The sequence below is a fragment of the Perognathus longimembris genome, chromosome 17 (assembly GCF_023159225.1).
Source record: "Perognathus longimembris pacificus isolate PPM17 chromosome 17, ASM2315922v1, whole genome shotgun sequence".
Taxonomy (NCBI): Eukaryota; Metazoa; Chordata; class Mammalia; order Rodentia; family Heteromyidae; genus Perognathus; species Perognathus longimembris.
Window position 1 is genome coordinate 27,525,182 of NC_063177.1, and position 118,233 is coordinate 27,643,414.

Here is a 118,233-nt window from a genome sequence, read left to right on the forward strand (position 1 = left end):
TGATAGGGAGTTATTTAATGCATTTTGGAAAGATGCAAATACTCTGGAGCTGGATGGTGATGATACTGTACAACAATGTCAATATACTTAGTGCTATATACTTGAAGCTGCTTAAGATGGTAAATTTATATTATGTTTTTTTTCATAATATGACAAAAAAAAGAAGCTTTCACTTATCAGCCAGAGAGAAGGCCATTAATTTAATTGGATTATAACATCTGGGCTCTGAAGCTATTTCTTTTTCTTTTGCCAGTGTTGGGGCTTGAACTCAGGGCCTGGGCCCTGTCCCTGAGATTCTGTTGCTCAAGGCTAGTGTTCTACCACTGGAGCCACAGCTCCACTTCTGACTTTTTCTGTTTATGTGGTACTAAGGAATCGAACCCAGGGCTTCATGCATGTTAGGCAAGCACTCTACCACTAAGCCACATTCCCAGCCAATCTGAAGATAGTTCTTAGAAATGTTTAGAAGAGTAGAAATGGTTTCACTCTTGATCAAGTTTACTTTTGGGCAAAAATTTGTAATCCTACAGGTTGACAAGTGATTGTGGATCAAACAGTCATGCACAACACATCACAGATTGCAACAGTGACATAAGATTTACTAACCAGGCAGTTTTCCTATCTTGTAGATCAGAGCTTTTCAAACTTGAATGCTCATGAGAATCAATCAGGCATCATTAAAAATGCACATTCTGATTCAGTAGGTTTAGGGTGGGGCTCAAGATTTCTGTTTGTCTAACCAGTTCCTAGGTGATGCTGATTCTTCTGATCCAGGGAACCCCATTTTCAGTTCATGCTTTGGAGATAATAAACCCTGCTTAAAAGCAGACCATAGTGGGCTGGGAATGTGGCTTCGCAGTAGAGTGCTTGCTAGCATGCATGAAGCCCTGGGTTCGAGTCCTCAGCACCACACAAATAGAAAAAGCCAAAAGTAGTGCTGTGTCTCAAAAGGTAGAGTGCTAGCTTTAAGCAAAAAGAAGCCAAGGACAGTGCTCAAGTCCCCAGTCCCAAATTCCAGGACTGGCAAAAAACAAAAACAAAACAGAACACAGAGCCAGGCACTAAAGGCTTATGCCTGTAATCCAGCTACTCAGGAGACTGAGATCTGTGGATTGAGGTTCAAAGGCAGCCCAAACAGAAAATTCCTTGAGACTCTTATCCCTAATTAATGAACAAAAATACCAGAAGTGGGTGTGTGGCTAGAGTGGTAGAGTGCCAGCCTTGAGTGACAAAGCTAAGGAAAAGTACAAGGTCCTGAATTCAAGCCCCTACACTGGCCCCCAAATAACCAGAACACATACATCTCCCAATGTTGATGGAAAGAGAGGCTCCAGGGAATACAAATGATTTCTAGGATCTCTCTTCCTGCTTCTTATTGCCATTAAAAGCCAGCTTTCAGGGATTTACAGCTATAATCTTTATCCTCACCCCAAAGCATGGACAGACATAAGTAAATCCTTTGCCCTTCTCGTCAGGTATAGGCCAGCTCAGCTACAATTTCCAAAAGCAAGCAGAAAAAAGAGGACAGGAGGGAAAGAGGAAAGGAAGAAAGGAGGAAGGAACAAAAGAAGGAAAGAAGGAAGGGAAAGAGTAGGTGGAAAGGAGAAAGAGAGAAGAGAGAGAGGGAGGGAAGTTTGGGAGACATATTTAATACATCAGAAGCAAAGGACTTCCTTTGAAATCCTCTTCAGCCACGTGCTGCTGGCTCACACCTATAACCTCAGCTACTCAGGAAGCTAAGATCTAAGGAATGAAGTTCAAAGCCAGTCTGGGCAGACACATCTGTGCGACTCTTATCTCTAATTAACAGCAAAACGTCGGAAGTGGAAGTGTGGCTCAAAGGGTAGGTTGCCAGCCATGATTGGAAAAGCCCTGGGTTTAAGAAAGAAATCAAGGAAGGCAGAGTGATAAGGAGGGACTGAAGTTCAGATCTTTTAGGAGGCACCATGGTTCCTGATGTGGGGCCCCAGGGCCCAACATGTGAACTTCAAACCCTCTTGCATCACCTGTGGGCATTGCCTGTTCCTGATAGGCTTCTGTGATCAAACTATTGGCCTGCTTTCTACCTGTCTTCAGGTGCCCAGGCTGACCTCAGTAACAGCATCTTTCCAGTGGATTCCCTCATTTGCATCTCCCCATGAACTGGGAGCTCTTTGAGAATGGCTTTGTCCCTAGCACAATCTCGATGATTTGAGATATTTAAGCAATGGTGAAAGAATGAGAAATGCAAAAGAAGTGTTATATTGTGTGACATTTGAAGACACTGTTTAGTTCCTAAAATGTCATGGAACTGCCCTCAGAATGACTTTTCTAAATGGCAAACACACTGATGCCAATTTAACTGCTCTGTTCAGATAAACTATATTCCTACAGTTTCCTCATGTTACAGCATTAACTATGTGTCAGTTCCTGAAGACTAAATGCAAAGAAATACACAAGGTGGCAAAAGCTGTGTTTTATGGACAAAGAAGGTTAGAATCTTTTTGTTGTATTCTTCTTGTTACTAAAAAAGTGTTGGGGGAGGTATAGAATTGATCAAAGAACATTATAAGTATATATGGAAAATCACAATGAAACCCTTCTGCACAATTAATATAAAAAAGAAAATGTATATTAACAGACATACAGTATTAATAATATATAATGTTCCCTAATAGTTCTTTGTAAATTAAATATGTCCAATAAAATATACATGGGAAACAAGAGAAATCATTAAACATGTTTATATTTCTAGAACCAGGGAAGAAAAGAACAAAATAAAGAGGGAAATAAGTAAAGGGCTGGGAATGTGGCTTAGTGGTAGAGTGCTTGCCTAGCATCCATAAAGCCCTGGGTTTGGTTCCTCAGTAGCACATAAGCAGAAAAGGCTGGAAGTGGTGCTGTGACTCAAGTGGTAGAGTGTTATTGAGCAAAAGAAGTTTAGGGACAGTGACTAGGTCCTGACTTCAAGCCCCAAGACTGACAAATAATAATAAATAAGTAAAGAAATAAAGAAACTTGCACTGTATCCAAATTTAGGGTGTGTGGGCAATTACCAGTTACTCCAAATTGCTACTGTGTGTTTGTATGTATTGTCACTAGACTGTTGGGTAGACATGCTTGCCTTACACCAAGTACTATGCCAAGGACTCCTCCTATCAGAGGCTTTCCTCTTTCATAGGGAAATGTCACAAATGCTAAACTTGAGTTCTCAGCCACTCTGACCTACATACAATACTACCAGCTCTTAACTGCCATAAGCCCCCTTCTCCCCTGGTTCTTCTGGCTCTTCTCTGGAAGAGCTTTGCTAACTTCTTTGCCTTGGCCAGTCTAGATTATATTAAAGTTCTCTAAGATTTGTCCGAGTGCCTCCTCTTCCTACTCTTCAGCTCTACCTCGTCTGTGCCATTTTAAATCCAAGATCCTAGAACCCATCACTAACTCCTTCTCAACTCTAAACCAATATTTCTCTTTCTTTCTTTCTTTCTTTCTTTTTTTTTTGCCAGTCCTGGGGCTTGAACTCAGGACCTGAGCCTCTTTGTGTTCAAGGCTATCACTACCACTTGAGCCACAGCGCCACTTCTGGCTTAGTTTATTGTACATAGAGTCTCACAGACTTTTTTTTGCCTAAGCTGGCTTTGAACCATGATCCTCAGATCTTATATATCCATTTATTTATTTTTGTGCTGGTACTTAGGGCTTGAACTTTGGGTTTTACACTCTCACTTGGCTTTTTCATTTTTGTTCAAGGCTGGCACACCTCTACTCTAAGCTTTTTTTGTGGTTAATGGGAGGTAAGAGTCTTGAAGATTTGTCTGCCCCAGCTGATTTCAAACCCACAGTCCTCAGAACTCAGCCTTCTCAGGAGCTACGATTGCAGGCATGAGCCACTGATACCAGCTAAACCACTGTTTCTAACTGCCCATGAGACATATCCATTGAATGTCATGCAGACTTCTTTTTTGTTTTGGGTTTTTTTTTTCCCTTTCCTATACTGGGATTTGTACTCAGACCTTTAAGCTTACTAGGCAGGAGCTCTACCACATGGGCCATGCCCCAGCCACATGCAGGCATTTTAAACCCAGCATGTCATTATTTTTCTTTCCCTTCCTTTATTACCTCCTGTGGAGACTGGAGGCTTCATTTCCTCTGCTGCACAGGTTAATGATTTTTAAATCATTCTTAATGACTTTCCCACGTCTCCCACTCAACCAATTACCAAGTCTCACTGACTCAGTCTCTCAATCCTTTCTTTTTTTAATTTAATTTAAATTTTTTTGCCAGTCCTGGGGCTTGAACTCAGGGCCTGAGCACTGTCCCTGGCTTCTTTTTGCTCAAGGCTAGCACTCTATTACTTGAGCCATAGCATCACTTTTGGCTTTTTCTATATATGTGGTGGTGAGGAATAAAACCCAGGGTTTCAGGTATGTGAGGCAAGCACTCTACCACTAGGCCATAATCCCAGCACCCATGTCAACTTTCTTTTGGTGTTTAATTGGAGGTAAGAATCCCACAGACCTTCCTTCCCTGGGGCTGGCTTCAAACCTTTATCCTCAGATCTCAGCCTCTTGAGAAGGTAGGATTACAGGCTTGAGCCACTAGCATCTAGCTTTTTAAAAATTATTAATTTTTTTTTTTTACAGAGGCCACTATGTCACCCAGCTTGGCCTGGAACTTCATGTGTAGCCCAAATTGGTCTTGAACTCATGATCCACCTGCCTTGGCCTCCTAGGCACTGGCATGGCCATGCTTGGCTCAATAAGTAACGTGAATGAATACATTTCAAGGGGAAGGAAAACCTACAAACTCTCCTCTCCCCTCTGCTTGTTTGACAGCTAAGAAACCTGGCTTTCTATTGGAAAATTACAATGTGGTTCATGAAACCAAATCTCACCCCAAGCCAAGACTTTTCCTAAATACCGAGAAATCCTGCCATAAACATGTTTGTGTTTTGTGCCTTTGCCCTTCTCTATGAGTCTTAAATGGAGCCAGAAGATATCAATACTGAATAAGAATCAAAACTAACCCTTAGCAGGGCACCAGTGGCTCATGCCTATAGTCCTAGCTACTCAGGAGGTTGAGATCTGAGAATCGCAGTTCAAAGCCAGCCTGGGCAGCAAAGCCCATGAGAGTCTTATCTCCAGTAAACTACTCAGAAAAAGCCAGAAGTAAAGCTGTGGCTCAGGTAGTAGAATGCTAACCTTGAGCAAAAGAAGCTCAAGGACAGCACTCCACTGAGTTCTAGCCCCAGGATGGGCACAAAACACAAACAGACAAACAAACCTAGCTTTTATTATAGATCAAAATTGATATTAGGGGGCTGGGGATATGGCCTAGTGGCAAGAGTACTTGCCTCGTATATGTGAGGCCCTGGGTTCAATTCCCCAGCACCACATATACAAAAAAAAAAAAAAAAAAAAAAAAAAAAAAGGCCAGAAGCGGCGCTGTGGCTCAAGTGGCAGAGTGCTAGCCTTGAGCAAAAAAAAAAAAAAAAAAAAAAAAAAAGAAGCCAGGGACAGTGCTCAGGCCCTGAGTCCAAGCCCCAGGACTGGCCAAAAAAAAAAAAAAATTGATATTAGGGGCTGGGAATGTGGCTTAGTGATACAGAGTTTGCCTAGCATGTACAAAGCCCTGGGTTCAATTCCTCAGCACTACATACACAGAAAAAGCCACAAGTGGCTCTGTGGCTCAAGAGGTAGAGTGCTAGCCTTGAGCAAAAAGATGCTCAGGGACAGTGTTTAGGTCCTGAGTGCAAGCCCCAGGACTGGCCAAAAAAAAAAAAAAGTGATATTAGAGAATATGTCTCATAGTGTGAAGCAAAAGAGTATGCCAATACTCAACTTCAGGGTCTGTGACACACCAGAACGAGCTCCTGCTTCTCAAACCATGAGGGCAAAGCTTGTGCCCAAGAAGAAAGGAAGAGAGGATGATATGAGCCCAGTTTCTCTCTCTTTTTAAAAATTTTATCAGTCACATTAAACCCTTCCTCATTCTCAGGGAGGAATGAGGAGGTGGAGAACAGCCAGGAAACAGTGCTAGCTGGGCTCCTTTCAGGAGGAAGAAAAAAAAAAATCAGGAATGGGAAAGCAGGTGTGATTCTGTCCAGTCAAATGATTCTGCTTGGTTTTCAATCCAAATGAGCTCTCTTTCATCATGTTGGCATTTTACCATCTCAAATATCCATTTCCATAGACTAGTTCACATACTCTGGCAATCTCAAGCTTCCACAGGAATGAAGAGCTCGTGTTCATTTAAAACCATGCAAAAATGCAAAGGAAGAAACAAGAATTCATGACACAATTACACAACCAGGGGCACTAGGTGGCAATCATCCCTGTGCTTGCTCCTGGAGCCCATCAAAGGCATTTCAAGAGCATGGAATTCTCGCACCCTCCCACGCCGACTGTCAGTTTCTTTCCTGATGATCTCAGAGCCACACAGTGTATATTAGTCACTGGCAGAACAGAAAAAAAAGTTTAACTCCTGATGGCACAAGGGGAAATAACACTTCACATTAGATTCCAGGAAATCCAGGGAAATACCCAGACATAGGAAGTCGGCTTCCCAATTTCCCCCAATGTCAAGGTTGAGGCTTTGAGCATTGTTTAAAACAAACAGTTCAGTAATGTGTCTGCCTGCTTCAAGCTTTTCGCTTCACTCATCCGGGTAGTTTTTCCTGCGGGAATTTTGTTTGGTTTTATAAGGTAAACATTTACCAGTCAGGCTTCAAGAGACTTCCTCAAATAAAAAATCATTGTAGCTTAGAAATTTGGTGGATGAACTAATTACCAGCTCAACTGGACAATAGTGATACATTCCTTTCCTATCTGCAGATTAGGGCTGGGAATATGGCCTAGTGGCAAGAGTGCTTGTCTCATATACATGAAGCCCTGGGTTCGATTCCTCAGTACCACATATATAGAAAACGGCCAGAAGTGGTGCTGTGGCTCAAGTGGCAGAGTGCTAGCCTTAAGCAAAAAGAAGCCAGGGACAGTGCTCAGACCCTGAGTCCAAGGCCCAGGACTGGCAAAAAAAAAAAAAAAAAGATTGTAAAACCCTATCTGCAGATTAACCTTTACTGAAAGCTACAGTTTGGGTTGCTTAATGTAATGGTCCAGGTAGAGCCGGATGCTCTGAAGCCAGCATGGATCTGGGCTCCTCTGTTCAAGCTGCAAAGGCCAAGCTTGGTGTTAGTCCTGCACACCTCCCTAGTGGGCCTGCTGCTGGAAGTGACTCTGTAGACTTTGTTGGCCAGTCCCAGAGGAAAAACCCAAGATTACAATAGAAATCTAAAGACACAACGGATTGAGACATTATGTTCTCATCTTCTCCTCTCAGATGTAAAGCTATTACCTGCCTCTATTTTTACCATCAGAAGCTTTCCAATGCCATTTAAGCTATCAATAATTGGCAGTGAGCTTTGCAATTAACAGCTGCACAGAATCAATTCCAAGGATGATACACAGAAACCACTTTCTAAAAAAGCTGATTGGAGATTACTCAGCCACCTACCTGTCCTCTTCTCTTTATCACCCACATAGGCATCTGCTATAAGAACCTGAAACTTGAACCCTATACCCAAATGGCCAATTCTGAGTATGAGGCAGATATTTGAGAAATGCTTGGACTGATTGATTGATGTGTACCTATACTTCTTTGTCAAAAGGCCAAGATGTGATTGATGTGTACTTAGAGGAAAGGTATGAGCAGTTTTAGGAGAAGTTGCTGTGTAATTCATAATGAAGTATGTTGTTTGTGCTGACTCATAACTCCTTATTCAAAGCCAAACACCCCAGAGACAGATTTTTGGGTAAGAAAAACCTGGATTCAGGGAAAAGCAATCAAAACTTGATCATTCCTAACAAGAAAAGCAATGGAGACTTGCTCACTGAAATGCACACATACCATCTTTGCAGGCTTATCTCATTCATGAACAACATTAGCAAGAGGCCCTCTAGGAGGAACTTCCCATTCATGGGCTCTGATGACAGACATAAACCAAGCTTCCCATGCTTATGACCACCCGGCACACAGAGGGAACAGTCTTCTCCCCATGACCTCTGTGTGACTTTCTACTGTTGAAGACTGTGGGCTTCCACTCACTAGAGAACCAGAAGGCTTTTATTTCTCAGAGCTAGTATAAATTCTGAGTAGATGTCTGCTCTTTCTTTAGCTTCTGATCTGGTGGGTCTGGAGTAAGAAACCCTTCTAGTGTAGTCAAACCTTGAAGGAAGTACTTGGTAATTCAGGAGGGGGGTGAGTGGGACAGGCAGCTGAAGCCGAGAGCGAATGCCCAGGTCTATAAATCCCTGCCTTTTCCCTTCCGATTCTGTATTGCTTCCTGACATCAGCCTCAGCCTAGTGGCTATGATGGGGCCTAGGGCTTACAGCAGAGGCTTGAGACAGCAGTACCATTGTGGTGGTCTGCTTGTCTACTGACCCAATGGTCTAGGAATCACCCTCACCTGAACTGAGGCAAAGCTCTACTCAGCTTCCTTTGCGCAAAATGCCAGAATGCATTTGCCACAAAGAGGTTGACTCTGTTGTCAGCTGCAGGGAAAACACACACACACACACACACACACACACACACACACACCAACCAGAGTTGCTATTTACACTCTGAACTGCAAGCTGGGTAAAAATAGCGTGAGCAGTTTGGTCCAGCTTCAAACCCTACTGCAGATTATTTTTGGAAGAGAAGATTTTCCTCCTACCCACAGAGCTGAGAATGGTCACCTCTCCGGAAAAGAAAAGGAAGACAAGCCCACTCAAAGGTGAAACTTATCCCCTTTGCACACCAGCCCAAGACACCCAAGCAAGAGCCAGTCTGGCCGGACACTCCCCTGGTGCCAGGTCAAGGCCTAGCCTAGTCCTGCAGATGACCTAGTTTAAGGTACAGTGGGAATTGATAAACTTTGACCACAGTGACAGGAGACAGTTTTCTGAACCCAGATGTTATCCTTGTCCTGTTGATTGGCATTGACATTAGACTGTCTTTCTTTCAAAACAAGCAAAAAAATATTTTTGGACCAAAAGACTACATAAAACCCAAAAATAGTAGCTTAGAGACTGAGGACTTTGTAATTGCTTCCCATCTCTCAGGATCATTTTATAGCCCTGTGGCTATAAACTGAACATATTCCCAGAAGCTCCATCTTGTCCTTCCTGGGTATCTAAGAACCCTGAGAACTGGGGGATGTGGTAGGGGATAGAAACCCCTCCATGTATTGCCATAGCTTGGGGTAGGTGGGTCATGGGATCTCATTCAGTGTTAGGAAGTAACCCCTGTGACAATCAATGGGAGGAAAGCCATTCCTTGATATTATTATAGTCTTTACTCTGGAACACTTTTTTTTAGTGCTCAGAATTGAGCCCAGGTGAAAAAGATATTCTCTAAACATATCTAAGCATGCAGTTCTGACACCAATGTAACTAACGAGACAGGTGCAGATGGTTCTTGTCACATGGAATTATGCTAAGGATATGGAGAAAGCTGCTGAGAAAAATACCAGGTCAATGGTCTCATCATTAATTGCTCTATATCTGAGCTCAGGTCACTCCTAATCTTCATCTGAACCTCCTCCAGAGATCTAAGAATCAAAATCGATCTTCCAGTTTGAGGGAATATAGCCAGGTATACATAACCAACAAAGAGAAAGGCACGAAGATATACATTCTCATGCTCCTGGCTTCTCAGAGCTACCCACCCACCCAATACACACACCTGGAGTAGCAAGGCAGTGAGGGACCACAGCCTATGGGTATAAGCATAAAAGGTGGGGTAGCACCTCCAACATCTAGGCAGCTCATCCGAGTCTGGCTTTTCCCCTGGAGTCCAACAGACTTAGGTTTCAGTCTGATCTTTGTCACCTGCTAACTGGCTGACCAAATCACTGCATCTACTTAAAATCTCAGTTTTCCCTCTTAGGAGAGGGGTGTTCATATCACTTGTTGGGGCTGGTGAGAAGGATAGAAAGCAGCAAAATAGATAGCAGGGCCAGAAGAGAAGAAGGGAGATCCTGAATCCAAGCCCCAAGGAGCTGCTCTGGGGCCTCTGTCCTGCTTCTAGTTGCCAAATGCTAATAGTCTAGCACAGGGCCAGTCAGAGAAGGGAATGGCCTCTACGCTAATTGCTAAATATGTCCTGTTCCCACAGTGGGAATCCCTTCATTCCCATGACCCCTCACCTCTCCACTTCCACCTTTCTGTAACATCCACCTCGGCAAGTCTTGCCCCCAAGCTAACAACGGAATCTTCCTGCTCAGATCTCTGTGCCCATGAGGAGCTCTGGCCAGCAAAGGCCTGGGTCAGCACTGGTTTCTCAACGGTGGGATCCTTCCCACGGAAGCCACGGAAATGTTGCCCCACTGCCCCTTTCCAAGTCTCATGGATTGTTGACAAGGGGGGAAGAGTTGCTGCTCTGCTGAGTCATAACGACTGAAGCTATTTGTGCGCAGGGCTCAGAGACTCCCCAAGGACCAGGAAAAGACAGCTAAAATGGCTCTTTGATCAGAGCTGTTTTCAGGTTTCTATTTCCAAAGCTGAGAAATGCAGATAACGCTGACTCCTGCCCAGGATAGAAATGAGCTCAGGTCTCTCTTGTGCACTGACCTCTTGTGAAGGATTGTAGGCCAAGGTGGCTGGCTAGGCTCTCCCAGCCAGCCTAAGTCAGCTTTCTTCTGAGTCAGCTTTCTTCGCCTCCCTATTAATAGCCACTGCTTTGGCTGATTCCACTCACAGTATGATTACAGTTTAATAATACACCTCAAGCAAGGAAGCAGCGCCTTCCCTGGGGCTGGGTTGTTAAGAACACAGGCTCCCACTGCTTCCCACAGCAGAGGCTGGGGCTTGGGTCTCCTCAAAAGAGGGAATTTGTAGAGAAATTGGGAAGCTTAAGTAACTGGACTCAAAGACAAGCCATTGCTTTCAGTTTCTGTCCTGCTGGGCTGCACCCATTTTAGGGCAGAAGATAAGTATGCAAGCCAACTTACTTGATTGGAGCCTTTATTCCTAAGAATAAACAATAAAAGTAAAAAATCCTGGGCAGGACTGGAAAAAAAAATCTGGCTGTATCTTACCCAGGTCTCTAATTCAGGTCTCTCAGCTACTGTGGATGAACAGTTCTGGGCGCAGCTGGGATTTATTCCTACCAAGGTCACCTTTTCTCAGCCTCTACCTTAACAAGGTGACCTACTTTTGGAACTCATTGTCTGGATGGGATGAGGTGCAATCAGACTGCATTCCAGCTAAAAGAAAAGAAAAAAAAAATCTTTCATGCCAGGAGCCAGTGGCTCACACCTATAATCCTGGCTACTTGGGAAGCTGAGATCTGAGGATTGCAGTTTGAAGCCAGCTGGGGCAGGAAAATTTGTGAGATACCTATCTCCAATTAACCACCAAAAAAGAAAAAAGCCAGGAGTGCAGCTGTGACTCAAGTGATAGACTGCCAATCTTGAGCGATAAAGCTAAGGGACAGTGCCAAGGCCCTGAGTTCAAGCCCCTATACTGACCCAACAACAAAAAAGGAAAACGTTTATCACCCCCTTACTCATTTTTCCCTAGTAAAAGCAGTCAAACTAAATACTCTTTTTAGAATTAGATTCATACTGTTAATCCATGTCTTTAGATGCCCCTGTAATTTGTTCCATTCTTTCTTCTGCCTGGTGGGTCCTGAATGAGAAGAGCATGCAGCTTTAGTAGCCAGACACTTTGGGTTCAAATTCTGGCTCAGGCTCTTTTTGTTGCTGGTCCCGGGGCTTGGCCTCTGGGCTTGGGCACTGTCCCTGAGCTCCCTTCTGCTCAAGGCTAGAGCTCTACCACTTGAGCCAGCCACAGTGCCACGTCTGGCTTTTTTCTGTGATGAATTGGAGTTGAGTCTCATGGATTTTTCTGCCTGGGCTGCCTGCAAACCATGATCCTCAGATCTCAACACCACAGGCTCCTGGCTCAGGCTCTTTTTTTTTTTTTTAAGGTTGGTTGTGAGGCTTGAACTCTGGACTTTGGCGCTGTCCCTGAACTCTTCAGCTCAAGGCTAGCGCTTTGATCCACAGTGCCACTTCCAGTTTTCTGGGGGTTAACTGGAAATAAGAGTCTCACAGACTTTCCTGCCCAGACTGGCTTTGAACTGTGATTCTCAGACCTCAGCCTCCTGAGTAGCTAGGATCACAGGCATGAGCCACCACAATGCAGCCTCAGGCTTTTTTTTTTTTTTAAGAAGTCTTAGTAAATTTAATTTACTTTTTAGATCTTTAATCTTCTCATGTATATAAAAGAATAACATCCTGAACAGGCTGGGGGTGGGGGGAACATCTGGAGCAACTACAGAAGCCCTAGGGGGGTTGGGAGGGGAGACCTTACAGTTTTCACTCATCTCTTTTAATGCAAATGAAACACACTAACTGTGGGGAATAGGCCTGTAATATAGTACACAAGCAATAAATTGTCTTACTTTAAAACAATTTCTCCAGAAAATCAAAATGTGACAGCAAAACAAAGCCACCCAAGTCACTCACAGGAATGCTTCTGGAAGGCCCAGTCTGGACTTGGCTGTCCTGCTGAGGCCCAGGGAGGAGGGTCCTGGCTCTATTAGTTTCCTGTTGACAGTTATCTGAGCCTGGATGGTGGGGTAGCAAAGGGTACTGGAGGACTCTCCTTGGTTCTGCCATTACGAGCTTAGCTTCCTTTCAAGGTCTCCCTCAATGAACCAGGTCAGTTAGGCCTCAGAGCAACCCTGCTATCAGGAAGGCCAAAAGGAAAAACAATATATAACAAAGACCCTGTTTTTCACCCCACTGAGAAATAATCTGCCCCCAAAGACTAGATTATTAGATGCCAATAATGGTCTCTTTACCCAGTACCAGTTGGTACTCAAGAAAGTACTTTGTATCTGGGGTGTGGGAGATAGGGGGCAGACTTTATTATTGCTACAACCCAGATAGCTTCCTTCTTGCAGGCCAAAAGCTTATTGATAGCTGATGGGTGCTAACCAGAGCTCTTGGCAACACAAAGAGGGGCCGGCCCCAGCATGACCTACCCCCAACATTCTGCCCCCAACTGGGCATTGACTAGGGGAAAGTATGAGGGAGAAAGGGCTGGGCTCAAATGATAGAGGTTCATTTCCATAAAGGAAAGTAGCTGGAATTTTCCTCACTTTAGTAGACAAATGAGCAGGACTTGATACTTCTTGGATAGTTCTAGAGGAGAGTTAACCCTAAGCTGACTCTATCTACATGCAAATATTAAAGGGGAACTGAATTGTATTTTATTTACGTGTCACAAAGACCACCTAAAGGGAGAATCAGCCACCCTATCATGATTCACTTCTGTTCTTGTAAATTCATTCACTCATTAATATATTTTTGTGCTGGTTCTGGGGCTTGAACTCAGGGCCTGGGCATTGTCCCTGATCTATTTTTCTCAAGGCTGATTGATACTCTATGAACTTGAGCCATGGGTCCACTTCTGGCTTTCTTTTTTGGTCTCCTAGACTTTTATGCCTTGGCTTTGATTGTTTGTTTGGTTTGGTGGTTTGTTTGTTGTTGTTTTTTTTGCCATTCCTGGGGCTTGAACTCAGGGCCTGAGCACTGTCCCAGGCTTCTTTTTGCTCAAGGTTAGCACTCTGCCACTTGAGCCAGAGTGCCACTTCCGGCTGTTTTCTACATATGTGGTGCTGAGGAATTGAACCCAAGGCTTTATGTATATGAGACGAGCACTTTACCACTAGGCCATAGTCCCAGCCCCATGCCTTGGCTTTTGAATCTTGATCCTCAGACCTCAGCGTCCTGAGTAGCTAGGATTATAGGTGTGAGCCACCAGCACCTAGCTTAATTTTTATTATCTTTAACTATTTGTACAAAGGGGTTTCGGTTCAACATAACGATTATGAATCACTTCTTCAATCACACCAACAAACAGTTCTTGAATGTTTACCTATTCCAGGTTCTTAACATCCTTTGAGGAAGAAAATAAAGATGGCCTCTGCCCTAGAGACAGAGCCAGACAATGTGTAACATATATACATACATATATTCATATGGATATATGTATAAATAATTTGCTGCACATATATGTAGCAAATGCAGAGTAATAAGAGACTAATTAGAGTAATGGTGATGATGAATTAATGCTTTGGATGAGGTTAGGGAAGGCTTCTCTGAGGATTTGCAGAATTTCAGTGGCATTTGTGCACAAGGGTCTTTCCTTATCATTTAAATGTCCCCTTCAACTGAAGTTCCTAGAAGAATGAAAAGTACCTCAGCCAGGGATGCCCTGGAAGACATTCTGGGAGAAGGAAGGACACTATGAAAACATTCCTTTCAAGTCTCTTGAAAGCTGTGAGGCATTGACTTCTCTTCCCTTTGGGCCTCAGCTGCAGACTAGCAGCCATTTGTCTGCCCCAGGTACCCTCTAACACAATTCTTTCCCTTCCTCACTTCCTGGATCCTGTTTTGCCCATTCTCCAGGAAGTTATCCACTGCGAGGACACTGTCCTTCCTGGTACCACAGCTCAGAGAAGCCTTCCAGCGATGGACCACCTTTGAAAAGGAGTCTTCTTCAAGGGCCTCACACTGTTGTCTTTAAATCTCTGGAAGCCAAATAGCTCTGAGCTGCTGCAGATGAAACTCGCCATTCCGGCTGGGCAGGCTCCTAACAGTTTCCTTTCTGTAACTCTCTATCTCAGGGTTGTTTTCCTAAATTAATATTACCCAGGCTAGTGGCTATCAGGCCATCTACCCCTGAGTTAAGGATTTGGTTCTTTAGACTGTTGTGAAACCAACCCAAGATATCAAGGCCAACCAGACTTGGGTTTGGATCTTAGCCCTTAATATTACTAGCTTTGAGCAAGGTGTTGGTCTTCTCTGGGCCTCAGGTTGTTTCTATGCAAGATGAAGAGGAGGATAACGTCTGCTCTATAGAGCTGCTGCAAGCATTGGCCAAGAGATATGGAAGATGGATGGCATGTAGTAGGTATATTACAAAAGGGAGTCTTTGTTATTAAAACAAGGGCTGGGGATATGGCCTAGTGGCAAGAGTGTTTGCCTCGGATACATGAAGCCCTGGGTTCAATTCCCCAGCACCACATATACAGAAAACGGCCAGAAGTGGTGCTGTGGCTCAAGTGGCAGAGTGCTAGCCTTGAGCAAAAGGAAGCCAGGGACAGTGCTCAGGCCCTGAGTCCAAGGCCCAGGACTGGCCAAAAAAAAACACAAAACACAAGTTATACACACACACACACACACACACACACACACACACACACACACACACACACACACATCCTCTAGCCAGGTCTGTAATCCTAGCTACTTAGAAACTCAAAAGGTTGTGATTTGATTTTGTTTATTTGTTTTGTTTTTGTTGCCAGTCCTGAGGCGTGGACTCTGGGCCTGAGCACTGTCCCTGGCTTCTTTTTGCACTCTACCTAGCACTCTACCTCTTGAGTCACAGTTTCACTTCCAGCTTTTTTCGACATGTGTGGTGGTGAGGAATCGAACCCAGGGCTTCATGCATATGAGGCGAGCACTTTACCACTAGGCCATATTCCCAGCCCAAGTTGTGATCTGAGTATCACAGTTCAAAGCCAGCCCAGGTAGGAAAGTTCATGAGACTCTTATTTCCAATTAATCCATGAAGAGCCAGAAGTAGAGCTGTAATTCAAAGTGGTAGAGTGCTAGCCTTGAGCAAAAACAGCTGCATGAGGCCAGGTGCTGGTGGCTCATGCCTGTAATCCTCACTACTCAGGAGATTGAGATCTGAGTATCATGGTTCGAAGCCAGCTCAGGCAGGAAAGTCCGTGAGACTCTTTTCTCCAATTAACCACCAGAAACCTGCAAGCAGCACTGTGGGTCATGGTGGTACAGCACTAACCTTGAGCAAAAGAGCTCAGCACCCAGGTCTTGAATTCAAGCCCCACAACCAAAAAAAAAAACAAACCCAAAACAAAAAATCTAAACAAAGGCCCATACCTGTAAGCCCAGCACTGACTCCTAGAGGCAGAAGGATCTAGAGTCCAAGACCAATCTGGGATACACAATGAGATCCTATCAAATAAATAAATAAGGAGGAAAGCTTTCTTTTGGCTCACAGTTTGAAGATTTCCATCTTTGACCATTTGGCCCTGTTGTTTGTTCCTGGCCCTGTAGTGAAACTTGAGGATGTGGAAGAGGAGGGCATGGTGGAATAGAACTATCTCAATCCTAGTGGCTGGCAAGGAGAGAGAGCAAGATTTAAGTGTGCTCGCTTAAGTGTGAACATCCAGACCACAGCAGCTGCTCTGCTCCCTACCTGTGAAATTATCCTCAAGTTCTGTGGATTTTACCTTGGTAATCATACTTGGCTATTCATTTTTTCCTTGATCCTCTTGCATACTGCCTGAGGTTCATAGATACTCGTTAAATTGATAAACAAATACCTTAAAAACAAATAAATAGCTTGTAAAAAATTGATTTCATAGTAGATTCTGAAGTCTGGGCAATCTCCTAGCTGCTATGTCCTCACATATGGGAACGTTTGCTGCAATAGGGCTTGTATTGTAGTAAAATATCTGCTGATTAAGAATGAAGACTCGGGGACTGGAGATATGGACTAGTGATAGAGTGCTTGCCTTGCATACATGAAGCCCTGGGTTTGATTCCTCAGCACCACATATATAGAAAAGGCCAGGAGTGGCACTGTGGCTCAAGTGGTAGAGCGCAAAAAGCAAAAAGAAGCCAGGGACAGTGCTCAGGCCCTGAGTTCAAGCCCCAGGACTGGCAAAAAAAAAAAAAAAAAGAAGCTCAGGGATAGTACCCAGGCCTTGAGTTCAAGCCCCAGGACGGTGGGGGGGGGGGGGGGGCACGACGGGGTGTGTGTGAATGAATAAAGACTCTAGTCTTTAAAAAAAAAATGGGGTCTGGGGATATGGCCTAGTGGCAAGAGTGCTTGCCTTGTATACATGAGGCCCTGGGTTCAATTCCCCAGCACCACATATACAGAAAATGGCCAGAAGTGGCGCTGTGGCTCAAGTGGCAGAGTGCTAGCCTTGAGCAAAAAAGAAGCCAAGGACAGTGCTCAGGCCCTGAGTCCAAGAACCAGGACTGGCCAAAATAAATAAATAAATAAAAATGTTTTGCTGGTTCTGGGGCTTGAACTTAGGGCCTGGGCACTATCCCTGAGCCTTTTTGTGCTCAAGGGTATGGCTCTATCACTTGAGCCATAGTACCATTTCCAGCTTTTTCTGAGTAATTTATTGGTGATAAGTGTTTCATGGGCTTTTCTGCCTGGACTTAGATCTCAGCCTCCTGGATAGCTAGGATTACAGGGATGAGCCACTGGCATCTGGCTTTCTAGAGTCTTATTATGTGGGTTTAAAACTTGGCTCTAGTTGTAAACTCAGTACTTGGAAAACCAAGATAGGAGGATGGTGAGTTTAAAGCCAGTCTGGGTTACATAAGAAGACTGTCTCATAAAAATAAAACCATTTTTTAGCTGTATGGCTTTCAAACTTACCATGTCTAGGGCTAGAGAACTGGTTCTAGTGGTAGTGCCTTTGCTTAGCAATGCCCTGAGTTCAAAACACAGTACCACAAACAAAAAGTTACCATCTCTAGCAGGCATGGTGGCATGCACCTGTAATCTTAGCACTCAGAAGGCTGAAGAGGAATGATCACTTGAGCCTTGAGAGTTTGAGACCAGCCTGGGCAACATAGAACTCATCTTAAAAAAAAAGTCAAAGGAAAAACCGTAAAGAAGTTCCCATCTCACTAAGTTCTGTTTTCTCTATTGTAAACCTAGATTACTAGGACCTACCTTACAGAGTTAAATATAAGGTTATTATGGGAAAGTTAATAATAAAATATATGTGAAGCATTTGGGGGCTGGCATCAAGGTAGTGCTCAATACATAGGAGCTATTTATAGGACCTATTTTCCCGACAGCTTCATTTTGACCCCATTGTGTCACTATCAGTTTTTGAACCAATGTCTAAAGTCTAGTTCTTAAATGTGAGTGCTTAATGTCAGTAGGCTTTACATTTAAAATATGGCGGGGTACTGGCTCACTCTGGATACAAGGCTTTGGGGAAAAAAATGGATCCAGATGGTATCAGAAACTAGGAGGAGCCTTTTGCTTGATTTATTGCCTAGAAATCAGAAACAATCATTACCAGCCAGTCAGCTGATTACCTGAATTCTTCAGAATTCCCCATCTCTTGGGTCAATGCTGACTCTTGCCATCCATTGTATTCAGTAAACAAGAGGTGATACAATTCAGGATACAAGCAGACATTTCTCCTTGGAGGAAAGGAAGTGGGACTTTCAAGCTAAGACTGTGGGATGTTTCATTTCTTCCTCCCCTCCTCCCCCTCCTCCTCCTCCACTGTTCTTCCCAAACCTGGATGATGCAGCAAGCAGCATATGACTGAGCAATATCTTCAGCCCTCTTTTGTTTCTTTTGTTGGCTGTACAATAGTACACAGAAACCTGGATATACACACAGGTTTGCAAATGTCCTTCAACAGAGTTGGAGGACGTGCTTTTCTTTAGATTTTGCTGCAGAGGGAGGAGTCATAGCCACTAACTTTTAGAGACCATAATTGTCTTGCCAGAGTCTTGAACTAGACAGCCCAGGTTATACATTGCATGATTATGCTGCAAAGTTTATGCCAAGGAAGTGAATGAGGAATGACAAGAAAAACAATAAACGACTAGTTAAAAAGGATTCAGAAATCTCTTCCGGTCAAATGACTTTCAGAGCAATTAGGAAATAGCTGAATTTTGGGTCAAAGACGAAGTCTTCCTTTAGACATGTAATCCTTTATAATGTTCTTCCTCCTGGCTATGTTAGTAATGCAGCCTCCTAGCCGTCTTGCTGCTGGAGCTGGTCTTTCAGGTTTAAAGACAAATGAGGGTGGGTAACAAGGCTAGATGAGAAGAGGCTGATATTATCATCTATACTGAGAGCACTAGAAGTGGATTTTTTTCAAATTTACAAAAATTCTCTGGGGCTGGGCTGGGGATATAGCCTAGTGGCAAGAGTGCCTGCCTCGGATACACGAGGCCCTAGGTTCGATTCCCCAGCACCACATATACAGAAAACGGCCAGAAGCGGCGCTGTGGCTCAAGTGGCAGAGTGCTAGTCTTGAGCGGGAAGAAGCCAGGGACAGTGCTCAGGCCCTGAGTCCAAGGCCCAGGACTGGCCAAAAAAAAAAAAAAAAAAAAAAAAAAATTCTCTGGGGCTGGGAATCTGGCTTAGTGCTAGAGTGCTTACCTAACCTGCATGAAACCCTGGGTTCAATTCTTCAGTATTACATAAACTGAAAAAACCAGAAGTGGTGCTGTGACTCTGTAGAGTAATGCTGTAGAGTGCTAGCCTTGAGCACAAAGAAGTTCAACCCCCAGGACCAGCTAAATAAACAAATAAACAAAATACTGGGTGGATGGGTGAGAAGGCAGAATCATATTGGAAGGGTTATGGTATCCCACACGTGTGTCCCTCTGCCTAGTACCTACCTCTCTCATTTCTTCTCTATATTTGTATATGAAGCAAAAAAAATTTTTTTGCCAGTCCTGGGGTTTTGAGACTCAGGGCCTGAGGACTGTCCCTGGCTTCTTTTTGCTCAAGGCTAGCACTCTGTTACTTGAGCCACAGTGCCACTTCTGGCCATTTTCTATATATGTGGTGCTGGGGAATCGAACCCAGGGCTTCATGTATATGAGGCAAGCACTCTACCACTAGGCCATATCCCAATTTTTTTTCTAAAGTTTAAAATCACCCTTAAATTTCCACTTTGGGCCAGGCACTAGTGGCTCACAATATTGTAGGGAGTAGAGCTGACTCCATCTTGATTAGGGAAACGTTGTAGCAATTGTTAAAATGAAGTTAAATATTAGGTCAACCTGACTGTAAAAGTCTGCTTCTGTAAATGGCTTGCTTAACTCATTGGTTGCTTGCTCTACCGGCTGCGTCAACCCCCTACATCTGTGCTACACTTTTACCTTTATAAACCCCAGCTCGAGGACTGTCAGGAATCACAGTTTCAGCTCCTAAGTCTGTGCTGCGTCCCTGGCCGGTCAGTTCACTTTTTGCTTCCCCAATAAATCCATGTTTGCTTGAGACTGTCTCTGTGTGGTGGACTCTGGAGGAACGTGGGTTTGAGTGCCACTTGGTGTAACTCCCCCGGGTCCCAAAACAACACCTGTAATCCTATCTACTTAGAAGGCTGAGATCTGAGGATCACAGTTCAAAGCCAGCCCAGGCAGGAAAGTCCATGAGACTCTTATCTCCAATTAACCACCAGAAAACTGGAAGTGGAGCTCAAAATGATAGAGCATTAGCCTTGAGTGAAAGCATTCAGGGATAGAACCTAGGCCGTGAGTTCAAGTCCCACAACCAAACCAAAAAGAAATCCACTTAGATCTGAACTTCCTTTATGTCTTATACATCCTATTTAAATAGGATCCTTATACATCCAGTGAGGGAAGTGGCAGTAGAAATGAGAAATGAGAGGGAGACAGACACTCTTACTGGAATGACTAAACTGATGAATGAATAATTCTAAACACTGACAAGGAGGTAAGACAACCAGAATACTCCTGTTCTGCTGGTAGGAATGTAAAATTACACAGGTTTGGGGGGAAAGTTGTGTTGCTTCTTCTAAATTTAAACTTCCCCCTAACATAAATAAGATCAAGTAAACTCATTCTTAGAAATTCACTAAAGAGAATTGAAAACACTGGCTAGGCACCAGCAGCTGATACCTATAATCCTTGCTACTCAGGAGGTAGAGATCTGAAGATCTCAGTTCAAAGCCAGCCAAGACAGGAGAGTCTGTGAGACTCTTATCTCCAATTAACCACCAGAAAACCGGAAGTGGCACAGTGGCTCAAGTGGTAGAGTGCTAGCCTTAAGATGAAGAGCTCAGGGACAGCACACAGACCCAGAGTTCAAGCCCCATGACCAACAACAACAAAAAGTTTGAAGCCAGCCTGGACAGAAAAATTTGTGAAATTTCATCTCTATGTAACCAGCAAAATATCAGACTGGAGTTATGGCTCAAGTGGCAGAGTACCAGCACAAGACCCTGAGTTCTAGTACTAGCTTATAGTATATTTTTCATGACAGCCTCTAACAGGAAAACCCCTCATCAAAAACGTAAACCCCTGCATCAATAAACTAAAAGAAAATGAAAAGGAACAGGCTACTTGGCCATGCAACAAGATGGATGAATCTCTTAAGCATGCATTATGTTAAATGAAACAAAAAAGACTTGACAGCCTACATACTGGGCCAAGCACTTGCCAAGATGCCCAAGACCCTTGGTTTGACAACCCCAGTACTCTCCATCCCTGCCCCCCCTCCCCAAGACTAGCTACCTATCTTATGAAACTTGGAAAAAAGTAAAAATATCTATAGGAAGAGAAAATAAGGGAAGTGGTGCTATGGCTCAAAGTGGTAGAGCACTGGCCTTGAGCAAAAGAGCTCAGGGACAGCCTGGGCATGGAGATGAAGAGAGTGAATCTAAAGGATTGCCACAGAGAGGGTTAGAGTCTATATTAACTAACTACTCAGCCAATGGACTACTGAGGATGCCCAGACAATGTCTATATCCAAACCAAGCTGCTACGGACGGATATTTGCTGGGAAACCCTTTTGTGAGGAGGGAGGAGGAGGGAGGAGGAGGAGGAGGGGGGGGGGGAGGGGGGAGGAGTGAGGAGGAGGAGGAGGAGGAGGAGGAGGAGGAGGAGGAGGAGGAGGAGGAGGAGGAGGAGGAGGAGGAGGAGGAGAAGGAGGAGGAGGAATAATCTGCACTGGTGATGCCCAAGCCATCCAAGCCCACAAGTCATAAGAAAAACCTGGAATGTCCCCTACCCAAGAAGCATCTTTGCAGGCATTCTGCCTGCCTTGCCATTGTGCTTTTTCAGGCAACCCTCCCTCCTGCTAGAATGAATTCTCCCCAATAGGGAGGAAATATCTGAGGCTCGGAACAAAGCAGGTCCACCGCAGTTACCTTTTCTTTCCAAGGTGACTGCTCACACACCCCCTGCCTTGCTAAACAGAAAGTCCCCCAGGCGTCCCCCTATATCGAAGGCTCCACAAGGCCAGCTGCTCTTCCTCCCCTTCCCTCCAGCCTCCTTTCTCTGACAGCTGGCATTGTCCCCGGTAAACCATTTCTTTTATAATATCATTGAGATCTAAAACGAAATGAAATCTGAACCAGAGAGTCTCGTCACCATGGAAACAACGTCAAGCCTGAATGCCTCTGGGACATAGAAGTGTCATCTCCAAACTGTCAGGGAAAGAAGGGAGTGGGAACTGGACAAAGTGAAAACCCAGGTTTTCTGTAACATTAGTGGCAATTTTGGTGATGAACATATCATGTTCGACATAGGACGATATCATCAGCACCAGCCTAATTTGACTTTATATTCTTCACTTTCCCAGGGTACTGGCTTGGGAGAGAACATACCAGCCAAATGAAGGACAGCTCTGATCATTCTGCCTACTTTCCTGAAGGTATGTTTTCAACTCTGTCTTAGGTGGCTCAAAGAATGGTCGGCCACGACATAAACAGCAATGATTACAATGACATTCTGGAGAGAAGCCTTGTTTGTTTCTGAGACTCGGAAACCCACATTTTCTCAAGGGGTTATATGATTAAAGCCAATAAATAAATAAAACATGTCTGAGTCAATGACACTGTTGCTTTGTTTGTGTGGCTTCACTCTGGAGACGTAGCCCAGAATTTGAGGTAGACAGTTGTGGGCGGGCTGGGGAAGTGAGTCTGACAACATTCTGCCTCCTTTCCAGCATGGCATCTGCATAGCACCATAGTTCAAGACTAATGAGTAACTGGGAGAGAGTAAGGGAAGAGGTAACACTATCCAAAAAGGAAATGTACTTTTTTTTTTTTGGTCAGTCCTGGGGCTTGAACTCAGGCCTTGAGCATTGTCCCTGGCTTCTTTTTGCTCAAGGCTAGCACTCTACCACTTGAGCCACAGCGTTACGTCTGCCTTTTTCCATTTATGTGGCGCTGAGGAATTGAACCCGGGGCTTCATGCAGGCTAGACAAGCACTCTACCACAAAGCCACATTCTCAGCCCCCAGAAATGTACTCTTTACCTAACTGATATAACTGTAACCCCTCTGTATATCACCTTTATAATAACACCATTTTTTTTTGTCATTTGTGGGGCTTGAACTCTGGGCCTAGGCACTGTCCCTGAGCTCTTCAGCTCAAGGCTAGCGCTCTCCCACTTGAACCACAGTGCCCCTTCCAGTTTTCTGGTGGTTAATTGAAGAGAAGAGTCTCATGGATTTTCCTGCCCAAGCTGGCATTACCAAATCTCGATCTTCTGATCTCAGCCTCCTGAGTAGCTAGGATTACAAGCATGAACCACCGGGGCCCAGCTTAAAATATTTTTTAAAAAGACTAATGCAAAAGTTTTGCTTTGCTGAAGGATACCAAAGATAGTTACCATAAAATTTAAGGCTGAATTTTCTAGCAACTGCCTTCCCTTTTTTTTTTTTTTGTTAGTCACAAAGCTTGAACTCAGTGCTTAGGCACTGTCCTTGAGCTTTTGTGCTCAAGGTTAGCCCTGTACCACTTTAAGCCACAGCTCCACTCCCAGTTTTCTTGTGGTTAATTGGAGGTAAGAGTCTAACAGACTTTCCTGTCTGGGCTGGTGTCAACTAAGAGTGATACGCTGTTCTCAGCCTCCTGACTAGCTAGGAATACAGGCATGAGCCTCTAGTGTCTGGCTTTCCTTCACCTCTCTTCTGAAACTAAAAGCAGGTAGTGTGAGACCAGTAGTCTGATTGCTTTGATAAATTCCAGTCCCAGTGCTGATATTTCCTAGGCCTAAGATCCAAGGTTATTTAACATCTAGGTGTCAATCTCCTTGCAGAATGGATGCTAGATCCTCTGCACTAAGTAGTGGACATCATAGTGAGTCCCAGTCTCTCATCAAAAAGAAACATAAGGGGCTGGGAATGTGGCTTAGTGGTAGAGTGCTTGCCTTGTATACATGAAGCCCTGGGTTCGATTCCTCAGCACCACATATATAGGAAAAACCAGAAGTGGCGCTGTGGCTCAAGTGGCAGAGTGCTAGCCTTGAGCAAAAAGAAGCCAGGGACAGTGCTCAGGCCCTGCGTTCAAGCCCTAGAACTGGCAAAAAAAAAAAAATACAAAATAAAACACACAAAAAGAAACATAACACGAATCTTACTATGTATCCCAGATTGGCCTCAAAGTCTCCATCCTCCTGCCTCAGCCTCCCAAATATTGAGATTACTAGTATATGCATCCAAGCCCAGTAACATGGTGTGTGTGTGTGTGTGTGTGTGTGTGTGTGTGTGTGTGTGTTGGTAATGGTCTGGGAACTGGTACTGGGTACTATTTTCTTTGACTTCACAATAACTTAGGTTCTTGCTGGAATCCGATTCACAGATGAAAGGAACTGGCCCTGATGCCTGCAGTGACTTTCACAAGGTGGTGGATGTATACCCAGGCAGTGAGGCTTCAAATTCCCATCTGCCCCACTCTGAAGCCAATGTTCTTTCCATTTGACTGCTAATTTCTGAGCTCATGAACTTGGGAGAAATAATGATTTTCATTCCAACTAAATGTAGCTCCAAAGTTCTGTCATACAGTTCAACTGATTTGCTACTACCTCACCTCTCGTTATCCTGTCTCATTAAAATGATATTATATCACTTGGAAATCTAAAGTTCTTTCTTCATAGGACTGTTGGGAAAATGGAGAATGGAAAAGGAATAGGCCAGACTCAATCCTCAACAGGTGATGACTGTTTATTGAGAAACTGCGAGGGGCACAGACCTTCCTGAGAGATTGGAGGTTGTGCCTCAAACTGGATTTTGGGGTGGACTTACGTATGGCTTAACAGGGAAGCAGAAAACAGAAAATGGGTTATGGTCTCTTGGGGGCCCAGGGTGATGTCCTTGGTCAGGCCCACAGTGGAATGCTCCACCTGGGGTGAGGGGCTATTGTCCCCTGGGGACTAAGGGTGGTGTCCTTGGTTTGGCCCAGATCAGAATAACCTGCCTGAGGACAGGCATGTGGTTAAGCTTGTCCTCTTGCTTGTCCTTGGGAATATTGCAGGAATCAATCCTTCAATGACACACACTTTTTTGTCGCTGTTCTTTGCTGGTCCTGGGGCTTGACTCGGGGCCTGGGCACTGTCCCTGAGCCTCTCTCTGCTCAAGGCTAGCACTCTACCCCTTGAGCCACAGCACCACTTCTGGCTTTTTCTGTTTATATGGTGCTGAGGAATTGAACCCAGGGCTTCATGCATGCTAGACACTCTACCACTAAGCCACATTCCCAGCCCCACAGCGCCATTTCTGACTTCTGAGTAGTTTATTGGAGACTCCCAGACATTTCTGCTAGGGATAGCTTTGGACCATGATCCTCAGATCTTAGCCTCCTGACTAGATAGGATTATAGGTGTGAGTCACTGGCACATTGACAGTAAAATGATTTTAATCCTTTGCTTGCTCCAAGCTAGCCTGGAGACAAACCCTTGAATGACCCCAAAGAAATGTTATCATTTTAGGAAACCTTAGTCCTTTCTATATGGGCAAGTTTGGGATATTTACCTTTATAACAATTTTAAACATCTGAAAGCAACCTTTTAATCCCCCCTCAAAATACAAGCCATATGTGTAATGGCCATAACTCCAGTGATTGAGAAGCTGAGGCAGGAGGACTGAGTCTACTAGGAGGACCAGTCTAGGCCAGACAAGGTCTGGAACTGTAGCTTAGCAGTAGAGTGCTCACTTATCATGCATGAAGCCCTGGGTTTGATTCCTCAGTACCACATAAACAGAAAAAGCCAGAAGTGGCACTGTGGCTCAAGTGGTAGAGTGCTAGCCTTGAACCAAAAGAAGCTCAGGGACAGTGCCCAGGCCCTGAGGTCAAGCCCCAGGTCTAGCAAAAGAAAAGGTCAGATAAAATTATGTTGGAATCAACAGGCCTAAAATCCTCTAAAATAACAGTATTAAGGGCTAGGCATGTGCCTCAAGTAATTAAAAACACCTTCCTAGCAAACATGAGGCTGTGAGTTCAAACCTAGCACACACACACGTCACCAATGAGCACCAGTGCCCTGAGGAAACTCATTGAGAGCTGAATCTAGTGAGGCTTACCTGTCACCCCAACTATGATAGGAAGCCTAACATACCCAGCTCATGGGTACCTGCATACCTAGACAGGAAATGAGACCCTATCTTAAAAATAATCTACAAAAAACACAGCTAGAGGTATGGTTCAGTGGTAAAAGCATCCGTAGCTCTAAGCCCTGCATCCTATTACTAAGGCCCCAGTATCCTAATAATTAAAAATAAAAACAATAAAACAGGTATAATACAACTCATACCTACCTCAGTTCTAAACTCTGTGGATCCATGCTTGAAAGGACAGGATTTCCAATTTATTTTTAAAAATATAAATAAGAGAAGAGAGAACAATATCTCCATGACATGTTGTATTGTGTGCTTAGATCTGTCTAAAAGATTCCTATATGGTAGATATTCCATCATAGGCTAGGGCACAGATGTGGGTGGGCTTTAGAATCAGAATCAAAGTAGGCCTCAAGTTGTACAGTGCCTGCCTAGCAAAATCAAGGCTTTGGTTCAAAATGCCAAAATCACCAAAATATATAAATAAATCACGGGGCTGGGCGTATGGCCTGGTGGCAAGGGCACTTGCCTCATATACATGAAGCCCTGTGTTCAATTCCTCAGCACCACATATGTTGAAAAGGCCAGAACAGGTGCTGTGGCTCAAGTGGCAGAGTGCTAGCCTTGAGCAAAAAGAAGCCAGGGACAGTGCTCAGGCCCTGAGTCCAAGTGCCAGGACTGGCAAAAAAATTAAAAAATCATCCCACTCTTCACTTAAAATACTTGAGCAATCGACAATTACAATTTTATTCTTTTCTATATGTCAGGTGGCATGTGCTCTTCCTAAAGGGTAATCAGTACTTGAATGACCCCAGCTATTGTAGCTCCAGCTAGCCAGGTGCCCTGCTGTAGGACACAAAGTGTTTATTGGGTTAAAATTAAGACTTATGAGCCTTATAAGCATGGGCTGGGAAGGTGGCTTAGTGCTAGAGTGCTCACCTAGCACGCATGAAGCCCTGGGTTCAATTTCTCAGTACCAAATAAACAGAAAATGCCAGAAGTGGCACTGTGACTCAAGTGGTAGTGTTAACCCTTGAGCAAAAGGTCAGAGACAGTGCCCAGGCCCTGAGTTCAAGCCCCAAGACTGAAAAAAAAAAAGACAATTGCTTCTGCAGAAAGCAGTGGCCTGTGGAATTCAGTAGGAGGGTCTTGGCTGATGGAACTGGAGTTTGTACAAGTGATGGTAAGCCATCCATCCATAGCCCTTCCTCCTCAATTTTCTGCTCCCTAGTATTAGTTTTCCCACTAGACTAGAATAAATTGTTGAATGAGTCAATACAAATAATACTGACCACAAATACTATAAGCATCAGAACTTACAGCACCAAGAATTGCGCATGTAAGCCTTTAGGATTAAAACAGGCTGGGAATGTGGCTTCGTGGTAGAGTGCTTGCCTAGCATGCATAAAGGCTGGGTTTGATTCCTCAGTACCACATAAAGCAGAAAAGGCTGGAAGTGGAGTTGTGGCTCAAGTGGTACAGTGCTAGCCTTGAGCAAAAGACACTCAGGGACAGTGCCCAGGCCCTGAGTTCAAGCCTCAGTACTGGCAAATAAATAAAACAAAGCAGGGTACAGTGGGCCATACTTACACTCTAGCATTCAGGAGATGGCAGGAGAATCATGAGTTTCATACCAACCTGGGAAACTTTGAGAGACCCAGTCTTATTTAGGGGTTGGTTTAGGGGCCTAAACTAAGGGCCTGACCCTTTTACTTACCACAGCTACACTTGGGCTTTATTGGTGGTTAACTGGAGAGAATCGTTTTCTGGACTTTCTGGCCCAGGATAGTTTCCTGAGATCCCAGCCTCTTGAGGAGTTAGGATCACAGGCGTGAGCCACCAGTGCCTTCCCATCAGTTAAAATTTGAAAAGCAGGGGCTGGGGATATGGCCTAGTGGCAAGAGTGCTTGCCTCGGATACATGAGGCCCTGGGTTCAATTCCCCAGCACCACATATACAGAAAATGGCCAGAAGTGGCGCTGTGGCTCAAGTGGCAGAGTGCTAGCCTTGAGCAAGAAGAAGCCAGGGACAGTGCTCAGGCCCTGAGTCCAAGCCCCAGGACTGGCCAAAAAAAGAAAAAAAAATTGAAAAGCAGGGTGAACATTGGTAGTATTCTCTCTTCCCCTTCTCCCTCAGAACTCAGCCTGGCTTGTTCTCCATTTCTTTCTGGGCACTCTCCTGGAGCTTTTGTTTAAGGCTAGCACTCTACCACTTGAGCCACTGTGCCACTCTGGCTTTTCCTAAGTAGTTTTATTGGAGATAAGAGTCTCAGACTTTCCTGCCTGGACAGGCTTTGAACCACGAACCTCGGATCTCAGACTCCTGCGTGGCTAAGATTACAGGGACGAGCCACTGGTGCCCGGCCTCCATTTCTTAATACAATCTTATATCTGCTGAAAAAAAAATGCTGTCCCAAGAAAAGCTTGAGGAATTCAAGATGAGGGTGGGCATAGATAACTAACTGGAGGAAGGTTACTCATGTATTTGGGCCAACAGTAACATCTGCAGCTGAGCAGAAGACCAGTGTTTTCTTCCTTAATCGGTTGACCATGCTCAGGAAACAGTGCCTTATGGTTTCAGTTGACAGATCTATGCCTGGGCCTTTCAGTCCTTTAAATGTCAAACATCAAGATAAAACACACTGGTTCAATGAAGACAGATGATACAAAAAAAGGTAATACTTGAAAACTTTATTTTCTCAAATGAGCACCAACACAGATTGGAAATATGACAGAAACAATGTACTTCTCTAATACTGAATCACTATGTACAAATACAGGAAAGGGTGAAGACAAATTATCTGAAAACAATTACTTTTGTTATTGAAGCAAAAGTGACTTGAAAAATGCCACCAAAGAAAATAAAAAAACAAAAAAAGCCCAAACCCAACAAATACAGTTTGTAAACACAAGCATAAATAGACAGATTCTGTATTGTAGGATAGTCTTTGCAGGTTGGGAAAAGGAAGCCAATGCCTGCTTTTTTTTTTTTTTTAATACAAGACAGATGGGCAGAAATAACTGGTTAGAGAGGCTAGCTTGTTTCCTTCTTGGCTTTATCCAAAACTGCTAGATTTCATGACTGTTTTAATTTTTTGAAATTAATCATCTCTTTACCTATAGGACCAGCATGTTTTCTCATTTGAGGCAGATCTTTTACAATACAAAAGCTGATTGTGTTCAAGAATTGATTTAATAATCTTCCTAAACTTGAGGCAATCTAACATTCGGGGAAAAAAAGTAGTTCATCTATAAGGTATGTGTGTTATTAATGTTCTTTTAACCCAAACCAGCAAGCCAGTTAATATTTTACACAATGTGGCTTCTAAAGTGACTGGAGTCCTAGGACCCAAAATGTATTCACATCTCAGAAGCATACATTTAACTTTGCTTGATCTTTCCCAACAGATTTCCTTATAGTCTGTAAGAGTTGAACACACAAAGAAAAAGGGAACAAACTGGCAACAGCTCCATGCTCAAGAAAAAAATCCTCATGCTTTGTGCTGTTGGTCCACTCAGAAACAAAAAAGCAGAGAGAAAGCTGGGTGCTGGTGGCTCATGCCTGTAATCCTAGCTACTCAGGAGGTTGAGATCTAAGGATCATGATAGGAAGCTCGCCTGAGCACGAAAAGTTTCTCTCCAATTAACCACCAATAAGGCCAAGTGGAGCTGTAGCTCAAGTGATAGAGCACTAGCCTTGAGCAAAAGAGCTCAGCGACAGCACCTAGGCCATGAGTTTAAGCCCCACAACTGACCAAAAAAAAAAAAAAAAAAAGCAAAAGAAAAGCAAAACCTTGTGCGCTGGGAGATGTAAACTATGGTTAATAGTGTCCCCAATAGAAAACAGGAGACACACACCAATGTGCATGTGTGTGTGTATGTATGTGTATGTACATACACAACTCACATACACAATTCCAATTTGCAAGAACTTCATCCAATAAAAATAATTACTCTAACGGCTACTATTAAATTTACTTGGTTTTGTTATTTTCTTAACAATCATTACTGGTGCAAGAAAATATCTTAGCTCAAAAGCTGGTAATTTACTAGAGGTCTGTGCCATGAGGGAAAAATGCAAACAGGCATTGCTTTAAAGCTTCAATCCAGATTAAAGTGATAGAGATCTTTTAAAGAAAAAAAGTATACTGGTGATTACTGTTTCCCTTAAAACATACTTCAAGAAATGCAGAGGAAACCACAGTATTAAAATGAAAATAAAAAGTGCTCTCAGGGGATCTGAGAAAACAGCACCAAATATATTATTTTAAAAAATTAAATATTATTTACAAAAGTATATTTCACAAGCAACTGTTTTTCTATATCAACTTGAAAATCTTATAATAAAGGGCCACCTCTTTTGTACATACTATACTGATCACCACTAGGATTTCCTTTCTCTTACCTCTGATTCCCCTAATCTAGGAGCTGGGCAGAACCCCGGCAGGCCTAGCTGAGAACTTGTGGCATGAAGTTTGACTGTATTTGACTCAATCAACCTAAATCAGCAGCCTGAGACTAATAGCCTGGGGGCCTTCCAAGATGGCCATGACCATGACCTAGAGTGACACAGGGGAGATGGAATTCAGCCAGCTGGACTTGAGTTCAAAACCAAGGAAGATGCTGGCTGAGGTATAGAACTTCATACCTTTCCCTTTCTCCCTTCTATCCCTCTTCTTTATTCCCCCACAGGCTGCCCAAGTTTAGCCAACAATCTCCAATTCCCTGAACCTATGAGGGGTGAATGGATGAGGTCTTTGGTTATGCTCTGAGTCAAAAACTTGGTGAGGAAATTAAAAAACTGAGATCATGAGTTGATGTGTCTCATTGTTCCAATACTGCTACATATCAGCTAGACAAGCGATGAATGGAATAAGGTTATAAGAAGCACTTTGGGTTTCAATGAACAAAGGGAAGCCTAATGAGTTTGTTTTTCTTTTCCCTTTGTATTTATAGAAAAACCAATACTGTGTCCTCAGATCTCTCCCACCAAATAGGGCACCAAGCACCCCATCCTTCAGTGGATAGTAACCAAAAAAACCCACAAAAAGAAAACAAAACAAAACAAAAAAACCCACCACCAAAAAACCAGAACCAGGGTCTGACAGGAGCCTGCTCTGATCCATGCGAAGTCAAAGGCCCCATTCCCAAGAAAGAGCACTGACACATTGGTCTCCTCTGCCCCTTCACCATTCTAGGGCACTATGTGTATATATATACACACACACACACATACATGCCATGTTACCATGTTTCCAATTCTTGTTTTAAAGACAAAACACCTACCTAGGTTCAACCCTTGTTTTGTTTAGAAGAAAAGGACTCTTAATAGCTGGACATTCCCTGAGCAAACGGTCTAATCAAATCCATGAATGAAGGCCACTTCCTTCAGGTAGAAGGGAGGGGGGGGGATCCATGATTACTGGCAAGCCAGTGTAGGAATGTGAAAGTTAAAAGAAAGGGGGGTGGGGGAAATCTAACCCAAAGGCCTGGGGGTAAAACTAAGAACTTCTGAACCTCAGTTGGCCTGGTAATGAAGTGTGAAGAACCACTTGTCTCCATGGCTGCTAGAGCAGAGCAAAGGGCCTGGACAAGAAGTCTTGGGAAACAAAATTCAATGTCTAGGAATCTTTCTGTGTTATAGAAGAGTCAGTCTCTGCGAAGCTTGGAGCTCCTCGGTTTTCTGGGTTTTCTGTCACTCTGCCCACTTGGGTCTCAAATCCTCTACTCTGCAATCAACATATGGTGACACAAAGAGGATTTCCACCTCGCAGCTCACTCCCTGCGGGGATTTGTTTCCGCTGCAGGAAGATGCTGAAAACCTCCTGGGTGGGCTGCTTTAATCATGGCTAATCAACTTTACAGATTCTTAATTCCATGAAGTGGATGCTTTGTGAGATTTAAAAAGGTAGATTTTCCTATAGGATCAGCCTACTTTGGAAAATGAGAATTACTTAATGCACACTTATCTTAATAATATTTTCAGCCTACGAAATGAAGTGAACTCTTCAATGAGTTTCGGTCATGCACCTTGGATGGGCTGAATTGCTGTAAAAACAGACTTCACAGTGTTGATTACGTGTATCAAATTCCTTTCTCTCCTGAGCCTAAAGGGAATTGTTCCCTATTTCTCTAACACTCTATAGCTTTGGGAAAGGTGAAGGTGGGTCAGAGGGGGTAAGATCAGAATCCCCATCACTACACCACACTGACACATATGACAAGAACTAGGAATCTACAAGTCAGATTGTCCCTAGGTTCAAAGTCTTGGGTCTTAGTTTTCTGGTCTAACAAGATGGGACTGAAGAGAAGAAAAGCCACCCAAAACACCATGAGCAAAGCCTTGCATGTCCAAAGTGGAAAGATACACCTCACCTGTACTGGTTCAAATCTGAACTATTATGCTTCACCCAATTCCTACCCAACCTCCTTTCCCTGACATATTACTCAGAGAGAGTTGCTAATTGATTCTACTTTTGATTTTTCTGACTCAATATCTGAGCTGTTTCTTTGGGAGCTCATTAGTTGCAGCCCCTCTTTGTTCCCTGCTTTCCTCAAGTCCTGATTTTAGTTGGTGGAGATAGTTGTACATTGTGTTCCTTGCAGATGGCAGTCCCTTCTCCCCTTCTGTACAGGAGCTAAGGAGGCATGAAGGTGATTGCTCAGAGGCTGAGTGAGGCAGTCCTCAAACCCAATCTAGGCTTTATTCATCCTATTCACTGCTACCAGAATATTCCCCACTTCAGCCTGGTCCTTGACCAGCTAGAACTAGGGTCACTTCTTGGGCTTATCCACTATCCTGGCACATTTGGGGTCAGGAACAGAAGCTTCCAGTCAGAGAGAATGCGATCGTGAGGTATTTTTTTTTTCTCTTTGTCCTTCTGAGACAAGTCGATTATTTCAAGCCTAAGTTCCCAGGTCTCCAGAAGCAGCCCAAGTTTGTTCCTACCTCTACCCTCCCGCCCCTGCCCACCCTCAGACCCTCTTCCTCACTCCACATGCCACTGCTCTCCTGGCAAGAGGCCATCAGGCAGGTCTTGCATGGGCCATGGGGCCCTTTCTAAGGTGGGCTGCCGCCATGCGGTCTAAGATCTGTTCCTTTTGTGGTTTGTTTTCAGCCAACACTAGAACAGAGAGAGAAGCCAGGATCAACTCACAAACAGATACAAAGCAAAGAGACAGAGAGACAGCGATTTAGAGGCCGGTCACCAGAAAGATGGCGTCAGGATGGGAGGATGCCCCAGATGGCAAGGCCCCTAAATGGATGGAACCAAGTGTTCAGTCACTCTCTCACGCTTGGGTAGAATGTTCAGTTGGATGGCATTCACGTGGACACTGGGTTGAGTGGATGCTGTCCAGTCAGTCCCAGCCATTGTCCTTGATCATGTGTGCTAGTTCAATGATGTATTTTCCTTCTTTATATTTCTGGCTGCTTTCAAAAGCATGTTCCTAGGAAACAGAAGAAGAGAAAGACTCAATTAGTGGCCAAGGGCAAACAGGTGAGATTAGTGTGTCAAAGTAGAGGTGTTTATGACAGGCATCAGGACCACTGTGGCTTCATCTAGGCTTGCCCCAAATCCCCACTGTCTCTCCCTTGTCCACCCCCCACTTTCTCTTGGCCCACAGTAGTTCTCACTTAGCAAATCACAATATTGATTCACAAATTTATAGTTCTATTTTTTATTATGTTGCTGAAGCTGTTCATTGCCATTCTCCTGAGACTGTGAGGCACATAATACACGATGAATGAGCAGGCATAGCCATCTTAGGAGACTTTCTGATGCTAACTGGAAGTTTGCATATCCAAAAGCCATTCCATTTCTAGGAACACAGAAATGGCCTCATTATACTTTTTTTGGGGGGAGGGGTGCTGGTTCTGGAGCTTGAGCACTGTTTTGCTCATGGCTAGTGCTGTATCACTTGAACTACCACCACTCACTCCACTTCCAGCTTTTTCTGTGATAAACTGGAGATAAGAGTCTCACAGACTTTCCTGCCTGGGTCGATCCTAAGATCTCAGCCTCCTGAGTAGCTGGAATTACAGGTATGAGCTACTGGCACCTGGCACCTCATTATACTTCAAGCTGTACTTGAGAAAAAAAGACAGAAACCAAGTATTATGAGGCCCAACAGCTTCTTTTTCTGTTTTGCTATTTCCATGTCACATGAGTGCAGTATATTTTTTCTTTTACCGTCTCTCTCCAGGGAGACAGGAGCTACATAAACCCCCAAGCTGGAAGACCTAGCAGCCCTTAAGCTCCTCCCACCTTCCAGACCTTGATTGGGCAGGGGGAGGGGGGGAGGAGAAAGGACCCTGTCAGGTTACCTTCTACAATTATAGCACTGAAGGCTCTTCCAATTCGATTAATAAACCCCACAGAAAGTAGTCCTCCACAGGCCTGAGATAAAGGACTAGCAATGGGTACGTAAGAACATCCTGGTACAGGGGCTGGGAATATGGCCTAGTGGCAAAAGTGCTTGCCTCGGATACATGAAGCCCTGGGTTCAATTCCCCAGCACCACATATATAGAAAATGGCCAGAGGGCTGGGGATATAGCCTAGTGGCAAGAGTGCCTGCCTCGGATACACGAGGCCCTAGGTTCGATTCCCCAGCACCACATATACAGAAAACCGCCAGAAGTGGCGCTGTGGCTCAAGTGGCAGAGTGCTAGCCTTGATCGGGAAGAAGCCAGGGACAGTGCTCAGGCCCTGAGTCCAAGCCCCAGGACTGGCAAAAAAAAAAAAAAAAGAGAGAGAAAATGGCCAGAAGTGGCGCTGTGGCTCAAGTGGCAGAGTGCCAGCCTTGAGCACAAAGAAGCCAGGGACAGTGCTCAGGCCCTGAGTCCAAGGCCCAGCCAGGACTGGCAAAAAAAAAAAAAAAAAAAAAAAAAAAAAGAACATCCTGGTACATTAGCAGAAAGCATGGATTCCTGGAGGCACTATGCAGCTAAGCCTGAAGTATAGATAGAGCCCCGCCTCCTCAGTCTCCAAAGTAGAAACTAAAGGTAGGTTCTAGCATCATCTGTTTGAAGTGCATCCCTGGAGCTTTTGAGTCTCAGAACAAAGGTTGACTTGGGCTTCTTGTTGAGGAAGAAATCACTCAACCAAATGGGGAAAGGAATGGAAAGGAGAATGAGGAAAGAACAGAAAATGTACCAGCACAGTACCAGCACACACACATACATATGATCTGTGGGCTCAGCAGCAATTTCATTATTCCCTGACTCCAAGCAAGAGAGACGGAGACATAGAGACAGCAAAAAACAATGCCAGAGTGTTTGTACATGTGTATAAGCTCACACACAACAATAATGTAGTTTGGGAAGAAGACCTATTGTTCATAATAATATATTTAGGGTCATAGGGGAGAGAGGGAGGAGAAAAAAATGAAGAGTGGGAGTTGTCCTATTAAACTGAAAAGAAAACCCAACTGCCAAGTGCCTCAACAGGCACAAGACATCAGCCTGACACTCCAGAGGAAAACAGAACCTGAGTTACAGAAACACCCCACCCGACCCCACCCAACCCCACTTCCTTCCTATATCTGCTGACTTTCCATTCTATCACAAAATTGAGATGCTTACTTTGAGGGTCAGCAGAAATCGAGACAAAAGAATGGTCCAGCATGGACTAAACATTTGGGCTGGGGTTCACTTCTACAACCCCAGTCCTCGGGAGGTTGGAGTATTCAAGATAGCCAGTTAGATGCTTGGGCGACACAGTGATATGCTGCCTCAGAAAACTTAAATAAGTAAAATAAGTAAATAAAAATCTGGGGAGCTGGATTAGCCCCTAAAGGTCACTACAATGGCTTGGCTGTTTTTGTCTGTTCACTTGTGGCTTTCTTCCCAGGCATCCTGAGGACCAAGCCCAGGACCTTGCATCTAGGAGGCAAGTGCTCATCCAGTCCTCCTTCATTCCATTTTACCCAGTGTTCAATCAAGGAACAAAAAGCAAACAAGGTTTGGGGATATGGCCTAGTGGCAAGAGTGCCTGCCTCATATACATGAGGCCCTGGGTTCGATTCCCCAGCACCACATATACAGAAAATGGCCAGAAGCGGCGCTGTGGCTCAAGTGGCAGAGTGCTAGCCTTGAGCAAAAAGGAAGCCAGGGACAGCATTCAGGCCCTGAGTCCAAGCCCCAGGACTGGCCAAAAAAAAAAAAAAAGGCAAACAAACCAGGTTTATCTGTTGTGTCCACTCCAACATGTCTTCAATGAAAGACAGCTCAGATGTTGGAAGCAGAGGAAGGGAAAGAGTTTCTAAACAATCAATAGCAGAATTCTCCCCCATCCCTAAATGCTCCCCCACCCCTCACACCCTGCCACCACCAGGCACCGGGAGGGGGGTGTGACTGTACAGGGGGAACGGAATGGCCAAGGCCTCTCTCTCACACTGAAACAATCAAGCCAACCATAGAAGGGCAGCTAAACCATCTTAGCATCATAGTCTAGATTTTTTGTTTTTTTGGTTTCTTGAAATATGTCACCCAGGCTGAGACTAGACATGTGCTTCCGCCTCCCAAAGGGCTGAGATTACAAGTCACACCACCATACTGGGTTTAGATAATTTTGTTCTTAGATGTTTTATTTCCCATCTCTATCGCTTTAACATTTCCAGCATTAAGAATGTCAGGAAAGGGGCTGGGAATATGGCCTAGTGTTTGCCTCGTATACATGAAGTCCTGGGTTCAATTTCCCAGCACTACATATACAGAACATGGCCAGAAGTGGCGCTGTGGCTAAAGTGACAGAATGCTAGCCTTGAGCAAAAAGAAGCCAGGGACAGTGCTCAGAACCTGAGTCAAGGCCCAGAACTGGCAAAAAACAAAACAAAACAAAACAAAAAAAAGTCAGGAAGACTGAGCTGCCAAAATGGCTATAGAATCCACCGAGGATAGTTTTTATTTTTGTAATGATTTTTAATTTGCACACTTTCAAACTTCATTTAGTCAGGATATAATTTATATGTGGTATCTGTTGCTCGTACTATTTGATATTCCCACTAAGCAATTCTTATTATTCCCCCAACAAAACTAAATGAAATAGATTTCCAATACCTCCCTTTGCTTCTTAGACTTGCACACCAGTGATGAAGTGACTCACACAACATTATCACCCTGCAGCCATTTTGGCTACTCCTTCTGGCTCCATCCCAAGTCACTGGGCAAGTCATGAGACACAAAACAGGATGGGGAACTTGAGACATTTTTACACAGAATAAATTTCCCAAGTAGAGACAGAGAGACCAATTTTCATAGTAACAAAGAATAACATTGTACCATGCATGCATACACACTGAAAAAGACCTTTCAATAAGTACAACAATGTAAGTTTATTTACACTAAACTTATACTGGAAGGCAAGTGATGAGCAAAGATTTTTAAGGCACTACCCTATTTAACATTATAAAAACTTTAAGCTAGGTGCCAGTGGCTCAAACCTACTCAAGCTGAAAGATTGTGGCTCAAAAATCAGGCTGAGAAGGTTCACTAGTTTCCATCTCCAAAATAACCACCAAAATCAGGGATGACTCAAACAGTAGAGCTTGATAAAAGCATGACACAAGCCAAACAGACATAAGGCACTGAATTTGAAACCCCCTCAAAAAATAAAATACAATAAAACTCCTAAGAATATGAGAAATTTAACTACTACTACTAGCCAGAAGGACTATGCAGGTATGGACTATGATGGTATAGTAACCCCAATGCTTGTAAGAATATCTATTTGCTTTGAAACCAGCAGATGGACAACTCCCTCCTCTCACCCTGGCAAAGGACTGCTCACTCTTCTTAGAACTTTAAAATTTATAGGATTAAACAATGAAAGAATAATCATTTGGGAATCTAACCATGGCAGCATCTCCCAGTGGATGTAATGACAGTGCTTGTGATCCTAGGACATAGCCTGGTACCTACGTGATGTTGCAGGGGCATCAAAACCTAGTAGGTTAAGGGCGTTGGTTCTAGAGGCACACTGGTACCTGGGCTCCTCTCTTGGTTTGGCCACTAATGACTAGTTAAGTCATGTAAAGGCAAACACACAGTAAGATATGAGGAATGACACACTACTGTTATTTTTTAAGTGAAGAATTGTGTCATGTATATGCTGGCATGCTGTATATGAGGAAGATGCAGGTGTGTATAAACATGCACATCTGTCTCCGGGACAACAGGTATGAAGGAAGAATTGGGACAGTGATGGAAAAAAGGGAAGGAGAAGGATGGTCGCAGACACAATGACTGCTCAGTTTCCTGTCGTGGGCAAAGGTAAAAACCCCACAGGGTGCTGAGAAGCATACAGAAAAAGCATGAGGAGACTCTATGCGCCACACTCTCTCCCAACCAGGCTTCTCTATACTTACATATTTCCAGCCCAAAGTGGTTTTGCAGTTTTCACAGTAAATGTCTGCAACTGCGTGCAGTCCTGTTAGCAACACCCGCTCTTCTGCAGGCCCACAGCCCACATTAACTCTATACCAAAAGACAGAGAGAGTGGGTGGTTAGTCACATGTACATACATTGCCGCAGCAACTCGCTGCCCCAGGGGAAGTCATCTCACAGCCTGCTCTCAAACAAGCCGATCACATCCCATATCCCCCAAAAGGTAACCGCATGGAAATCCATTAGGTGGATGGAATTCCAGATCTGCAAGAGTAGACTCAATGGGTCTAATGGGTCTACTTTGTGACTGAAGGGGACAAAATGACCACACCGTGAGGTCACAGCCATGAGGACAGGTCCTCAAAGCTTACTGAGGACTTACAAAGATGAGGGACTTACACATGAGGGCAGTGTTGTCTATAACACAAGGAGATTGAGCCCCGAACTTTAAGTATCTCATGTCCCGCCACCTTCACGGAACATCTGCCCCAAGTTGAATGTGCTGGATTTCCAGTTGTATACCTCACCAGGTGTATGTGAGCTTTGCCTGCCTTTCCCCAGTGGGGGCTGGAAACCCCACGCCCAGCAATGGCTATGTATGGGCTGTCTGCAGGGAGGGCTCTACCCTGAGTCTTCCCTCCAGTCTCACTGAAATTCTTTTTGTTTCACCCTCAAATCTCAGATCTAGTTATGAGAGTTCACAGATGAAGCCTTCAGGAGCTCCTCAGCTCCTTCCCAATGTACCCAGTAAAGGCACCATAGTGAATATGATTTTCAGAGATGCTACCCTCCAAAAAAATTGTCCCCCAAGGTAAGTGATGGCCAGTTGTGGAGAATACTGCTCCATAAGTCTTTATTAGGCAGAGAAGGCAGGCTCCATTGCTTTAACCAAGGTTGCCTTTCCTCTATCCTTCAAAATTTATACCAAATAATAGATATACTGTAGAGACACTCACACTGAGTTAAAGAGGTATGCTCGTCCTTGACTTCCTTGGAATGACTGAAATGTAAGAAAACAAATGGATAGTTAGAGACCCCTTCCATCTACCCATTTTAGAAATCAACCCCAACCTGGAGCAAGCATGACCTTCCAAGGTTCAGAGTACATGACAGCACCATGGCAGCTAGCAGTCTAGCTGGCAGGTGGCATGGGGAGAGACAGAAGAATAAGCAGAGCAACAGCCTGTACTTGGAACTATGTTCATCAGCTCAGGTGATGACATGAGGAGCTAGAGGCATAAAGGTAAACAAGAAACTAGCCAGGTGTGCACACCTGTAATTCCATTACTCAGACTGTGAGTTCAAGGTAAAGTGTGACTTGTATTAAAAAGGACTAGGCTTCAGTGGCTGACACCTGTAATCCTAGCTAGTCAGGAGGCTAAGAAGTAAAGAACATAGCTCAAAGGCCTGGCATAAATGTCCATGAGATTCCTACCACCCTTTAAGTAGAGGCATAGCTAAGACAATAGAATGCCTGCCATGAACAAAACATTGAGAGCATATGGCCCTGAGTCCAAGTACATAAAACTAAACCCCATGAAGCCATTAGGAACTTCTCCCTTTCTGACATTATCTGAGATAAACTTCTCCATTAGCCTTTCCTGGTCCCACTTGATCTGAACTCTGTGCTGGATATGACGTGCCTACATTGCTTATCCTTTTGGTCCAGCCCTATTAAAAGAAGCAGAGAATGCCAAGCCAAAAAAAAAATCACTCTCATCTAGATTTCTGGTAGATCCTAAATGCCACAGAGACAGTTAAAATCCTCCTAAGCGGGATCAGGGGAGTTGAACTTGTTAGGTATAATCAAGTTGAGTTCCACTTCACAGAAACACAAGCTCATTCAAACCACTGACTTACTCACTAGTTTCCCCTACCTGGCTGGAGAGTAGAGGGAACAGGTGAACCAGAGCCAACCCTTTGCCAGGCACTCTCCATGGTTCCCTCCTCTGGTTACGCTGAGATGGCTGGCTGACATGTTGCACACTGCTGTCTACATTTTTAATATGGCACGGCAATGTGTCCTGAACATGTTAATCTTCTCAGAAAACGGTGCTAAAAGCAAGTAGGGATTCTGAAGAATGCTGGTGGTTGGTTAATAGATGGCTATGCTGAGGACAGTTGTTTTGAGGTGGGTGCTACAAGCTACACCAGAAGACAAAATGCTGCTGGGGTTTGGCTCTAGTGCCTGACTAGCAAGTACTAAGCCAAAAATCCCAGTACTGACACATTTACACACACACACACAAACACACACACAGCAGATTTCTTTTTTTTTGTAGAAAATCTCCCCTAGGAGCTACTGACTTTTGGCTGCTTCCAACATTGAAATGCACCCCAGTGCTTTTGTACCCAAGTGCAGCTGCAAGAAAGAGGGAAGCAGCTATTCTCTAGCTGCTGCCCAGACCTAAACAAACTCTCTTTTTCAGGACCTTGAAGCATCCCAAGGAAAATGCCCTTGAAATCTCCCAGGCACACACAACAGAGCAGGTCTGAGCTGTCTCAGAGCTTGGAGGAGGCAGTGTCCCAATGACACAGGCCCAGGTTTTGGACAACTGCCCAACATTGGGTCATAAAATGCCTCAGAGCTTCCAGACAGCAAAAGTTGTATGATGTGGCCACACCCATTTTTTTGCCAGCCTGTTCTCTTGCTACTTCCCCAGTGGGCCCTTTGCTCTAGTCAAAACAGACCACGTGCAATACTGCTTTTCACCAACTCTGCCACTACCAGGGAGGTGCCTCAGATAAGCTCCCCTTTGTAAGCCTCTCTGACTTCCCTAGGAAGAGGTACCACCAACACCCACATGGAGACTCCTCCTGTTCTGTCTTACTTTTCGCTTAGCATCCAACAGTGAAATCATCTGCTTATCTCTCTCCCTTACTAGGCTGTGAGCCCCCAGAGGCTCACAAGCCCTAGGCTATGCCTTCAATTTGTCCCTGAACCCCCAGAATATGACACAGTTGGTGTTTATTAAATGTTTATTCCATCCATATATCTATTTTCCTTTTTCATTACGGACATATAACTGACATAGAAAGCTACTGATCTGGTTTGTCCATCAAACTCAGCCTTCTTCCCCATCCCATTCTCAAGTGGACCCATGAGCAACCCCTGCTTTCTGTCCCTCATCTTAGTCCTGGGATTTTTTGGTACGTAAAATCGTATATAATGTGAGAGGTTTTAATCTAGCTTCTTTTAGTACTCATCCATGTTGGGCTATAATTCAGTGGTTCATTTCCTCTTATTGTGAAGTAGCATTCCTTTCTGTGGACATACCATATTTCAGTTATTTTCAGTATGCTCTGGACCCTTCCAACCCCGTGGCTCTAAAGGAGGAATAATCAGCTGTGTCATTCCCTAAGAAACATTTGCCAAGACCTTCAAGTTCAGAACTATGGGAAAACAAATCCTACAACAATAAGCACCCTCTGGATTATCAATGGTTAGGAATGCAAGGAGAGACAAGGTAGTAACACTTTCCAGTCTCCTCAGAAGGTTTGCTAAACAACCCTCTGGGCTAGAGAAAAAATACTAGATACTGTACCCATTTTTATCTAAAAAGTTAAGTTTCTTCAAGGCAAAGTAGTTCACACACACAATCCTAGCTATTCAGGAGCTGGGGCAAAAAAAAAAAAGTCGAAGCTCCATCTCAATAGAAGAAACTGGGGGCAGTGGCATGCATCTATCATCTCAGCTACATCTGGAAGCTTAAAATAGGATGATTGTAGTCTAGGTAGATGCCCAGGCAAAAGTGAGACCTTATTTCAAAATAACCAGTAACAGTATGGCTTAACATCATTAGAGCACCCCCCTGGAGGGCAGTACCAAAGGTGAACAGAGGACGGCTCATACTGCATGGGGTAACAATGGAAATCTGTCCTCTTTGCTAAAAGCATATGGAAAAGGGCTCTATGGTGCCAATAATAGGGCTGATCTGACTTTTTTTTAAAGAAGCCAAGAACTTTTTGTTATTCGTTTTTTGACAGGATCTCAGTAAGTAGCTCAGGTCTGCCATCTTCCTGCCTCAACTGCCCTGAAATCCTGAGCATTACAGGAATATACCATCACGCCCAGCTATCAATAAGCCTCCACAACTGCAGAACCAATCTCAATTTTAAGAATAAACAAAGTGCCCTAAAGAGTTTTAGCTACATCCTGAAGCTTATTCTATTGAGCAAACTGGCATTTGGCAACATTTTTATTATTATGGTTTAATATGATCATATGAAATCATTGCTTATGCAACAAAGAAGACATTCAATCACCTATCCTCCTTCAATAAGTTAAGAGTAAAGCCAGGTGTCTCATGACTGTAATCCTAGCTACTTAAGAGGCTGAGATCTGAGGATCACTGTTCAAAGCCAGCCCAGGTAAGAAAGTCTGTGGGACCACTAAAAATTCAGAAGTGGAACTGTGTGGGCCAAATGGTGCTAGCCTTGAGCCAAAAAACAGTTCAGGGTCAGCCCACAGGCCCTGACTTCAAGCCCCAAGCCAAGCACACACAAAAAAAGATTAAAAATTATTTTTCTCCCTTCCTATGTCTATGATATTCACATTACATAGCAGTGCATGTATATAGTCTATAAGGAAATACATGTATATTAGAGCCTATAGTTAAATGTTTGTTAACAGGCCATTGATCTGGAGGTTCCAGTTTGCTTTCCAGTTTGATCTAGCCTGACACAAGTCAGAAGTCCTACAGAGAGCCAGGAGTGAGGAGAAGGCACATGACAGAGAAGAGAATCTGGTCGGGCCCAGAGGTGGTTTCACAGGCAGGCTTGGTCTGTGTGAAAATCTTGGCAAAGGCCCACACTCTACAATAGATGCTGGGCCCAAGCAAGGCTATCATGGTGGCAACACCTCCCCAGATATCCTGAGAGGCAGTGTCTCCTTCAACCTCAGTTTCTTCAGCTTGGAACTCAGACCAGCTGAGGCAGAACTTCCTGAGGCAGAACTCTGGAAGCTTTTCTACCAGGCTTCTACTCTTGGGCCCCTGCCAAGTCCACATCCATGATGGAGAAAACAGCCACTGAGAATAACAGGCATCTTGCAAGTAGACACAGACAAGAATAGCTCCGGCTGGGTTGCTGTATCCTGTGGGGGCCTGGCCCAGCCTAGCACAACCTGGCACAGCCTGGTACTCCCTTGAGTAAGGGTGGTACCGAAGGTGGGGAGACTGAAAGGAAGTTAAGGAAGCAATTAAAATGAAGCAAACAGAATTGGAGACCAGGAGATGCCAAACAGACTGTCAGACACATTTGTTTGCTGTCATTACTGCCAGGCAACAAGGCAGTTCTTTTCCATGTTGTGTATCAACGAAGGCTGGTGTGCAGGCCTCCAGGAAAGGTTTTTGTTTTGCTGGTTGTTTTTTTTTTTTTTTAATAAACCACATAAAACTTTTCTTCTGTCCTTTAAAGTAAAGTAATAGTTCTAGGCCCAGCCCTTCCAGCCAGCTCAAAGGAGCGGAAAGGGCTTTGAGTTTCCTGTTTAGTAGCCAAAACCACTGGTTTCTGGCCCCTTTGAAAGTCTGGAAGGCAATAACTTTTTAAAGGGGGAGAATCACAGAGAACTGAGTATTTTGGGTAAGCAGAAGTAACAGAGAAAATACATGGATTCCTTCTACCATGGAGACAGATGCAAGGCACCAGCTTGTAGTCCTAATCACCTGAGTAGACTCAATAGCATGAAGGGCCCAGGAGGCCTGTGGGTCTCTCAGTGCAGGCCCCTGGTGATCTCTGGGAGGGCTTATCCTGATCAGCTGGGCATGGGAGCTGGAAGTGCACAGAGATGAGTGGTGCCTACCTGTCTAAGCAGCTGTGACATCTGGGAGCTAAATGACCCCTACAGATGTATGGAGGTATGAGGATCTAATCTTGGCATCAGAAGACTTTTTGCCTTCAACTTACTTGATCTTGGAAATTATTCAACCTCTCTCAGCCCCCACATCTTTTTCATCTGTAAATGACAATCATGATGATTCTGTTAGGAATAGTGAGTAAAACAAGGTAAATGAAGTGCAAGTCAAAATGTTCCTATCTTCCCCTTAGGCATTTCTAGGAGCTTAGGAAAGATATCAAAAAACTGGCTCTTATTCTAATATTTGTTTCTTCAGTGATCTCCTTTTGGTCCTATTATGACAAAAGGTAAAGCCTCTAGGATTTGTCTTCCTGGGCTGGCTTCAAACCATGATCCTCAGACCTCGACCTCCTGAATAGGCATTATATTACAGACATGATCTTTTGGCTCCTGGAAAACTTCTCTTTACAATTTGGTATCTTTGTAAAAATGAAGGGAAGAAGACCCAAGCTTTCTGGGACTCTTTCCAGCTTCCCTGGAAAAGCACTTGGCGCTTGCTCCTCCACTCAACCATTCCAAGGTACGGGATTAACTGCAAGGGCTTCAACGTGTCCCATTGCCAGGGATCTGACTCCTTGCTTTGCCATATATTAGCAGATAATTGCTCATACTTGTGAGCTGAGCAAGCCCATTAGCTTTTCTGGGCCTCAATTTCCAATCTTTAAATAGGCACACTGAAATAGTGCTCCTACACCAGTATTTTTGTTTTAAAAAATTAAATAACTGTGAATAGAAGTGCTTCATATACATCATGACTATACATTTGTTGTTAGAACTTGTGATGGGGGCCCAAGTGTGCTGGCACACATCTATAATCCCAGCACTTGGGAGACTGAGCTGGGAGGATCCAGGCTGAAGTGGGAAGATGGTGAATTAGCCAGCCTAGGTTATAGAGTGAGATTTTTATGTTAAACAAACAACCCCTTAGAATGGCATGAATGTTAAGAAGTTTCTGGGCCAACAGCTCAAATTATGACCCTAGCTATTTGGAAGGTGGTAGACTGAGGAATCATAGTTTGAGATCGGCTTAGGTGAAGAGTATGAGACCCCATTTCAACTAATTAGTAGCTAGGTATAGTAGCATGTACCTGCCACCCCGAACCACACGGAAGCACAAATAGGAGCTTCACAGCCCAGGCTAGTGTCTGGGAGTGTGGTTCAAGTGTCTGTCTAGCAAGTGTGAGGCCCTGAGTTCAATCCCCTGTGCCAACAAAAAAAACTATGGTGGTGGTAGTAGAGAACAGTTCAGCTCGGTGCAAAGTAGAAATGTTCTCTGACTATGGTTAACCTATGAGGTTTTCTAGGGGCAAAGGTGAAAACATGAGCAAAACCACAGGGATCCTGGTCGGGTTTCCAGCCTGGAGGAAGCATATGGAGAAAGTGAGAAAGTGATAATAAAGAACAGTGTTGCCTTCCAGAATTAGAACAGGAATGCAATTTAAAGAAACTGAATGTGTAGCTGAGAGGAAAGAAAATTAAAAGGGATTTCTTCCATTTTCTCTAAAATAAGAACAAGAGGAAATGGACTTAGCTGGAAATCCGAGACTTGGGTTAATTACAAAGGAAGAATTTCTTGGCTGTGACTTCCACACTGGGACATAGGTCACCAGAAAAACTGGGATAAAACAAGGTCATTGCATGTGCTTGGGACTTAACCAAAAGCTTCCACTTATCTAGCCCCTTGGAGCTGAGGAGTGGGCTAGTAGCAGAAGGATGGTTTGCTCTCAGCCCCTCCTTCCATCTATTTGGGAGATGGCAGATCACAGGTGATCTGAGGGACAGGGAAGGGACTGGCTTCTAAAGGAGGAAATATCTGCTGTCTGGAGTCATAAACTGCAAGGGCATGGTAGCATTCATGATCCCTGAAACTGTAAAAACAAAAGGTAGTGAAGACCTGGCAACCACATTTTATTATTGGAATGGGGATCTCTGGAACCTAAACCACTTAAGGAGCAGACTTTTCTTTCCAGTTCCTTTTTCTGTCAGCCTACATGACCTGTGTATTCTCAAGGTCTAGGGACAAAGGATGCTCCTTCCTGCTAGGCCCCACTTCCTTGTGATACAATGTCTGTTTGTTTCAGTGCAGAGGATGCAAGCTCTGGAGCCTGCAAGGCTTTGGCCCCAGTCCTTAACTAGCTGTGTTACCCTGGGCTTCAGGGTCCCACATACATAAGGGGAAACACTGCTTATTCCATAATGGCATATTCTTGAGGGATGCTGTGATTAAGTCCCTCACTCATTACAAGTGTTTCATAAACGTTTCCCTTCCCATCCACACTGTTTTCATGATTTCGAATGGGAACTGTGTGGCTCATGTCAAGGGACATGTCTAGTCCCCCTCAAGTTCCAGACCCCATGGGCTCTTCTCCTAGCTCTCTTGAGGGCCACAGATGGACTTGTTCTCTGTTGAACTGAAAGCAGGATAAGTCTCAAGTGTGTGGCAGTGAGTTAGGATGGCAGATGCCAATGTAAACATGCAGCCAGTGGGAAAACAGATGCTGCCAGCTCAACATTCTGCATTATCTCCTCCCTCTCCAATGCAAGGCTTGGAACACACACATTCTTCAGTAGGATAAAGAATGGAGGATGCCTACAGCCAGATATCTCCCCAACCCTTACAGAACAAAGGCTGCCATGTCACTCACTCCGTCAGTTCAAGGAGGCTTGGCTTCAGAGTTACAAACTGGTGTTGTGGAATCAGGATGTAATTGCAGCCAGCCATTACTATCTGGGCCCTTTGTAGTTCAGATATGCAACTAACACATTAAGAGGAGCTCAAAATTCTCCCCAAACCATCAGGACCTTGCCAACAATTGAGTTGCTATTGTTTAAAAAGATCATGCAAACAACTATGTCTAGGAAGTGCAAACACCAACTTTCTGATGATGTATAGTTCAGTCTGTACTATACTCCTGTTCCAGAAACCAATGGGACACTGACAAAGGAAAAGGTCTTTATAATACAAACTGTCAAAGGAGCCAGTGGACTAAGAACCACAGTAAGTCCTTCCTTACAACCAACCTAAGCAGAAAGACCAGAGAAAGCCACCTTTCAAGACTGGAACCACACGCCACATTAGTGGTTACTATAAATAAATATTTTCTAGTAAGTGGAGACTTAATAGATGAGATTAAGGATACTCAATATGATTGAAAACTGAATCTGGGCTGGTGGCTCACACCTGTAATGCTACCTATTCAGGAGGCTGAGATCTGAGGATGGCTATTCAAAGCCAACTCTATCAGGAATGAGACTTTTTCTCCATTTAACCAGAAAACCAAAAGTGGAACTGTGCCTCAAAGTGGTAGAGGTTCTAGCCTTGAGCAGAAAAGTTCAGGGACAGCTCCAAGACCCTGAGCTCAAGCCCCATGACTGGTTTAAAAAACCTGAAATTATAACTGTAATAGCTGACATTCCTATGGTGCTTACTTAGTGCCAGGCAAAATTCAAACTATAGTTCAATATAGACATAAAAAGGCAAGTGCTGGTGGCTCGAGCCTGTAATCCTACTCTGAATAAGCTGAGATCTGAAGATCCCAGTTCCAAGCCAGCCCAGGAAAACAAATCTGTGAGACTTTCATCTTCAACTAAAGAGCAAAATACCAGAAGTAGAGGTGTGGCTCAAGGGGTAGAGTTCCAGCCTTGAGCAAGGAAAATTAAGGAGCAGTGTCCAGGTCGAGTTCAAACCTTAGTACTGTACACACACACATCATCATCATCATCATCATCATCATCATCATCATCATCATCATCATCATCGGCTAAGAAACATACCTGGAATCACACAGCCAGTAGTTAACAGAAATGCTAGCCATATGATTCCAAAGCCTAGGGATGATTAAAGATGGATAACAAGGGAATAATCCAAGTAACTTCCTAGAAAGAAGAGAAGCTTAACAGAATAGACAAAAAACAAAGATAGGGATGTACAAAACATTTTCACACAAAATAAAGAAAATAAAAAAAAACATTTTCACATACATTGACTTCACCTCCAAACAACAGAGAAGTGAAGCACAGAGCTATAAGAGAAACTTCCAAGTTTATACAACTTCTAAGTTCAAGACCTAAGCCTAAGGCTTTGACTTCAAACACCAAGATTTTTCTAGATGGTATTCCTTTGGAAGACCTGCCTTTCTAACTAAGAAGAAAGGATCAATCTGTCAGAACTGATGAAAATATTGTAGGCTAACCAAACTCCCTATTTACTTAGCAACTGTCTAAATTTCATTCTCTTGCTCAAATAGGTTTACCTTCAAGGATGATACCAGACAGTTAAAGATTTGAGGATGATATGCTTCAATGGAAATTAATGAATCTGAATTATGGTTTAACAAGTAAATAGCTCACTAAAAATTATGTTCAGCAGAGTTTGGTCACTACCAAATGAATAAATGATTATTTCACAACCCTTGGGAAAAAATAATTCAAGGCTGAGACCTTTCAGCTAAAAAGCTCCTTAAATTGCTTCTTTCTTTGGCATCTGGCAAAGAATGATTAGAAGTCTGCTTGGAGCTGTAGAGAGAAATGTAATCACAGTCCACTGAAATCTCATTCAGTGAGTTGAGGTCTGGCTAGCAAGGATGACCTCAAAACAGAGCATGACTTCATCTTGATTCTTGTTTGAATTTTATAGATTCATGACCATGAAGGGTGAAGGACCCTAGCTTAGACCAACCACTTACCTGAGCATAGCTTTTGCCTGCATTGCTACTCCTTATATGAGCTGAGTTCTGTCATCTGATAGCTTCTACCTTTAGATCCTTTGATGCCAGAACTCTAAGTTACAGACTAATACCCTCTTGCCCACAAGTTTCCTTTAGAAAGGCTAAATACCTGCCAGTTAAGACACTTAAGAATTATATACAGAATGATCCCATTAAATTCCATCATCTAGTAGTACCACTATGATGTTTGCACAATGAAGAATCTTCTAGGGCTGGGGATATGGCCCAGTGGCAAGAGTGCTTGTCTTGTATACATGAGGCCCTGGGTTCAATTCCCCAGCACCACATATGCAGAAAATGGCCAGAAGCTGCGCTGTGGCTCAAGTGGCAGAGTACTAGCCTTGAGCAAAAAGAAGCCAGGGACAGTGCTTAGGCCCTGAGTCTAAGCCCCAGGACTGCCCCCCCCCCCCCAAAAAAAAGAATCTTCTAGTGATACATTACTGTGACTAAATCACCATCATTAGGCAACTAATTACTGCAATTGGATGAACTGGATTCAACTGGTCCTTTCTCTGTCCTGTGCTTAGTGATGTCACACCTCAGATCAGCTTCCTCGGCAGTAAAAAAAAAAGGGGGGGGTGGCAATATCCTTTTTTTTTTACTAGTCTCTTCCAATTTTCCACGGGTGGTATGGCTTACATCTCTTTGATCATGCTCTCAGCCTTTTGTTCTCCTGGAGATGCTCAAAGCACGTAACCTTATTAGGATGACTCATTAGGCTGCAAGTTAGTTTTACCAACTAAAGGAGGTTGGTTAACATGTTCTCTACCATTATGGCAGTTGTCAAAGCTTGAAGTGTATTAGAATATTTCCACTAGCAACCTGTGTATTCACACACCCGCAGGGACTGGATTTATAGACTATGCAGTAATGAATTATGGAGGAAGAAATATTACTTAAGAGGATCATAGAGAAATCACAGCCAAAGAGCCTTAGAGGAAAGAGCAAGGAGCATGTCACAAAGACTGGGCACTGGTGATAGCTGGTACTTCCTCTAGAAATGGAACAATATTGGGTCAGAATAACCAGCCTGTCTACTACCACCCTGCCAGGTGAGGCTGGGTAACTTGCCTCTAACTAGGAGGATGTCCTTGGACAGAACCCTGATGCCCTGAATTGCAATTGCATCATCTGTGAAATGAAGGGGTTGAGCAACGCCTCTTCCAAAGGAAAGGGAACATTCTAGGAGTCCATGTCCCCAAGAGAACAGCCGCCTTGTGCACTAAATGAACATTTGACTCAGTTAGACTTACTGTTTATGTATAGTTAAAAAAATAGGTCTTCTCTATTCATCAACTCTTCTATTCTATCTGATGATTCAAGATTCTTATGGTCAAGATGTAGAAACTTAAATCCCTTCTACATTTCTGGTGTTCAACCTTCCTCGGCTAACACAAAAACACTGTCATTGTGAAATATTGAGAACTAGAAAACTATTTCCTGGACAAAGACACACACAAAGTGTTGTCAACCTACTGCAATCTATGACAGTAAAGAATAAGGCAGAAAAATCTAAACAGATAATGGTAAGAGAATGTCTCAGAATCTTACGGTGTGGTTAGATAAACAAATACTGTGCCTCAATGAATTAGAAAGCAACAACTATTTACTGTACAGCTGTCAAACCCGAAACCTGGTCGGCACCATTGAGGACATAGCTTGTTATCTCTGCTCAGAGAGATGTCCATGAAAACCAGAAGACAGGATTAAAAATATGCCAGGAATAGGACAATATGATCACAATAAGTTAGGGAAATTGGAGTCTGGAGAAGATGGGTGGGGCTGGAGAGGCTAGGAGCACCGTGTATAGGCTGGTTCTAGCAGAATGCTTTCCTTGGAAAGAAAGTTAAGGTTGAAGAAGACCAGCCCAGATAACCTATCTTGAGAGATGGAAGAGTCTATGTATTGCCAATACGAACTCCTCTATTCCCACCTCATCCTTATGTGAGAATAGTATTTTAGTAAATCAAAGTGGTCCAAATGGATGTTTAAAACATTAATATTTATCTACTCTTGTTGTCTTGGTCTCCCAAGAACAGGGATTACAGAATCTTACATTTTCTATAGCTTGATGACCTGGGGTATTATAGACCATCTTTCCTCTTAATTCTGTCAATAAACCAGGGGGATAGGCAGGTAGTATTATCTGCATTTTTCAAGTGAGGAAGGGCAGACAGCAGATGGGACTACGGTCACTCCTATAATCCAGATCTCAAATCACTCCAGCCCTTTCAGCCATCTGCATACTTCATTCCCTGAGCACTGTCTACTGTGTATACATCTAAACATGGGGCACTAGCCACTAACCTTCCCTTACTGATGGGATTGAGAGCGTGTGGGATCCTTAACAGAAGGGCAGTAAATCTGAAAGTAGAACTTGTTCATTTTTAAACAAGGACCAGCCAGTTGGACCAAGCAGTGGGTGTTTCCATGAAAATTCCATCACTTTCATGTTGCTCCACGAGCTAAGCCCAGCCAGGATTGCAAGCCATGGTATTTTGCAGCCAGCTAAAGAGTCTTTGATTAGGTCTAGAGAGGGACTCAATTAGCATCATGGAAACACAGAGCAGATTTCAGAAAGGAAAGGTCAGCCACAAGCCCCAGCATTTGCTATCAGCCATCTGCCAAGCAGGAAGTACTACTCAGATCTATTTTTAATCATCTTCCCTAGGCTAGGGCTCCTGGGAGAATGTTGAGGACAGGGTTATTCCAACACAAACATTTAGTGGCTACCTTTCTGTACACATTTTTAAACAGTCTCTGGATACTCAAGATCAACTTACATATATAGAGAGAGGTTCTGTCACTCTGACAGACAAGGTTATCATTGAAAGAAAGCCATGGGTGGGGATCACTCCTTAGCGAAATGACCTGTGGCTGTCTGGAATATCAACTAACTGTACATACCTTGACAATCCCCAGAACTAAACCCTAGGTATTTACTTTGCTTGCAAGTGCCAGGGAAGAGATAAGAGTCTGCCCCCGGAATACAAAGCCCCTCCCCCAAAGAAGCAAGACAGGCAAAGGGATCCTTGTACAATCTTCCCTGTTCCTCCTGTCTTAATTTCATATGTCTAGCGCCTCAGAGAAAGGTAAATTAAAACCAGTTCAGCTGGGCAGTAACCTCATTTATTACTCAATTTATGGAATTGCTAAAGAACAGGGAGAAGTTTCATCTGAATTCCCAAGGACCCAGCATCCTGTATGTACTGTGGCTGGCCCATTCAAACACAGGAACATTTTGTCCACTAGTTTCTCGCCCTCTCCTGTCTCAGTAGCAGTCATGTCTCAGCTCAATCCAGCCCAAGAAATGAGACATCTCGGAAAGGTTTGGACCAGGCATATGGCACAGCCAAAATAGCTTATTCAGAAACAGAGCCTGGCTCAAGCAGCCCCTACATTCTCCTGGCCCACACATGGAACAGAGTTTCCTTGTCCCTTGATGCTCACAAACTTTCAACCTTCAATTTCCACCTTAAGGTAAAAAGCCTAAGCATATGTGTACAACTGGATGCCAGCCACACCAAGTTCCCTTTGCCAGTAAAGGCCTGGGGCCAGGCAGTTAGCCACCACCCAGACCTGCCCCGCCCAACACCACCCAGGGGATCTGCAGGGCCCACAGGCTTACAAAAGGGTGACCACTTCTCCACGGTCCCTCCCTCTCCTCTCCTCTTAGAGATTTAGGTGCCAGTGAGCAGCCAGTGGGAAAGCTAAGCTGAAAGGGCACCTTGGCTGCTGTAGGTTCACTGCCTGAGGATGTGAAATAAGAGACCGGGTATTTGAGGCAACTTAACACCAGCTCCAGAGGAGCCAGAGGACAGGGTAGGAAAGAACTGAATAGATAGGCCAGCTCTTCACTGGAGTGCACCCCCCCACCCCACCCCCACCTTTGGCTAGGGGCTGGAATCCTCCTCTTTCACTCTTCCCCAGTGACAGGGAACTCTGCTCCACAGGCCTCTGATTTAAAAAAAAAAAAGCCATTGCACAGGGTCACTCTCTGACCCAGTTGGACCACAAATAAGAGCTTCTGAGCCCTGCTGACTCCCAAGTTCCTCTTCTAGTCTGGTTTCGAGAGAGAGAAGGGAGTTAATCAACAAACAGTTTAAGAAAGGATAACTCTGCCCCTACTGAGGTTCACCCTGCTCTATCCTCTATCCCTCCTGTCATGGCTCTAGGTGCCAGAATGCCAGCCTCTCCTCCCCCCCCCCCCCCCAGACAGAGCAGAAGCAAACTTGGCTGTCATGTTTGGTCTAAATCCCAAGAAGAGGGGGTTCCCAGATTTCAGGGGAAGGACCAAGAGAAAGCACTATGCTGAGTTGCTTGGCTAATTCTGGGCCAAGATTTAGGCTGTATAAGAGGTAGATATTGCGGTCACATCTGCAATCCCTAGCTTTGACATTTTGTATCTAATGTTTTGGTCAACTCAGTCTATCTAAACCTTACTTTCCACATCTGAAAATGGGGGCAACAGAGGTATATTGCTCTCTGGATTGTCATAAGGAAAAATATGTGGTTCAGGAATGGAGGCATGGCTCAAATGGCACAGCATCTGCTGCCTACCAAGTGTAAGGCACTTGTTGAAACCCTAGTACCATCACCAAAAAAAGTGGCCCATGATGACTGTTTTCATCAGTATAGGTAGGGATAAGGCTCCAAAGAGCTGTTTCTACTTTTAAGTAGATGTCATTCAAAACCATGCTCTGAGCCTCCAGCAAGTTACCCTGAATAGGGCTGGCCGGTGGAATCGACCATGGGAACAATGGTGCCTACAATAGGTATCTGCCAAGGACTGAAAACACAGGCCCTACAGTAGTGACTCCCAGTTATTAGTATTAGTTATATCACAACAGGATAGGTAGGAGTAGTTAAAAATATCTCCAGCCAGGCATGGTAATGTACACTTATAACACTTATAATCCCAGCACTCAGGAGGTAGAGACAGGAAGATAATTCCAGTTTCAAGATAGCCTAGGCAACAGAGGAAGACACTTTCTTTATAAAAAAAATTTAGGGGCTGGGAATATGGCCTAGTGGGTAGAGTGCTTGCCTAGCATGCATGAAGCCCTGTGTTCAATTCCTCAGCACCACATTAATAGAAAAAGCCAGAAGTGGCACTGTGGCTCAAGTGGTAGAGTGCTAACCTTGAGCAGAAAGAAGCCAGGGACAGAGCCCAGGACCTGAGTCCCAAACCCTAGGACTGGCAAAAGAAAAAAACAGCCAGGCACTGGTGGATCATGCCTGTAATCTTAGCTACTCAGGAGGCTGAGATCTGAGGATTGCAGTTCAAAGCCAGCCTGGGCAGGAAAGTATGTGAGACTCTTATCTCCAATTAACCACCAGAAAACTAGAAGTCACACTGTGGCTCCAGTGGTAGAAAGCTAGCCTTGAATTGAAGAGCTCAGGGACCGCACCCAGGCCCAGAGTTCCAAGCCCCACAACTGACAAAAAAAAAAGTAGATATGAACTACGTTGCTGAAATTCAGGATAATTTAAAAATTAATCATCTAGTTTTTCTGATTATATGACTTTTTACATTTGTTTCTATACTGACAAATATAAGGTAGGAAGAATTTTTCATTCATCAAGATTTAGAATTTTACAAAGTGTTACAAAATAAAAATGAAGGAGAGACTTAAGTACTGGATGGTGTTTTTGTTTTTGGGGTTTTGTTTTGTTTTGTTTTAGGCCCTGAGTTCAAGCCCCAGGACTGGCAAAATAATAATAATAATAATAATAATAATAATAATAATAATAAAATGGAAAAAAAATACAAAAAGCCCTAGCAGAGCTGGGCTAGGGTTAAACAAGCCTGAAAGACAGGCGGTTGCTCACTACTGAATTGCTAGCGCTGTACCTGTAGGATCCTGAGTCCTAGGTGACTTGACCTATCACAATCAAATCTGCCAGGTAAGAGTCTTTGGGGAGAGCTGCCTTGTTATTTCAGGTAACGCTAATATTCTGATAAGACTTGGGAGCCCAGGAATCTGTTTTCTGATCCAATTTTGACTACTTTTCAGGCTCTAAACAACATGAAGACTATATCACAGTAATTTCCCTATTAGATTCCCTATTGTTCCCTGTTCCAAACCTCATGGCTACACCAAAAACCATCTGAATTCCTTTTTTTTCCATCTAAATTCTTTAACTCAGTTCATCCTTCAAAATAGTAGTGGAGCTGCAATTACCAGCTTTCAACAAAAGCCTCAGTGAATTAAGCCAGGGAAGTCAAGCAAGACAGTGTCCAGACTTCAGGGAGCTTATACAGGCCACCTCTCAGAGTTCTGGCTATTCATTGTTTACCAATGATTTACCTGCTCGCTGCTGAGCTGGAGGCATCACCAGGGACAGACCAAGCCTGATTACTAATTAATTATAAACAGCATTGGCACATTATCAATGCTTATTCATTGTGGTACAGTATCAACATTGCTATTCACATGAAGCTCCAGGATATATAGTTTATAGAAGCCAGACAGCTGATTTTCCAAAAGAGGCCATGCTACAATAGTCTCATCCAATCTCAATCAAATCCTATCACTCCTTGGCTTAAATCACCTCTAGTTCCTACACCTCACAGGATGAGTCTAAACTCCTTAGCTGTACCTTCTATGCCCTGTATGATCCACTCTTACTGGCCTCTTGCACCCCATTGGCTTCTTGGTCCCCTAAACCTGGCACACCGTGATTCCCTGAGCTTGAGCTCTGTCTCTGCTCTGAGCCATCTACTTAGTGAGTTTACCTTCTGTTCTTTGCCCTCACATTATCCTGATCATCTGTGTACCCACATTTAATAATAACCCATCCATTTGCCTTTCATGCTCAATCATAAGCCACCAACAAGGAGTGTATTGTGGCCTATCTCAGTAGCCCTAATGTCTCAATATGTCAAATGACATGTGACTTGTCCAACAACACACTGAAAACTCAGTGCAAAAGCAGTCTGTCATTCCAGGCTTTGAAGATGGCATCATTGACTGCACCCCACCCCCAACCCAGTTTTCCCATTGGAGATTACAGAAAACTGTGGACTCTAACTTACAGTAGGAACCCATAGACACTAAGTTGCTGAGGTTGAATGGAGTCTGGATGGTGGCATGAATTCTCTATGCAGCTAATTTGACATCAGCGGGTCATCAATTATAACCTGTCCATTAGTACAGTGCCTTAGCCACTCCACTACCCATACCAAATGCAGCCACCAAGTCCAGTGGAGATGCCTCTGGAAATCACATAAACCCATTTCTCCAGCACCCACTTCATTAACAGTCAATTCAATCAGCCAACCTAGGAATTAACAAACAAGCCCAAGGCCAAACTAGGCCTCTCACCTATTTTGTAAAGAAAATTTCACTGGAATACAGCCATAATTGTTTGTTTGAACATTCTCTGCAGAAGTTTTGTCAGGAGACTATATATCCAGCAATGTCTAAAATATTTACTATCTGGCCTTTACAGCAAAAAAAGAAAATTGGATCTAGCCCAAAGAACTAGGAATTAAGACTCCAAGCAGCCTTTTTCTCCTACCATGGTAGGGGCTGCTCTTGCCCTGCAAGTTTAGTGGAACAACTGGCTTTTAAATGAAGTCATTTCTTTTTTTAGCCCTGGTTAACAGGCCTGGGATCCAGAGATGTTGCCTGTCAGACACAGGCAGGAGCCTGAAACACCTAGCACATGATGGTGCCTAATAGTGCTCAATAAATGTTTATTGAATAAATAAAGAAATGGGAAGTGATCCAGTCTGGGCCCTGAACAAAAGTCCATCCTCCCTCTGGAGTTTCAAGGTGACCAGTCACACAGGTGGCTGGCAGCAGCCTGGTGACCTAGATGTGTCAGACCTTATCTTATCGGCTTTCCTCCTTCCTTATGTACTTAGCCAGTGCCTTCCCCCACCATGCCCAGGGCTCACTGGCCTGTTGTTTTTATAGCAAAGCAGACAGGCAGGGAGGAGCTTTCCTCCCCCACAGATATATTTTGCTTTCCTTTTTTTTCCCCTGCTGAGCAGAGGATGAGAGGAAAACAAGGGAACTTGAAGCATGCAGAAGCTCCATCAAGTCTGGTTTCACCTGTTCCTTTCGCTCCCCAGGTTTCCTAAGTGAACTGGCTGGAGAAAACTGTAAAGGCCTCCTCACAGCTCTACCTGATAACCGGAATATTCTGCATGGAAAGAGGCTGTTGGGGGTATACAGTGGAGGAGCTTCTTTAGACAGACTAGAAAAGCCATCACCCCAGGGTGAGAGGCCCTGGCCCTGATTACACACACAATGCACCCCAAGGACACAGAAAGAATAACTATGGTTAGGTTTACCCACTAGCTGGGTTGAAGTGGCAGGAGTGGCAGGAATAAAAGCTGAGTACATTTGAGCATGTTATGAAAGGACACCCAATGACAAGCAATATGGAAATACTAAGTTCTCAGCTGGGCCACAGACATAGCTGTAAGTCAGGATCCACATCTGTGCTGTGCCGCACCCCCTTCTTCAGAGGCTGGTGCCCAGTGGTGCTACTTAGTGGGTACAAGCTCAGTGAGGACAGAGAGCCTGGGGCCAGAGGTTTCCCTGAGTTCTTTTTTTTTTTTTTCCCCTTTGGTTCAGTGAAAGTGCTCACTACCACTTGAGCCATGCCTCCTGCGGTGCTGTCTGCTTCATCAAGGACTTGCTTTTCGGTTGGTCCTCTCATGCAGCTGTGTGGTAAACAGGCTACTGTGAATGTTCTTGGTGGCCCACTCCCACAAGGGAGGAAAAGAAGCTCTGTGGTTCCCAAGATAATTTCCTTTTGGCATCATAAATTGTTCCTTTAAAGACCCGAGAGAGAGAGAGAGAGAGAGAGAGAGAGAGAGAGAGAGAGAGAGAGAGAGAGAGAGAGAGAGAGAGAGAGAGAGACAGAGAGAGAGAGAGAGAGAGAGAGAGAGAGAGTATGGGGTGGGGGGAGGTACCACCTGCTCTTTCCCTGACATCACTGTGGTCTGGAAGGGAGGGAGTTTATGGACTGATTAGATGTTGCTGTTGTTTTTAGCAGCAGCTGGTGGAGCCATCTCCTCCTCTCTTCCTCTCCTCCTTCCCCTCCTCCTCTGAGTCACTATCCTGCCAACAGCCACAGACTGGGGAGGGGAGGGGAGTTTCAGGGCCCTGACCTCAAGAGTAACACTCTGGGTCACCAGGGCAAGCCCTCCTCTTAGTTTTGCTAAGCTTTGGGAACAAAGGTATCTGAGATTCTTGTTTTGGTTGTTTTGTTTTTTTAATAAAGAAAGCAGCTCTCTCAGAAGAACCCCACCCCACCCCCCTATGCTGAAACTTCCCAGACAGAAAGAGACAAACTGAGAAGCAATTTTCAGCTACTATTCCAACAGCATGCCAGGAAACCCTCTTCCCTATGCCTGGGCAGCTATAGTCTCTCAGTAGATGGATACTGACTCGTGGGTCAGAGGCACTAAAGCACCTGACAGGGGAAGACTTTTCCATTTAAATTATTCTAGGGAGGCCTCACTGCTGCTTGCAGGTAATGCTCCAGAGAGCAACACAGGAAGGTGCTGCTACTGCTGCTGCTGCTATTTATCTCTGGAGACCTGCTGATCCCCTTAGAATTATAAGAAACAAGAGGCACAATGATTAGAGGCCTCAGGAGACGACTATAGCCACTGAATGGCTACAGTGAAATAGCTAGGACTCAAAAGGAAGGAAACAAGCAAATAAGGAAAGGGACCAAGACCCTTATGTTTGAGTGCCACTTTCTGTTTGGTTTTGCTTAGTCAATATCCACAGAATAACAAGTTATTCACATCAATCCAGCACTTACTGCAGATCAAACAGTGTAACTACTTTACGTTGATTACTTCATTGAATTCCCACAAAAGTCCTACCAGATACCTAATATTGATATCATTCCTGTTTTACTAATAAACAGATAGGTTACTTAATTTTCACTGGTTTTTTTTCTAAATGAATAAGCCAGGGTTGAAACACAGGTGTCTGTTAGCCATGTGGCCATGGATCATCTGATGCTATTGGGTCAGACTCAGAGGATGGGGGTGGCAGAAACAGTAGGTAAAGGCAGTCAATCCTACTGCACTCATTTAGTTGATGAAAAAGGAGAGGTGAACAGTCTTGCAAAATCATAAGGCTTTTTGCTTTCACTCCCTCGACTTCAAGGCATTTACAAGTGTCTGTTTCATGCAAGGCTGTTCTTTTGGAGGGGCCTTGATTTCCTAGTCTACAAAATGAGGTATAGAAAAATCAGTTCAAAGGCCTCTTTGGCTCTAAAGTTCAGGAGTCTATGACCTCAGAATACTCAGAACATAAAGAATTCCACTGACTAAGAAGCACTGTATTCATAACATGACTTTTGGAAGTGGAATCCATTTGCACAACTACTTAATTTGAAAGGGGGGGCTGGGGGGCTGGTCATGTGGCTTAGTGGTAGAGTGCTTGCCTAGCATGCATGAAGCCCTGGGTTTGATTCCTCAGCACCACATACACAGAAAAGGCCAGAAGTGGCACTGTGGCTCAAGAGCAAAAAGAAGCCATGGACCCTCAGGCCTTGAGTCCAAGCCCCAGAACTGCACCCCCTGCCCCCACCCCCCAAAAAAAGGAATGTATCTGTCAGGCATGGCAGGACATATCTGTAACCCCAGCTGAGGCACAGATTTCAAGTGGAGCCAGGCTGGACTGCAGATAGTTCATGTTGGAAAAGAAAGGAGAAGGAGGGCTGGGAATATGGCCTAGTGGTGCTCGCCTCCTATACATGAAGCCCTGGGTTCGATTCCTCAGCACCACATATATAGAAAAAAGCTGGAAGTAGAGCTGTGGGTCAAGAGGTAGAGTACTAGCCTTGAGCAAAAAGAAGCCAGGGACAGTGCTCAGGCCCTGAGTCCAAGCCCCAGCACTGGCAAGAAAAAAAAAGGGGGAAGGGAAGGGCGGAGAGGGAAGTAAGGAAGGGAGGAAAATAAGAAAGGAAGAAAGGAAAGCAGAGGGTGAGGGAGGGGAAAAGTTGAGTCTAACCACAATAGCATATTCCAGTCATTACTGGGAGACCAACCACATAGAGCCAGTGGCTAAAGGGCTGTCCAGACTATACTGTCCAGCTGTGATGAAGAGGGACTGGGCAGAAGCATATGTGGATTGTCCTCTGGCTTCTAGGAACCTTAGCCTTAGGCAAGTCACTTAATTCCTACACTGTTAAAATAAGGGATGGAATAAGTGTGGAAGTGTTCCTGGCACACAGTAGAGGTTCAATAAATATCAGCAATGTAGGATTTTTTTTTCCACCCTAGAGTTCTTTAAGACAGCAAACCTAATCTCATCTGCTACAACATTCCTGCATCCCCTCAAGAACCTTTGTTCTGGAAGAGCAGAAATTGTGTTGGCTTCCATCTCTTTATCCCTAGCACTTAGCCCAAAGCCTGCCTTGACATATTATTCAACAAAACAATTGGTGCATGACTGTGGATTCTGGCCAGGCCCCAAAACCTGTAGTAATGTAGAGGAATAAGTCTCCTACAGGGGTTGGAGTCCAGCAGCTATGTCTTTGTGTCTTCCTCCAGACCCCAATCACCCAGTTGAGAAAGCTTCTTGCTGGCCATGGTGTTACACACCTGTAATTCCAGACTAACTGAGGTAGAGACCAGCCTGAGCTACATACATAGCAAGACTGTCTCCTCACCCACTACCCTCCCACTGGGCGCACCCCCTCCTTGGATTTTGAGTACAAACACAATTTTTGTGATCACCTGTGCCGTAAGTGCCCAGACACTAATGTACAATAGGATCTATGATTAAACCCTTATCACAGGCATTTGGGAACCACAGAGTTAATTTTTAGGACATGCCTCATTGCTCTAGTCACCATTCCCTCTTGGTATTTAAAGCAACCACATAGAAAGGATCGCATCTGAGCAGGTTTGTGAAGCAGCTGCTGGCAGTCTGCAGAAACAAACAAACAAAACAAATGATTCACCAGACTTGATCCTCAGAAGCTCCCTGGATAACAAACTAGGGACCAATGCTACCTACATTAAGTTTTTGTTGTTTTGCTTTTTTTTTTTTATTTACTTTTCAGTTTGAATATCATTATGTACCCCCTTGATATATGTAGCCCTGACTGGCTTCAAATTCACAATCCTCATGCTTTCATAGCTAGAGTGGTGACATTTCACGCATGCATCACCATCAGGATTTGTAGAGCACTAACTTTTCACAATGAAGAAGCAGAACTCAGGACATAGAATATTTCTATTTCTTTGCCAAGCAGGACAACAAGTAATTTCTGAATGCCCCCAGATGCCTGAACATATTCAGGCAACATCAATGGATACTCAAGTTCTCCTTTCAAGTCCTCCTCAGCAGCTCTTCTACATCCTAGCAACACTCAATATCAGCTAGCTGGCCATGTTATATGCTCAAGCCTTCAGCAGCACCAAAATGCCAAGAGAATGAAGGTTGAACTTCTAATGTCCTACTCTTTCTTTATTTTCACAGTTCCTCTACATCTAATCCAAAAGAATGGCCTCATTCTTCATGCTGCTCTTTTTATAGGCCCCTCTCATCCTGTTCCACATATTCAGGTTGCTTCCGAGCACTCTACGCCTCTTTCTTTTAAGAATTCCCCAGAACTTCATTTTCAGGGCAGATCATAAGGTTTGATTGGTTTATCGTTTGGTGAAAACTAAACCAGAAAAAAAAGGGGGGGGGGCACATGCACATAGAATCAACCTCCAATTCGCTTCGAGGGTTAAAGCTACTCCATGGCCCCCCAGCCTGAGACTCTCAGATGAAGATCTCAATAGGCATTCACTCATATATCCTAAGAATACACAAACTATGCTAGTGACTCAAATACCTCATGACCATCTCCTCAAGCAGTGCATTAAGTGAATAGTAGGCCAATGTTGTCACACTTGCGACATCTGGTAAGAACAATAAAAAGTGAAGCTTTAAAGAGAGATGACTAATGAACCCATTATCTCTGGGACCTGAATTCAGGGCCTATACACTCTACCACTTGAACACAGGGACTGTGCATTGTCTCTGACCCTTTTCACTCAGGGCTCGTGCTCTACCACTTTGATCCACAGCCTCACTTCTGGTTTCCTGATTAATTGGAGACAAGTCTCACAGACCTTTTTCTTACCCGGGCTGGTTTTGAACCACAATCCTTAGATCTTAGCCTCCTAAGAAGCTAGGGATTACAGGAGTCAGCCACCTGCACCTGGTTCACACCCTAGTTTTTCTAGTTTCTTTCAGATACGGTCTCCTGTTTGTCTGGGCTGGTCTTGGGCCAGCCTCTGCCTCCCAAGTAGCTGGGTTTACAGGCATTGCCATCATGCCCTGTGAACAAAAGGTTAAGCATGAAATTTCTGAAGGCATTATTCTAATATCTATTATAGAGCTATATACACAGACATGGTGCTGTACATACTTAGTGTAACATGATAGAACTTATAAAAGTTTAAAAAGCAAATGCTGACCACTGCCTCCACTGTCATCCATATATACTAGAAACTCAAGGTCTAGTGAATATGTCTTATTTAGATCAGCTATGCCACACAAATTGCCCAGCCTAGTTTATAGCTGATTCCACCTTGAATTGGTTCAATCTGTCTTGATGGAAGATATAAGAAAGAACATTTTACTAGCTGCAGATAATTTCTTTTGCCAATCCTGGGACTTGAACTCAGGGCCTGGACACTGCCCCTGGCTTCCTTTTGCTCAAGGCTAGCACTCTACCACTTGAGCCACAGTGCCACTTCCGGCCTTTTCTGTTTATGTGGTACTAAGGAATAGAACCCAGGGCTTCATGCATGCTAGGCAAGCACTCTACCACTATGCCACATTCCCAATCCTTCAAATACTTTCTTTTCACCAAGAAACAGAGTAATCTATAACCACATCTTTTGGTTGAGAGATTTTGTGTTCAGCCTTGATTCACCTGTCACCCCTGCCTGGATAGCCAACAGATCACTCTCTATAAAAAGAGTTGACACTTCCTTCGAAGGAGACAAGACTTTCAGAGGTAAATTACTTGAAGAAAAGATGTAACTGAGATCGAAGAAGTAATTTCTCCTCACAAAGCCAAATCTGTTAAATGTGTTTTGAAATAGGTTGACTAGGCTGAATTGGAACTCTTCCATAATTTTTCATTTCTACCTTTGCTATACACAAGTGTTGCTTAAGAAACATTGCCATTTTTAACAACAAGAAGCAAAGGTATGGTATCCCAAAGCTATCATATAGGTCTTACAGAGCCTGTGTTCTCAATCTTCTGTTTCTGAGAACCCAATCCATCATTCAGGGTAGAGCCTAAGAAATAAGAACTTGAGAAATGAGTATGTCTCCCAAAGATAAGACATTTATAGATTTCCAGTCAATCTTATTGTTTCCTCTTTTGTTAAAACAGAATACTAACTGTATTCCAATGGTTTTGTTTATTCAGTATACTACATCAATGAGTTACTGAAAATCTTAAAATTAGAATCTAGCACATTTTAAGCTACAAGGAATATTTATCTATAGAATTTCCCTCTTATATTACCCACAATCTTTATGAACTACACTGTTTAATATGACAGGGCTTGCCATGACACTTCCCAGTGAACCAAGGGAAAAAGAAATGAGGGCATTTAAAAAACTATGGTCCTGAATTTATTCTTCACATCACATTTGCAAGACATTCATTTGTTTTATTTGTGCTAGTCCTAGAGCTTGAACTCAGGGCCTTGGCACTGTCCCTGAGCTTTCTTGCTCAAGACTAGTGCTCTACCCATTTGAGCCACGATTCCACTTCTGGTTAATTGGAGATGAGTGTTATGGACTTCCCTGCCATGGCTGGCTTCAAGTTGCTCAAGCTGCAATCCTCAGACCTCAGCCTCTTCAGTAGCTAGGATTATAGGCAAGCATGGGCCACCAGTACCTGGCTTCAGGACATTAATAGTTTAGAGAGAAGTTTTATTGTACAATAAAAGTAAATTGATGGGTGGCAGGAATTAGAAATGATGCCCTGCCCTGACAGGAGAGTCAGCAGGGTCTGTGCTTCCTTCCATACCACTACCCCCAGGTCTACGACCTCTATGCCACTGCACTCTGGGTACATGTCTTATTAGGAATCAGTGGTTTAGAATATAGGCTCAGAGCTGGAAAAGGGAGTATAAGACTGGCCTTTGGGCAGACACCAGATCAATATGGGTTTCAGAACATCGTGCCCTCTGCCTCTCTTCTCAAAGTAATGCTTCATAAAACCTCTAGGCAGGAAGGAAAAAGCCCAAATGCCACTACATGGAATGTGGTAGAACCTCAGAGAGAGAACAAAAACAACCTGCCTCCTCCCTCCTATGTTCCTGAAAGCAAGGCAAGCCAGGGCTCCCCACAGCAACCATAGCCAAGGCTATGAAGTAGAGATCCCTGGCCCACATGCTGTGTGACCTCAGGCTGATCACTTGACTTGCACGTGGCCTGTTTCCTCATGAACAGAGTTTAGGCTAAATGATCTGCAACTCTGGGAACCCACAATTTGCTTTTTTAAAAAAACAACTAATAAAATAGCATGTGAGGGTAAGCAAAAATTCCTCCTCCTACCTGATCCAGACACCTATTCATGGCCTCCTGCAATGTCTTTCTGCCAAGAGCCAAGAACACTAAAGCAGCCTGTCTAAAATGGGTTTGTGACCAACTCATTTCCCACTCCCCAAAGTCTTGTTGCACAATTTAGCAGGGGGGTAGGCAAGGGAAGGAATATAGGCACATTTCACACAAAAGCTTCGTCAAGACCTAGGTTTCCATTAATAGACTGGTGACCACTGATTTAGACTATTCTCACTCAAGGCAACTAATTAGTCTGAAGCTATTATTTCATAACCAAAGTATATTTTTATACAAAAGATAGCATGATTAAGAAAGAAACAACAGTGTGAGCAATTCCTCGTGCCAACTCAAAATACCTCTGCGTGCAAACATTTCAACATTTAGAGCACAACACCCCCTAAGAAAGAAATTGTAGGATGCCTCAGCACATTCCCCAGATAGTTCTATTATCAATTCAAAGTTTGGACTCTCTCTCTCTCTCTCTCTCTCTCTCTCTCTCTCTCTCTCTCTCTCTCTCTCTCTCTCTCAGAAAGCCTGGCCTCCTGTGTTACCTTTCTATACACTGGGCTACTGCTGTTCTTCATTTCTGTACCTAGGCTTCATGTTCCAATGCAAAATTATCATGGCTAATCTAAACCTTCTTAGTATCAGCAGGAATAATACCCTTAGACCTGTTCCTCCCTTTGTTTTGTTTGTTTTGTTGGACAATAAAGACAAGAGAAGTAATTGAACTACTTTAGATTTGCACAGAGCTTTGTAATTTGCACACCACCCACATATCCATGATCTCATCGGAGCCTATAATAACGCAATGAAGAAAACCAGCTCCTTCCCCAGTGAGGAATGTCTTTCTCCTAAGATGTCTTTCTCATGGTAGCTCACATGGCATGCTAGTGGCCTGCCATTTGCTATGGTGTTAATGTTTGTGTCCTCAAATTCGTGCTCATGACTCACCAAGATAATGGTATGATGATATGAAGCCTTTGGCAGGTTGTTCGGTGTGAGGGCAAAGCTTTGTTTAAATGAGACTACTGTCCCTATAATGAGGCCAGAATAAACCACATGCAATGGCACACACAACTACCATCCTTAAAGGACTTAGAAGACCATGAAACAGAGAGAATATTATCTTTCTCCATTTCATGAATGGAGATTGAGGGGTTGAGTAGCCCACTACAGACAACCAAGCACATGCACAGTGAGCATAGGATTCTTTCTACAACCGTATCAATATAGGCCTTAGTTGTTTAAACAACAACAAAAAAAAGTTTTTGCCAACAAAATGCTGAGCTTTCTAGACTAAAGGCCCTATTGCAAGTACAAAGTATCATTTAATTGCACGGCTGTACAGGCTCCAATGATCTGTAGCTGCTGCCCAGCTCTTAACTCCCACTGGGCAGATTCTAAAACCACACAGGAGATTAAGTCAAGAGAGGGAGAACAGGAGGGACATTCTCTCCTTGAACTTTCTTCAGCAGAAAGGGAGGGGAGATGCAAAGAAAGGCCCATTTTCCAAGAAGGGGACCAGGGCAATGATCTTTCCATTAAGTTGACCTGCATAAGAATGTATAGATTATTTAATGCCGGGGGTGGCTGTGGAGTGAAATAAAGAAATCTTTGTACAATGCCAACCACAGTTCTCTCACTCTTTCCCCATAGTCAGGCATTTCACCCAACTCCTTAAATCATCCAGCTCTAATGCTCCCCATCTGTGCACCGGCTGTAGCCAATGAAATCAAAGCTGTGCTGACTTTGGCCTGGACTTGTAAATGAGCCTTTCTGCCCCCAAAAGGGGCAGGAAGGAGGACATGGGGCCAACAAAGTCTTTTTTGCTCATTGCTTGTCTTCTCCACCACTCTAAAGCCCTATTTATCCATCTATTTGATCATTTACAGAGATCTTACCACGAGCCAAAATACAACCAACCCAAAGATGTGAAAAGAGCTCATGAAGACGCATAAGAGAGATTCTGCTGGCAGAGGGCTCAAGTACCCTACCTAGTATTCACAGAAAGCTGTGTAGCTCCTAATGACTGAACAAAGCAAAGAACTTGCAGGAGTCCTAACTTAGAAGACAACCCTACCATGGTGTCAGAATGTGGCTTAGATTGCTTGCCTAGCATGCATGAAGCCCTTCAATTCCTCAGTACCACATAAACAGTAAAATGGTAGTGTTCTAGCCTTGAGCAAAAGGCCAATGAGGCCCTGAGTTCAAGCCCCAGGATACATGGGGGGGATGGACAACCCTGCCAGATCAGAGGCCCTGTATGCCAGGTCAAACAGGTCAGATACAAACTTGAAAGGCCATTACCATCTACACATATTCCACTTCTGTCAGTCTTACAAAGCCCACCTCAAATCACTTCATTTCCTGAAATAACATCTCTTCTCTGAGCCTTCTACTTGACATATTTTGACAACTTTTATGAGCCTCAGCTCCTCAGTTGGTATGAAACATGACTAGCTGCCTTCCTAAAGATTTCTTGTGAGAGCCAAGTGGGATAGCCTTCCAGCAGTTTTTAGCACTGGTAACTCAATTTGGGCTAAGTGGGAATTGGTTCTGGGGTTCTGAATTTAAGATGTCTTACTCTGGCTTTTGGCTCATGGCTAGTGTTCTACCATTTCATTCATGCCTCTGGTTTGGCATTTTTCTGGTTAGAGATAGTATCTTGAGGACTTTTCGGCCACGACCAGCTTGGAACCACAAAATCCAGATCTCAGTCTCCTAAATAGCTAGGATTATAGGCATGAGCAACTGGCATTATCTCAATTTCTTATGACACAAAGCACTTTCTTGGCTTTCCCACTGGATATGCTTTTTTGGAGGTTTAAAAAAAATCCAGAGAACAGGATACTCTTCTCAGTACCACAACCTCTTACATACATGCACACTTCCAGACAAGGGGCTAACTCCAGAAATCAAAGACTCTTGAGATGAGGCAAATTAGCTGATATAGAAAGGGTTGGGAGTGTGACCCAAGTGGTACAGCACCCGTCTAGCAAATCAAAGCCCAGAGTTCAAAACCCAGTACTGTCAAAAAAAAGAAAAAAGAAAAGAAAGGATCTAATCTAAAGGATAGCTTAAGTATAAATAGTATAAAGGATAACCAAAGTGGGACAGAATATAAGTCCAGCCAGCACTTTTGAGAGATCCAGGAATCGATCTCACAATTACTGTATATCCTAGAATAGATTGAGAACAAGGAATTCCATCCTCAGGCCTAATCTAGGGTATTTCAACTACCATCGACATGGGTTTTCCCAGCCAGCTAGACAGTCATGTTCTGTAACTGTTGAGACTTCATCCTTCTCTGGGTGAAGCTACTAACCAAACCACAGGCAATGGAAGCAAGGTTGCCTTTTCCAGTAGCGTTTGTAAATAGATCCAGAACAAATTTTTCTTTTTATTTGTTTGGATCTACAAAAAGGTTTGTTTTTACCATAGTCACACTTTTCAGTCTAAGTCCTGGTGAAAGATGATGTCTAATGAAAAAAGAAAAAAAAAGGTCGCCCTTGTTTCTTTGTCATTAGGCGTAGTAAAACCTGTTTGTCTTTCTCTAAGATCTAGGGAGCTAATGCTCCCCTAGGAATTCTAGTGGAAGGATTCAGTTCCTGGATTACACAACTGGGACAACCCCCCCCCCCCCCCGCTTGCCCCAACTTTAGGAGCAGTTGTCAAGACTCCTCAGAGAAGACTGTTCCATTCTTTCTTCTGACTATGATCAAATGTCATTCCATATCAAATCACATACAGCCCTAGAGCTAGTGGATTGGCTTTTCAACAGGACATTTTCTCCCCCCAAAGCTCACTCTTTTGGTAATGCCAAAGCCTCTCTCTCTCTGCTTGCACTGGGGTTTGCCAGGGCTCTCATTTTAGCTAATAAATTCTATGGGAGTACTGGGAATATATAGCTCAGTTGGGAAAGCACTTACCTAGCAGGTGAAAAGCCCCAGGTTTGATTCCCAGCACTGAAAAACAACTCTACAAGAATCCTCTCCTCTTTCAACAAAAAGCACTCTTCATCTACCAACCTAAGCCATGCCAGTGTGTTCTAATTACTCCTTAGTCCCTCTTCTGTAGCCTGCAAGTTGCCAGCCCCCAAAGCTTCATGACATCCAATTTCCCAAATTAAGCTTTGATCTTGTCCCTGCAACTTGGGAGAGATTTCTCAGTTGAGTGGGAGACATCGTGTGGGTTAGTCCTCTATGTACAAAAGATGGTGTAACTTTGTGAGGGCTTGTAAACCTGTGCAACCCTAGGAACAGTAAGTACCCTCCCCAGGGGTAGGGAAGAAAGGCCTTCAGAAAACATGTACCTTGGAAATTAGTTCATCATGATTGGCCAAGTGAGCTCTGCAATGGATGCAGCTGTAGGTCCGGTGGCAGGAGGGCAGATACGCCTGGAAAGTCTTAGATCTTGTCATCTTCACCATTGGCGCTGCTGAGCGTGGAGTAAACTCCGGGGCAGCCCACGAAGCACTCCCACAGGATGGGTCGCACGGGAAACACCGAAAGACACAGGTAAAGGCCGTGGTTTGGCAGTGGGTGGGTGTGGGGCAGGCTCCACACACTGGTGATGTCTTCGGCGGAAGGACCCTCAAGGCGAGGTCTAGGGCTGGTTCTCAGCAGCCTGGAGGGCCAAGATAAGGGAAACCTCATTAGCTGGTGGAGCAAGGATTCTGGGAAAGTAAGAGGGTCACATTTACAGAGTAATACAATCCCTTTTCTCCATTCCTCACACCCGTGACTAGACTGCCCAATGAATTAGAAAGAAGTCATTCCTGTTTTGGAGATGTGGCATAAACAAACACAGCACTTTCATGTCCCTAAGGGCTAACCAGCTCATTTGGGATAAGTGACTCCTTTTGCAATGTCTTGCTCAGAAGTACCCAGAAGAAGCCAATGAATGTGAGAGGGGATGGGTGAGGTTGGGAAAGATGGATAATTACAAGGGGGGGTGACATTGATCAAGATGCACTGTGCTCATAAATACTGACACTGAATTGAAAACCCTTTGTACAACTAAATAATAAATGTTGATGGATAAAATTCAAAGCATATTAGAACTCCTGCCTTTGAAAATTGTAGTGACATGAAATATACCAGAATGTCTCCAAACAGCAGGCTTCCCATTACTCCTCCCAAAATACCAGCAGCCCATGGACCACAGGCACAGCCCTTTAGTTCTTGTTTCTTGCTTGGGTTTTTTGTTTTTGCCTGTCCTGCTGCTTGAACTCAAGGCCTGGGAGTTGTCTCTGAGCCACTAGGTGCTCAAGGCTAGAGTTCTACCTACCACAGGAGCCACAGCTCTACTTCAGATTTTTTTTCTGAATGGTTTATTGGAGATAAGAGTCTTAGGGAAAGCTGGGAATGTGGCCTAGTGGTAGAGTGCTTGCCTAGCATGCATGAAACCCTGAGTTCAATTCCTCAGTACCACAGAAAAGGCTGGAAGTGGGCCTTGTGGCTAAAGAGGTTGAGCAAAAAAGAAGCCAGGGACAGTGCTTAGGACCTGAGTCCAAGCACCAGGACTGGCAAAAAGGAAAAAAAAAAGTCTTAGGGATTTTTCTGCCCTATCTGGCTTCGGACTGTGATCCTCAGATCTTAGCCTCCTGACTAGCTACTAGGATTACTACAGGTGTGGGCCACAGGTGCCTGGGTAATTCTTTTATTTATTTACTTATTTTTGGTTAGTCACGGGGCCTAGGCCCTGTGTGCTGTCCCTGAGCTCTTCAACTCGAGGCTAATGCTCTATCACTTTAAGCTACAGTGCCACTTCTGGTTTCCTGGTGCTAAGAGTCTCACAGACTTACCTGCCAAGGCTGGCTTTGAACCACCCATCTTAGTTCTTTTATTCTATTGAGAACTAAAGACAGAGAAAGTGGAGTGCTCCCAGGGTATGTGAGTGTGCAGGTGAGTCCCAAAGTCTGAGCCTAACTGCCTCTCCATGGCTCACCCTCTGAGGCTCTGGCACCTTTCTATTCTGTAGACATCAGTAATGGTGGTGGCACCCCACTTGCCTCTCTCAGGAGACACTGAGTGTTATTTAACACCTGCATCATGCTTTTGAAGATGAAATTAGAGAGAGAGATAGAGGGGAGACAAACAAAATCAGTTCTTACTTGGTGGATTGTGTCTAGGATTCATCTGGACATTTAAGGGAAAGCCCATAAATCAGTGTTCTTTCTTTCTCTAAACCTCACTGGCACCCTTCCCATGATAGCAATCAGCGGCTCTACTCCTGCATGGTTTGAATGTCCAATGCTACTGCCTAGAAGCAGTCTGTTGATAGCAGACATTAGCCTTTATCCAATAATGAGAACATGTCCTTCCATAGCTCTGAGCCAAGTTGGCTTCACAGCCATTGAGTCTCATATATGAGATGTCTGACTGCAGCGATTCACCCCTACAGGGAACTTCCCTCCTGACATCCCCCCACCCCCAATTCTTAATGTTGGTTCTACCTTTTGAACCCAGGACCTTGCTTGTGCATACGCAACTAACTCTATCACTTAAGCTGCACCTCCACAGCCTTTTTTTTAAGACAGCAATCTTGCTACCTTTCCCTAGACTGACCACAATTGGCAATCCTCCTTCCTCCATCTCCTGAGTAGCTGGGATTATAGGTATATGTACCACAATACCACCTGCACTGCTGAGTACTATGAAAATACCAAAAGGATATGGAGGTAGGAAATGATTCCAGCAGCTTTGCCTGACCATAGGAAAGAAAGACCCCTAAAGCCTTAGATCCAGCGGCCCTGTCACACCCTGATCATACTTTGGGTAGATGAGGTAAGTAATCAATACAGCTCACGGTCGGGTGTTGGAGGCTCACACATCCTAGCTACTCAGGAGGCTGAGATCTGAGGATTGAGGTTCAAAGCCAGACTGGGCAGGAAAGTCCTTGAGACTTATTTCCAGTTAACTACCAGAAAACCAGAAGTAATGTTGTGGCTCAAGTGGTAGAGCACTAGCCTTGAGCTGAAGACCTCAGGGACAATGCCCAGGCCCAGAGTTTAAAACAAAAACAAAAACAAAAAAAGCTCATGCTAGGATCCAAGTAAACCACCCAACCCCAGCCCACCTGAGCCCACCCCGCACCCGGCCCTGAGGTTTCCCAAGATAATTCCAACCTTCCTAATATTGTTATTCGACTGCTGAGGACAGGATTCCCATGAAGAGGAGAGTGCTGAGCTAGGTTAAGGAGTGAAGGAAGCTAGGGAAAGTAATCAGTGCTCAGGAAGCTGGCAGCCAGGACTGCCCAGTGGGAACGCATCTGCGCTGGCCCCATCAGGTCTTACACAAACAGTGAGGGAGAAAGGAAACAATGACCCCAGCTGCCTGTCTGGGTTTACAGAGCAGCTCCAAAGTCTGTTTTCTTATGCATGCAGACAAGCTTCTAAATTATACATTTCCCTGGAGTAGAATGATTTCTTCTCACTTCTTTCTGTAGAAAGCCTAAAAGTTTGCAAAGAGATTTCTAGTTATGCCTATTTTCAGAACTGAATTCCAAAAGTTATTCAGGACTGCCTTCTACAAAATAATCATTTGCAATTTGTATTCATGTATGTCATAAACACATAAACACATACCTATGCACACACTTTCATTCCTTCTTCTCCATGGTGGTGCAATTGAAAAAAAGTCTCCCACATGAGTCAGTGGCACAGGCTACCTGGAGCTGGACCGCAGGCAATATTAGCCTTGACTGCAACACTCACCAGGCCACTCTAGCTCTTCAATATGAATTCAGAGGCATCCTAAAGAGGTTACTCCCTGTATCTTGTGTAACTGGTCCAGTTCAAGCCACAAGGAACAAGGAGTAAGGCAAAAAAAAAGGTGAAGTTCAAGAACCAAAACAAGAAGAAAGAAAGAAAGAAAGAAAGAAAGAGAGAGAAAGGAAGGGAGGGAGGGAGGGAGGGAGGGAGGGAGGGAGGGAGGGAGGGAGGGAGGGAAAGAGGGGAGAGAGGGGAGGGAGGGAGAAAAAGAAAGAAAGAAAGAAAGAAAGAAAGAAAGAAAGAAAGAAAGAAAGAAAGAAAGAAAGAAAGAAAGAAAGAGAGAGAGATATATATAAAAGACAGAGACTAAAACACAATCACCTAGTATGGTTTGCGTCCCTTGTAAAGTCAAACCTGGGGCTTGAACTTAGGGCCTGGGTGTTGTCTCTGAGCTCTTTTGTTCAAGGCTAGTGCTCTACCACTTAGAGCTACAGCACCACTTCCAGTTTTCTGGAAGTTAACTGGAGAAAAGTCTCACAGACTTTCCTGCCCCAGCTGACTGTGAACCACACACACATATCTCTCAGCCTCCTGAGTACCTAGAATTAATTACAGGCATGAGCCACCAGTGCCTAGTTTAGTGGATTTTATAAGAAGTTAAGGGTTTGAGGCTATAGACATCACATTTAACATCTGGATTTTGGTCTTGGTTAATAGAACCACAGGGTCCATGAGCTTTTGAAGCCCAACTCATTGAGCATTTTGTGGAGTTCAAATTGATTTCCAACAATAATCAAAGGAGCTCAATATTTAAAAGCCTTGGGGCATACATACAAATTAAAAAGCATTTAAAGTGAACTAATAATCCATCACAGTGGAAATTAAAGAGATGCTATCACCCCTGGCTGGCTCATGCTGATTAAATGGAAAGAGAAACTGTGAAATATTATGATTAAAAACAAAGAGCTTGGAAACACTACCTTGAGAGGCCAATGCATACAAGGAGCACACCATCCTGGCTGGCCTACCTGATCAGACAAACCTTCTCCACCAGGAATCAGTTACCACTGAAACTCAAAACAAAACCTTCTTCATGTCACTAGGTGGCAGGTACACATTCTTTAGTTGAGCCATGAAGAAAAAACTTAGGCGTGATCCAGAAGCCCGGCTGCACCACCACACACAGAGCCACAGAAACTGACCAGCAGGTGGAACTGGCTACAGACAGCACCTCCTCCAGACTCAGGACTCTCCAAGGTATGCCTCCATGGTATTGTTTCCCTGGGGTGTTTTGGGCAAAGTGGGTGAGTGGGCGAAGACTAGACTGGAAGGGGCTGCTGGAATCTCCCAAACCAGTTCTGCTCCTTTTTAGCTGAATGCTTTTGGGCAAGTTCAACCACTCTGACCTTGAGCATCACATCACCATCTCTGATAACAGCACCAACCTACACAGAGTGCTGAGTAGTAATGAGATGAGCTAAGCACTTACACGGGGCTGGCACACCAGACACACCAAAATTGTTATTTTCAAGTCAGTGAAAAAAAAAAACAGAGGGCTGGGGATATGGCCTAGTGGCAAGAGCGCTTGCCTTGTATACATGAGGCCCTGGGTTCAATTCCCCAGCACCACATATACAGAAAACGGCCAGAAGGGGCACTGTGGCTCAAGTGGCAGAGTGCTAGCCTTGAGCAAAAAGAAGCCAGGGACAGTGCTCAGGCCCTGAGTTCAAGGCCCAGGACTGGCAAAAAAAAAAAAAAGACTTAGCTCAAGGAGCTGGGAATGTGGTCTGGTGGTACAGTACTTGCCTAGCATGCATAATGCCCTGGGTTCAATTCCTCAGCAGAACATAAACAGAAAAGGCCAGAAGTGGCACTATGGCTCAAGTGGTAGAGTGCTAGCCTTGAGCAAAAAAAAAGCTCAGGCCACTAGTTAGTTCACAGGCCAAGACTGGCAAAAAAAAAAAAAAAAGCTCAATAATCACTTCAGCATTGGGCTGTTTGGCTCTACTTCTATTTCTTCTATAAAGTACAATCCCTCCACTTCTCACATAATGGACCCATCTCCCAACCTGCACCAGGAGCACAAGACAGATATATCTCTCCAAGTAGTGAGAAAGGAGAGTAAAGTAACCCTAAGCCCACAGGCCCCACCCACCTAATGCAATTCTCTCCTGCTTCCTTTCAAGTCCTGTGCTAAACATTCACGAGAACCATGATTCTCCTGGATTATAAGATCTTTCAAATCCTGGATGCTCAGAGACCTATCATTGGCATCCATCCCTATTCTTTACAGATTGATTTTTGGTGGTTAGGAGGTTGGGACCTGAAACAGTCCACTTAAATGTGCATTGTTATTTATGTAGGCGTTTGTGGCTGAGCTGGGGCCCTGATATTATTGCTGTTATTCCAAACAACAGATCACTCTAACACTTAGTATATCAGAAAAGTCACCTTTATGGCCTATACTTTATTAATCTCAAAATGGAGCTACGGGGCTGGGAATATGGCCTAGAGGTAAATAAAGTGCTCGCCTCATATACATGAAGCCCTGGGTTCGATTCCTTAGCACCACATATATAGAAAAAGCCGGAAGTGGTACTGTGGCTCAAGAGGTAGAGTGCTAGCTTTGAACACAAAGAAGCCAGGGACAGTGCTCAGACCCTGAGTCCAAGCCCCATCACTGGTAAAAAAAAAAAAAAAAAAACCAAAAAACAAACAAACAAAAAAGGTCGCAAGATAGTTTATTAATAAATGCACTAAAGCTCATCAGTGACTTTCTTTCCTTCTATGAATTTCTGCCCCAAAAAGGATTTAAGATTTAAGATGACTTATAAAAACATTAGAACAGGGCTGGGAATGTGACCTAGTGGTAGAGTGCTTGCCTTGCATGCATGAAGCCCTGGGCTTGATTCCTCAACACCATATGAACAGAAGAAGCTGGAAGTGGGGCTGTGGCAAGTGGTAGAATACTAGCCTTGAGCAAAAGGTCAAGCCCCACGACTGACAAAAAAAAACAAAAACAAAAAAAAACTATTAGAACAAAAAACAGAGTAAGAACTAAAGGAGGGCTGGGAATATGGCTTAGCAGTAGAGTGCTTGCCTAGCATGCATGAAGCCCTGGGTTTGAGTCCTCAATACCACCTAAACAGAAAAGGCCAGAAGTGGCACTGTGGCTCAAGTGGTAAAATGCCAGCCCTTACAATCTTTATGTTTTCTATAAAAAAAGGAAAAATAAAATTTTGCATGTTCAGGGGGCTGGGGATATGGCCTAGTGGCAAGAGTGCTTGCCTCATATACATGAGGCCCTGGGTTCAATTCCCCAGCACCACATATACAGAAAACGGCCAGAAGCGGCACTGTGGCTCAAGTGGCAGAGTGCCAGCCTTGAGCAAAAAGAAGCCAGGGACAGTGCTCAGGCCCTGAGTCCAAGCCCCAGGACTGGCCAAAACAAAAACAAAAACAAAAATTTTGCATGTTCAAGATATATATTTTCTGAAATTTTCCTGGGGAAGGATGGGCACTCTAGAAGACAATCATCATCATCATCATCATCATCATCATCATCATCATCATCTCACAGTATCCCAAGAGTGACCATTTTAACAAGGCCTGCTGGGCGCTGAAGACTCATGCCTGTAATCCTAGCTATTCAGGAGGCTGAGATCTAAGGATCGCAGTTTGAACACAGCCCAGGCAGGAAAGTCCATGAAACTCTCCAATTGACCTCCAGAAAATTGGAAGTGGTGCTGTGGCTCACTTTGGTAGATCCGTAGACTTGAACAAAAGAGAGCTCAGGGACAGTTCCTAAAGAAGTAAAAGGGAAAAAAAAGAATTAAGTCCTTAGCAGGTCCCTCTATGAAAATATTATTACAAAAATAACTTAGCGTCATTTTAAGGGATTTTTTTATGTGTGTATGTGTGTGCCTCTCCTGGAGCTTGAACTCAAGAGACTGGCGCAGTCCCTGAGCTTTTGTACTCAAGGCCAGCATTCTACCAGTTGAGCTATACTTCCAATTCCATGCCATTTAAAAAAATAAGGACCCATCAGGCACCAGTGTCTTAGCCTGTAATCATAGCTAGTTACTCTGGAGCTGAAATCTGAAGATCAGGAGTTCAAAGCTAGCCTGAGCAGAAAAGTCCATGAGACCAATAAAACCAGCAAAAATCCAGAAGTGGAGGCATGGTTCATAGAGCACAACAACAAACCTTGAACAAAAACGCCAAGCAAGAAAAAAAGGCCCTGAATCCAAGCCTCAGTATTGGTATGCATGCACACACACATACATGAAGTGCAATTGAATAAAGGGGTCAAGGCAGATCAGGCCAAGAACATGGATTTTAAAATACAGAAGCTCTACAGGAATGAAGAGCCATATGGCTTTCTGCCAATGCTTCACAAATATCATTAATCACAACCCCAATTTTGAGTAGCAAAAATATAAGCACCTCCAACATGCCAGGGCTAAACATGAATGAATTATTTTAAATGCTAGTTAACACAACTTGGCCTTGGTGTAACACTCAGCCACTTACCACTGAAATGGACCAACATCTTCCTGGGCTCACCATGCTTGTCCTGATTCTTCACCTCTCCGATAGAGCTTTGTTGGCAGTTCATCGTTCTCCCTGAAGGTTCTTCTACCCTATCTGTCCATGACTGAGCCTTGGGCTTTCTGCTCCTGAACTCTTAACGGCTTTCTAAAGGTCTCCTTGATTAAGATCCTAAGCTAGGTATCTCAAACATAAACACACCCAAAGCCTACATATGGGCTAGGGATGTAGCTCTGTGGTAGAGCATTTGAACAGGACCTGGATTCAATCTCCACAAAAGGATTCCTAAGGAGTAGATTTTTAGAATTATTACTTATCTTCCTCTTGCTCTTCTCACTTTCACCCTAATTCTTTTCCCTTTTTTAGGTCCCTTTGCCCAAACTGAAAACATTCATTCCTCTCTTCTACATTGAGACATGAGCTTGCTATATATATAGCCCAGGTTGGCCTTGAACTCTCAATCCTCTGGATCTCCCAAGTGCTGGAATTCCGGCTATGCACGCAAAGACACCCCCCCAGCACCCTTCTATAATGTATTTGTCACCTACATGGGTGCCCCCCCCGCAGACATACCTACATACATTCTGTGGAGCAAAGGATCAAACTGAGGGTCTCACATTTGCTAGGCAAGTGCTCTACCACTGATCTATCTATCCCTATCCCTAGTTCTGCTTCTCAACCCTCTCATGGCCACCCTCATTGTCACCAGCAGCAACTGCAAATGCCATCCTCTCACCATGAGCAAACAATATGCTCCACTTCTTCACTGCACTCCCTGACTCAGCTCTTACCTCTCCAGCCCATTCTAGAATTCTATTTATACAACACAATCTGATCACATCTGTCTCATGTTTCACAAGCACCAGTTTTCTGTCCTACAAGACAAGGACCTACCCCTCTTACAAATATTCATCACCTCCATAGTCCTTTGCAAATCTGTTTCCCCAGTGGACAGCCAAGTCAGTCACCACCCTGTGCTTTCTCTACCAAGTGTTATCTTAGCTACCTGCAGTGTCTTAACCTATTTTCCTGTCCCTACGAAATGCCTGCTCACCCATTTAGCATTCAGCCTGAGTAAGTAAACAGAGCTGGTGACCCCTTCTCCAGGCTCACCAAAAAAAATTTTTAAAACCTTAATCTTTGGGCTGGGAATATGGCCTAGTGGTAAAGTACTCGCCTCATATACATGAAATCCCGGGTTTGATTCCTCAGGACCACACATATAGAAAAAGCCAGAAGTGGCGCTATGGCTCAGGTGGTAGAGTGCTAGCCTTGAGCACAAAGAAGCCAGGGACAGTGCTCAGGCCCTAAGTTCAAGCCCCAGGACTGGCAAAAAAAAAAAAAAAAAAAAAAAAAAAAACACCAAAAACCCTTCATCTTTCTCTGGAATGTTATTTTATTACACTGTTCATGAGCCTGTCATCAACTGGAACAGGGATTCCTTGAAGTCACAAGTCCAGTCGTAGGGCCCACCCCTCACAGAAGTTTCTCCAACACATTAAAGATTCTTGAAATCTGTCCAGTACATTGAAAATATCTAATTCTGGACATTAGCCCATTCATCATTAATGGAACTCAACTTTAACACACCACAAAGTTAAAAAGCCAATAAACTTGTGGCATCAACTCATTGGGGCTGGAAACGGGGGTGTGTGAAATAGTATTGTGGATTCACAGCCCAGCCCAGTCATACCACAGGAACCTCTGATTCTGTTACCAGGCTGATGACTGGGACATCTGAAGCCCTACAGAAACAAACTAGATTCCTAACCTAGGAGCCTTCACCCCCAAAATGCCTAGGGGCAGTTTGAGCTGCTGCTCTAGTGAGAGTTTGCTGAAGCCAAGAAAGGGATTCCCTCAACCCTGTCTCTACTTAATGTGAGAGTCCAGCCCTCCATTGCCCAAGGGTCTGTACCCTTCAGTGCAAGCTTTGTTTTATATTTGATCATGCTTAGAGATGATAATCCTGGTTAAAACAAATACATTCTTTCCCAGGGTCTGTGACCCAAAAAAAGATCTGAAGCTGGGTGTCACTGGCTCATGCCTGTAATCCCAGCTATGCAGGAGACTGAAATTTGAGGATGGCGGTTCAAAGCCAGCCTGTGAGACTCCTTTCTCCATTTAACCACCAGAAAACAGGAAGTGGTGATGTGGCTCAAGTGGTAGAACACTGAGCACTAGCCTTGAACAAAAGCTCAAGGATGGGCTGGGAATGTGGCTTAGTGGTACAGTGCTTGCCTCATATACATGAAGCCCTGAGTTGATTCCCCAGCACCACATACACAGAATATGCTGGAAGTGGGCACTGTGGCTCAATCAAGTGGTAGAGTGGTAACCTTGAGCAAAAAGAAGCTAGGGACAGTGCTCAGGCCCTGAGGCCAAGCCCTAGGACTGGGGAAAAAAAAGCCACAGCAGCTCAGGGACAGCACCTAGGACCTGAGTTCAAGCCCCAGGACCAGCATATAATAGTAAGTCTGATCATGGTGTGATGACAAATACCTGTAATCTTAATACTTGGGAGGTTGAGGCAGGAGTTTCAAGGCTAGTCTAGACTGTGTTTTTGTGACCCTGTCTCTCAAAAAAAAAAAAAAAAGCAAGAAAGGAAGACAGGATGGAGGGAGGGGAGAAATGGAGGGAAAAGGAGGAGAGGCAAGAGAAAAAAAATATAAGCTGGCTTATCTTCAGAAGTAATTTCACCAGGGATCCCAACCCCCCACTAAGCTGGTTTACTCTCCTATTCCAAGAGCTCAATGCTAGGGACAGTTACATTTTTTAACTTTTACTGAAGTGACTGTTTGACTGTATCTGCTGCCCAAACTCAAGTGTCTGCTGAATAAATGAGTGTCTTTTGGTCTCTGGGCACAGTGTGACCTTCATTTCTCTCTGTCAGTCTCCCAGGTCACAGCTGGGGCCCCAATTAACTACACACCATCCATCCCAAATCTGCCAATATAATTCTGCTGTTCAGCTGTCAGCATGCCTTTGGCTTTTTTTCTCATTTTCATCTCCCAGTTCAAATAATCCAACCCTCTAGACTCACAACTGTGGCTAGGCTCCCTGCCTTTCCACAGTTGGAATTTGGAAAATGAACTTTTTAACATTCAAGAGTACAATTTTGTAGAAATTAAAAAAAACAAACTGTATAGTCACACACCTGTAATTCCATCACTTGGATGGCAGAGGCAAGGAGTTCTAAGCCAGGCTGGGTTATATGGGGGTCTTATCTAAAAAAGATTGTCTGCCAGCCAGGTACCTGTGACTCATACCTATAACCCTACCTAAATTAGGAGGCATCTGAGGATGGCAGTTTAAAGACAGGGAAAGTGGAAATGATAAAATGTCTCCCAAGACTATTTGCAACTAACCAGCAAAAAAGCTAGACTGATGGCATGGCTCAAAAGGCAGGGTGCCAGCCATGAGCCAAAAAAAGGTAAGAGCTTTTGGCCCTGAATTCCAGAGAGAGAGAAACAAGTATAATAGGTGATAATGCATATAACATAATGATACAAAATTTTATAGAACATTTGGAAGAGATAAAAGTAGGAAATAACACGATGGAAGGGAAAGAACAAGAATTTTGTGCTTTCTGCCAGAGCAATCAACCACTATCAGTGGTTTCCAGAACACAGACATATGTGGGGTTGGCTGCATTAGAAAAAAATGCAAGCAGAAAAAAAAAAAAGAAAATGAAAAACCACAGGAAAGAAATAGTGGCGAAGTAGATGTTACTGTGTGTATTTATTACAGATTTCCCATCCTAAGAAGTATGATTTTACAGGCCAGGTTTGAGAATCCCTAGCGATGGCCTCCTGTGAGGACACTTGAATTCTATCCACAGCCCTTCATCCTTATCAGCTGTACCAAGAATGGAAGTCATCGTCCCTATCAGAGGGCTGCTCTTCACGACAGCAATGGCAGCCCCAGCTGCATCTCAGTGTTCTCTCCCCCATCTCAGCGTCCACCTGCCCCCACCTCCCATTTGCAATACCTATAGAGCAGGGTCCAGGTCCCAGCTCACCTTTATCTCTCTTCCAAAGGCCTGCTTATTGGTTGAATGATTATTGCCCAACAGAACCAAGGTTAAGTTTCAGCCCTATCCTAGACCTTTGTCTTAAGTTCAAAAGATTCATTACCTGCAGGAATCTTTTCCTGTGTTCCAGACTCTACTCTCTGGCCCCTCACTCATAGTACTCTCAAGAGTTCCTGGAGAGGGGCTGGGAATGTAGCTTAGTGGTAGAGTGCCTAGCATGCATGAAGCCCTGGATTCGATTCCTCAGTACCACATAAACAGAAATAGCCAGAAGTGGCACTGTGGTTCAAGTGATAGAGTGCTAGTCTTTAACAAAAGAAGATCAGGCCCTGAGTTCAAGCCCCAGGACTGGCAAAAAAAAAACCCTGGAGAAAGTATGTTGTTAGAAAGTTTGATCTCTCTCAGAACTAAATTTCCTGTTAGGACAAAATTAAGCCAGTTTATTTACAACAAAGCTCAGTCTTCTACAGCCAGAAAGAAGAGCCTTTCTAAGAGCTGACTGCAAAATGGAAGACATAACAGTGTTGGTGACTCAGATGTGCAAGTGTCCAATAGTGAACCTCACCACAAAGTGGCATCTCCATAGACAAAGTACCTTTGCCCTATTACAGACAGCATGGTAGGCCTAAAATTGAGACATCAAGGGCAATGTAGGGTCCAGGTTGGAACTGGTTTTGTTCTAAAAGAACTCTTGAGGGTTTTTTTAAGGTTTGGCTTGTAGTTTGAGCTTTGCCCTCTCTAATAGGTGTTGTATATTAACCAAGTCCATTATTTTGCCTCAATGTTTATGTCACAAAATGGAATACCTAAATAAATGGGTTTTAGTAAATGGGTTTTGATACCCAAACCAGAACATATCCAGGGTCTAAAATTCCAAGTCATTCATTTGCAATTAGGGTAAATAAAAATAGTAAGATTAACAGTGGAAGCTAGGCACCAGGTCTCATGCCTGTAATCCTAGCTACTCTGGAGGCTGGCTGAGATCTAAAGACTGTGGTTCAAAGCTGGTCTAGGCAGAAAAATCCATGAGTTTCATATCTTCAATAAACTACCTAAAAGAAAGCCAGAAGTAGGGGCTGGGGATATGGCCTAGTGGCAAGAGTGCTCGCCTCATATACAAGAAGCCCTGGGTTCGATTCCCCAGCACCACATATACAGAAAATGGCCAGAAGTGGCGCTGTGGCTCAAGTGGCAGAGTGCTAGCCTTGAGCAAAAGGAAGCCAGGGACAGTGCTCAGCCCCTGAGTCCAAGGCCCAGGACTGGCAAAAAAAAAAAAAAAAAAAGAAAGCCAGAAGTAGAGATCTGGCTCAAGTGGTAGAACACTAGCCTTGAGCAAAAGCAGCTCAGGGGCAGTGCCCAGGCTCAGATTCCAAGTCCCAGGAACACACGCGCGCACACACATACACAAAGACAAACACACACCAAGACTAATAATATGAAAAAAACATATGTCTCTAGACAGTTACTCAACTCAAGCCACAAATTTGGCCTGGCAGCCAAAGCAAAAAGAGAAAAATGAACAGTTAGAAATTTCCAATTATGTGCTAAGAAAATGCTTACTAGTTCTGCAAATTTTTCCCCATGAACTTGCTATGTAAGTGTTCTACCATTTGAGCTAAGCCCCCAGTCCTGTATTTCTCTTTTTTTTTTTTTTTTTTGCCAGTCCCAGGCCTTGAACTCAGCGCCTAAACCCTGACCTGGCTTCTTTTTGCTCAAGGCTAGCACTCTGCCACTTGAGCCACAGTGCCACTTTTGGCCATTTTCTATATATGTGGTGCTGTGGAATCAAACCCAGGGCTTCAAGTATACGAGGCAAGCACTCTTGCCACTAGGCCATATTCCCAGTGCCCGCCCTCCCCCCCCGAACTTCTTAAAGTGGATATTAACTAAAGTCTTCAATATTAGCTAAAGTCTTCAATATAAAGCTTTAGAGGAAGTGCAGGAACAAGTAATATATGCATTTCTGACAGTGTCTTCTGGTTTTGACAGTCTCTCTATGTAGTCTATATTGGCCCCAAACACCTACCTCACAGCCTCAAGTGCTAGGATTAAAGATGTGAGGCCCCCATGGCCCCTGCTCTAATAGACTGTCTTTCCATGAAAGCAAATGACAAAAACTGCTTATTTCAATGTAAAGAACTCTAGTATGTTTTCAGTTAGACCAGGCTAATCAAAGATAAAACATGGCCAGAGGATTAGGTAGATTAACACAAACATCTAAAAACATACAAAAATATTCCTTCTTCCAAGTGTTTATTAAGAGTGGACAGTAGTCGTCAGTCTGCAATTTGATGAGCACTAAATGCCACCCTGGTTCTGGTAGATTTACGTGGTATTTCTAGCCTTCCTTTACTTAGGTTAGGATTTGCTGCTGGGTGCTGGTAGCTCATGCCTATAATCCTAGCTCCTCAGGAGGCTGAGATCTGAGGATGGAGGTTTGAGGCCAGCCAAGGCAGGAAAGCCTATGAGAATCTTATCTCCAATTCATCACCAAAAAACTGGGGGTGGAGCTTTTGCTCCAGTGGTAGAATGCTAGTCTTGAGCAAAAAAGCTCAGAGACTGCACCCAAGACCTGAGTTCAAACCCCATTAACTCACAACAGAAAAATTTTGCTATTTCCTTCCCCCTCCCACTCCCAAATCACCATGTTGGGAAAGAGTCCTGCCATTCATAGAAAAAGAGAACCCAACTATTATTATTATTAGTGCTGTTATAAATAGCTAGCACCAAATACTTATGTGCCAAGTTCTGTGCTGTGTTCTTCTGACTTCTCACTTAATCCTCCCATAAATCCTATGTGAGAGGAACTATTATTAGTCCCACTTTACATATAAGGAACAGGGTTTAGGGAATTTTAGTGTCCAAGGTCACAAAGCTAATTATCCAGTTCTTCCTGACCCAAAGCCCAGGATCTTACTCCCACTATAATGCCTCCTATTATTAATGAAACGTGATTACTGACAGGTCAGGAAAAAAAGTGAGACCTTTAATAAGGTCAGTGGAGAAGAGGCAAAATAACGGAGCTTTGGGAATCTTTTCCAACCTATCAATGGAATAATTGGATTAAAAAACACTATGAAAAGTGGTAGTTACAAAACAAAACAATTCTGAGAATACTATCTTATCATAGAAAAATAGAAGTGTTTTTACTCTGTGTCATCTAGAGTCGCTGTACGTTGCTTCTCTAAACTTTTTCACTCATTCATTCATTCCAACAATAAACAGGTATTTATCTAGAATCCCCTCAATGCCAACCACTGGTTGTCAGCAATTAAGCCAGACAAGAATGGAAGGTCTCCATACTCCATTCTAGTAAGTAAACAAGTATAGAGTATATTTCCAGACTGTATGTATTAAAGTGCTTTGGAAACATGAAATTAGGCTGGGAATGTGGCTTTAGTGGTTAGAGTGCTTGCCTAGCATGCATGAAGCCCTGGGTTCAACTCCTCAGTACCATATAAGCAAAAAAAAAATCCAAAAAAATTGCACCGTGGCTCAAGTGGTAGAGTGCTAGCCTTGAGCACAGAGAGGCTCAGAGACAGTGCTCAGGCCCTGAGTTCAAGCCTCAGGACTGGCAATAAGTAAAGTTAAGGGAATTAAAAGAGGCTGAGGGGTGAAAAGCAGGAAGCCGTTTGAGCTAAATGGTCACCTAGGGGCTCTGAATGTGAGAAGTCAATCATCCAAAAATTTGGAGAAAGGGCAGCCTAGAAGGAAAGTAAGCCTAACAGCAGAGTCTTGTGACAAATAAATAGAAGCATGGCATGTCCCAGAAACAGTACAGCTACTGTAGAAATGAAGTGGCCAGGAGTAGGGGGGACTGGCAGGCAATAGGGCAGGAGAATCTGGGGAAGGAGTTGAGACAGGCATGCAATGACTACAGAGAAGCAAGCTGGATTGTATCAGAAGTGAAGCCCCTGGTAAGTCGTAGACAGGGGAGTGAGTGGCATACTCTAACTTACTCTGAAGCCCTCCATAGCTCTATCCATGGCTTTCAGGAAAGGCACAATCCCTTAAGAGACTCAAGCAGCTATCTGTCTCCTTTCGTTAAGAATACTATCACTGAAAATGTGTCAACTCTAACAAAATACCTTTTAGTCTGCAGGATCTGGCTGGCTTTCCATCATTATAGGCTCAAATTTAAAAGGATGCCTCTTCCTTTCCCAGACCTTTTTATACTTTTGTCAGAGCACCCAATAGTTTGCTTGTCAGATTCCTAGGGGAATGCTGAGGGAACTGATCCTGTCCTCCCATGAGACTCTCATCTAAATCTCTTCCCTCAGCTTTCCCTATCCTAAGAGATCCTATTCTTTGCCATGCTATTTTGCTTTCTTTTTTTCCATTTGCTGAAGACATTCTCAAAGTGAGGCATTTGGCCAATAGGAACACGATTCAAGTTAGTTTAAACAAGTCCACAGTTCATCTTCCTATATAAAGAAGGACCACAGGGCTGGGAATGTGGCTTAGTGGTAGAGTGCTTGCCTAGCATGCGTGAAGCCCTGAATTTGATTCCTCAGCACCACATAAACAGAAAACGCTGGAAGTGGCGCTGTGGCTCAAGTGGTAGAGTGCTAGCCTTGAGCAAAAAGAAGCCAGGAGCAGTGCTCAGGTGCTGAGCTCAAGCCCCAAGACTGGCAAAAAACAAAAACAAAAAACAAAGGACCATAGTCAAATTTAAATTTGAATAAGTTATAGTCTTTCTGAAGCTACATTAGAGCTTTGATTAATTCAAAAGCAATATTTCTACTACACAATAATGGCCACATAGGTGTATATTTATTTATACCAGGAGGTAAGAGGTGACAGCATCAGAAACTGGATGACTAACAAGATCCACCTGCAAACAGAAGCTGGGCCCTCACAATGGGAAAGAAACAATGCTGAATAGGCAAAGAGGTGTGGGAACTTGCATCTCCTATTACATCTGATGACAGGCATGACACCCCCCCCCCATTCCCCTACTCCTCAAATAAAGTCACCAGCCTGTCTTTTCCCCCAGGCTACAAAGTCTGGAATACCATCCAGATATTAAGCAAAATCAATCCTTTCTCCTGCTGGCCAATTGTTAATCCCCCAGGCACAATGACTGAGTTGCTGCCTCAAAACCACGAACATTATGACAATGAAAACTCACATCTGTGAACAGTACAGCAACTCATCAGCACTACTCACAACCCCCACACACCCAGAAACATCCAATGATTCGGAACAGCAAACAGCAGCCCTCAAATGAGCTGGAGTGAAGCAGAGCAGGGATGGCCACGGATGTCTTATACCAACTGCTTCCTGGCTATCGAGAACTACACAGGGCTCTTTAACTTCTCAAAGCTGAAGCTAATGATCTCTGCTTGCATGGAGTGTGGGTCAGATACCCAATTATACATCATATTCAAGTTAATGCTCATTGTTCATGGACCACTTATTAAAAATGTAGATTCCCATGACCCACTGTAAATAAACACCTCTGTGTTTTTAAACACTACCCTGGCCATGTTTATGGACATTCAAGTTTTAGGACCTCCGCCCTAAAGCAATGTTTCTCCAACTATGGGTCATGACCTATTTGGTTAGGAAATCAAATTAATGAGTCATGACTACCAGTTGGTATTTTTTAATGAAGTAGAAAAAAATGGAATACATTGCAGATAGTAAGGGTAATTATTGTTTCCGGGAACTTATTTTAGCTATAGACCTGTATGTATTCAGGTACTGTGTAAGTTTGTTAAGGTGGTTCCTACTCAAAAGATTGAAAAATTATGTTCCTGAAGCCAGTATTGTCATGGAAGTTGTTTATTTTCCACCCTAACTTCAAGCTTGCTTCTAGTTCAAGCGGAGATACCGAAAGATGGTGTCATTGAATCCTAAGTTGATCAGGCTAAGCCCAGTTGAGGATGAGTCCAAGTCTCCCAACTCCATTCCTGCTCAGGGGCCTACACCAAGGAGCTGGGGACAAAGCATATACCAAAGGTAGTTTACACAGCTCTCCTGAGGTCTGGCCTGTTTGGAGGGGGGAGGGTGTTTGCTGGCACTTATGTCACAGCTCAGAAGAATGAAAATGGTCCTCAGATGCAAGCCTCGGCATCAAGTGCTAAGGAAGTGTGGGACTGGTGGACCCACTTCAGGTTACACCCATCTCCAAAGTCCAATGTCAAAGACTAGTTAGAAAGGAAAGGCAGGGAATGCTCAATCCAATCTCACAGGTCAAAAGTCCCCAGGACCAGAAGATCACTGGACGACATCAAACATAGGAAATCAAGCTAGTGAGATGTACTTATCACCTCCACCCCTAGGTTCCTTGTAGTTAGTGGGTACAGTAAAGTGGGCCACTGCCCTTCTTGCCCAAAGCTCTGGATAGGGAGCCTCATCTCGCTGGACTAAAAGGAACAGAGAGGAAAGGATGGGAGAGAAAAGAACAGTCCGTTGTCTGGTTAGACTCGCCAAAAAGGAAGACTCTCTCAGAGATGCAAGGGATGGCAAAGAATGCAGGAAGGCTCAGGAGCAAGTCCCTGTGCCATTCGCAGCTGGGGCACGGCGAGAGAGATGAAGGACACTCATTATGTGATTTTCATTCTTGTAGCGAAGTGTAAAAGTTAGAGGGGGAGAAGACCCCTGGATAAGAGGACCACAAGAACAAGTGTCCCCTTCTTTCCTTCCCACCCCTCAGCCCCATGCCCACCACCTAGGGGGAAAACACCTTAGGCCTGTCAGCAAGCAAGCAGGGTGAACTCCAAGCGATGGGAGACCTGGCTCCCCTCAATGGCAGCTCCTGGGAGCTGATCACTGCAGCGGCCCTCACACTGGGCAGGGCAGGGGAGCTGGCGCCCACCCCCTCTGGCACGGATGCTGGGGAGGTGCCGGGAGGCAGGAACTCACTGCGGTTACCTCAGCCCGGGGCTGGCAAAGCGCTCCTAAGGAGTTTGGCAGGGGGGTGGGGGGTGGTGGCTAGTCCCGCCCCATCCCCAAAGGCAGGGCCCCCAGGGCGGCGTCCCGGGACCCCAGTGTTTCCAAGGGGACCTCAGAGTCACGCGGGGCCATTAGACACCTCAAGTCCCCCCGCCCCTCCACACACACACATATACCCTGATCCCACCAAGTGCCAGCCGCGAGGATGACCATAAGGAACAGGCAGAGGACGTATCTCCCCGACCCCAACCCCACCTGGCTTCTTGCTGTGGGTCCCCAACCCCGAACCAGCGGCCCGGCCGCCGCGGCGGGCTCCGCTTGGGCTCCGCTGGGCCGCCGCAGGGCCCCGCCAGTGTTTGTAAACAAACCGGTCACGTGGGCCCGGCGGCCCGCTCCGCGCCCCCAAAGCAGACAGACCCCAGACGCGGACCTGGCCGCCGTGGTCTGGGACCGAGGAGCTGCGCTCTCGGCCGAAGCCTAGCCGGAGGGATCGCAGGGCGGGCGTCCAGTGCGGGCTAGCAGGAGCCCGCGCTGACAGCGCGCCCCACGCCCCCGCGCTCCGGGCTCCAGGTTCCACGCTCCGGGCTCCAGACTCCTCGCTCCGGGCTCCGCACGCCGCGCTCCAGGTTCCGCGCTCCAGGCTCAGCGCTCCCGCCTCACTTACCTGGCAGCAGCCTGGCCCGTCCGGCCAGCGCCGGGCTCGGCTCGGCAGGGGTGCGCAGCTGCGAAGGACGCGCCTCCGGCAGGGTCTGCAGCTCCCAGCGCGCTCTTAAAGCCACAGCCCCTTGCACTGCCTTTGCGGCCACCACTCCGCATCCCTCCCGGGCCTGGCCGGGGGCTGCCTGCCCTGTGATGGACGCGCCCCCGCGCCTATCCCCTCGGTTCAGCTCATAGCAACACGCCGCGGGTTGGCCCGGTACGGCCGCAGCCCATCCGCGTGGAGCCAATCAGCAGAGGACGGAACTCCGCCCCCTGCTTCCCCTACATCCCGCCCCCCACCCCTCGGCCCTGGCGGGGCTTGGGTGCCGGGAGTGCACCCGGGCGGCGTGGGGCCGAGTCTGGAGAGGGTTGAGGCAACTGGAGGGCGGGGCTAGGAGATAGGATGATGAGGATGGGTGGGCTTTCTGCGCCTGGGAGGAGGCTGTTTGTTTGGGTTTAGGGTTTGTCTCCAGGTCAAGGCTGGGGAAGAGGAGGGGAAATGTTTACAGAGTTTCTACTGGAGAGGGGGGTCGGGGCATGGGTAGGAATTCCTGCCCTACAACTTAAACCATTGACATCTCAGTTACCAGAAGTAGTACCCTCAGGACCCGAGGCAGTAGAACTTAATAAAGCGGGACCGGTCCCACCTGGCCTTCTGGGAAGCCAGGCATTTCCCCTAATTCTCCTGGCCCCGCTGGTATATAAAGCTCAGGGAAGAAGTTTGTAGGGGCACTGGAAAAGATGAATTTGGGTTACCCAAACCCAGGAGCGAAAGTAGGATGGATAGAGTGATCAAAGAGGAGGAACCTACGTTCTGGGTTCAAGTGGGGTGGTGCTTTTCAAGGAAGAGAAGGTTAAAAAATAAACTCCTGGCAATCGGGAAATACAGGGTAAGGTAGCAGGTGGGTGGAGTGGAGCAGAGTCTCCCAGTAGGAAAACAGGTCAATTTGATAAAGAGTGCTTGACCCTGCCAGAGAAGAGAGCAGGTCCAGCCTTTCCGCTAAGCCGCTGGGGTTCCGCAGTCCACCCAGGGAAACTGTTTCTATTGACATTTTAGGAAGAATAAAATAAAAGGAGAGAAAGGGAAAACTCATCTTTTATTGAGCAGTTTTCAGAATATGAGATGCTTCAAGCCCAACCGACTCCAACCTGCCTCCATAATTTGAACACAAAACCCAGAATGGTTCCCGGGTGGATCCCTGGGTGCCTTAAGTCCACTAGGCTGTCTTTAAAACAGATTTGTGTAATCAACTTGTGTTCAGTTCATGTACACTGTATGGTTGGTTATGAATAAAATCCCAATGTTAGGTTTTTTTTTAAAGCAACAATACCTTATCACGTGTCTTAAGTATCAGCCCTCGTTTGAAGTTTCAAGGTAAGTAAAGGCAAGGTCAAGGCTTATAATGGACAGTTTGCAAAGTTTAAATCATTAATAAATGCTTTCCGGTAAGAAAGCAGCTTAAGAAAGGTTCAGCATTTGATCTTTAATCTAAGATGTGATAAAAAAAAATTCTTTAGATTATCAAGAACTTGATTGGGAACAATTCATCTGCCTCCAGGGCAATTTCTTTCCACTCTTTAAAGAAAGTTTAGCTCTATAGTAGAATACTTGCCTAGTGGAGCCTGAGGCTCTGGGTTTGAGGAGCAGAGGCTGGGTACACACACACACACACACACACACACACGCATGCACACACGCATGCACGCATGCACACACTCTTACCTATGGCACTGCAAAAATAAAATAAGGAAGACTGAAAGATGATTTGTCAAGCCCCTTACAGCTCTCAGGTTCTAAGAAGCCAGAAAGTCAAACTTGTTACACCATTTCTGCAATATTGTACTAGTGAATATTAGTGTTGCAAGATTTGCACTGAGTAAATTATGACTTGGTTTAACACTCCAGGATATTGTTATGTTATGTAACAAGATTGGTGGCTACTGTTACTTTTTAAATAAAAGATGGTATTAGCTGCAGTCTTGCCTGAATCAGTGGTTAGTAGGAAGCTCTGAGGACCCCTACAGGCAAGCTGTGTGATTGCAGGAAACTGGAAAAGGCAATAGGACCACAAGGCTGGAAGACAATAGAATTAGCTAGCCAGCCAGCAAAAAGGAACATTTTAAAACCTAGGTCGTATTTTCTGCCAGTAAAAAGAACCAAGCATTGTGAGTTGACAAGGAATAGGGAGAAGTGAAGCTAAGTAGTAGGTAAAATAAAGTACTAGAAGCTACTTCTCTTTCTTGCTGAATCTAAACACCTTTATTTGCCCTCAGTACCCAACATGTACAGTACTTCCTGCTTGACTTGGACATGTTGTGAGAAGAAAAAACAGAGGGCAATGGAGAATGTGAGAATAAATATATATTTATCCTGGGGGTAGGGAGATGAAACACTGTAGAGAGACATCAAAAAACCCGTTCACAGTCAGATAGAGCTCTCATAAAAAATTAAAAAACAAAACTGCTGAGTGGGTGGCTCACACTTGTAATCCTAGCTACTCTGGAGGCTTAGATCTGAGGATCGAGGTTCCAAGCTAGCCTGGAAAGGAAAGTCCATGAGATTCTTGAATACATTTCCAAAGAAGCCAGAAGAGGTAGAGTGCTAGCCATGAGCAAAAGAAGCTCAGGGACAGTGCCCAGGCCCCAGGACTGGACCCAAAAAAAGTTTGAGAGATTCCTGTCCTCACAGAGAGATTAGCAGACTGGCTTTATAGACGCTCTTTTCCAGTACCTTCTCCCACTAATCCTGTGTTCCCAGTGTGGTCACATGGGTACCGCTACTATAAACAGGTCACTGTGTGTTGGGGAGAGGAGGGGAGGGGGGAGAGGGGGATCTAGCTTTTTAGCTTTTTTTTTTTTTTCTTGTTAGTCCTGGGTTTTGAACTCATGGCCTGGGTACTGTCCCTGGCTTCTTTTTGCTCAAGGCTAGCACTCTACCTCTTGAGCCACAATGCCACTTCCAGCTTTTTCTGTTTATGTGGTACTGAGGAATCAAACCCAGAGCCTCATGTATGGTAGGCCAGCACTCTACCGCTAAGCTATATTCCCAGCCCCAAATGCATTTATTTTTTAAAATAAGAATAAAGCAAAAGAAGTGATTTTTCCAGGACATATAAATATAGAATGCAGGTCTTGTAATGTCAGTGCTTTTCACTTTCACACTCATATTTCACTTAAGATGTCATAAAAGAGGGAGGGAGGGGGGCATGAGGGACAAGGTAACAAACAGTACAAGAAATGTATCCAATGCCTAACGTATGAAACTGTAACCTCTCTGTACATCAGTTTGATAATAAAAATTTGGAAAAAAAAAAGATGTCATAAAAGAGAGACAATTCCAATAAACAAAATCAAAGAAAAACTAATTGGGAACAAAATTCAAAAATAATAGCTCATCATTCAGTTTTTGAACTCAGGTACTATATAAGCCTAAGATTGCAAATTCACTATAAATGCAAAGAGAAAAAATAAAATCCATTACGTATATCAAACTGTGTTAGCAGATACATATTATCTAGACATAAAGATAACCACACAATTCTGTTGTCTAGCACATCACAACTCAAATCTGTCTTCCTGATACTGTTTAGGTACTATTTGTAAGTTTGTAAAACAGCGTTATAGGTAAGCCTTCTCCAATAATTCTATATAATCTTCCATAAACAGTGGTGGCATTGATCTTAACTGGTTCAGTCGATGAAAAATAGCCATAACCTTATACTTGACTTGAAAATTATTTAGTAGAGTCAGATGTGGTGGTTCATACCTATAATGTGAGCACTTGGGAAGGAGGTTGAGAACATGTCAAGTTTAAGGTCAACTCTGTAGCAAGACCTTGAATTGGTTCACTTTTGTGTCCATCTGAATTCCCTATATCACTTGAAATGAACTAAGTCTTCTTTTTGCTTACCCCTCCCCTACTGCATCAACAGGCCCTGTCAGCTTCTTTGTATGATATACATTTGCTGCCACCCTGAGCAGAGCCACTGAGCTCTCATGCCTAGCGTTAGCAATGACTTCCTGATGTAGCTCCTTCCTTCAAGTCCACTCTTAGCAGCCAGATGGCCTGTCTTCAAAATGAACTCTTTCTGGTGGTCCCCAGGCTCACTGACTAGGCCTGCCAGGCTCTCTCCTTGGCTCACCCTGCTCCAGTCAAACCAGCCTTTCTGTTCCTCAAATGTGCTAGGCCTAGTCCTATTATAGAGTGTTTGTGTAGTCATCCCAGAATCCACGGGGAATAGGTACCATCTCCACCTCCCTGTGGGTACCCCCTCTGCAGATGCTCAGGTCCCTGGGCACATCTTCCCATGTGCTTTGAATCACCTCGAAATTGCTTACAATGCCTAATACAACGTGTATCTAGTTAATGGTTGTTAGACTATTGTTTGGGGAATAGTGACAAGAAAAGATACATACATGTTCAGTACAGACACATTTCTTAAATATTTTTAATCCTATCAATGCAAAGCCCATAGACAGGGAGGGCTGACTGACTGGATTGGCTCTTCTAGCCACCATTTTGCTCCCAAGAGAGCTGCCTCTTCCCACCAGGTCTCAGGTCCTTCCTTCAGAGCTGTCTCCCAGACTTGTCAATCTTACTTACTCCTGCCCTCAGGGGATTCTCATGCCTTATCCAAGCTGGTTTTCAGTTTTCAGGTTCTGGTATATTTTTATTAAAGTTAGAAACTTATTGTGAGGACAATTTTACTCCATCAATATTTACAGCCCAAATGGCTTTCTTTATAGCACATACCATTCTCTGAGATTATGTTGTTCATTTATTTTTGTTTGTCTTTGTGTGTGTGTGTGTGTGTGTGTGTGTGTGTGTGTACACACTGGGGCTTGAACTCAGGACTGTGAGATCTTATGAGGCTCCCCCCTCCCCAAGGCTGACCCTCTACCAATTATGGCTTTTGTTATTGTTGCTGTTTGCTCGCTCTCACTCTCTCTCTCTCTCTCTCTCTTTCCTTTCTTTTTCTTTTTTGTGTGTGTATATTTTCATTGGTGGTGTTTTAAATGCAGGATCTCTAACAGATGCTCTACCACTTGAACCATGCTCCCAAGCCCTATTTCTTTTCAGTCCCATCTAGTTCTAACTTGCAAATTCCACAAAATCATCCAGGACCTTGTCTGTATTGCTTCCTGTTGCATCCTTGCTGCCAAGAATAATGTCTGACAAATATGCTTGCTGAATAATAGGCTGTTTACCTAGCATGTGCAAAGCCCTGGGGTCAAACCTAAACATCATAAAAGAAGAAAATCAGCTTGTTGGATGAACATTGAGTATTCTACTAGTCAAATGATTATGTATAGTAACCCCCACAGAAACTGTCCCAGCAGTTTCTTTCTTGTCAGTCTGTGGGGCTTGAACTCAGGGACTGGGTGCTGTCCCTGAGCCCTTTTTGCTAAAGGCCTACCAGTTTGAGCCACAGCGCCACTTCCACGTTTCTAGTGGTAAATTAGTGATAAGAGTCTCACTGGGACTTTTCTGCCTGGGCTGGCTTCCAACCATGATTCTCAAATCTCAGTCTCCTGAGTAGCTAGAGTATGAACTACTGATGCTTGACTTCTTTTTCTAGCACTCTGCCACTTGACCCACACACACAGTGCTACTTCTGTCCATTTTCTGTATATGTGGTGCTGGGGAATCGAACCCAGGGCTTCATGTATATGAAGCAAGCACTCTTGCCACTAGGCCATATTCCCAGTGCCTTGACTTCTTTTTCTTATTTGAAGTTTTATGTTGATACTGAGTGTTGAACTTAGTGTCTTACACTCTGGTTAGGCTTTTTTTTTTTTTTTTTTTTTTTTTTTTTTTTTTTTTGCCAGTCCTGGGCTTGGACTCAGGGCCTGAGCACTGTCCCTGGCTTCTTTTTGCTCAAGGCTAGCACTCTGCCACTTGAGCCACAGCGCCACTTCTGGCCGTTTTCTATATATGTGGTGCTGGGGAATCGAACTCAGGGCTTCATGTATGTGAGGCAAGCACTCTTGCCACTAGGCCATATTCCCAGCCCTCTGGTTAGGCTTTCTACTCAAAGATGGTAATCTCCAGGTTGGGGATGTGGCTTAATGGTAGAGAGCTTGCCTAATGTGCATGAAGCCCTGGGTTTCAGTCCTCAGTACCACATAAATGGAAAAAGCCAGAAGCAGTGCTATAGCTCAAGTGGTAGAGTGCTAGCCTTGAGAAACAGAAGCTTAGGGACAGTGCCCAAGTCTTGAGTTCAAGCTTCAGGACTGGCAAAAAAAAAAAAAAAAAAAAAAAGCTGATATTCTCCCATTTGAGCCATATCTCCATTCCTGGCTTTTTAGTGGTTAATTGGAGATAAAAAACCTCATAGGCTTTCCTGCCGTGGCTGGCTTTGAACTGTGATAATAAGATTGCAGCCTTCTGAGTAGCTAGGATTACAGGATTGAGCCAGTCTCGAGCTGTCACAGCAGTTTCTTTCAGTTGAAATATTTTTCTCTTTTTTATCCTCCCCCCCCTTGTTCTTTCCCTTCCTCATTTATCTCAAAGCCATTTGCCTGCTGACTCAGTCTAAAGACAAGATCAAATGTCTCTTCTTGAGGAGGAGTTTCCCTTCCCCTCCTTAGTAAAATTAATGTTTCTCTTCTCAGTGCCCTGAATAGCACTTTATTCATAGCTCTATTACATCACCCAACTTCCACACTCCCAATTAGGCGTTATCAGTCCTCTCAGCCAGGCTCTGCTGGGCTGGAGCCCTATCAGATCATCCTGGTGTTTTCAGAACCAGGCACACCATAGGCCCTCCCTGCAGATTTCTAGCTAACCAGGACCCAGTGGGAATACTAGCTAGATTGGATAGCTAGAGCCTTTCTCTCAGACTCTACTGATTAATGGATAGCAGCCTTGCTTTCAAGTAAGATCACATTAAACCTGAGACCTCAGACTAATCTATAAGAAAAAAGGGCACAGTACATTAAAAAAAAAAAAAAAAAAGCACAGTACAATGGAAACTTCCAGGAGGCTAAAGGCTACAGGCTCTCACATGGCCATACCAACCAGCTCTGCCTAGGTGGGGAGAAAGAGTAAATCTTCCCAGGCTTACTGTACCCCTTGTCCCCTGCCACTGCCATCGGTAAGGTCTGGTGACATTACATCACAGAGTACAGCCTGGTGCTGTCTTCCCACAGACAGATCGTGTGACTGCTTTGTTTCTTCATGTACAATAAATGCTTTCTCTGATCCCCATCCAAGTTACTGTTTTCAGTCATGAAAGTGTTTGGCTCTGCGCTTTGTAGACTGTGGCTGGGAAGGGTCTTCCTGGCCTTCCTGAACCTCAGCCTGACTCAACCAAACAGCTGTTGCCATTTATCTAAAATACTTTCCGCATTCAGGGCAATTTCTAGTCTTCCTAGTTACATATAATTCTCAAAGCAATCTAAAACATATTTTCCTCCATTTTTAGAAGGAGCTAGGAAAAAGTGCAAATGCTATGGAATTGAACATTGATCATTCAGCAGACCTCAAGAATCCCATTCATGGTTAAGAATGTGGCTTAGCGGTAGGGTGCTTGCATAGCATGCATGAAGCCCTGCGTTTGATTCCTCGGTACCACATAAACAGAAAAAGGCCAGAAATAGTGCTGTGGTAGAGTGCTAGCCTTGAGCAAAAAGAAACTCAGGAACAGTGCCCAGGCCCTGAGTTCAAGGCCCAGGATTGACAAAAAAAAAAAAAAATCCCATTCATTCTTTTTTCTCAGACACCATCAAAAAGAAAAGAACCTCCTTTTGGGCTGGGAATATGGTGTTGTTTGCCAGACACCCAGGTGAGCCTCGATTCCAGACAAAGTCACCAGCACTCAGTCATTTGGGCTAGGAGTCTTTTATTTAGCTGTGCACAGCGTTAGGCAAAGCAAGCAGGCAGACATACAGAAGCAGAATTGTTGTTAGTGATTACAATTCCAGTAAACTCTGGTAAACAAAGCAATACCAATTCTTAGTTCTGGGTGTGACTTGTATTTACCTATTTAACTTCTTAATTAACCTTAAATCTCTTTCTGGAACTTCCTCTAAACTAAAACATGCAAACTGAGTGGTCTTCCTCATTCCTTTCTTTTGCAAAGGCCAAGCAGCTCTAGCTAGGTCAAGCTGCTTTTGTCTCCTTTTATTCCCCTTAGGTTTGCCCTTCCCCAGGCCCACTACCTTGTCTAAGTTGGCTGTTTCTAGGGACTCAAAACAGGGGGGTTCCCCTACACCTTTCACTTGGTTTCCACAATGGCTTAGTGGTATAGTGCTTGCCTTGCATGCATGAAGCCCTGGGTTTGCTTCCTCAGCACCACATAAACAGAAAAGGCTAAAAGTGGTGCTGTGGCTCAAGTGGTAGAGTGTTAGCCTTGAGCAAAAATAAGCCAAGGACAGTCCTGAGTTCAAGCCCTAGGACTGGCAGAAAAAAAAAAAAAAGAACCCCCTTTACACAGTTTTCCTCCCAATATCAAACTATGCCACAGAGTAAAACCCTATGCCAAGCTAAAAGACCAGGAGCAAAAGTGTGCAGGGCTTAGTATCTTTCTCTAAAAGTAATAGCAGAGGGTATCTAGGTGTGGCTCAGTGTGGAAATACTTGCCTACTACCATGCCCAAGGTCCAGGGTTCAAACTATATTATTATTATTATTATTATTATTATTATTATTATTATTATTATTATTGTCTTCAGTGGTAGGGCTTAAACTCAGGGCCTGGGCACTGTCCCTGAGATCTTTTGCTCAAGGCTAGCACTCTACCACTTAGAGCCACAGTGCCACTTCCGGTTTTTGAGTAGTTCATTAGAGATAAGAGTCTCCTGGACTTTCCTGCCTGGGCTGGCCTCAATTCACAATCTTCAGATCTCAGCTTCCTGAGTAGCTAAGGATTACAGTCTTAAGCCACTGGTGCCTGGATTCCAACTTCAGCAATGAAGAAAACCAGTGACAATAAGCTGGGCATTGGTGGCTCATGATACATGCCCGTTTTTACAGGATTCTTATCTCAGATTAAGCACACAAAGAAAAGTGGGACTGTGGCCCAAGTTGTGGAGTATTAGCCTTGAGGGGAAAAATGAAATAAAAGGGACTAGGAATATGGCTTAGAGTGCTTGCCTAGCATGCATGAAGCCCTGGTTTCCATTCCTCACTATCACATAAACAGAAAAGAAGGGCTGGAAGTGGGGCGGTGGCTCAAGTGGTAGAGTATTAGCCTTGAGCTCTAGGGACAGAGCCCAAGCCCTGAGTTCAAGCCCTAGGACACACACACACACACACACACACACACACACACACACACACACACACACACAGAGCCTTCAGACTGCTTGACCTTGACTGAGTAAAACAAGGTGATTGTAAAGAGATCTTGTGGTGAGTCTATAATCAAAATTATCTTGGGCTACCTTTAGGCCTTCTTAATAGTCATTGCTATGAACCTGTTAACCTAACCTCACATTAGAATTTTAAGTAAAAGTCTGGAAATATATCACAACAAATCTTGATACACCCAGCTTCGGTCTAAAACCTAGAATGTGATAAATGTAATAGGGAGGTCAGATCTGGCCAGTGTCATCATTAGCTGTGGAGGAACTTCAGGTTGACTCCAGCTGAGATTATAGCAGAAGCCATCTCCATATTCACTAAAATCTCCCCCACCCTATCCAGGGAAGTTCCCCTTTGCTGTGATAAGATTGTGTAAACTGCTTGACCACCTGAAGCATGGAAAGTTCAAGGAACGTTCAAGGTTAAACCCGTGCCCTCCTGTGAGTAGGCGAATCCACCTGCATCACGTGAGCCCCGCCAAATCCATTTGCCAATTCTAACTAGAATGATAGGTTGGTTCCAACAGATACTATGAGACAGACTGTAACTCTATTGGCCACCTGCGTGCGGCCTAGCATGCTCTGTAAGTGTTGTATCCTCATTGGCCACCTGCGTGTGGCAAGTTTGTCTGTGATGTTTGCCTTATAACCAGGCTGGAAGGCCACACGTACACGCGGTTCCAGCTCCCGAGTCTGGGCTGCAGAGGTGTGAGCGGTTCCAGCTCCCCAGTCTGTGAGAATCTTATCTCCGATTAACCACCAGAAAACCGGAAGTGGTAGAGGCTCAAGTGGTAGAGCTGGCCTTTTGCTGAAGAGCTCAGAGACAGCACCTAAGCCCAGAGTTCAAACCCCACCATGATAAAAAAAAAAAAAAAGTTACACATATGTTGTTCACTGAAAGGTTAATTCGGTATCATTTCTATGGAGATAATTTGGTTATCTCGAAATTCATCCTTAAGTTAGACTTATGGGCTGGGAATGTGGCTTAATAGTAGAGTGCTTGCCTAGCATGCAAGAAGCCCTGGGTTCCGTTTCTCAGCACCACATGAACAAAAAAGGCCAGATGTGGCACTGTGGCTCAAAAGGTGCTAGCCTTGAGCAAAAAAGCTCAGGGACAGCACCTAGGCCCTGAATTCAAGCCCTACAACTGACAAAAAAAAAAAAAAAAGACAAAACAACAACAAAAAATATAGACTTACCCCCAGCACAAAGACCAATGTTTGTTTTGTTTTGTTTTTTGCCAGTCCTGGGGCTTGGACTCAGGGCCTGAGCACTGTCCCTGGCTTCTTTTTGCTCACGCTTAGCACTCTACCTCTTGCGCCACAGTGCCACTTCCAGTGTTTTCTGTGTATGTGGTACTGAGGAATCAAACCCAGGGCTTCATGCATGCAAGGCAAGCACTCTATCTCTAGGCCATATTCGCAGCCCGCACAAAAACCTATGTAAGAGGGGCTGGGGATATGGCCTAGTGGCAAGAGTCCTTGCCTCCTGTACATGAGGCCCTGGGTTCAATTCCCCAGCACCACATATACAGAAAATGGCCAGAAGTGGCGCTGTGGCTCAAGTGGCAGAGTGCTAGCCTTGAGCAAAAAGAAGCCAGGGACAGTGTTCAGGCCCTGAGTCCAAGCCCCAGGACTGGCAAAAAAAAAAACAACAAAAAAACAACCTATGTAAAAGGATGTGTCCTACACAGTAGTGGAAGCAGGAGGGTCACATGAGTCCTGGAGTATGGAAGCCCACTCAGACCACACAGCAAGACCCTGTATATTCTTCCAATATATTGGAATTTGAATTCAAGAGCTTTTGCTTTCTAGTCAGGTGTTCATCTAACTGAGCCATGCCTCCACCCCTGAAAACCAGTATCTCAAAAAAATTAATTATTTCTTTTTGGCAGAGGGGCAGTCTCAGGGCTTGAACTCAGGGCCTGGGTGCTGTCCTTGAGCTTCTTTGGCTCCTGGCTAGTGCTCTACCACTTAAGCCACAGCTCTACTTCGGGCATTTCTTGAGTAGTTTATTGGAGATAAGAGTCTGGGAGATTTTCTTGCCCAAGCTGGCTTCAAACATGATCCTCAGATCTCAGCCTTCTGAGTAGCTAGGATTACAGGTGTGAGCCTCCAGCGCCCAGATTAGAATATTTTTAAGTTGTTAGTGTTAAGGGGCTCAAGGTGGGCGGAATTCACCGTCCCTCCAAGAGTCCACCAATCAGAGACAGTCTCAAGCAAAAAGATGGGTTTATTGGGGAAGCATAAAGCGAACTGACCAGCCAGGGATGCAGCACAGACTCAGAAGCTGAAACTGCGACTGTGAAAAGCGGCCTGACTGGCCAGAGACACAGTGTAGACTCGGGAGTTGCCACCGTGACCCCGAGCAGTCCTGAAACGGGTTTATAAAGGTAAAAGTGTAGCACAGATGTAGGGGGTTGACGCAGAGGGTAGAGCAAGCAACAAACAAGCAAGCCTGGCTCAGATGTAGGAGATCAGTTACAGAAGCAGAATTTTGGGGTCAGGTTGACCTAATCTCCCCCCAACATTTCCTACCATGTTTCTCTAATCAAGATGGAGTCAGCACTGCTCCCTACAACAGTTAGTACTAAAATGATATTGACTATCTGAGGAAGGTAACTCTGAAGTTGATTAAAGCCTATATATTTTTCAACTGTCTAAAACATCATGGAGGATTCTTACTTCTTTAAAGTGGAAGAAAACTTTAAGGTTTTTGTTTTGTTTTGCCAGACCTGGGGCTTGAACTCAGGACCTGGGCATTGTCCCTTATCTTTTGCTCAAGGCTAGTGTTCTACCACTGGAGCCACAGCACCACTTCTAGCTTTTTCTGTATATGTGGTACTGAGGAATTGAACCCAAGGCTTCATGCATGCTTGGCAAACACTCTACCACTAAGCCACATTCCCAACCCTTAAGTTTTTATTTTTTTAACACCGTAGAACATTATCCAATTTTATATCAAAATTAGCAGTTTTACCAAGCATGGTAAATGGTGGTATTGAAGTGAGGATACTGAGTCCCAGCCATCCTGGCACTTGGCCAGGTGTTGGGGGATGCTGGTTTCACCGACATCCTCAGTAGCCTACCCAGGAGACGGAGGGCTGTCCACCCAGCTCCAAGGCCTAAAGGTGAGATAAACCATCCTTTGAATTGCAGGTGTTGGCTGCTTAGGTAGAGCCAAGGTGGTTCTGACTTGGGGAACCTGTAGATTGTGTTGTTTAGCCCCAGGGGGGCCCTGCCCTAGTGCTGTGCTTATGTATAATACTTTGCTGTGGCTTGTCTTTAAAAGCTTGGGGCAAGCTCTGTTGGGGGCTGCAGGTCTTTGTAACTGGCCACCTCCAGTCTGCTAGTGCTACAATAAGGACTCCAAAGTTCTTCCTCTCAAAATGTGGCCTCTCTATTTTTCTTGGGGCTGGATTTATATCTGATTTAAGGTATATTCCACCACACAACAGTATAGACCTACAGAGGATCAAAAGTTCCAGGCTAAGCTGGGCACGGGTAGATTGAGCCAGTAATCCTAGAGACTCAGGAGGCCGAGATCTGAGGACTGGTTTGAAGCCAGCCCAGGTAGAAAAGTCCTCTTGAGACGCTTATGTTCAATTAACCACTCAAAAACCAGAAGTGGCTCTGTGGCTCAAAAGTGGTAGACCCTTGAACAACCAACAATAACAAACAAACAAACAAAAAGTTTCAGGCTAATTTGGGCTATATAGTCAGATCCTGTTTGAGAAAAAAAAATTTTTCTCATTGACTTCACAAGTATCTATATTCATATCCTATTTTGACTGGATCTTGTCATCCTAGTGGTTTTCTCAGTAATTCAGTAATAAGTAAAATATAATATATGCTTTCTATGATATACAGTAAAAAAAATGAGTTTTACCTTTTGAAAGCATGTTTTGGAATAATGTAAGTCCCCCAAATTGGCTGAATCAATATCAGTGCCTCTATATGAAGGAAACATTCAGCCATTAAAAAAAAAAAAAAATCTTTAAAAAGAAAAAAAAAAGATGAAGTGTGGCTCAGCACCTGGCTAGCAAGCACAAAGCCGTGAGTTTAAACCACAGTACAGCCTGGCTCTGGTACTCATGCCTGTAATCTTTGCTGTTCAGAAGTGTGAGACCCAAGGAATCATGTTTCAAAGCCATCCCAGGTAGACAAAGGCAAGAGATTCTTACCTCCAATTAACCAGGAAAAAAGCCAGAAGTGGAACTGTGGCTCAAGTGGTAAAACTCCAGCCTTAAGTGAAACAGCTATGGGAGAACCAGAGGGGCCCAGAGTTCAAGCTCCTGTACCTACCTAACAAACAAACAAAAAAAACTAGTACAGAAAAAAAAAGGTAATATAAACAACAAAAACAATAAAGCAGGCAGCTCTATACATAGATGAGAGTGAAGAGCTTTGGTTCCCTAATGAACTGAGGCACCTAGAAGTGTCTCAGCACATAGCAACTTTTAGTTTATTTCTGGCTGTGATAATAAGCCACCCAAAATATCACTGGTTTGCATGTGCTCCCCCCAAAAAACTATTTCTCCCACAGGATGAAAGTCACAGGTTAGGTTTCCATTGGCTTCCCAAATCTTTTTTTTTTTTTTTGATCAGTCATGGGGCTTTATCTCCAATAAACTACTCAGAAAAAGTCAGAAGTGGCATGTGGCTTCCGTAGTAGAGCACTAGTCTTGAGCCAAAAAGAAGCTCAGGCACAAAGCCCAGGCCCAGAGTTCAAGCCCCAGGATGGGAAGAAAAAAAAAAAAGAGTTGATAATAATCTCTTCCTGCTTACCTCACTGGGTTATGTTGAAAGACTTCTATGAGAAAATGTCTGGCAAGTTGTGAAGCATGGCTTTGTCTCCTTCATACATGTTTACTTTTCTAGCTTTGTGCAAACATGTCTGTGAGCTAATGGCAGAAGGGAATGTGTGGAGATGTTTGAAGGATGCTTCAAAGGAGGAAGCTTAGAAGAGAATTCCCCGTCCCCGCCCCCCTCCCAACACACACATACTCTGGAGCTCAAACTCCCACAGCTTGGTTGCTGTCCCTGAGCTCCTTTTTGCCCAAGGCTAGCACTCTGCCACTAGCCCCACAATGCCACTTCCAGCCTATTCTGTGATTAATTGGAGATGAGTCTCATGGACCAATGCAGGTGGCTCCTGCCCATAATCCTAGCTACTCTGGAGGCTGAGATCTGATGATTTTGGTTCCAAGGAAGCCAAGCAGAAAAATCCCTGAGAGACTCTTTATCTATAAGGTCCATCCCCTGAGGGCTCCACCTCAGATGCCCCCACCTCATTAAGTCTCCACCCAGTTACCTGGGTAACCAGCAGACCAAGAAGCAGTTACCCCCCTCTTCCTTGGGGTCACATCCTAATCCACCTGGCCACACCTAGAGAAGGCAGAGCTGGATGGGGATCGCTTCCTCTCTCCCTTTTCTCTCTGTCCATGCATCACCTTGGCCACTGGCCAGCAGTTCTGTAATAAACTTTCTCTCCTGCCTTAATACCACCTGGCATTCTCCTTTACCGGCTACCTACTTTAAAAACCTAACATTACCGGGGCTGGGAATATGGCCTAGTGGCAAGAGTGCTTGCCTCCTACACATGAAGCTCTCGGTTCGATTCCCCAGCACCACATATATGGAAAACGGCCAGAAGGGGCGCTGTGGCTCAGGTGGCAGAGTGCTAGCCTTGAGAGGGAAGAAGCCAGGGACAGTGCTCAGGCCCTGAGTCCAAGGCCCGGACTGGTCAAAAAAACAAACAAACAAACAAAAAACCTAACATTATCTACAATTAACCACTCAAAAACGAGAAGTGAAAAGGTCAAGAACAGCACCCAGGCCAGGAGTTAGAGCCATACAATCAACAACAAAAATCTCATGGACTTACTTGCCCAGGCTGGCTTGCAACTGCGACCCTCAGATCTGTCTCCTGAGTAGCTAGGATTACAGGTGTGAGGACCTAGACTTTTTTTTTCTTTTTTTTTGCCAGTCCTGGGGCTTGAAATCAGGGCCTGGGCTCTGTCCCTGAGCCTTTCTGTGCTCTGTGCTCAAGATCCTAGAGCCTGAACTCAGGACCTCATGCTCCTGCTTAGCTACCATTTGAGCCATATCTCCACTTCTGGGTGGTTTTTTTTTTGTTTGTTTTTTTGTTTTTACTTTGATGGTTAATTGGAGTCTCATACTTTCATGCCTAGGCTAGCTTGAAAATGGGGATCCTCAGATCTCAGCCTCCTGGACAACAAGGATTATAGGCCTAAGCCTCCAGCACCTGACAAGGATCTTTGTGTGTGTGTGTGTGTGTGTGCCAGTTGTGTGGCTTGAACTCAGGACCTGGCCACTGTCCCTGAGCTTCTTTTTGTTGAAGGCCAACTAGCACTCTACCACTTAAGCCACAACACCATTTCCGGCGTTTTCTGTTTATGTGTTACTGAGGAATGGAACCCAGGACTTCATGCCCGCTGGGCAAGCACTCTACCACGAAGCCACATTCCCAGCCTGGTACTGGGATTTGAACTCAGGGCTTTGCACTTGCTAGGCTGTTCCTATATCACTTAAGCCATACCTTTAGCCATACCTCAGTTTTTTCCTTAATGTCATTTTTCCATTCTTACCGAATCCCACCCAAGATAGCACATTACATTTAGGTACCGCATGTCCTTAGGCTTCCCTTGGCAATAACTGTTGTTGATGGCCTTGGCAGGTTTGAGGAGTCTTAATCAAATATATTGCAGACTGGCTTGCTATTAGAATTTATCTATTGTTTTTTGCAGAATTAAACTAGGGTAATATGTGCAGGAAAAGAAGATCCACAGAAGTAAAATGTGATCAGAATGCATTATCCATATGACTTATCACCATTGATGTGGACCTTGTTCATTTGGATGATGTAGTCTTGGCCAGCTTTTCTATTGTAGATATGCCCAGACGCCCCTCCCCACAATCCCTTTCCATACTTTTTTTTTTTTTTTTTTTGCCAGTCCTGGGCCTTGGGCTCAGGGCCTGAGCACTGTCCCTAGCTTCTTTTTGCTCAAGGCTAGCACTCTGCCACTTGAGCCACAGCGCCACTTCTGGCCATTTTCTATATATGTGGTGCTGGGGAATTGAACCCAGGGCTTCATGTATATGAGGCAAGCACTTTTGCCACTAGGCCATATTCCTAGCAACCCTTTCCTTACTATTCTTTGGAAGTCACTATGCACAGCTGCTTCTCCTCCTCCTCCTCCTCCTCCTCCTCCTCCTCCTCCTCTTCCTTCTCTTCCTCTTTCTTCTTCTTCTCCTCCTCCTCCTCCTCCTTCTCCTCCTCCTCCTCCTTCTCCTCTTCCTCCTCCTTCTCCTCTTCCTCTTTCTCCTTCTTCATTTTTGCTAGTCCTTGAGGCTTGAACTCAGAACCTGGGTGCTACTGCCCCTGAGCCTCTTTGTGCTCAAGGCAAGCATTCTACCACTTGAGCCACAGCACCACTTCTGGCTTCGAGTACTTTATTAGAGATAAGAATCTCACAGGCTTTTCTGCCCTGGCTGGCTTCTAACTATGATCCTCAGATCTCAGCCACCTGAGTAGTAGTAGCCTGGCTGCATAGCATATTCTTAAGGAATGAGTTCTGTTTCTCTCCTTAGAAGAGAATATCTACATAATTTGTTTGAAATTCTCATCCAGAGACTGATCAAATGCTTCAGCTAAACCTTAGTTTCCCACTCACCAAGTCACAAGACTATTCAATATTTGGAAATTCTTTTAACTTTGGATTTCAGATCCAAGCCATATTTGGGTCTAGGGAGACCTCTTGTGGCTAAATAGAAATGTAACTGGCCAGCCACAGGCTCTTAATTTAAGTGACCAACACTACTAATTAGTACTGTGGCTCTCAATCAGGAGCATTTTGCATCCCTACCACCTCCACCCCACCCAGATTCAGGAGATACGGAAATACCTGTAGACATTCTTGGTTTTTTTTTTTTGTTTTGTTTTGTTTTTGCCAGTCCTGGGGCTTGGACTCAGGGCCTGAGCACTATCCCTGGCTTCCTTTTGCTCAAGGCTAGCACTCTGCCACTTGAGCCACAGCGCCACTTCTGGCCGTTTTCTGTATATGTGGTTCTGGTGAATTGAACCCAGGGCCTCATGTATACGAGACAAGCTCTCTTGCCACTAGGCCATATCCCCAGCCCTCTTGGTTGTCTTAATGATGGGGAGATGCTGCTGCTTCATCTAGCAAACAGAGGCCAAGGGTGCTGTTAAATATCCTTCAGTGCACAAGATACATACAAGAATTTTCTTTTTTCTTTTCTTTTCTTTTTTTTTCCTTTTTGCCAGTTCTGAGTCTTGAACTCAGGGCCTGAGCACTGTCCCTGGCTTCTTTTTGCTCAAGGCTAGCACTCTACCTCTTGAACCACAGTGCCACTTTTGGCTGAAGAATCAAATCCAGGGCTTCATGCATGTGAGGCAAGCCCTCTACTGCTAAGCCACATTCCCAGCCCCGAAAAAATTTTTTCTGGGTCAGTAGTTTCTGTGACCAACAGATGCCATAAGGGTACAGTTGTGTTCAAAGGAGTACTGTAACCCTAGCTACTCAGGAAGCTGAGATCTGACGATCATGGTTCAAAGCGAGCTAGACAGGAAATTCTATGAGACTCTTGGACTCTTTTTTTTTTTTTGGTCTGAGACCAGGACTGGGACTCTGTCCTAACACTTCCACTCATTGGCTGGCACTATACCAACTGAACCATGCTCCAGCAACCAAAGGATTTATTGTTTTCACACACACACACACACACACACACACATACGCGCACGCACGTGCCCTGTGAGACCCTTGCTCCAAATAATGACAAAAAAAAGCTGGAAGTAGAGCAGTGGTTCAGCCCACCAGAAGTGGGGCTGGGGATATGGCCTAGTGGCAAGAGTGCTTGCCTCATATACATGAAGCCCTGGGTTCGATTCCCCAGCACCACATATATAGAAAACGGCCAGAAGTGGCTCTGTGGCTCAAGTGGTAGAGTGCTAGCCTTGAGCAAGAAGAAGCCAGGGACAGTGCTCAGGCCCTGAGTTCATGGCCCAAGACTGGCCAAAAATAAATAAATAAATAAAAACAATTCACAAAACAATTTACAACTTTAAGTGACAGTAGATACCATTCCAAAATGCCACATTAGCATATAGATTGTTTTCAACTAAACTCAATTGAGGTATGGAAATATCACCCCCCAAAAAAACCTTTGTATAATTGATATATGATTATAAAGAGACAAAGTGAAAAAGAAAAAGAAAATTGAGATGATGTAGAAAAAAAGAAATCTCTACCAGCTGGGAATGTGGCTTAGTGGTAGAGTTCTTGCCTCACATGCATGAAGCCCTGGGTTCGATTCCTCCCTGCCAAATAAATAGAAAAACCAGAAGTGGTGCTGTGGCTCAAGTGATGGAGTGCTGCTAGCCTTGAGCAAAAGAAGCTCAGAGACAGTGTGCAGGCCCTGAGTTCAAGCCCCAGGACTAGTTTAAAAAAATAAAATAAAAAAGAAGAAGAAAACAGAAATCTCGGCTTACCTCCATGTGCCTAAAAGTAGGACATAAATTCTTAAAAAGTTTACCCCTCCCTTCCTATGAAGAACAGATGTTCGTCATTGGCGGTGGCCCTAGACTTACCTACACTGAGACAGAACCAGAAGAATTTATATAACAACATGCTCTTCCTGACATAGGGATTTTACCATAAGTTTTCCTCCCCTAGAAACTCAAAGTTCTGGGGCTGGGAATATGGCCTATTGGTAAAGTGCTCGCCTCGTATACATGAAGCCCTGGGTTCAGTTTCTCAACACCCCATATATAGAAAAAAGCCGGAAGTGGCGCTGTGGCTCAAGTAGCAGGGTGCTAGCCTTGAGCAAAAAGAAGCCAGGGACAGTGCTCAGGCCTTGAGTCCATGCCCCAGGACTGGCAACAAAACAAAACAAACAAACAAAAAAGAAACTCAAAGTCCTTTCTCCTTGGTTTGTCACTTTTCTACAAAATGTCTTTGTTATTGTTCTTGTTATTATTTGTGGGTCTTGAAATCAGGGCCTGGGCACTAGCTCTGAGCTCTTTTGCACAAGGCTAATGCTCTACTACTTTGAGCCATAGCTCTACTTCTAGCTTTTGAGTGGTTAATTGGAGACAGGAGTCTCTGGAGGACTTTTCTGTCTAGACTGGCTCCAAACCCTGATCCTCAGATCTCAGCCTCCTGAGTAGCTAGGATTACAGGCATGAGCCACTGGCACTCAGCCTACAAAATGTCTCATTTGCTAAGGTAATTACTTAAGGGCTGGGAATGTGGCTTAGTGGTAGAGTGCTTGCCTAGCATGCATGAAGTCCTGGATTTAATTCTTCAATACCACATAAACAGAATAGGCTGGAAGTGGTGCTGTGGCTTAAGTGGTAGAGTGCTAGCCTTGAGTAAAAGCAACTCAGGGACAGTGCTCAGGCCTTGAGTCCAAGCCCCAGGACTGGCAAAAAACCCAAAAGTGTTGACATGCATACATACATACATACACATACATACACAATATAGGGGCTGGTAAGATAGAGCGTTTGCCCAGTAAGTGTGAGGCCCAGAGTTCAAACCCCAGTATCACTAAACAATAAAATAGTTCAAACCAAGAAGGCTGTCCCTGGGCTCTTCAGCTAAAGGCTAGCCCTTTACCACTTGAGCCACAGTGCTACTTCCAGTTTTCTGAGTGGTTTATTGGAGATAATGGACTTTCCTGCCAGAGCTAGCTTTGAACCTCGATCCTCAGATCTCAGCCTCCTGAGTAACTAGGATTATAGGCATGAGCCACCAGCACCCAACAGACAGATTTCTTTTTGCTCTATATTCCTTACCCTTTCTCAGTGTTTGACTTTTCAAACAAGGACATTCTAGATCTAGAACAACAATTTCCTGTAACTTGTCTGTATCACATTTCGTAAGGTTTGCTTTTTCAATGCTGCCTCATCACAGGGTCAGAGTTCTTAACCATAGCACAAGCAATTTAGCCTATGAAAACAAGGGTTTATACGTTTTCAGATTGTTATTTTTGAGAAAATAATACTGCTCAACAACAGTTGGTACAGTGAAAAAACTGAACAAGCATTTCCCACCCTACTGCTTTCTTAGCTTTAGACTCCAAGGTCAACCTACTGTCATTTTGGTTTGATAAAATCTCAATGCCTGCAATTCAACCCAGAGATTGACATCATTGTCCCCAAACCTCTTTTGCAATCTGAAAAATCAGCTTTTAAATTAATCATGAAGCTCATTATCAGGAAAGAAGAGTAGCTCATGTTCCAGGCAGAAACTGATTTGAAAGTGGGTCTTAAGCTGAAGCTTGCAGTATGCAAATTTACCTATTTAAGACATATTTTTCTGGGGCTTTCTATGTTCAAACATTATTCTAAACTCTAAGATACATCCATGAAAAAACAACGTCCATATTCTTATGTAGTTTATATCCTGGTGGTAGAAGACAAATGATGAATAAGTAAATATTTGCAAATATATTATCATGTGCTGTGGATGAAAATAAAACAGGATAAGGGAAGAAACAATGAAGGAAGAGAAGGAGGGGGAAAGGAGAGGAGGAGAAAAGATTTATGTTATCATTTTCTGGCACAAGGTTTCATTATGTAGCCCAGGCTGGCCAGGACTCTAGACTACGTTCCTGCCTCTGTCTCCCAAGTGCTAAGATTACAGTGTGCACCACACCACCTGCCTTTTGTTTAACATTATGTTCCCCCCACCCCCCCACACACCCTTCCTGGGGCTTTAACTCAGGGCCTGAGCACTGTCCTTGGCTGCTGCTGCTGCTGCTTCTCCTCTACACAAATCAGCATTTATTTCTCAGGGCCTAAGTGTCACTTATCTTGGTAGAAAGGGCAAAGAATCAGTTAGCTTTGATCCCAAATGCTTTCCCTAACAGACCCGAGAAGCTCCGTGAGGGAGCCTCAGAGCTGCATAGATGGTCAGAACCCAGCTTGAAACAGTTTCCAGAACAAAACGGAATTGATTGTCGGCTCCCTCCCTCTGCTGAAGAAAGGTTTGAAGTTTGTTTAAAAAAAAAAAAAAGGTTAAAAGAGTTTCTTTCTTTTTTTTTTTTTTGGCCAGTCCTGGGCCTTGGACTCAGGGCCTGAGCACTGTCCCTGGCTTCCTTTTGCTCAAGGCTAGCACTCTGCCACTTGAGCCACAGCGCCACTTCTGGCCGTTTTCTGTATATGTGGTGCTGGGGAATCGAACCCAGGGCCTCATGTATACAAGGCAAGCTCTCTTGCCACTAGGCCATATTCCCAGCCCCTAAGAGTTTCTTAAAAAAAAAAAAAAAAAAAAGGATAAGAAGGTCTTGGCCCGAAGGCTGGGGCTGGAAAGGAGGGGCGGGGCAGGACGTGGTCAGTCCCATCCAGACGGCCCACAGAGGCGGACAGGGCCTGACCCGAGCCCTGCCCCACTGAATCAACATCCTGTGCGTACAGTGTCTTCAAAGTGTACCTAGGCGTGGTGAGAGGGCGGTGGGCACGGGGGCCTGTGCAGAGGGCTTTCCGAGAAGGGGCCTCACAGTTTGGCCTGGCACATGGGCTCAGAGAGGAAGCTGCTGGGCCAGGGCCAGGGCGCCTGTTCTGGGGGCCGGTGGGGGGGGGGGCAGGTCTTTCTTCTAGCCTCTGTGGACAAAGGCAGGCTCAAGACGAAGTGGTCCCATCACAGCTCTCAGGCTGGCTGCTGGCCTCCTTGTCAGAGGTATTTGCTTCCGCCTATCCTTCTGCCCCTTCAAGCACCAGCTCGCCCATGTCCCCAGCCAGCTTCCGCACGCTCACGGCCTCCGAGTCGCCTTGGATGTCCGGGACTGCATTCCGACGGCCTGTCCAGTCACAGGAGATGAAGTCCGAGCAGGAGGACTCGACCTCCATCATGCCGGTTGCATTGCTCCTTGGGCCTGGTTTAATTTCTTTTTCCTGCTTGCTTCTCTTCAGATTTTCTGCTCTTGGTTGATCAGTGTGGAAAGTCTATGGAAAGGAGCCAAGTTTCTTCCAAGTCCAGGGGTTCTGGGCAGAAGTGAAGGTAGAATTCAGCGATGTTTCAAGGTGAACAGTCTAGACCCAAGGTGCATGCAGGAGTCCCTCTTGCCCTTTCTCTTTCCCAGTGTCGCATGCCTCCTCGCTTCCTTTTGCTCAAGGCTAGCACTCTACTTGCTGAACCATAGCACCACTTCTGGCTTTTTCTGTTTATGTGGTGCTAAGGAATCGAACCCAGGGCTTCATGCATGCTAGGTGAGCACTCTACCACTAAGCCACATTCCCAGCCCCATGTTTTCTCTTTTAAAACTATTTTTTAGCATACACTGATAATACAAGAGATATCACTGTGATAACCCCCATACATATGTACAGTACACTTTGAATAAGCTCGTCCATCTATTATATTCTTTACATTCTCTTAGCCCCTTCTCTCTTTTCTTTGTGGTTTTTTTTTTTTTGGTGGGGGGGTGGTGAGGGAAGGATACTAGGATTTGAACTCAAAGCTTACTTGCTTGCTAGGTAGACACTCAACCACTTAAGCCATACACTCAGCCTAATGTTCCTAACTAGATTATTTGGCTGTTAGATTGAGAACAGACTGAAGAAGGCAGAGGCTGGGAAAGCTGTTGCTCTAATCATGAGTGAGATAATAATGGCTCCTGTTAAGTTTGTAGCATTGGAGGAAGTAAGAACAGAGCAAGGATGACCTTAGCCCCTAAGTTTGCAAGCTTGAGCAGAACTGAACTCAGGTCTTCTGCAAAACCTTTTTTTTTTTTGCTGGTCCTGGGGCTTGAACCCAGGGCATGGGCTCTATCCCTAAGCCTCTCTGTAAAGCTAGCGCTCTACCACTTGAGTAACAGCACCACTTCTGGCTCTTTTTGTTTATATGGTACTGAGGAATAGAACCCAGGACTTCATGCATGATAGGCAAGCACTTTGCCACTAAGCCACACTCCCAGCCCTGCACAGACTCTTTGAAATATCTATCAAATATATCTGTTATAATAGATAATGGAGAAATTTCAGCTGGGAATGTGGCTTACTAGTAGAGTGCCTGCCTAGCATGCACGAAGCTCTGGGTTTGATTCCTCAGCACCACATAAACAGAAAAGGCCAGAAATGGCACTGTGGATCAAGTGCTAGCCTGGAACAAAAGCAGCTCAGATACAGTGCTTAGGTCCTAAGTTCAAGCCCCAGGACTGGCAAAAAAAAAAAAAAACAAGAAAGGAAGGAAGAAAAGAAGAAAGAACAAATGAAAGAAAGGAAGGAAGAAAGAAAGGAAAGGAAGGAAGGAAGGAAAGGAGGAAGGAAGGAAGGAAGGAAGGAAGGAAGGAAGGAAGGAAGGAAGGAAGGAAAGAAAGAGAGAGAGAAAGAAAAGAAAATTCAGCAGGAGTCATTTCTCCAAACCTTAATTCAGTAACTTCCAGTTTAGGAGCTATTCCATAGGACAAAGCTTCTATCTGAATAGGCTTGAACACACGCACACACACATACACACACACACACATATATATGTATATATAATCAAAAAGTCCATTCTTGCTGGGTGCCGGTGGCTCATGCTGAGATGTGAGTGAGGGTCATGGTTCAAAGCCCGCCTGGGCAGGAAAGTCCATGAGACTCTTATCTCCAATTAACCACCAGAAAACTGGAAGTGGTGCTGTGGCTCAAAGTGGTAGAGTGCTAGCCTTGAACTGAAGAGCTCAGGGGCAGTGCCCAGGCCCAAATTTCAAGCCCCAGGACTGACAACAACAAAAATAAGTATCATAAAAAGTCCATTCTGGGGCTGGGAATATGGCCTAGTGGCAAGAGTGCTTGCCTCATATACATGAAGCCCTGGGTTCAATTCCCCAGCACCATATATACAGAAAATGAGCAGAAGTGGCGCTGTGACTCAAGTGGCAGAGTGCTAGCCTTGAGCAAAAAGAAGCCAGGAACAGTGCTCAGGCCCTGAGTCCAAGCCCCTGGACTGGCAAAAACAAAAACAAAAACAAAAGTCCATTCTGGGGCTGTGAATATGGCTTAGCGGTAGAGTGCTCGCCTTGCATGCATGAAGCCCTAGGTTCAGTTCCTCAGCACCACATAAACAGAAAAGGTTGGAAGTGGCGCTGTGACTCAAGTGGTAGAGTGCTAGCTTTAAGCAAACCAGGGACAGTGCTCAGGCCTTGAGTCCAAGCCCCAGGACTGGCAAAAAAAAAAAAAAAAAGAAAGAAAGGAAAGAAAAAAAGTCCATTCTGCTGGGCACCAGTGGCTAACATCTATAATCCCAGCTACTCAGGAGGCTGAGATCTGAGGATTAGGGTTCGAAGTCAGTCCAGACAGAAAAGTCCCTGAGACTCTTATCTCCAATAAACTACTCAGAAATAGCCAGAAGTGGTGCGGTGGCTCAAGTAATAGAGCACTAGCCTTGAACACAAAGAGGCTCAACGACGGCACCCAGGCCCTGAGTTCAAGCCCCAAGACTGGCAATAAACAAATAAATAAAAATAAAGAAGTCATTTCTAATCATGTTGCGTCATGCACCTTAGTCCCAGTTATGCAAAAGGCTGAGGTAGGAGGATCCTTTGAGCACTTCTCAGGTATGTAAACTTACCTCAATTAATAAGTAAATAAATATAGATAGAAGAATGCTAATTTGATCCTTGACAATGAGTTTTCAGATATGCCTATGCTTCTGCACAACTCACAAATTCCTGTTGGCCCATTGCTTCACTTCAAAAGCAGAGCCATGCCAAAAACTGGTGGTTCACATCTATAATTTTAACTACACAAGAGGCTGAGATTTGAGGATCATGGTTTGAACCCAGTACAGGCAGAAAAGTCTATGAGACACTTTTCTTCAATTAACCACTAGGATATGGGAAGTGGAGCTGTGGCTCAAAATGGTAGAGCTCTGAGCTTGAGCAAAAAACTCAGGGACAGCACTCAAGCCTTGAGTTCAAGCCCTAGGAGCAACAACAACAAAAAGCAGAGCTATTTGGAAATGTGGGCTAGTAGTAAAGTGCTCACCTAGCATGCAAGCACGAAGCCCTGGGTTCGATTCCTCAGTACCACATAAACAGAAAAGGCCAGAAGTGGCGCGGTGGCTCAAGAGGTAGAGTGCTAGTCTTGAGCAAAAGAAGCTCAGGGACAGTGCTTAGGCCCTGAGTTCAAGCTCCAGGACTGGTTTAAAAAAAAGAAAGACAGAAGAGAGTAAAAGAACAAAACTATCTGCAATCCTTAGAGCAGGTACACAGAGATCCACATGCTTAGAAAATGACACAAATCAAAAACCAAAGAATGCCTCTTATTCCCAGTTGAAGGACAAAAACCTCTGGAATTGCTTTGGGTATTCACAAAATAGATAATCCTGGTTAATAAGGAATTCAAGATTAAAATTAAAGATGTCCAATATATTCATTGGTGGTACTGTGGGGAAGATAATGTGCCTGCCAAAGATGCACAGACACAGCTGTTTCACCTCCTCAGACAATTGTCCAAATGTTTGTGTCAGTCTTTCTATCTAACAAGGAAACGTAGATTTATTGCTTTGATATATGTGTGATGAGACCATGCTGCAATTTCTGATATCCCAGAATGAAAAAAACAATGCAAAAACTTTCCAAAGGAGTATGAATGATGCCAAAAACTTAAAGATGGAACAGAAGCATTTTTCTTTTTTATTATTTTAATTTTATTTAAAAATTTTTATTGTCAAGGTGATATACAGAGGGGTTCTAGTTACATACGTGGATTACAGTTACGTAAGGTAGTGAGTACATTTCTTGTTGAACTTGTTACCTCCCTCCTCCCTCATTTTTCTCCCACTCTATTTTTTTGTTTTATTTGTTTTGTTTTTGTTGCCAGTCCTGGGGCGTGGACTCAGAGCCTGAGCACTGTCCCTGGCTTCTTTTTGCTCAAGGCTAGAACTCTACCTCTTGAGCCACAGCTCCATTGCTGGCTTTTTTCTGTATATGTGGTGCTGAGGAATCGAACCCAGGGCTTCATGTATACAAGGCGAGCACTTTACCACTAGGCCATATTCCCAACCGTCCACTCTATTTTTTTATTTAAAAATTTTTCTTTATTGTTATTGTAAAGGCAATGTACAAAGAGGTTACCCTACAGAGAGTACATTTATTTGTGAACAATGTCACCCTTCCATCCATCTCTCCCAGTTTTGTCCTCCTGTTCCTACCCACAAGTTGTATAGTTCATTTTCGTTCACCCTTTGTCCTTCCATTTCTGTGCCCCCTTTACCATCCCAAAGACAGATAAACAAACACAAGAAAGAAAACAAAAATAGCAAAAAAGAGAAAAAAACTGTTGTTTCCATTTCCTGGAGTTAATTTTGATAAATATTATTTTGTTTGTTTTTTGTCAGTTTTGGGGTTTGAACTCAGGGCCTGGACACTGTTCCTGAGTTCTTTGACTCAAGGTTAGCCTAGATCTACCACTTAGAGCCACAGCTCCATTTTAGGTTTTCTGGTAGTTAATTCGAGATGAGATTCTCACAGAGTTTCCTGTCTGAGCTGGCTTTGAACCACAATTCTCAGATCTCAGCCTCCTGAGTAGCTAGAATTACAGATATGAGCCACCAGCACCTGGCTTTCGATGATAATAATAATAATTATTATTATTATTACTAATTGTTATTATTATTTTGGCCAGTCCTGGGGCTTGAACTCAGGGCCTGGGCACTATCTATGAGTTTCTTTTGCTCAGGTTAGTACTATACCACTTGAGCTACAGCACCACTTCCAGCTTTTTCTGTTTATGTGGTACTGAGGAGTCAAACCCAGTGCTTCATGCATGCTAGGCAAGCACTCTACCACTAAGCCATATTCCCAGCCCTTGATAAATACTATATCATATGATTAGATGCATATAGCTGGTATACTTTTGTGATCCTCTCCTAAGAATATCTTCCTTTGGTCTCACTCTGTGTGAATGCCTAGAGATCTGTATAATTTATCATGTCCCAGTGCATTTTAAACCATCCAGTGTGCTTACTTATAAATTTATAGACACATTCTAATCACAATACAACCTGTTTCTTTGGGTCTGACTTACTTCACTTAACATAATTCTCATAAAACAAATGCAAGACAAAACACTGAGATTCCTGGGGCTGGGGATATGGCCTAGTGGTAGAGTGCTTGCCTCATATACATGAAGCCCTAGGTTCGATTCCTCAGCACCACATATATAGAAAAGGCCAGAAGTTGGCACTGTGACTCAAGTTGGCAGAGTGCTAGCCTTGAGCAAAAAGAAGCCATGGACAGTGCCCAGGCCCTGAGTTCAAGGCCCAGGACTGGCAAAAAAAAAATTAAATAAAAATTAAATAAAAATAAAACACTGAGATTCCAACTCACTCCAATTGGAATGGCCATCATCAAGAAAACTAACAATAACAAATGCTGATGAGGTTGTGGCCAAAAGGGAATGCTATTACACTGTTGGTGGGAATACAAATTTGTTCAATCACTCTAGAAAGTAGTATGGAGGTTCCTCAGGAAGCTGAGATCTGAGGATCGAGGTTCAAAGCCAGCCCGGGCAGGAAAGCCTGTGAGACTCTTATCTCCAACTAACCACCAGAAAACTGGAAGTGGCATTGTGGTTCAAAGTGGTAGAGGGCGAGCCTTGAGCTGAAGAGCTCAGGGATAGCACCTAGACCTAGAGTTCAAGCCCCATGACTGACAAAAAAAAAAAGACTAAAGATAGGAATACGCTATGACTCAGCAATTCTACTCCTGGACATTTATCCAATAGAACACAAGGCCACACTAAAGCTACCAGCACAGCCATGTTCACTGCAGTATTGTTTCTCATAGCCAAGATATGGAATCAATTCAGTTGCCCCTCAGTAAATGAGAAAAACGTAGAATACTTGGAAGACATTTTCAAAATGCAATGGAAAACACATCCCAGAAATGGAAACAACACAGATACAAAATGGTTCATGCTCTTACCTCTAGTACTTGGCATTCATTCTTGCAAGAGAGAGAATACTCACTTTTCCAAAAAGGAAAGGCAGTTTATTTAGTTAGCTGAAGTTAGATGCTATTCATGCTCTTTTATTTTTTTTCCATGGGAAATTAGCAAAGGAAAGGCAAAAATTGATAGACAGATAGGTAGACAGACAGATAGATAGTGGATAGACAGCTAGAATGTATCTCTGTAGTAGAGCACTTGCCTAACATATGTAAAGTCCTGGGTTTAAGTTCAGTATTTCAGAGAAAAAGAGACAGAGATGGGGGGGGGGGAGAGAAGGGAAAAAGAGAATGGAGAGAGGAAAGGAAGGCCAAAGGGAGGAGGGAGGGAGAGTACTTAGAGTCAGATACAATTATGTTCTGCAGTAGATATTCAGACTCTGCACAGCTAAGAAGACAACACAGTAATAGTTGAAGTAGGGAGGTCAGGTCTGGCCGGTGCCATATTGGCCACATGGTGAATGGTAGGGTCTGGCATCTTATCTTTATGCTGGAGGAAGATGAAGCCACCTTCCTCCCCAAGGTGATGGGTGAGCCTGAATCTCTGGAGGCCCAGGCAGGCACTTGGCTGATAGGTTACCAAACCTGTCAGTCCAATGGCTAGGACTGGGAGTTTCCTGTAACCCTGTGCCCTGACCTGAGCCTATTTAGGCCTGGATGAGTTCAGGCACCATTACCCCATGCCACAAGTCTCTCTGTGTTCATGTCCTATCTCCTGTCTCCTGGCTTTTCTCCAGTCACCGTCTCATCCCAGTTCAGCTCTCCATTGGAGCCGAATTGGATTGTTGATGTTGTTTTTGTTTCTTTCCTCTCTGGCCTGTTTCCTAACTGGGTTAAGTATATTTGCTAGCTGCTCTTAGTTCTGAGACACCAAAGTCCAGGACAGGGCAGTCACCAGCTGGTTATTAAAGACTCCTTTGTCACCCTTGTCCATGCCTCCATGGACTTCTTGACTCCCGGGTTACTCTATATTCAGTAATGGTTCACACAGTTGGGCTAAAATCTTCAGTGGGACTTTCAGAACAAGAACCTTGCCCATATTTTTCACTAATGTAACCCTAGAACCTGGCACATTATGAACATGCGAATTCTTAATGGCTAAATAAATGATTATAGATTCTGTGGGCCCTTCTGAAGAAAGAAATTCTATCTCACATTTTCTTCCATCTGTGGCAAAATAAAGAGAAAAAGGAAAGAAAAAAAAAAAGAAGAGAAGAGGGGGAAAAAGCCAGGTGCTTGATGGGAATTGGCTTGGTTCTCATAACTCAATGTTGCTCCCATGGCTTGGCCCCAATGACTACCCTCTCCCTGGAGGACCTTCCCGAATTTCTCCAGCCCCAACTCCAGCCTGGAATCCT

At 44.3% G+C, this 118,233-nt stretch overlaps 1 protein-coding gene, 2 long non-coding RNA genes and 1 pseudogene across 4 annotated transcripts; 1 reads left to right on the top strand and 3 right to left on the bottom strand.

The window, feature by feature from the left end:
• Positions 1-31,394: 31,394 nt before the first annotated feature.
• On the bottom strand, positions 31,395-88,709 carry Ypel2 (yippee like 2). Of its 2 annotated transcripts, XM_048365155.1 has the most exons (5): positions 88,559-88,709; positions 69,012-69,325; positions 39,500-39,543; positions 38,525-38,633; positions 31,395-33,605 (listed from the first exon to the last, which is right to left on the bottom strand). In XM_048365155.1, exons 2-5 carry the CDS (start codon positions 69,126-69,128, stop codon positions 33,516-33,518), a joined length of 360 nt encoding a protein of 119 aa, XP_048221112.1. In that variant the 5' UTR covers positions 69,129-69,325; positions 88,559-88,709; the 3' UTR covers positions 31,395-33,515. The 2 variants fall into 2 exon arrangements, with proteins under 2 accessions (XP_048221112.1, XP_048221111.1); XM_048365154.1 differs by lacking the exon at positions 88,559-88,709 and having other exon boundaries at positions 69,012-69,604.
• On the bottom strand, positions 39,921-56,392 carry LOC125365218. The gene is made up of 3 exons (XR_007213671.1): positions 56,379-56,392; positions 53,525-53,533; positions 39,921-40,473 (listed from the first exon to the last, which is right to left on the bottom strand). It is a non-coding gene; the product is annotated as an uncharacterized LOC125365218 (long non-coding RNA).
• Positions 84,931-108,216, top strand: LOC125365217. The gene is made up of 3 exons (XR_007213670.1): positions 84,931-85,391; positions 90,799-90,801; positions 108,182-108,216. It is a non-coding gene; the product is annotated as an uncharacterized LOC125365217 (long non-coding RNA).
• Positions 108,217-110,424: 2,208 nt separating this feature from the next.
• LOC125365216 lies at positions 110,425-111,045 on the bottom strand (annotated as a pseudogene).
• Between the last annotated feature and the right edge of the window lie 7,188 nt (positions 111,046-118,233).

Coding starts and splice junctions, on each gene's coding strand:
- Ypel2 (XM_048365155.1), bottom strand. CDS start 69,128: ATGGTGAAGATGACAAGATCTAAGACTTTCCAGGCGTATCTGCCCTCC. Junction 39,544..69,011: donor ATGATGAACTAATTTCCAAG/GTACATGTTTTC, acceptor CTTACATTTCAG/TCATTCCAAGGAAGTCAAGG. Junction 38,634..39,499: donor GCATACCTCTTTAACTCAGT/GTGAGTGTCTCT, acceptor CTTTTGGTATAG/AGTTAATGTGGGCTGTGGGC.